We start from the raw sequence: 144,179 nt of genomic DNA, 5'->3' as shown, positions 1-144,179 counted from the left end.
AGATCCCACATGCCGTGACAAAGATCCCACATGCTGCAATTAAGACCCGACGCAGCCAAATAAATAAATATTTTTTTTTAAATGTGCCCCACTGTCATTATTTTACTGCTGGTTGACTGGAATTCACCATATCATTTTTTCCCTTTTCTGCTTCCTTCCGCCCCGTAGAAAATAGTTTCAAGGGACGGGTTGATTATTACTATAGTATTAAAATCAGGAATAAACAATATTAACAAGGAAAAAAAGAAAGTACCCCACTGTTCTTAGCACAATAATTCATCCGGTGCAGAAGTCCAATGCATGTTACGTAATGTTGGAATCAATGGCTTGAATCTCGATTATATCTCTATATATACCACAGAAAGCTTACAATTAGGAACTAAGAATATATGTTACTTCTTAGATGGATCAACTAGTCCAAATCCAAATGAGTCCAACATGAGTTGTTTCAAAGGTTCTGGTGATTACCATTTTAATAAAATAGCTAAATTGTCCCACATGAGCTGAAAGACTGTATCATTTGCATGTGTAGTTTCATTCACTCTAGCAAGCTATTGCTGTATCATTCTTAGAGTACAGTTTTGCTAAACGAGTAGCACCGTTTGCATACGTATCTTTTTCCCCAATTTTATTGAGAAATAAAATTGACATACATCATTGTATAAGTTTAAGGTGTACAGCATGATGGTTTGATTTACATATACTGTGAAATGATGACCCCAATAGGTTTAGTTCACATCCATCATCTCAGATAGACATAAGAAAAAGTTTCTCTTCATGATGAGAAGGATCACATATCTTAAAAACATTAATGCAGGATGAGATTCCTGGATGGACTTCCCATTTATTTTCTTCCCTTCACGTAATAAGTCCATGGACCATCTGTCTTACTGTACATATCATACTGCCTTCATTTTTCACAGTAAATTATTCCCAAGTTCCTACTGTGTGATATGCACTGTGTTAGGTGCAGTCTTAAACTGCCTCCAGAGATAGTCTAGAAAAACCAACAAAAGCTACTACCATCAAACTACTTAAAGACAGACAATAGAAACAGAGACACTGTTTTTCTCGCTCCCTCTCCAAAATTATTAATCAATCTCTAGATCTTGATAAATAGTAAAATGTCTCTCTCCATCCTCCTCCCTTCTATATTGGCTTTGGTGTATTAGCATGGTATTCCTGCCAGATGGGTCAAACAGAATAGGAAAATTATTAAACAAGCATACGCAGGCCAGATCACTCTGGAAAAAAAGGCCGCCTTCAACACCCCCATTCTTCACCCCACACACACACATACCCGGGAATCTAACACCCTGAAAAGATTACCCGTGCTTCCACTGAAAAATAGTATCCTTCCCATTTTCAGAGATTGCAGTCACAAAGGAAGCGCTACAATGGCAGCTAATGGCTATCCCATTGTGTTAGGCAAGCATGTTGCCCCAAAGCACATTGTCATTACAGATTTCTTCCAAGTCTCATCCTGACCCCTAATCAGGGTTTTTAAAATTAACAATCCTTTTAACTGCTTCACTTCTGATTAGCATATCCAAACCAATCAGTTATTAGGGCCTGATGCCGCACTGGTTAGGAAAGGTGTTCTCTGAACTGCCGTGCAAATTTGGTAATGCAGCCAGTCACCCATTCTATCACCTGTCCTTTCAGTTAGCTGGTTGACTGAGTTCTTAATACTGCTCTTAAATAAGAGAATCACCAGTGGTATCCACAGTGTCATTAGCTGACAGGTTGAAATCCGGCATTGCATTCTGTAGGTTCTCAAAGCTTGCAGGAGTTTCTCAGTTCCTAGAAAATGTGTCCCTGGAGTCATACGGGTTTAATAAGCTAATAAATAACATCTGACCCTCCTCGTTACTTATTTCTGGCAGCAAGATGAAGATGGCAAGGCTAGCTGAATACAAAACCACAAGAAAAATCTGTGGTTGTGGAAGTTAGTATTTGGGGAAAAAAACTCTGGCTATTGGCTATGAACAAGGCACTTGGAATGGAGAAAGGAAAACATAGGCCCAGGACTTCCAGAGAGGATCTTTATTATGATCTACTCCCAACCAACCACCAGTTGGGTTTGTCTAGCTTGTCAAAGGGACTTGTTTATTAACATTGGTGAGAAGCATCTATGTCATTTTTTCAGTGTACAACCAATTAATGCTAGTGTGGGCAGGGGTTATAATAATAATGGCATCAATACTTAGAGCACATCACACCACCATTATTTCATTTGGGGTGTTGGAGAGTTAGAGTCCACAATAAACTGATATTTGCAAACTGCCCCTCTCTTTTCTCACCCTCCTCAAACTCAACTCACTCTGTCATAACAGTTTAAAATGTGTCTTCTTCTACCATACAATTGTAAACCCCTTTGAAGGCAGATGTGTTAGTCATCCCAGTGTCCTCTCCATGTGTAGCAGCATCCAGCATATGGCTTTGCACATAACTGCTCAATAAATTGGCTTGTTTTTATTTTTTTAATTTGTTTTTAAAATTAACAAAAGGCAGAATGAACTAGATGGGATAATAAAGGCATGAGCCAAGGCCCTGGGGACTGTGGAGGAGAGAATAATGCTCCAATGAATCAATAATGATAGGAAGATGCGAGAAAAAAATCTTTTAGGAAGTTGGAAACAATAAAGTAATAGCGGATTTGGTGAATTATAAGGAACCCGTCAGATGTTATGATTTTAAGATGAATTAGTTGATTGGGTTTGAAAATATGTGTGGATCATGATGGTGATGGGCCAGGTTTTCTAATGTTGGTCACTGGTCTCTGCTGAGACATATGAGTTCTTTTCTGAGGAGCTCTCCATTTGGCAAATGGCAAGCTGACAGGTCTGACTTGGTTATGAAATCTAGAGCCAAGAGAAATAGCTTGTCTTCAGTCTTCAACGCAATAGATTACTCTCACATTCCAAAATGCTTCAATTCTAGAATCCATTTTGGGTTCCCACTTATAAATGAAAAGAGAGAGTACAAATAAAGCACCGCTCTCCAGAAAGCTGATGATAGAGAGGCGGATGAGGGAGGATAATTTTAAAACAAGCATTCTGACTCTAGATAAACTAGTATTCACTCTCTTTCTGAACCTTGTCAGCACTCCCTAAAACTAATCACTGTTACTTCTAATCCACAGTCACCTTCTCTCTTCAAATGAGACCTCGGACAAGTTTTTAAATGATCCTCCTCTGTCAGCATAATCTTAATAATTCTAATAACATAGGCCTGATTTACATATGTAGAACTCCTAAATCAGTATGTATACCCTGATTGACACTAAATTTGCTCTTAATATAATATGTATGCCATGAACTCCTTTCTGTGCTATAGCTTGTATTTGGATCTCTCACATTATCCCTCATTTGAAATAAAGAATGCTATTTTACACAGCTTGTGCAATTTGAGAGTAAAATAATATATACTAATGGTGGATAATTAAACTGAACAGTCTGATGTCTGACTTCTATACAAATTCATTTTTATTAAGCTATGTATCCATTCCCGCTTCTCTGCATTAAGTTCTTTACCTAAATCTCTCTTCTTTTTTTTGCTAACTTCCAGTTCTCTTTTGTCTAAGCATACAATGTCCCCATAGCCTTGAAATCAATTTAGCAGACAATCCTTTTGTACCATTTTATAATCTGCAACATTTGCATTTCTATACATCCCTTTAATTCACAAAGAACTGTACATCTCCTCCAGAGGAGACTGAAAAATGAAGGTACAGAAATATTAAAATCTATAACTTAGAAAATGATTTAAAATATCCATTCATAAAAATATAAATGATCCCTTTTTGTTGCTAGCTTCTAATGGTTTCATTTTAAAAATATGAAGAAGGTCCTCATTATACCACAAAAGAGTCAAGGGAGACAATTTTTCTTGCCAGCCCATTAATTCATACACTTTCTCATCAAGTTGGAAATTGCTGTTAACATAATCTTTCTCTGAGATTCCATCTCTGTATACCTTATTTGATGTCTGCTGTCACCAACTCAAATGTAGGCTGTTGTAGGAACCAACATAAGACAGGTCATCTAAAAGTGGGGTTCTTTTGTTTTCCCCCTACAAACCCAAAGTTACTTTTTTCTATGTAATAATTAGAACAAATGTAACAATAAACGTATTTCAAAAAGTTCCTTTAATAGGCTATTTTTAATAATCTTTAATAAGTTATTAGAGGAAAGGATATCTGTAGAGTAAATGCAGATTAGCAATAATGAGAAGAAGTTTTTTTAAAGCCCAAAGAAAGAATCAGAACAAATGGTGGAGAAGAGTAAATGGTAGAAATCCAGGATCAACACTAGAACTTTATTTAACCTTTCTGTAAATAATCTGGTAAGCACGTACAGCAAACTCCCCATGAGTATTGATGATATGAATCATTAAGTAATTTGTTTCTAAAAAACTACTCAGTGCTTACTGTATGCCTTCTATAAATATACAGAAATGAAAGGCTCATACCCTGCCATCAAGGAGGTCAAATCAAGTGAGGAGGGGAGAATAATTGATAATCCATGCAATGACTGTCATGAGGAAGGCATGGGAGCACAGAGATGAGGCACTGGACCCTGCCTTGGGAATAAGGGAGGGCTCAAAGAAAGGGGGTGAGGTATGTTTCAAGAATGAGGAAAGAATTTATCCAAAGGCCCAGAGATGTAAGTATGCCATATACATGGACTCCAAATCATTCTTGAGCCAATGCTTGATACTGGTCCAAACTTTATAGAATTTCTAAGAATCACCCGGGAAGCTGTTTAAAAAAAAAAAAAAAAAAAGATTATGATGTGATTCTAGAACCACGCTTTGAGAAAGGCAGATTTGGTAGGTTCATTCACAGACACATTTTTAGGTCGATGATTTTGCTTTTATACCCTTGAGTTCACCTGTATGAAAAAAAAGAGAGGTTATTTATGACTCAGGCTGAGATGTGCCAGAATGAAACAGTTTTATTGATTTCACCAAATCAAGTCAACAACAAAAAAATCAACAAATCTTAATTGAACACTGGCTATGTGTCAGATGTTGTGTGAGATACAGTGGGTATGGGGGAAGTTGGGAGGAAAGAAATGAAGATGAATAAGAAAGACCTCACCCTCAAGAACCTCAAGGAAAATGGTGAAGTTGCTCCTCTAACCAGTGCCCTTATAGTGGTCAGGGTCCAGTCAGAGAGAGAAACCACACCAATTATTTGAGAAGAAAGAATTTAGTATAAAGAATTATTAACTAGGCCTAAAGTTATTGCCTAGATGACTGAAAAGAGAAAATGACAACTCTAACATACCACAGATGTAGGACTGCAGGAAGAAGCTACCACCTCTAGGAATGGGGGAACAAAGGGAAAAGTTGGAAGCATTGAGACTTAGAAGATTGGAAGAGGGACTCCATAGAGCTGAAACTGAAACACTGAGGAGGGAGTGCTGCTCAGCTGGGGCTGGTGTCTCTAAAGTCAGAGAAGGTGTCCTGTAGGTTTTGGATCCAAACCTCTGAGGCAAGGGTACTGGCTGGTGATGATGTCTTTGGGGTCAAGGGTGGGTAGGGTGAAGGTGAGTTCAATGAAGCTTGTTCTGTGACTGGTGGAAAAACTGTAAACTGGATTCAACTGGGGCCACAGAAGGTACAACTGCTGCCAGGGTGAAGAAGCAAGACTGGGGTGATGCTCACAGGATTAGCAAGCAAGCAGGAAGGCCACTGTGAATAAACATAAAGGAGCATGTCCCTTCTTCCCTCTCCAGCCTTGTAGTCTCCCTCTTGCCACCCCTAATGATAAAGCCTAAGAGAGAGCTAGCAAGCCTGGCAGAAACGTGGTTTGCAAAGTCTCAGTCCTAGCACCACAGAACAGAATACAGAAGAGTTTAGAGATTGTAGCATAAAGCAGAATGAAATAAATAATATTCTAGAATTCTGTGAAAGTGCAGAGGAAGAAGAGATGAACTCCAAGTGGAAATATCAGGAAGGTAAGAATGTTTGGTGGTAGTGTGCTCCAGGAAGTTGGAGAAATAGGGGAAATGGTGGTGGTGCTCGAGAAGGTGCTAAGTCAGTGAGTGGGAATACCTGGGAAGGGGCATGACATTTACTTAGTGCTTACTCTGAGACAGGCATCTTAGACACTTGCTAATACATAATCTCATTTAATCCCCATAGCAACCCTTGGGGGTAGGTATAATTATTCCATTTATAGGCAAAGAAAGATTCTCAGAGAACCCGGACTTGTTCACCAAAACTACTAAGAGTCAGAGTGTCAGAGAACTAGGGAGGATACTTAAAGATTTGGAGAAGAAAAATCAGCAAGTTTAGAATGCACAGTGGATTCACTACTTTACAAAATGGGAAGCAACATTCTGGAGATTACTACCTCAAGAAAATAGTATGGGTGTAAAACAAAAGTAGCTTCATAGATAAATCCACGTAAATGCTTGGTTCACGATGATCTGGTTCTTTATTCAAGGAAGGTAGGAGTGTTTGGAGACCTTATGTAGCTTTGGGAAACAGTATCAGGGAGAACAACTTTGGTCTTGCAACCATCTCAAGAACTCTGTCCAAAATCATGTACCGAGTCAGACCCAGAGGATGCACTTCCATAGAATCATGGAACTTAGAGAGAGCCCACCCTAAGTGCCCTGTTTCACAGAGGTGAAAGCTGAGGCCTGGAGAGAAGTGAACTACCCAAGGTCACACAACTAATTAGTATTATTTGGTCAGACTACCTTAGTCAGGGTGACCAAATGTCCCAGTTTGCCTGGGACTGCGGAGCTTCCCAGGAGGCAGGACTTCCACTTCTAAATATGGGATAGTCTAGGGAAAACCAGGATGAGTGATCACCCTAATTGTAGCACAGTGAAATTCCACTATATGATGTTTCCTTTTGAGAATGTACGTCTTTTTGATTAATATTTTTAAACATATCACACTAGTTCTGTTCAAAACTCTCCAGGAACAATGATCAGTTAGTTACAAATATTTGAGAACGGAAGGCAATTGAGGATTCTGCTTCTGCCTCAGGATGAAGGAGTGGCACATAAATAACAAGAATTTCCTCTTCAGATTTCTCATCGAAAGCCCTAATGGCAGAGCATACTGCAACTATTGCTCAAGGAATCTTCCTTTCACTGGGGATAAACTGAGCTGAATTTCACCCAGCTAGGTGGGTGTGATGGTGAAGGAAATGTGCCCTTCCTCATGGATTGGCCATTTACATCTGCAATCATTTCTCCACAGTCATTTGCACTCTCAAACAATTTCACTGAGTGCAAGTGTCAACAAAACTAAGGAACTCAACCTAGTTGAAATTTACGTTACGAAGCATCAAAATGTTTTCTCTTTATTTCAGCTAAAAAGATCTCCTCTTGATTTACATTGGTATCGTCTATAGTAAGCATTATCTTGAATGAGTACAGTTACCACAGGCACCTAGGATAGCTCTCAGTTATAAAGACATCAAAAATTTACCATTTAAACATCACTGCTAAATGCAAAAACTCCTATTGAAAGTGTCCTCTAATATTGGAAGTATCAAGAAAGTACTTAATTCCATTGTTTGAGAAGGATTAATGGTGGGGTTCCCTCAAGTTGACTCATGGGACCTTAGCTTCAGTAGATTTTTTTAAAGGACTTTACTTTTGTAGAGTAGTTTTAGGTTCACAGCAAAATTGAGAGGAAAGTACAGAGATTTCCCACATACCCCTTGAGCTCACACATGCACAGTCTCTCCCATTTTCAATATTAATCACCAGAGTGCTACATTTGTTAAAACTGATAAACTTACATTGATAAATCATAATCACCCAAAGTCGACAGTTTACATTAGGGTTCATTCTTGGTGTTGTACATTCTTTGGATTTGGACAAACATATAATGACACGTGTCCAACGCTGTGGTATCATACAGAGTATTTTCACTGTCCTCCAAATCCTCTATGCTCTACTTATTCATCCCTCCCTGCTGGAAACTACTCATCATTTTACTGTCTCCATGGTTTTGCCTTTTCCAGCATGTTAAATAGTCGGAATCATAAAGTATGCAGCCTTCTCAGAATGGCTTCTTTCTAGGGTAATAGGGTAACATTTAAGGTTCCTCCATGTCTTTTCATGGTTCGATAGCTCATTTCTTTTAAGTACTGAATAATATTGCATTCTCTGCATGTACCATCATTTATTTATCCACTGAACTACTGAAGGGCATCTTGGTTGCTTCCAAGTTTTGTCAATGATAAATAAAGCTACTACAAACAATGAACGTGTAGGCTTTTGTGTGAACATAACTTTCAGTTCCTCTGAGTAAATATTAAGGTGAGATATTGCTGGATCATATGGTAAGAGTATGTCTAGCTTTGTAAGAAACTTCCAAAGTGTCTTCAAAGTGGCCGTACCATTTTGCATTCTCACCAGCAATGTATGAAGCTTCCTGTTGCTCCACATCCTCACCGGCATTTGCCGGTGTCAGTGTTCCAGATTTTGGCCATTGTAGTATGTGTGTAGTGTTATTTCATTTTTGTTTTAATTTGCATTCCCCTGATGACATATGATGTGGAGCATCTTTTCATATGCTTAATTGCCATCTGTATATCTTTTTTGCCATCTGTACGTCTTTTTGATTAATATTTACAGGTGAGGTGCCTGTTAAGGTCTTTGACCTATTTTTTAATCAGGTTGTTTGTTTCTTATTGTTGGGCTTTCAGAGTTCTTTGTATATTTTGGATAACAGTTCATTATCAGATGTGTCTTTTGCAAATGTCTCCTAGTCTATGGTTTGTCTTCTAATTCTCTTGACATTGTCTTTCACAAAGCAGAAATTTTAAATTTTAATAAAGTCCAGCTTATCAATTATTTCTTTCATGGACGATGACTTTGATGTTGTATCCTAAAAGTCATCACCATACCCAAGGTCATCTAGGTATTCTCCTATGTTATCATCTAGGAGTTTTATAATTTTGTGTTTTACATTTAGGTCTATGATCCATTTTGAGATACTTACTATGAAAGATGTAAGGTCTGTGTCTAAATCTGTTGTTAGCATGTCAACTTCCAATTGTTCCAACACTATTTGTTGAAAAGATTATATTTGCTTCATCGTATTGCCTTCACTCCTTTGTCAAAAATCAGCTGACTGACTATATTTATGTGGATCTATTTCTGGACTCTCTATTCTGTTCCATTGATCTGTCTATTCTTTCACCAATACCACACCGTCTTGACTGCTGTAGCTTTATCATGTCTTGAAGTCACGTAACGTCAATTCTTTGACTTTTTTCTTCTCCCTTGATATTGAGTTGGCTATACTGGGTCTTTTGCCTCTCCATATAAACTTTAGAATCAGCTTGCCAATATCCATTAAATAACCTGCCGTGATTTTGTTTGGGATTGCATTGCATCTATAGGTCAAGTTGGGAAGAACTGACATCATGACATTTTTGAATCTTTCCATCCATGAACATGGAATACCTCTCCATTTGCTTAGTCCTTCAATTTCTTCATCAGAGTTTTGTAGTATTTCTCATATAGATCTTATATATTTTTTGCTAGAGTTATACCTAAGTATTTCACTACTTGGGGTGCTAATATATATGTTATTTTTTATTTCAAATTCCACTTGTTCATTGCTGACATACAGGAAAATGATTAATTTTTACATATTAACCTTGTATCCTGAAGCTTTGCTATAATCAATTATTAGTTTCAGGAGTATTTCTGTTGATTCTTTTAGATTTTCTACATAAATGTTCATGTCATCTGTGAACAAAGACAGTTTTATTTCTTCCTTCCCAAACTATATACCTTTTATTTCCTTTTCTTGCCTTATTGTGTTAGCAAAGACTTCCACTATCATGCTGAAAAAGACTGGTGAGAGGAGATATCCTTGCCTTATACCTGATCTCAGGCGGGAAGCACTTCAGTAGATTTTCAAATTGAACAGTTCTCAAGGGTTAAACTAGATAACCACTGGACTCTATGTTTTGGAGGTTAGTTGAGTGAATTCTTACAGTATGTTTTCAGTAGACTTCACAGAGCACAGCATGAAATGTCAACACTGAATCAGGGAAATCAATGCCAGTAAAATTGGTTTAATTTAAGAAATATTCTGAAATTCATACAATAATCACTAGCATGTATCTGACATCTGGTATGTACCAGGTATCAGGCAAGGTGCTTTAGACACATTCAGGCAGGTTAATTAAGGCCGGTTATTAGCAAAACAAATAAGTATCTTAAATAATATTAGCATGTCACCAACTAGAGACATCAATAAGACTGCCCTAGATTTACATCTTCACTTTCTTCTAACTAAGTGTACTTCTAGAGATTCCTCACAATTCCTCCCTGCAATAGGCAACTTACAGTTTATAATTAATCATATTCTTCCTCACGGCATTCTTATATTAACTTGATTTTGACAAGAGGAACACAGATTTGAAAAAAAAAATAAACAATTAGGCAACTTCCTCTTCCCATTGCTTCATGCAACATATAGTCAGTAGGTACCTATTTTGTGCCAGCTCAGATTAGCTAACAGTGTGACGATTGCTATGATAGTGTTATATACAAGGCATATCATTTAGCACCAAATGTTTTCCTCCACTCTGGTTTATCTACACGGCATGTGACAAAACATAAGAAACAGTTTAGCTCCTTCCCCCATCCCCCAACCCCCGGCCTGAGTGAGCCGGAGCTCCCGAATCAGCGGCTCCTTTAACCCCATCCTGTCTGAGCAAAAAAACAGACGCCCTCCAGCGATCTGCGCGCAGGGGCAGGGCCGGGTACAAAGCTGAGCTCCTGTGAGCTGTGAGAGCAGGGAGGAGAGGGGGAGGTCTCTCCCGGCAGCCGCGGAGGCGGCGGATTGAAGCTCCACAATCAACTTGATGTGCCCTGCATTGTGGAATACCTGAATAGACAGGGAGTGAGCCCAAATTGAAGAGGGGGAATTTAGGAGCGAGATCGGTGATTTTTTTCCCTTTTCCTCTTTTTGTGAATGTGTGCATGTATGCTTCTGTGTGAGATCTTGTCTGTATACTCTTGTTTCCACCATTTGTCCTAGGGCTCTATCCATCCATGGTTTTTTTTTTTTTTTTTTTTTTAAATTTTTTTTTAATAATTAATTTTAATTGTAATAACTTTATTGAACTTTACCTTCGTTCTTTCTTTCTTTCTTTCTTTCCCTCCTTCCCTCCTTTAGACAGCAAATCACCCCAGGTTGAGGGGGTGGTCTCTGGGAGCAGGATTTATGATTTTTCCCCCTTTGCCTCTCTTTGTGAACGTGTATGTGTATGCTTCTGTGTAAGATTTTCTCTGTATAGCTTTGCTCCCAACAGTTGTCCTAGGGCTCTATCCGTCCATGGTTTTTTTTAAAAAAAAATTTTTTTTTTCTTAATAATTAATTTTAATTGTAATAACTTTATTGTACTTTACCTTCGTTCTTTCTTTCTTTCTTTCCTTCCTTCCTTCCCTCCTTTAGACAACAAATCACCCCAAATTGAGGAGGTGGTCTCTGGGAGCAGGATTTATGATTTTTCCCCCTTTGCCTCTCTTTGTGAACGTGTATGTGTATGCTTCTGTGTAAGATTTTCTCTGTATAGCTTTGCTCCCAACAGTTGTCCTAGGACTCTATCCTTCCATGGTTTTTTTAAAAAAAAAAAAAATTTATTTTTCTTTCTTAATAATTAATTTTAATTGCAATAACTTTATTGTACTTTACCTTCGTTCTTTCTTTCTTTCTTTCCTTCCTTCCTTCCCTCCTTTAGACAGCAAATCACCCCAGGTTGAGGAGGTGGTCTCTGGGAGCAGGATTTAGGATTTTTCCCCCTTTGCCTCTCTTTGTGAACACGTATGGTTATGCTTCTGTGTAAGATTTTCTCTGTATAGCTTTGTTTCCAACATTTGTCCTAGGGTTCTATCTGTTCTTTTTTTTTTTTTTTTTTTCTTTTCTTTCTTTCTAAATATTTTTTAGTACAATAACTATATTATACTTTATTTTATTTTTACTGTATCTTCTTTCTTTCTGTCTTTTTTCCTTCTTTCCCTCCTTCCTTCCTCCCTTCCTCCCTCCCTCCCTCCCTCCTTTCTTTCCTTCTTTGCTTCTTTCTTCCTTCCTTCCTTTCCTCCTTTCCTTCTTTCTTTCCTCAAACTTCTACTAATTCTCTCTACATTTTCTCCTTCTTTCCCTCCTACCTTCCTTCCTTCCTCCCTCCCTCCCTCCTTTCTTTCCTTCTTTGCTTCTTTCTTCCTTCCTTCCTTTCCTCCTTTCCTTCTCTCTTTCCTCAAACTTCTACTAATTCTCTCTACATTTTCTCCTTCTTTCCCTCCTTCTTTCCTTCCTTCCTCCCTCCCTCCCTCCCTCCCTCCTTTCTTTCCTTCTTTGTTTCTTTCTTCCTTCCTTCCTTTCCTCCTTTCCCTCTTTCTTTCCTCAAACTTCTACTAATTCTCTCTACATTTTCTCCTTCTTTCACTCCTTCCTTCCTTCCTTCCTCCCTCCCTCCCTCCTTTCTTTCCTTCTTTGCTTCTTTTTTCCTTCCTTCCTTTCCTCCTTTCCTTCTTTCTTTCCTCATACTTCTAATAATTCTCTCTACTTTTCCTCCCTTTTATTCTGAGCCGTGTGGATGAAAGGCTCTTGGTGCTCCAGCCCAGGAGGCAGGGCTCTGCCTCTGAGGTAGGAGAGCCAACTTCAGGACACTGATCAACAAGAGACCTCCCAGCTCCACATAATATTAAACGGTGGAAATATCCCAGAGACCTCCATCTTAACACCAGCACCCAGCTTCACTCAACGACCAGCAAGCCACAGTGCTGGACAACCTATGCCAAACAACTAGCAAAACAGGAACACAACCCCACCCATTAGCAGAGAGGCTGCCTAAAATCATAACAAGGCCACAGACACCCCAAAACACACCACCAGACGTGAACCTGCCCACTAGAGAGACAAGATCCAGCCTCATCCAGCACAACACAGGCACTAGTCCCCTCCACCAGGAAGCCTACACAACCCGCTGAAACAACCTTAGCCACTGGAGACAGACATCAAAAACAACGGGAACTACGAACGTGCAGCCTGCAAAAAGGAGACCCCAAACACAGTAAGATAAGCAAAATGAGAAGACAGAAAAACACACAGCAGATGAAGGAGCAAGATAAAAACCCACCAGACCTAACAAATGAAGAGGAAATAGGCAATCTACCTGAAAAAGAATTCAGAATAATGATAGTAAGGATGATCCGAAATCTTGGAAGTAGAATGGACAAAATGCAAGAAACAGTTAACAAGGACCTAGAAGACATAAAGATGAAACAAGCAACGATGAACAATGCAATAAATGAAATTAAAAGTACTCTAGATAGGATCAATAGCAGAATAACTGAGGCAGAAGAACGGATAAGTGACCTGGAAGATAAAGTAGTGGAAATAACTACTGCAGAGCAGAATAAAGAAAAAAGAATGAAAAGAACTGAGGACAGTCTCAGAGAGCTCTGGGACAACATTAAACGCACCAACATTCGAATTATAGGGGTTCCAGAAGAAGAAGAAAAAAAGAAAGGGACTGAGAAAATATTTGAAGAGATTATAGTTGAAAACTTCCCTAATATGGGAAAGGAAATAGTTAATCAAGTCCAGGAAGCACAGAGAGTCCCATACAGGATAAATACAAGGAGAAATACGCCAAGACACATATTAATCAAACTATCAAAAATTAAATACAAAGAAAGCATATTAAAAGCAGCAAGGGAAAAACAACAAATAACACACAAGGGAATCCCCATAAGGTTAACAGCTGATCTCTCAGCAGAAACCCTACAAGCCAGAAGGGAGTGGCAGGACATACTGAAAGTGATGAAGGAGAAAAACCTGCAACCAAGACTACTCTACCCAGCAAGGATCTCATTCAGATTTGATGGAGAAATTAAAACCTTTACAGACAAGCAAAAGCTGAGAGAGTTCAGCACCACCAAACCAGCTTTACAACAAATGCTAAAGGAACTCCTCTAGATAAGAAATGCAAAAGAAGGAAACGACCTATAATAACGAACCCAAAACAATATAGAAAATGGGAATAGGAACATACATATCGATAATTACCTTAAATGTAAATGGACTATATGCTCCCACCAAAAGACACAGATTGGCTGAATGGATACAAAAACAAGACCCTTATATATGCTGTCTACAAGAGACCCACCTCAGACCTAGAGACACATACAGACTGAAAGTAAGGGGATGGAAAAAGATATTCCATGCAAATGGAAACCAAAAGAAAGCTGGAGTAGCAATTCTCATATCAGACAAAATAGACTTTAAAATAAGGACTATTAAAAGGGATAAAGAAGGACACTACATAATGATCAAGGGATCGATCCAAGAAGAAGATATAACAATTGTAAATATTTATGCACCCAACATAGGAGCACCTCAATACGTAAGGCAAATACTAACAGCCATAAAAGGGGAAATAGACAGTAACACATTCATAGTAGGGGACTTTAACACCCCACTTTCACCCATGGACAGATCATCCAAAATGAAAATAAATAAGGAAACACAAGCTTTAAATGATACATTAAACAAGATGGACTTAATTGATATTTATAGGACACTCCATCCAAAAACAACAGAATACACATTTTTCTCAAGTGCTCATGGAACATTCTCCAGGATAGATCATATCTTGGGTCACAAATCAAGCCTTGGTAAATTTAAGAAAATTGAAATTGTATCAAGTATCTTTTCTGACCACAACGCCATGAGACTAGATATCAATTACAGGAAAAGATCTGTAAAATATACAAGCACATGGAGGCTAAACAATACACTACTTAATAATGAAGTGATCACTGAAGAAATCAAAGAGGAAATAAAAAAATACCTAGAAACAAATGACAATGGAGACACAACGACCCAAAACCTATGGGATGCAGCAAAAGCAGTTCTAAGGGGGAAGTTTATAGCAATACAAGCCCACCTTAAGAAGCAGGAAACATCTCGAATAAACAACCTAACCTTGCACCTCAAGCAATTAGAGAAAGAAGAACAAAAAAGCCCCAAAGCTAGCAGAAGGAAAGAAATCATAAAAATCAGATCAGAAATAAATGAAAAAGAAATGAAGGAAACGATAGCAAAGATCAATAAAACTAAAAGCTGGTTCTTTGAGAAGATAAACAAAATAGATAAACCACTAGCCAGACTCATCAAGAAAAAAAGGGAGAAGACTCAAATCAATAGAATTAGAAATGAGAAAGGAGAAATAACAACTGACACTGCAGAAATAAAAAAAATCATGAGAGATTACTACAAGCAACTCTATGCCAATAAAATGGACAATCTGGAAGAAATGGACAAATTCTTAGAAATGCACAACCTGCCAAGACTGAATCAGGAAGAAATAGAAAATATGAACAGACCAATCACAAGCACTGAAATTGAAACTGTGATTAAAAATCTTCCAACAAACAAAAGCCCAGGACCAGATGGCTTCACAGGTGAATTCTATCAAACATTTAGAGAAGAGCTAACACCTATCCTTCTCGAACTCTTCCAAAATATAGCAGAGGGAGGAACACTCCCAAATTCCTTCTACGAGGCCACCATCACCTTGATACCAAAACCAGACAAGGATGTCACAAAGAAAGAAAACTACAGGCCAATATCACTGATGAACATAGATGCAAAAATCCTCAACAAAATACTAGCAAACAGAATCCAACAGCACATTAAAAGGATCATACACCATGATCAAGTGGGGTTTATTCCAGGAATGCAAGGATTCTTCAATATACGCAAATCTATCAATGTGATAAACCATATTAACAAATTGAAGGAGAAAAACCATATGATCATCTCAATAGATGCAGAGAAAGCTTTTGACAAAATTCAACACCCATTTATGATAAAAACCCTCCAGAAAGTGGGCATAGAGGGAACTTTCCTCAACATAATAAAGGCCATATATGACAAGCCCACAGCAAACATCATCCTCAATGGTGAAAAACTGAAAGCATTTCCACTAAGATCAGGAACAAGACAAGGTTGCCCACTCTCACCACTCTTATTCAACATAGTTTTGGAAGTTTTAGCCACAGCAATCAGAGAAGAAAAGGAAATAAAAGGAATCCACATCGGAAAAGAAGAAGTAAAGCTGTCACTGTTTGCAGATGACATGATACTATACATAGAGAATCCTAAAGATGCTACCAGAAAACTACTAGAGCTAATCAATGAATTTGGTAAAGTAGCAGGATACAAAATTAATGCACAGAAATCTCTGGCATTCCTATATACTAATGATGAAAAATCTGAAAGTGAAATCAAGAAAACACTCCCATTTACCATTGCAACAAAAAGAATAAAATATCTAGGAATAAACCTACCTAAGGATACGAAAGACCTGTATGCAGAAAATTATAAGACACTGATGAAACAAATTAAAGATGATACAAATAGATGGAGAGATATACCATGTTCTTGGATGGGAAGAATCAACATTGTGAAAATGACTCTACTACCCAAAGCAATCTACAGATTCAATGCAATCCCTATCAAACTACCACTGGCATTTTTCACAGAACTAGAACAAAAAATTTCGCAATTTGTATGGAAACACAAAAGACCCCGAATAGCCAAAGCAATCTTGAGAACGAAAAAAGGAGCTGGAGGAATCAGGCTCCCTGACTTCAGACTATACTACAAAGCAACAGTAATCAAGACAGTATGGTACTGGCACAAAAACAGAAAGATAGATCAGTGGAACAGGATAGAAAGCCCAGAGATAAACCCACGCACATATGGACACCTTATCTTTGATAAAGGAGGCAGGAATGTACAGTGGAGAAAGGACAGCCTCTTCAATAAATGGTGCTGGGAAAACTGGACAGGTACATGTAAAAGTATGAGATTAGATCACTCCCTAACACCATACACAAAAATAAGCTCAAAATGGATTAAAGACCTAAATGTAAGGCCAGAAACTATCAAACTCTTAGAGGAAAACATAGGAAGAACACTCTATGACATAAATCACAGCAAGATCCTTTCTGACCCACCTCCTAGAGTAATGGAAATAAAAACAAAAATAAACAAATGGGACCTAATGAAACTTCAAAGCTTTTGCACAGCAAAGGAAACCATAATCAAGACCAAAAGACAACCCTCAGAATGGGAGAAAACATTTGCAAATGAAGCAACTGACAAAGGATTAATCTCCAAAATTTACAAGCAGCTCAATAACAAAAAAACAAACAACCCCATCCAAAAATGGGCAGAAGACCTAAATAGACATTTCTCCAAAGAAGATATACAGAATGCCAACAAACACATGAAAGAATGCTCAACATCATTAATCATTAGAGAAATGCAAATCAAAACTACAATGAGATATCATCTCACACCAGTCAGAATGGCCATCATCAAAAAATCTAGAAACAATAAATGCTGGAGAGGGTGTGGAGAAAAGGGGACACTCTTGCACTGCTGGTGGGAATGTGAATTGGTTCAGCCACTATGGAGAACAGTATGGAGGTTCCTTAAAAAACTACAAATAGAATTACCATATGACCCAGCAATCCCACTACTGGGCATATACCCTGAGAAAACCAAAGTTCAAAAAGAGTCATGTACCAGAATGTTCATTGCAGCTCTATTTACAATAGCCCGGAGATGGAAAGAACCTAAGCGCCCATCATCGGACGAATGGATAAAGAAGATGTGGCACATATACACAATGGAATATTACTCAGCCTTAAAAAGAAATGAAATTGAGATATTTGTAATGAGATGGATAGACCTAGAGTCTGTCATACAGAGTGAAGTAAGTCAGAAAGACAAAGACAAATACCGTATGCTAACACATATATATGGAATTTAAGGGGAAAAAATGTCATGAAGAACCTAGGGATGGGACAGGAATAGAGGCGCAGACCTACTGGAGAACGGACTTGAGGATATGGGGAGGGGGAAGGGTGAGTTTTGACAGGGCGAGAGAGAGTCATGGACATATACACACTAACAAACGTAGTAAGGTAGATAGCTAGGGGGAGGCAGCCGCAAGGCACAGGGATATTAGCTCGGGGCTTTGGGACAGCCTGGAGGGGTGGGAGGGGGAGAGTGGGAGGGAGGGAGACGCAAGAGAGAAGACACATGGGAGCACATGTATATGTATAGCTGATTCACTTTGTTATAAATCAGAAACTAACACACCATTGTAAAGCAATTATACCCCAATAAAGATGTTAAAAAAAATAAAAATAAAAATAAAAAAATTAAAGAACAATGTATTTCATTTATCAAAAAAAAAAAAAAAAAAGAAACAGTTTAAGCCAAATTTGGCATATCCTGATGAACAGGTCTTAACAAGGACATCTTTAGATAGAAATTCATGAGCAATGTGGAGAAGAGGTACTATAGTCAGGTGAGTGTGGAGAAATCAACTGAAAGAAAGGCAAATGAGGAATCAACACTGAGTCTTTCTTTCAATGAATTTACTCATTTCAACTTTTCTCACATATTCTCTAGGACTGCCTTCTGTCCCTTTTACCTTAATAGTCTCTCCAGCTTTTCTAATTTCATGTTTTACATGAAGACCAACATGCTGAATGTTGGAGTGTGTCTAATACAGTCCCTATTAATGCAGAATATACGGCAGAAGAATTATTTCCTGGCTTTTGTACATCATAACTCTGTTCACAAAACCCAGGCCCATACTAGCCCTTTAAACAATGACCCTGTCTTGTTTCTAGTTATTCAAGGTGTGATTCAGAGTGATAGTTTCACCAGCCATTCCTCAGCAGGTATTCATGTGGTTTGGATTTGGGGAGCATACAGATTGCCCACTACTATCCCTGTTGAACATCAAACGTCAGCCTCTTTCTGACAGACCATTTTTCTAACTGGTCAAGGTCACCTTGGATTTTGCTCTTGACTTGCAGGGAATTTTCAGCTTTCATTTCCCCTACCCTCCAGCCCCATTTCCCAGTATCTTCTGCAAATGTAGTAGGAATTCTCTTATTTTTCTCATTCCAGACTTTGCAGGAAAAAATTAAAAGCTCTGAGACAAACCTATGTTGTCTCTGGAATATGTTGTCCCACGTTCCTCCCAAAGTGTCATTTAGTACCCTTGGAATAAGACATATAATAGTACGACCCAGGCCTGATATCCCTAACTCATTAATGGAAATGCCTTGCAGATCCACAAAGCTTTAGTGAAGTCCAGATGTGTTCTACGCTGATTTCTCTCTTCTTTATTCAAGACCTGCAACTCTGTCACAGAAGGAAATTAAATTGTTTTAATATGAATTGCTCATCATAAAGACAGTGTCTTTAAATCTTTTGTTAGGAAATGGCTTGCTTTATTTTTTTTCTATCATCTTCATATGCATTACAGGGAAAATGGCTAAGCATAAGGAATAATTTTCTAAGTGTTAAAGCTATCCAGATATGGAGTAGCTGCCTTGAGGAGGTGGTAAAAATGCCATCATTGGAAATACTCAAACAGAACACTAAGAGGAGACTACTGCATTGGTTAGGACACTGGACTGGATGACTTCCAGGTTTACTCTTGATGCTAAGCTGCTGCAATTCTGTAATTGTTATGTATTTTCCAGTAATATCTTTTCCTTCATTTTTTAATAACCATTTTTTAATCGAAGTATAGTTAATGTACAATGTTGTGTTAGTTTCAGGTGTACAGCAGAGTGATTCATATATATATATATATGTATATTCTTTTTCAGATTCTTTTCCATTATAGGTTGTTACAAGATATTGAATATAGTTCCCTGTGCTATACAGTAGGCCCTTGTTTATCTATTTTACATAGAGTAGTGTGTATATGTTAATCCCAAACTCCAAATTTATCTCTCCTCCTCCCCTGCCACTATTCCCTTTGGTGACCATAAGTTTGTTTTCTATGTCTGTGAGTCTACTTCTGTTTCGTAAGTTCATTTGTATCATGTTTTAAGATTCCACACATAAGTGATATCATATGATATTTGCCTTTCTCTGTCTGACTTACTTCACTTAATATGACAATCTCCAGGTCCATCCATGCTGCTGCAAATGGCATTGTTTCATTCTTTCTTATGGCTGAGTAATATTCCATTGTCTATATGTACCACATCTTATCCATTCATCTGTCGATGGACATTTGGGTTGCTTCCATGTCTTGGTTAATGTAAATAATGCTACTATGAACATTGGGGTGCATGTATCTTTTCAAATTAGAGTTTTCTCTGGATACATGCCCAGGAGTGAGATTGCAGGATCATATGGTAACTCTATTTTTAGTTTTTTAAGGAACCTCCATACTGTCTTCCATAGTGGCTGTACCAATTTATATTCCCACCAACAGTGTAGGAGGGTTCCTTTCTCTCCACACCCTCTCCAGCATTTGTTATTTGTAGACTTTTTAATGATGGCCATTCTAACTAGTGTGAGGTGATACTTCATTGTAGTTTTGATTTTTTAAATTAATTTTTATTGGAGTATAGCTGATTTACAATGCTGTGCTAGTTTCTGCTGTACAGCAAAGTGAATCAGTTATACATATACATATACCCACTCTTTTTTAGATTCTATTCCCATACAGTCATTACAGAGTATTGAGTAGAGTTCCCTATGCTATACAGTAGGTTCTTATTAGTTATCTCTTTTATATATAGTAGTGTGTATATGTCAATCCCAATCTCCAAATTTATCCCTCCCCCTCCCTTTCCCCCTTGGTAACCATAAGTTTGTTTTCTACATCTGTGCAATGTAGTTTTGATATGCACTTCTCTAATATTTAGCAATACTGAGCATCTTTTCATGTTCCTGTTGGCCACCTTCTTTGGAGAAATGTCTATTTAGGTCTTGTGACCAGTTTGTGATTGGGTTGTTTGTTTCTTTTGACATTAAGCTGTAAGACCCATTTGTATATTTTGGAAATTAATACCTTGTCGGTAGCATCATTTGCAAATTTTTTCTCCCAGTCCATAGGTTGTCTTTTCGTTTTGTGGATGGTTTCCTTTGCTGTGCAAAAGCTTTTAAGTTTAATTAGGTACCATTTGTTTATTTTTGCTTTTATTTCCATTACTTTAGGAGACAGATCCAAAAAACTATTGTTATGATTTATGTCAGAGTGTTCTGTCTATGTTTTCCTCTAGAAGTTTTCCCGAACTCATTCTATGAGGCCACCATCACCCTGATCCCAAAACCAGCCAAAGATATCACAAGAAAAAATTACAGGCCAATATCACTGATGAACATGGACACAAAAATCCTCAACAAAATACTAGCAAACCGAATCCAGCAATATTTTAAAGGATCATACACAATGATCAGATAGGATTTATTCCAGGGATGCAAGGATTTTTCAATATCTGCAAATCAATCGATGTGATACACCACATTAACAAATTGATGATTAAGAACCATATGATCATCTCAATAGATGCAGAGAAAGCTTCTGATAAAATTCAACAACCACTTGGGATAAAAATGCTTCAGAAAGTAGGCATAGAGGGAACATACCTCAACATAATAAAGACCATATATGACAAACCCACAGCTAACATCATACTCAATGGTGAAAAGCTGAAAGCATTCCCTCTAAGATTGGGAACAAGACAAGGATGCACACTCTTTTCACTTCTATTATACATAGTATGGAAGCCCTAGCAGCAGTAATCAGAGAAGAAATAAAAGAAATCCAAATTGAAAAAGAAGAAGTGAAACTGTCTCTGTTTGAAGACGACATGGTGCTATATATAGAAAATCCTAAAGATACCACCAGAAAACTGTTAAAGCTCATCAGTGAATTTGGTAAAGTTGCTGGATACAAAATTAACATACAGAAATCTGTTGCATTTCTATACACTAACAACAAAAGGTCAGAAAAAGAAATTAAGGAAAGAATCTCATTTACCATCAAATCATAAAGAATAAAACACCTAAGAATAAACCTACCTAAGGAGGCAAAAGACCTTTACTCCAAGAACTATAAAACACTGATGAAAGAAACTGAAGACAGCACAAACAGATGGAAAGATGTACCATGTTCTTGGATTGGAAGAATTAATATTGTTAAAATGACCATACTACCCAAGGCAAGCTACAGATTCAATGCAATCCCTATCAAATTACCAATGGCATTTTTCACAGAACTAAAACAAAAAATTTTTTAATTTGTGTGGAAACACAAAAGACCCCAAATAGCCAAAGCAATCTTGAGAAAGAAGAACCGAGCTGGAGGAATCAGGCTCCAAGACTTCAGACTATACTACAAAGCTACAGTAATCAGGACAGTATGGTATTGGCACAAAAACAGACGTATAGATCAGTGGAACAGGATAGAAAGCCCAGAAATAAATCCACATACTTATGGTCAATTAGTCTATGACAAAGAAGGCAAGAATACACAATTGAGAAAAGATAGTCTCTTCAGTAAGTGATGCTGGGAAAACTGGACAGCTACATATAAAAAATGAAATTAGAACATTCTCTAACACCATAATCAAAAATAAACTCAAAATGGATCAAAGACCTAAATGTAAGACCAGATACTGTTTTCCTTCGTTTTTAAAAATCACTTTTTAAGTTGTTTCTTTTCAAAGATATTCTCAGGCTTCTACAAAACAGTGACGAATTTTTATCTGTTTTTCCTACATCTCACACCACAACAAGTATACCATACTACTGAAAATCAGCAGATGTTACTGACTGACTAAAATTTGGACATTTATCTTTAGCTTGGGAGTTAAGCAGACAAAATGAAACAATGGTTTTCCTTCCTTTATCTAATCCTTCCACACTGGATAAATTAAAGTGGTGGGAGTTGACTTATAAATGCAGAGTTCTAGGGACTCACAAAGGCTGCATAAATGACCAGTGAGATCTCTCAATTTTCATATAGTTCCTTCTTTGAAGGGTATGGAACATTTGCTCACCCAAAGCCCTTTCCAGCACTGAGAAATAGCAAGTCACAAGTCTAATAAAATACAAGCCAATTATTTATTTTATTTTATTTTACTGAAGTACAGTTGATTTACAATGTTGTGTTAATTTCTGCGGTACAGCAAAATGATTCAGTCATATATATACGTACACTCTTTTTGATATTCTTTTCCATTATGGTTTATCACAGGATATTGAATATAGTTCCCTGTGCTATACAGTAGGACCTTGTTGTTTATCCATTCTATATATGATAGTTTGCATCTGCTAACTCCAAACTCCCAATCCATCCCTCCCCCAACCCCCTCCACCATGGTAACCACAAATCTGTTCTCTATGTCTATGAGTCTGTTTCTGTTTCATAAATAAGTTCACTTGTGTCATATTTTAGTTTCCGCATATAAGTGATATCATGTGATATTTGTCTTTCTCTTTCTGACTTACTTCACTTAATATGATAATCTCTAGGTCCATCAATGTTGCTGCAAATGGCATTATTTCATTCTTTTTTGTGGCTGAGTAGTATTCCACATCTTTATCCACTCCTCTGTTGATGGACATTTAGGTTGCTTCCATGTCCTGACTATTGTGAATAGTGCTGCTGTGAACATAGGGGTGCATGGATCTTTTTGAATTGTAGTTTTGTCCAGATATATGCCCAGGAGTAGGATCACTAGATCATATGGCAACTCTATTTTTAGTTTTTTTGAGGAATCTCCATACTGTTCTCCATAGTGGCTGCACCAACTTACATTCCCACCAACAGTGTAGGAGGGTTCCCTTTTCTCCACACCAACTCCAGCATTTGTTATTTGTAGACCTTTTAATGATAGCCATTCTGACGGGCGTGAGGTGGTGTCTCATTGTAGTTTTGATTTGCAATTCTCTAATAATTAGTGATGTTGAGCATCTTTTCCTGTACCTGTCGGCCATCTGCATGTCTGAATCTTTTAGTTCCAAACTCAGGTAGAAAAGAGGCATTCCATTTATTGGGCCCACCAAATACCACAAAGTCTATGGGAACCAAGCTGGTGAGAGTTTTCAGTGACAGACTTTCCTTAAAATTGCTGCTCTTTTTTGCTATTGATCTGTATAAGCTATATTTTGGAAATTAATCTCTTGTGAATCGCATCATTTGCAAATATTTTCACCCAGTCTGTAGGTCATCTTTTTGTTTTGTTTACGTTTTCCTTTGCTGTGAAAAAGCTTGTAAGTTTGATTAGGACCCATTTCTTTATTTTTGCTTTTATTTCTATTGCCTTGGGAGACTGACCTAAGAAAACATTGGTACAACTTATGTCAGAGAATGTTTTGCTTATGTTCTCTTCTAGGAGTTTTATGGTGTCATGTCTTATATTTAAGTCTTTAAGCCATTTTGAGTTAATTTTTGTGTATGGTGTGAGGGTGTGTTCTAACTTCATTGATTTACATGCAGCTGTCCAGCTTTCCCAACACCACTTGCTAAAGAGACTATCTTTTTCCTATTGTATATTCTTGCCTCCTTTGTTGAAGATTAATTGACGTAAGTGTGTGGATTTATTTCTCGGCTCTCTATTCTATTCCATTTATCCATATGTCTGTCTTTGTGCCAATACCACACTGTTTTGATTACTGTAGCTTTGTAGTATTGTCTGAAGTCTGGGAGGCGTTATTCCTCGTGCTTTGTTCTTTTTCCTCAGGATTGCTTTGGCAGTTCTGGATCTTTTATGGTTCCATATACATTTTAGGACTATTTGTTCTATTTCTGTGAAAAATGTCATGGGTAATTTGATAGGGATCACATTAAATCTGTAGACTGCTTTGGGTAGTATGGCCATTTTAGCAATACTAATTCTTCCAATCCAAGAGCATGGGATATCTTCCCATTTCTTTGAATCATCTTCAATTTCCTTTGTTAATGTTTTATAGTTCTCAGCATATAAGTCTTTCACCTCCTTGGTCAGGTTTATGCCTAAGTATTTTTTTATGTGATTTTAAAATGTATTGTTTTTTACGTTCTCTTTCTGATATTTCATTGTTAGTGTAAAGAAATGCATCTGATTTCTGTATGTTAATCTTGTATCCCATTACCTTGCTGAATTTGTTTATCAGTCCTAGTAGTTTTTGTGTGAAGTCTTTAGGGTTTTCTATATGTAGTATCATGTCATCTGCATATAATGACAATTTTACCTCTTCCCTCACAACTTGGATACCTTTTATTTCTTTTTCTTGCCTGATTGCTGTGGCTAGGATATCCAATACATGTTGAATAGAAGTGGTGAGAGTGGGCATCCTGGTCTTGTTCCAGATTCTAGCAGGAAGGCTTTTGGTTTTTCACCATTGAGTATTATATTGGCTGTGGGTTTGTCATAAATAGCTTTTATTATGTTGAGATATGTTCCCTCTATACCCACTTTGGCAAGCATTTTTTTCATGAATGGATGTTGAATTTTATCAAAGGCTTTTTTCTGCATCTATTGAGATGATCATGTATGTGGTTTTTGTCTTTTCTTTTGTTGATGTGGTGTAACATATTGATTTGCATATGTTGAACCATCATTGTGAACTTGGGATGAATCCAACTTGGTTGTGGTATACAATATTTTTTATGTGTTGTTGGATTCAGTTTGCTAATATTTTGTTGAGAATTTTTACATCTACATTCATCAAAGATAATGGCCTGTAGTTTTCTTTTTTGGGGGTGTCTTTGTCTGGTTTTGGTATCAGGGTGATGGTGGCTTCATAGAATGTCTTTGGGAGTGTTCCCTCCTCTTCAGAAGCGTGGTCCTAGACTTTTTAAAATACAAGCCAATTTTGATCAAGTTGTATCCTTCACAGAATACAACTCAAGATAAATTAGATCTGTACCTTCTTTCTTACTTATGACAGCCTTAGGAGAAATACAGCACCCTATGAACCCCCTGACTCAATTTATATAGAGTGAGTTGCTAAGGCTTCTAAATAACTGAAAACCTCACTAGATTTGTGAAGGTGCACAATGGAATCATTGTTAATCTCTTCTTCATGCACTGGAATACATTTAGAGATGATTTTTTAGAAATGAATGGAACAAAAGTGAAAATATGAGCGTTGCACTCGAGGCCTTGGTTCAGTGACTACATCTTATGACAGAAAAAAAAATAACTTGTCAAGGGAGACCTAGAGTGAGAGACTGTGTTCCTGTCATGGGAGCTGGGAAGAGCAAGCCTATGTGGGTGTGTGTTCGGACCACATATGTCATTCCTTACTAATGTTTACATCACGAAAAACACTCTGTTTCTTTACCTAAATAACCTTCCATCTAATGTAACCCTTACTTAACTGGAGAAAGCAATAAGTCCTTACAGACTTTAGGCCAAATCCCAAGGCGAATTTTGTGCCAGAATCAGCTAAGTGTTTGAGGGAAAACACTAAGTGTAATGGTGATGTAATGGCCTTCTCCCCCAAATATATTTGGATCTCAATGTTCTTCTCTAGGAGAGCCTCAGATGCACTTAAATATAAAGATGGGATTGTATATTATAATATTTGACCTAAACAACATAATGTACTTTTCTGTACCTGTCACAGAAAAGGAGAAGAAAGTTGACATGATCCACCACAGGCCTGCCACCCAGAGAAGTCTGCCTAGCTCCAAGAAATCTTCAAGTCTTGCTTTACTTGCTATGGAAAAGTGAGAGAGCAAGAAAAAGTGAAAAGGAACAACAGAAAACACCATGCAGAGCAAGAGCGTTATGCTTCCAGTTCTACTTTAGAGGAAGAAAAGGATTTTGGGGAGAAAATAGGAATTTTATTTTCATAGAGCAGTTAAATGGTTTCTGAGTATTTTACAGCACATACTATTTTTCTATCTTGGTTTGAGTTCCCCTCACCAGTGCAGACCTTGAAATAAGGATTCCAGTGCAAGTAGTCCGTTGGGAAATGATCCCAGTAAGCACTGGTAGGGAAGTGGGCACATGCAACACCAAAGGAAATCAATAAAATCTACACTGTCAAGTCTTCTCAATTAGACGGTGGGCTATTTAGGTAAAGAGACTGAGTAATCTTCATGTTGTTGACATTAGAAAATGATAAAATATATGCTCTAATTTATTAACTGGCATGTTTAAATATATTGTATGTATCGTGCATTCAACATTTAATGGGCAGTTCACCTGTGTCAGAACCTGTTCTAGACCTCAGGTCTAAAAATTCTTTGGCCAACAGCAATGTCAGAAACCCTGATGCAATTATCCTAGAACATGGCATTCTTCCTAGACAGTGACCACCACCTGAAGGCCATTCTACCATCTAAGACACTAATCACAGACCAACTTGCATATCTCAACCTAGAGCAGTCCCAGCTTAACACACGTATCCCCCTTTATTGCCTCAAGATATAACCCACCCTCACCTGTCTTCCACCAAAGGAAAACAGCATTGGTAATAGTCCTTCAGGACCTCTCAAATTTTTCTCTTCTGTGGCCTTGACTAATAAAAATAGCAGCAACCATTTATTGAGAAGTTGCCACTGAAATACTGTTAAAAGCACCTATACGCATTAACTCATTCAATCCTAGCAATAATGTCTACAAGGCAAGAATGTTATTATTCTCATTTTACAGATGGGTAACTCGGGCAAAGACAGGTTACATAACCAGCCCAAAGTCTCCCAGCTAGTTTCAGAGCTGGGATTTGAAGCCAGGCAATCTGGTTCTAGAACATATTTCTTAACGTCTAAGTTGTTGGAAACACTGCTGTTTTATTTCCAGCTGCCATATTGACAGTGGTTTAATTCTAAATCTAAACTTCAGCATACATGAAAAACAAAATACAGAAAAATCTCAGTAACTGTGAAGAGGATTGGGCTGAATCAAAAGATTGCATTTGAGACTATTAATTGCTTTCTTCTGATTTATAAAGAATAGGTTAAGTTCTTTCAATTGCATAAAATGAATGAAACTGGCTAGTAAATAGAAATCCTTAGGAGATCTGTTTTAAGGACCAGATAAGAATGATTTATGCCCACTTTCACTTATATACCTATATTTATAGACATTACAACTACTGTATCCATGGATGAAAAAGATGTTTTGGATGCCACGGGCACACAAAGATGGGCACAAGGTGGCCCATTGTGTAACAAGAGGAAGGTTACATTGAAGTAGCAACACCTGTTTTTCGTTGGGCCATCCATTATGGAGAAAATCCAAATCTCTGCTTTTTATCAAGTTCCTTTTGAAACCCCATAGTCAGCTAGGCAAATAACCAGCAGCGACCAATCTAAATATGGGGTATGCTGCCAGGTCCCAGGCTAAGCTCAGCTTTCTACCATCTCCTCTATTAGAAAGAGCTTTGGATATAAGCAAGAGGGGCTTCAAATCATGGTTTCACCACTTATTGGATCTGTGTCTGTTTTCTTATCTTTGAAATGGGGATAATGATAAGACTGGCCTTATAGTGTTAGTGTGAAGATTAAGTGAGCTGGTAAGGATAAAGCATTCAAAGCAGTGCCTGGCACATGGCATGTGCCCAGTAAGTGGTAATGTTTAATGACTGTCATTATGTAACACTGATAGAGTGGTCAAATGTCCAAGCTCTAAAATCAGACTGTCTGGGGTGTAATCACGGGTCTGCCACTTTCTATGTTAGGTAATTTACTTAAACTCATTGAGCCTCAGTTTCTGAACCTCAGTTTCCTCACCTGAAAAATAAGTTTTATGCTAGTGATTATAAAGGTGAAAGAAGAAAGACATAGGTGAATTGACTAATATAATACCTGGCACCATAAAGGTGCCATTTTTTCCCAATTTTAGTTTCTTGTCTCCCTTCACCTCAACATGGCAATTATATTTGGCCATCTACCCTCACACCTCTCACTCCCAAATTCAGTAAAATGGATACATACTTCTGGGGCATTTGCAGGACTGATATGGAACAATTTGGGGAGTGAATATCTTAGACCAGTGGATGGATTTCCAAATTCTACCATAGAGAAACAATGTTGCATAGTGCGAAAAGCACTGACTCAGGGACCACACAGTCTGGATTTCTATCTTGGCTCTGTTACTATATAACCATGAACAAGTTATTTAATCTGTGCCTCAGCTTTTTCAACTGTAAAATGGGGATAAAAAATAATACCTACAAGGATCATAAGAGACTACTATTAACAATCATATGCCAACAGATTGGATAGTCTAGAAGAAATGGATAAATTCCTGGGAATATACACCTTGCCAAGACTGAATCAGGAAGGAATAGAAACATGAATAGACCAATAACAGGTAAGGAAATTGAATCAGTATTCAACATCCTCTAAACACAGAAAATTCCAGCACCAGATGGTTTCATTGGTAAATTCTACCAAACATTTAAATAAGAATTAACACCAATCCTTCTCAAACTCTTCCCAAAAATTAAAGAGGAGGGACTCTCTCAAACTCATTTTACGAGGCCAGTATTACCCTGATACCAAAACCAAATAAGGATAATACAAGAAAAGAAAACTACAGACCAATAACCCTGATGAATAGAGATGCAAAAATTCTCAACAAAATAGTATCAAACCGAGTTCAACAGCACATTGAAAGGATCATACGTATGATCAAGTGGGATTTACCCTTGGGATGCAAGAATGGTTTGACATATGAAAATCAATAAATATGATAAACCACATTAATAGAATAAAAGATAAAAATCACATGACCATCTTAGTAGATGCAGAAAAATTACTTGTTAAAATACAACGTCTTTTCATGATAAAAACTCTCAACAAATTGAATATGGAAGGAATATACCTTAAAATAAAGGCCATATATGACAAGCCCACTGCTGACATCATACTCAATGGTGAAAGGTTGAAAGCTTTTCCTTCGGCATCAGGAACAAGACAAGAGTGCCCACCCTCACCTCTCTTATTCAACATAGTACTAAAAGTTCTAGCTAGAGAAGTCAATCCGATAAAAGAAAAAATAGGTATCCAAATTGGAAAGAAAGAAGTAAAATTGTCTTCAGTCTTCATTTGTAGATGATATATTATATAGAGAAAAATTTAAAGACTCAATCGAAAAACTGTTAGAACTGATCAATGAATTCGGTAAAGTTACAGGATAGAAAAAATCGACATACAGAAATCAGTTGCATTTATATACACTAACAATGAAATACCTGAAAATGAAATAAAGAAAATAATTTCATTTACAACAGCAACAAAATCAATAAAACTGTTAGGAATAAATTTAACAAGGAGATGAAAGATCTGTACACTGAAAACTTTAAGACTCTGATGAAAGAAATTGAAGAAGACACAAACAATAGATATCCCATGTTCACGAATCAGAAGAATGAATATTGTTAGAATGTCCATACTACCCAAAGCCATCTATAGATTCAAGGCAATCACTATCAAAATTCCAATGGCATTTTTCACAAAAAAGGAAAAACATCCTAAAATTTGTATGGAACCACAAATGACCCTGTATAGCTGAAGTAACCCTGGGAAAGAAGAAAAAAGCATCACACTTCCTGATTTCAAACTATACTACAAAGTTTAGTAATCAAAACAGTATTGTACTGACCTAAAAATAGACATATAGGTTAATAGAACAGAATCAAGAGCCCAGAAATAATCCTCCCCGTTTACAGTCAACTAATATTTGACAAGAAAGCCAAGAATACTCAATGGGGAAAGGATAGTCTCTTCAATAAATGGTGCTCGGAAAAGTGGATAACCACATGCATAAAAATGAAATTGGACTCTTACTCTATACCACTCACAAAAATTAACTTGAAATGCATTACAGACTTAAATGTAAGACCTGAAACTGTAAAACTCTTAGAATAAAATATGGGGAAAAGCTCTCTGACATAGGTCTTGGCAATGATTTTTTGGATGTGATAGCGAAAAGCACAAGTAACAAAGGTGAAAATAAATGTGTGACGACATTAAACCTGAAAGTTTCTGCACAGCAAAAGAAACAATCAGCAAGATGAAAAGGCAACTTCCCGAACGGGAGAAAATATTTGCAAACCATATGTCATATAAGGGGTTAATATCCAAAATATATAAAGAACTTATACAACTCAAAACAACAAAATCTGATTTTTTTAAATGGGCAAAGGAATTGAATAGACATTTTCCCAAAGACATAAAAATGTTCAATAGACAGATGAAAAGGTGCTCAACATCACTAATCATCAGGGAAATGCAAATCAAAACCATGATGAGATATCACCTAACACCTGTTAGAATGACTGTCATCAAAAAGACAAGAGATGACAATTGTTTAGGAGGATATGGAGAAAAGGGAACCCTTGTGCACCATTGGTGGGAATCTAAATTGGTACTATGGAAAACAGTATGGAGGTTTCTCAAAAAATTAAAAATAGAACTGCCATATGATCCAGCAATTCCACTTCTGGTATACATCCAAAGGAAATGAAAACAGGATATCAAAGAGATATCTGCACCTCCCTATTTATTGCAGCATTATTCATAATAGTCAAGATATGGGGGGAAAAAACCTGTATCCATTAACAGATGAATGGATAAAGAAGATATGATATGTGATGGACTATTATTCAGCCAGGAGAAGAAATGAAATTCTGCCATTTGTGATAACATGGATAGTTCTTGAGGGCATTATGCTAAGTGAAATAAGTCAGACAGAGAAAGACAAATACTGTATGATATCACTCATATGTGGAATATTAAAGAGCCAAACTCGTAGAAACAGAGTAGAATGGTGGTACCATGAGCTTAGGTTTGGGGGAAATGGGGAGAGGTTCAACAAAGGGTACAAACTTCTAGTTATAAGATAAATAAGTTCCGGAAATTTAATGCACAGCGTTGTGATTACAGATAACACTACTGTACTATATACTTGGAAGTTGCTAAGAGAATAGATCTTAAATGTTCTCACCACAAAAAAGAAATGGTAATTACATGATGTGATGGAGGTGTTAGCTAATCCTAAGTTGGTATGATTATGTCGCAATATATAAATGTATTGAATCAGGAAGTTGTATACCCTAAAGTTACACAATGTTATACGTCAATTATATCTCAACAAAGCTGGAAAAAATAAAGAATTGGCAAAGCGAATAAACAAACCCTACATCACAGAGTTGTTGTAAGGTAAGGATTAAATAAGTTAATACATGTGAAACAATTAGTACAACACTTGGAACACACTAAATGTTAGCCATTGTTATTACTTTAGAATAGGCTGTGACACTGACTATTATGAAATAAAAGTCATTGTGATTGGCTGATTCACAGACTGTAAACCTGTGTATGATTCACACATGGTTATCTGCCATCCAAAGGTATTCTGTGGCTAAAGCCATTATGAATTAGGTCCTGCAGAATGGCAAGGGAGGACAGAACTAAGGTAAAATACTACTGTGAAAAGAGATTGGATTTTTTGCCAAAAGATCCAAATTTGAGGCCCAGTCTGTTGCCTAGTAGTCGTGCAGCCTTGTTAAACTCACTTACCTTCACCAAGTCTTAATTTATCCAACTAAAAAATGGGCACTAAAAGTCCTATGTTACAAGCCTTTTGTGAAGACCGTAATAGAAATTGAAGAAACATGCTTGGCAAATTATTAAGTACTATGCAAATAAAATGTCTTTTTCTCATCACAGTTGTTGCTATTGTAGTTGCTATTTTACAAATATGCATGTCCACATTCTGCTCAATTGTAAAATGGGCTTTTGCCTTGGGGCTTTGTAGGACCATCTGCTTAGATCTGGAAGGTCGGGGATCTGGACCTGGGGTGGTCAGAACTGATTGAAACTCCAAGGCCCCTGATTGAACTTGGTGCCAGTGTCCTAATAATTGCACTCGCACTTAAACTTGGGTGGTTGTGAATATAGGTAGGGTCACTAATCAACCAGGTGGCTACCCACTGCCCGGAACGTGGGCAATTAAGTACAAGGGCCATTTTCATCCAGAGGGTTTGCTATTTCATAGCCAATTACCCAGGCAGCTTCACCCCACTTTGAACTTTGTGGGAAGTAAGGGCAGCATATGCATCTGCAGCCTCAATAGCTTCCCTGTAGCTCCTGCCATCAACCCTATTCATCTCTTTCTAAAGGAGCGTCAGCATCCACCTGCCTTTCAGTATTTAACTCCTTCATTTAGAAAGAAGCAGCAGGAAATTTGAACCAAGAGCTATTTTTATCTTTATAATGGCAAAAGCAATTTTAACACTATATCCACGTCGTAATCTGCATTTCTGCAATCTGCTATATTTTAAAATATCAAAATCAAGAATGAATGCATTCTTCTCAGACATTCACATGGCTCTCTAATGCAATTTTTTCCTAATTAGAATGGTGATCAGTTAAGAGTAAGACGTTTAATGTTCTTAAGTCCCTAAAGCAAATGGAAATTTTACTGAAGGCCAGTTGTACTCAGCTTTACCAAAGAAAATGCAGCTTTATGGTATGAGCTTATTTGTAAAGAGACTTTATTATTAAAATGCACCAATTAGGCCTATGGCATTAAAGGAGTCCTGAGGTAGAGGCTTATGCATGTATATGCTCATCCAAAGACACACAGGGACAGGGACGGACACACACACACACACACACACACACACACACACACACACACACACGAGACGGTTAGCTAGTGGTTCATCTCTCTGTCCCCAGCCCACCTCCTAAGGTGCTGATTCTGCAAGGGAAGAGGGAGGGGTGTGGAGTAAGTGTGTAAATAACATGTGTTCTCTATTCCTATTGGTGGAATTGGAACTCTCTGATCACCCCTGCACTGTGACTCCTCAGTCCCTTCCCTTATACTTTTTAATACACTGAATCCTTCCCGTATACTTAAAGCAAAGAGAGCCCTACCTCTCTATCCCCCCATCACTATTCTTAAGAGTAGCCTTCCCAGGCCCTTTGCAGACTAGAAATGGCTCTCAAAAGAGACAAGCCAACTTGAAGAAGATAGAATAACAGCCCCCCCCCCACCTCAGCCCCAACTTCAAAGCCTAGTTCTAGGCATCTCTTCCTTGACAGCTCTCCTGCCTACTTCCTGTAGCACTGATGACCTATACAAGAACTTCTCTAACTTTACTTTGTAAGCAAGTTACTAGAGGATCTAATTAAAAGGCAGGCTCTGATTCAGTAGTTCTGGACTGAGAGTTTTGTATTTCTGTTGGGCTCCCTGTTGGTGGAAATGCTGCTGATATACAGACCACATTTTTAAGAGTACAAGTCTATACCATACAATTAAATAATCCTAATCTCTTTTACCTCTCCATATAGGTTATAAAGCCTCTGAGGGCAGGAATCCTATCTTATAGCTCTTGTATAGATGCTTACAATGATGAGCTCATAATTGGGGCCACTTAGATGCTTCTGGATTAACTGATTGATTAATTGCTGTAACAAGGGCTTTGAAGTCAGACAACCGGGGTTGAAATCCTAGTGCTGCTCCTTATAAGCTATGGATTATTAGAAAGAGAATTTAATATGATCAAATCATTTTATAAATGTCAGCTAAAAATTATAAGGGAGAAAAACACATTTTAAAAAATATGTATGTTTCTGAAAATGTCTGTTTGAATGCTTTTTCTTGCTCTCTACTATGTTCCAGGACTTTCTTTAACTCATTTATATGTTATCTTTCTTCCATTTCATAAGGCAACTTTAGTGGAAAGATTCCTGAAATTTCTAGGAAAGAAAACCTAGGCTCCCAGTTCTGTTGTTATTACCCAGGAGACATTGACCTCTCTAAGCTTCAGCTCTCTTGTTTGTAAAAGAGAATTGATGGTAACATCCACCTTGCCAATCACCTGTATGTGAACACGCTTTATAAACTCTAAAGCACTATATACATGTAAGGGTTGATATCTGGTTTTAGTGCTGTTATTTATCTATAGACATCTATTTTCTTTGTTTTTCAATCTATCTATTTTCTGTCCTAGAATCTGGGTTTGTAATACACAGAATATGAATTTATAAATTCTGGTATTTATCCTCATATCTTTTTGGAACATAAAGTCTCTTTGCAAGCATTCATAGTCTTTTGCCACTCTGCTATTATCTCCATTGTAAAGAGAGGTAAAATAAGACAGAGTATGTAAATGTAATTTGCTAATTTTATCCAGCAAGTTACAGGCAGGTTTGTAAAGAAAACACTTTTTTTTAGTTAGAAAAATGACACATAAAAATACCTTCTTCAAAGCCAGAAGCAAGTTGCTCTTTTAAAAATTACATTAAATTGTAAAATATTATCTGAAAAAAAATGACAGAGAAATACTGTTTTAATACATAGATATGAAAAAAAATTTTTTTTCATGAAACCTCAACCACAGCAGCTCAGATTTTAGGTCAAAATTATTACCACATAAGTCTACCATCCAGTGTTTCAATGTTCTTTTCAGTATAACCAAATGCTGTCATCAGAAAAAGGAGTTGAATAAGTTCCTGGGACTTATAATGGGATCTGACCAGCACTTTCACCAGAATCATCCCTCTCAAAAGTCTAAAGCAATTGCCAAAGATTCAAGCTGAGTTTAGGTACTGATACTATGCTCACTGCTCTTTTAAGAAAACTCAGCTCAAAAGTAGCTCATAAGAGGGCTTCCCTGGTGGCGCAGTGGTTGAGAGTCCGCCTGCCGATGCAGGGGACACGGGTTCGTGCCCCGGTCCGGGAAGATCCCACATGCCGTGGAGCGGCTGGGCCCGTGAGCCATGGCCGTTGAGCCTGCGCGGCCGGAGCCTGTGCTCCACAACGGGAGAGGCCACAACAGTGAGAGGCCTGCGTACCACAAAAAAAAAAAGTAGCTCATAAGAGAGTGTACTCCAAGATTATCTTTGTCTATATGCTAAAATTTTTGTAGTTTTCTTACTAGATGTAATTTTATGCTGAAATGAAAATAGCATTCTTTATTTGGACAATTGTAAACATTTTCTTAGACCCTAAAAATCATTAGTCAGTGATTTACCTCTGATCTGGAATTGAAAATGTCATAAATACCAATATAGTTGGGAAAACACATTTTCTTTTTATTTTTGTTTTTCTCTTTCAGAGCCAAAAAATCATAGAAGAGCATCTGGTGACAGTGGAAGTCCCTATAATTTTCTGCCAGTCTAGATTTTGAAAGAAATTCATAGCTGCCCATATTAAGACAGGTCTGTGGGTGTAGGATCTGACTGTCTTCAGTGATGAGGAAGAAAGATAGTAAAGGTGGCATAGATTATAGACAATCTAATTTTAGGCAATAAAGCTTTAGTCTAACCTGCCATCCTTTAGAAAGAATGAATCCATCCTCCCATGTTTACAGCCCTCCGAAGCATCCCAGATTGGTGCTTTAACCCTTTCTTCCTACACCCTGGTTTAGTTCAGGTGCCCTGGGAAATAGAGGCTAGAATTTGTATGCAGAAGATTTATTGGAGGTGTGCTCTCAGGAGCAATACCTGTAAGGGGGTGAGAGAAATAGGACTGGCAGGAGGAGAAGTATGATGCGTTTGTAACAGAGGTCTCAGCTGATCCCAAAGGTGGCTCTTGAGTTAGGATGGCCCTTCAGGCTTGTTCTGAGCTAAGGCAAGTGGGTCCTGTCTTTGTAGGGCTGCATCAGCCACCCATTGGATGCAAGCTGCTGGGTGGAGGGAGACGCATAATTTTGGTCAATGTTGCTCCTTTTGATGAAAGAAAATTCATCATTTGATGAAGGGAAATTCCCAGAGTACAGAGACTCCTCAACACCCCATCCCAGCTGGGGTAGTGAGTCCTTTAGTCATTGTATTAGTTACACAACATTAGTCTGGTCTACAGAGCATATTAGTTATACAGCGTGGCATAGCAAATTACTCCAAATCTTAGTGGCTTGAAACAATAATAACCACTTATTATCTCTCAGGTATTCTTTATGGGTCAGGAATTAGAGCATAGCAAGTCCTGAGGCCAAGGGTGGAAGAGTCAAAGGCTGAGTACAAGAATCATGTGAAAAACTGCTTACTTGCTTGTCTGGTTGCCGATGTTAGTTTTTGCTAGGGGCCTAGCTGAGACTGCTTGAACACAATACCCACAGGTGGCCTCTCCACGTAGCCTGGGATGACTGGTGACAGAGGCTGGCTGATGTCAACCAGATGAGTCATTCTGCGTACCTGGTTGCTTGGTACCTCTTCTGGGAAGGATGCTCTGTGGTGAGCATTGATATACAATTTAAAGATCTTCACACATTGTGCCCAATCCTGAAAGTTCATCCACTTGCCTCTTCCCCGGACTTCCCCATCCTTGATCTTCTAATCTTTCTAGGACCCTGACCAACTAGCGTAGCCATTTGTTAGAGTCCACGAAGCTGTGTATATTCTTGCATACGGCTACTTCTCTTCGCACAAAATGGATGAACAGATGCACTGTGCGAAGTTGTATTCAGTGGGAAGATCTCCCCTCAGTGTTATCTTTCAGGGCCACCCCTGTGTGGGGCTGTAGTGCAGCAGCAGTCCATTTTCAGCTTGCATCCACATACTGAAACAAACCAATATGAACCTCCCACCCCGCCCCACTTCATTAGCTTGTCATAAGGAACTCCCCCTACCCAATGTGGTGGCCGTAGGTGTGAACTGAAAGGCAACAGTGTGGGTTGGACCAACAGCTCACGTAGTTTATTTGCCCTTGTTCATGCCCAATCCAGATGTGCTATGTCCAGATTAAGATGGATTGCTATTGGGCCTCTCCAACCTTATGACTTGTTGGGTTTGACAGAATCCAACTCGCGATAGGCAGCTCTGTCCGGTTGGTCACTTTAATATTTCATGACCAGATACTCTATGTGAATTCTCTGCTCCCTTCTTTGTGGTAAGGGAGGAAAGATGCAGCAATTTGTTTACTTTGAAGGGGATGTCCCTGCATGGCCCAGACCAACGAACTCCTGAAAACTTTACTGATATAGTAGGACCGTGAATCTTCATAGTGTTTACCTTCCACACTCTAGAGTCGAAGTGTTCTACCAAGACATCCAATATGCTTCCCACCTGTTACCCATCTTTTCTGTTTTAATGTCATTGACAGATTGGACCAATGTGATATTCTGCAGGACCTCCAAATGGTCCCAGTTTCTTCATAGTACATTATAACAGAGGATAAGAGGGTTAACACAGCCCTGAGCAAGACTGCAAATTTGTACCACTGTCTGTCCCAGGTTCACAAAAATGTGAACTGCTTTTGATCCTCCTTCCTGATAGGAATGAAAAATAATGCATTTGCCATATCAGTGATCACATACCATGTACCTGAAACTCTGTTAACATGCTCTAGTAAAGTTATCTAGACCAGCAGCTGTAATCCACTGTCATCCTTCAGCATCTGTTTGATTTTGTAGGGGCCAGACTGGTAAATTAATGAGGATACGATGAGGACTACCATCCATGCATCTTTCAGGTTTTTAAGATGGCACTAATCTACCATTCCCCCGGGATGCAATTTTATTTTTGATTTACTGCCTTGACTGGGGATAGGGGAGGGAGAGAGTGATTCAGAGGCTTGTGCTCGGACCTTCCACTATGATAGCTCTTACTCCACAGGACAAGGACCCAATGTTGGGGCTCTTCCCAAGTATATACCAAGTACGTCCATTCTAATTATACATTTGTGGAAAGCGGGAATGACCAACAGGTGAATCCATGGATAGAGTGGACCTACTATGTGCTAAACCTGGCTTAGGACTCCATTTAGTACCTGGATCACATACACTCTCACTCTAACAGAGAAGCCATGATGACACTTCTAGTATCCAGGTATCAATGTCAACTGATCATAATAATCCTCAAAATACTTGGGTATTCCCTTTTCCCAAGTGTACAGTCACTCAAATAGGTTGTCTCAAGTCCCTCTTGGGAAGGACTAGAGGAAACATTACAGGGTTTTCTGCTTGCCTTAGTGCTGGACAGGAAAACAGGCTTAAGGCTGGAAACTGGGTAAAGGATAATGATGTTTTTATTGGGGAAGCTGCCCTTTCTGAACATCCACTTTTGATTTTTTTGAGGGGGCTTGTAAAATTAAGAAAAAATCTTGTTGGATTCCTAGCTATCCTGCTCCTCAGAACACCATGTTCTATTAACCATCACCTTAGCTCTCTGCAGGTCAGGACCCCTTGGCTGCCACTCTGACCTTGCTGTTCATTGCAGTAATTGCATCCACCTTGCTCCTGATAGTAAATCACTGACATCTGGCCTCTATTATTTCCAGATCCTAACATCACCTTCGCTATCAAGTATAACTCAATTTTATTACAGCATTTCCTACTGTCAGCCCTGGTCTGCATAGGACACCCAGTAAGCTTCTCAATAATAGTGCCCCTCTTACCAGCCCATTCTTTATTGCTTTGGTAAATGGAGTGCCCTCTGTCTTCCTGCAGAAAATATTTGACGGGTGGGTTTTCTGGTTTTGCAGTATGTTCCCTTTCCCCGGCATGACCAATTCTGGAGACTCCTGGTTCCTTCCTCTACCATCTTCCATGCAATTTCTGGCCTGTTTTATTCCATTCTGTGTGGATGATCACATTTACCAAGCTTCAAAGAATCATCCTAGCAGTATGTTAGCACTATCTCCCAGGGTCTTGAGTAACAGCAACAAACTCTCATTTATTCAACTTTATGTTTTGTTCCTCTCGATCCAGGACACTTAGGATCCAGCCCCACATATACTGGCTCCTGTTAATATATGTTGCCTAGGTCCTACAGCTCCTTTGGTATACAGTCCCTTTTCTCTCTTAAGAGGCCCAGAACTTCCCCAACTGGGTAAGGTATTTAATTTTAGTCATGGATCTGGTGGCCAGAAGGGGGGTTAGGGGTAGATTCTGAGAGTGGAGTACAGGTTTTCCTGCAAGGCAGAAATATCTGTAACATATTCCAGCAAGGGGAGAGCACCAGACTTTATCAAGGAGGAAGAGCCCACTTCTACAGGCATAGAGAGTTTGGGGGAATCTTGGAAGGTAAGAATTTAGAGTGCATTGACCCAGGTGCCCTTATTCCATGCCTCAGAGTCCCACTTCTTCCCAACAGTACCCTGGCCTTGGCATAGCTGATATGCTAGGGTTGAGAATTCAACCTTATCTGGAGATCTGAGATCCTTATAATTAAGTCCTGGGCTTGATCCTCAGCTTTTTCTGCCTTGCAGCTGAAAGAGATGAGTATCTCTTTATATGTTGCCAAGGATATCTGGTGTTCACACTCCACCTTAAGTCGGCTACTAGTCCTTATTAGCTTTTCATTGTCTTTGTCAAAGGCATCAATAACATCCAGAAAAAGCCATCCAATTCCATAGTCCTTTATAATTAATACTTCACTAAAACACTCAAATGCACAAGATTTGCTCTTACCAGTGTGTTCACTTCCTCTGGTATTACATCCCAGTTCAGCACTGATAAAAGTCTAAACATTTTCACAGCTATGAAATGCCAAAAACTGTTAGTATTCCATCTACCACCAGTGAAATGGTTCTCATTCTGTGCTTGCTGATGGATAATCCATTGCCAAAATCTAAAATTTTAGAGTTTTCTTCCTAGAACCCGCTCTTAAGTCAAATTCCTTGGGAAACATACTCTGTGATGGATATCTGTATAAAGGAGTTCTAGAGGAAAGTTCTCTCAGAAATAACACCTCTAGGAGAATTAGGGAAGCAGGACTGGACACAGGAAGGATTTAAACTACCATACAGTTACAAGAGAGGTTTCAGCCAATCCTTCAGGGAGTTATACAGTTGGAATGGCTCTTCAAAGTTGTCATTAACTGAGGCAAGAGGACTAATCCCTACATCAGCCAGTCACTAGATATGGGCTGCTCTCCAGAGGAGAGGGATGGTGTAATGCTGGATAAGGTGGTTCCCTTCAGATGAGGCCAGATCCTGGAGAGGGACTCAGCTATGAGTCATTAGTAGCCAACACTCCTAGAAGTCTAGGGGATGAGTGCCTCAGTACTAAATGGGGAATTGGGGTGGCACATCACAAAATCCACTACAGTCCCCCTTCTCCTTGGGTCATGGGGGTGGCGATATGGAATTATGACAAAGGAGTAGCAAATATGGTGCTTACTCTCATAGTACATGATTGCCCAATATCTTCAAGCTAGCCATGTTTCTCTTTAGAACTTGACAGATGAGGTATGAAAGAGCGTACTGGGGGAATCTCCCTAGGAAACTTATCACTCCTTAGGGAGGATTTCAGTCAAGGTGGGTGGAATACTCAAAGCTTTTGGCATGCCATAGCGGTGAAGTTTTTAAGACTTTTATCAGTGGTGAGTTTCAACTGCACTTTTCCTCTGGCTATTCCTGGTACATTTCACTAATACAGAAGGAAACGCTCACCTTGATATAAAAACATATCCATATCCATTATTCATATCATTTGTTAACTTAATTTCCTTTCTTCATCAATTCTATATGTGACAGGACCTCCTACATAGCATTCATTCATTCATTCAATAATACTGATTGCACACCTACATGTACTATGCATGAGAAACTGTTCTAAGTGCTAGAAACGCAGTAATTAACAAGGTAGAGAGTCTCTGTCTTCACGGAAAGCAAATTCTAGAAGAGGGTTTGCGAAGACAATAAATAAGGAGTAAATAAGCAAGAAAATTTCAAATACTTATCAGTGATGTAATGACAATAAAACAGTAACACAAAAACAACTAACTTACTTTTAATATTTGTAAAGTTAATATAGATAGGGCATTCAAAGCAGGCTTTTCTGAGATGATTCTTGAGCTGAGACCCACATGATGAGAAGGATTTAGTCATGTGAAGATCTATGCAGAATTTCATTTGAGCTGAGAGCAGAGTGAAGTGAGCAAGCAAGACATGAGAAAGTCAGTGGACAGTTAGTTTCAGACAGATAGACATCAGAATAACCGATAAAAAGGGCCTGAGTTAGGAACGAGCTTGGCATGTTTGAGAATCAAAAAGAAGACCAGCGTGGCTGGAGCTTAGCGAACACAAGGGAAAACCATAGAAAATGGGATTGAAGACTAGGCACTGGGCAGATTACATACAGCCCTGGAGGTCACAGTAAATAATTTTTATCTAAGGACAACGGTAAGACAATAGAAAATTTGGAGCACTGGAGTAACATAATCTATGTCATGTTTTAAAAGAATTTCTCTGGGAGCTGTGTATAAAATAGACTATATAAGGTTAAGAATAGAAACAGGAATGCTACCATTGTAACAAAAAGAATAAAATACCTAGGAATAAACGTACCTAAAGAGGCAAAAGACCTGTATGCAGAAAACTATAAGACACTGGTGAAAGAAATTCAAGATGATAAAAACAGATGGAGAGATATACTATGTCTTTGGACTGGAAGAATCAACATTGAGAAAATGAATATATTACCCAAAGCACTCTACACATTCAGTGCAATCCCTATCAAATTACCAATGGCATTTTTCACAGGACTAGAACAAAAAATTTCACAATTTGTATGGAAACACAAAAGACGCCGAATAGTCAAAGCAATCTTGAGAAAGAAAAACATAGCTGGAGGAATCAGGCTCCTGGACTTCAGACTATCCTACAAAGCTACAGTGATCAAGACAGTACGGTACTGGCATAGAAACACAAATATATATCAATGAAACAGGATAGAAAGTCCAGAGATAAACCCACGCACATACGGTCACCTTATTTTTGATAAAGGAGGCAAGAATATACAATGGAGAAAAGACAGCCTCTTCAATAAGTGGTGCTGTGCAGGATACAAAGCCCAGAGATAAACCCACGCACATACGGTCACCTTATCTTTGATAGAGGTGGCAAGAATATACAGTGGAGAAAAGACAGCCACTTCAGTAAGTGGTGCTGGGAAAACTGGACAGCTACATGTAAAAGAATGAAACTAGAACACTCCCTAACACCATACACAAAAATAAACTCAAGATAGATTAAAGACCTAAATGTAAGGCCAGACACTATCAAACTCTTAGAGGAAAACATAGGCAGAACACTCTATGACATGAATCACAGCAAGATCCTTTTTGACCCACCTCCTAGAGAAATGGAAATAAGAACAAAAATAAACAAATGGGACCTAATGAAACTTAAAAGCTTTTGCACAGCAAACGAAACCATAAACAAGACAAAAAGATAAACCTCAGAATGGGAGAAAATATTTACAAACGAATCAACTGACAAAGGATTAATCTCTAAAATTTATAAGCAGCACACATGCAGCTCAATATCAAAAAAACAAACAACCCAATCCAAAAATGGGCAGAACACCTAAATAGATATTTCTCCAAAGAAGATATACTGATTGCCAACAAACACATGAAAGGATGCTCAACATCATTAATCATTAGAGAAATGCAAATCAAAACTACAATGAGGTATCACCTCACACCAGTCAGAATGGCTATCATCAAAAAATCTACAAACAATAAATGCTGGAGAGGGTGTGGAGAAAAGGGAACCCTCTTGCACTGTTGGTGGGAATGTAAATTGATACAGCCAACTATGGAGAACAGTATGGAGGTTCCTTAAAAATCTAAAAATAGAATTACCGTATGACCCAGCAATCCCACGACTGGGCATATACCCTGAGAAAACCATAATTCAAAAAGTCATGTACCAAAATGTTCATTGCAGCTCTAATTACAATAGCCAAGACATGGAAGCAACCTAAGTGTTCATCAACAGATGAATGGATAAAGAAGATGTGGCACATATATACAATGGAATATTACTCAGCCATAAAAAGAAATGAAATTGAGTTATTTGTAGTGAGGTGGATGGACCTAGAGTCTGTCATACAGAGTGAAGTAAGTCAGAAAGAGAAATAAAATAAAGTATGCTAACACATATATATGGAATCTTAAAAAAAAAAGGTTCTGAAGAACCTAGCGGCAGGACGGGAATAAAGACACAGACCTACTAGAGAATGGACTTGAGGATATGGGGAGGGGGAAGGGTAAGCTGGGACAAAGTGAGAGAGTGGCATGGACATATATACACTACCAAACGTAAAATAGATAGCTAGTGGGAAGCAGCCGCATAGCACTGGGAGATCAGCTCGGTGCTTTGTGACCACCTAGAGGGGGTGGGATCGGGAGGGTGGGAGGAAGGGAGACACAAGAAGGAAGAGATATGGGGACATATGTATATGTATAACTGATTCACTTTCTTGTAAAACAGAAACTACCACACCATTGTAAACCAAATATACTCCAATAAAGATGTTAAAAAAGGAAAAAATAAGTGGTGCTGGGAAAACTGGACACCTACATGTAAAAGAATGAAATTTAAAAATTCTCTAACACCATACACAAAAATAAACTCAAAATGGATTAAAGACCTAAATGTAAGGCCAGAAACTATAAAACTCTTAGAGGAAAACATAGGCAGAACACTCTATGACATAAATCACAGCAAGATCCTTTTTGACGCACCTCCTAGAGAAATGGAAATAAAAACAAAACTAAACAAATAGGACCTAATGAAACAAAAGCTGTTGCACAGCAAAGGAAACCATAAATAAGACGAAAAGACAACCCTCAGAATGGAAGAACGTATTTGCAAACGAAGCAATGGACAAAGGATTAATCTTGAAAATTTACAAGCAGCTCACACAGCTCAATATCAAAAAAACAAACAACCCAATCAAAAAATGGGCGGAAGACCTAAATAGACATTTCTACAAAGAAGACATACAGATGGCCAACAAACACATGAAAAGATGTTCAACATCACTAGTTATTAGAGAAATGCAAATCAAAACTACAACGAGGCATCACCTCACACCAGTTAGAATGCCATCAACAGAAAATCTACAAACAATAAATGCTAGAGAGGGTGTGGAGAAATGGGAACTCTGTGCACTGTTGGTGAGAATGTAAATTGATACAGCCACTATGGAGAACAATATGATTTGGACAATAAGTTGGTTGGAGGAAGAGATTACTGAGGGACAACTCAGGAAGGTTTCAGTTCTAAAAGGGAAATGTGTGTGTGTGTGTGTGTGTGTGTGTGTGTGTGTGTGTGTGTGTGAGAGAGAGAGAGAGAGAGACAGACAGACAGAGACACAGAGTGAGGGAGAGAGTATGTGTGTGTTGAATGAGAGAGTACAGAAATATGAAAATATAGGGAGCAATTTCTCTTTTCAAGATGATCTTATTGAGGTGATTTGGTTCAAGATGGCAGAGTAGAAGGATGTGCTCTCACCCCCTCGTGCAAGAGCACAGGCATCACAACTAACTGCTGAACAATAATCAACAAGAAGACACTGGAACTCACCAAAAAAGATACCCCACATCCAAAGACAAAGGAGAAGCCACAGTGAGATGGTAGGAAGGGTACAGTCATAATAAAATCAAATCCCATAACTGCTGGGTGGGTGACTCAAAAACTGGAGAACACTTATACCACAGAAGTCCACCCACTGGAGTGAAGGTTCTGAGCCCCACATCAGCATTCTAACCTGGGGGTCCAGCAATGGGAGGAGGAATTCCTAGAGAATCAGACTTTGAAGGCTAGAGGGATTTGACTATAGGATGTCGACAGGTCTGGGGGAAAGAGAGACTCCACTCTAGGAGGGCACACACAAAGTAGTGTGCATATCAGGACCCAGGGGAAGGAGCAATGACCCCACAGGAGAGTGAACCAGACCTACCTGCTAGTGTTGGAGGGTTTCCTGCGGGGGGGGGGGGGGGGGGTGGCTGTGTCTCACCATGACAACAAGGAAACTGGCAGCAGAAGTTCTGGGAAGTACTCCTTGGTGTGAGCCCTCCCAGAGTCTGTCAGTAGCCCGACCAAAGAGCTCGGGTAGGCTCCAGTACCGGGTCACCTCAGGCCAAACAACCAACAGGGGGAGAACCCAGCCCCACAGACAAGTGGATTAAAGTTTTACTGAGCTCTGCCCACCAGAGCAACAGCCAACTCTACCAACCACCAGTCCCTCCCATCAGGAAACTTCCACAAGCCTCTTAGATAGCCTCATACACCAGAGAGCAGAGAGCACAAGCAAGAAGAACTACAATCCTACAGCCTGTGGAACAAAAACCACATTTACAGAAGGATAGACAAGACGAAAAGGCAGAGGGCTATATACCAGATGAAGGAACAAGATAAAACCCCAGAAAAACAACTAAATGAAGTGGAGATAGGCAACCTTCCAGAAAAAGAATTCAGAATAATGATAGTGAAGATGATTCAGGAGCTTGTAAAAAGAATGGAGGCAAATATGGAGAAGATGCAAGAAATGTTTAACAAAGACCTAGAAGAATTAAAGAACAAACAGAGATGAACAATACAATAACTGAAATGAAAAATACACTAGAAGGAATCAATAGCACAATAAATGAGGCAGAAGAATGGATAAGTGACCTGGAACACAGAATGGTGGAATTCACTGCTGCGGAACACAATAAAGAAAAAGAAATTAAAAGAAATGAAGACAGCCTAAGAGACCTCTGGAACAACATTAAATGCAATAACATTCGCATTATACAGGTCCCAGAAGGAGAAGAGAGAGAGAAAGGACCTGAGAAAATATTTGAAGAGATTATAGCCGAAAACTTCCCTAACGTGGGAAAGGAAATAGCTACCCAAGTCGAGGAAGCTCAGAGTCCCAGGCAGGATAAACCCAAGGAGAAACACGCAGAGACACAAAGTAATCAAATTGACAAAAATTGAAGACAAAGAAAAATTATTGAAAGTAGCAAGGGAAAAACAACAAGTAACATACAAGGAAACTCCCATAAGGTTAACAGCTGATTTCTCAGCAGAAACTCTACAAGCCAGAAGGGAGTGGCATGCCATATTTAAAGTGATGAAAGGGAGGAACCTACAACCAAGATTACTCTACCTGGCAAGGATCTCATTCAGATTCGACAGAGAAATCAAAAGCTTTACAGACAAGCAAAAGCTAAGAGAATTCAGCACCACCAAACCAGCTCTACAACAAATGCTAAAGGAACTTCTCTAAGTGGGAAACACAAGAGAAGTAAAGGACCTACAAAAACAAACCCAAAACAATTAAGAATATGGTAATAGGAACATACATATCAATAATTACCTTAAACGTGAATGGATTAAATGCTCCAACCAAAAGACACAGGCTCACTGAATGGATACAAAAACAAGACCCATATATATGCTGTCTAAAAGAGATACACTTCAGACCTAGGGACACGTACAGACTGAAAATGAGGGGATGGAAAAAGATATTCCATGCAAATGGAAATCAAAAGAAAGCTGGAGGGGCTTCCCTGGTGGCGCAGTGGTTGAGAGTCTGCCTGCCGATGCAGGGGACATGGGTTCGTGCCCCGGTCTGGGAAGATCCCACATGCCGCGGAGCAACTAGGCCCGTGAGCCATGGCCCACTGAGCCTGCGCGTCCGGAGCCTGTGCTCCGCAACAGGAGAGGCCACAACAGTGAGAGGCCCACGTACCGCAAAAAAAAAAAAAAAAAAAAAAAAAGAAAGCTGGAGTAGCAATACTCATATCAGATAAAATAGACTTTAAAATAAAGAATGTTACAAGAGACAAGAAAGGATACTACATAATGATCAAGGGATCAATCCAAGAAGAAGATATAAAAAATATAAATATATATGCACCCAACACAGGAGCACCTCAATACATAAGGCGACTGCTAACAGCTATAAAAGAGGAAATTGACAGTGACACAATAATGGTCAGGGACTTTTTTTTTTTTTTTTGTGGTATGCAGGCCTCTCACTGCTGTGGTCTCTCCCATTGCTGAGCACAAGCTCCATGGCTCACTGACCCAGCCACTCCATGGCATGTGGGATCCTCCCAGACCGGGGCATGAACCCATGTCCCCTGCATCGGCATGCGGACTCTCAACCACTGCGCCACAAGGGAAGCCCTGGTCAGGGACTTTAAACACCTCATTTACACCAATGAACAGATCACCCAGACAGAAAATTAATAAGGAAACACAAGCTTTAAATGACACAGTAGACCAGATAGACTTAATTGATATTTACAGGACATTCCATTCAAAAACAGCAGATTACACTTTCTTCTCAGGTGCGCACAGTACATTTTCCAGTATAGATCATCTTGTATCACAAATCAAGCCTCAGTAAATTTAAGAAAATTGAAATCATATCAAGCATCTTTTCTGACCACAACACTGTGAGATTAGAAATCAATTACAGGGAAAAAAACCCATAAAAAACACAAACACATGGAGGCTAAACAATACGTTACTAAATAACCAAGAGATCACTGAAGAAATCAAAGACGAAATCAAAAAATACCTAGACCAATGAAAATGAAAACATGACGATCCAAAACCTATGGGATGCAGCAAAAGCAGTTCTGAGAGGGAAGTTTATAACAATACAATCCTACCTCAAGAAACAAACATCTCAAATAAACAATCTAACCATACACCTAAAGGAACTAGAGAAAGAAGAACAAACAAAACTGAAAGTTAGCAGAAGGAAAGAAATCATAAAGATCAGAGCAGAAATACATGAAATAGAAACAAAGGAAATAATAGCAAAGATCAATAAAACTAAAAGCTGGTTCTCTGAGAAGATAAACAAAATTGATAAACATTTAGCCAGACTCATGGAGAAAAAGAGGAAGAGGATTCAAATCAATAAAAGAAGAAATGAAAAAGGAGAAGTTACAACAGACACCTCAGAAATACAAAGCATCCTAAGAGACTATTACAAGCAACTCTATGCCAATAAAACAGACAACCTGGAAGAAATGGACAAATTCTTAGAAAGGTATAACCTTCCAAGAATGAACCAGGAAGTAATAGAAAATATGAACAGACCAATCACAAGTAACGAAATTGAAAGTGTGATTAAAAATCTTCCAACAAACAGAAGTCCAGGACCAGATGGCTTCACAGGTGAATTCTATCAAACATTTAGAGAAGAGCTAACACCCATCCTTCTCAAACTCTTGCAAAAAATTGCAGAGGAAGGAACCCTCGCAAACTCACTATGAGGTCACCATCACCCTGATACCCAAACCAGACAAAGATACTTCAAAAAAAGAAAATTACAGACCAATATCACTCATGAATATAGGTGCAAAAATCCTCAATAAAATACTAGCAAACAGAATCCAACAACACATTAAGAGGATCATACACCATGATCAAGTGGGATTTATCCCAGGGATGCAAGGATTCTTCAATATACACAGATCAATCAATGTGATACACCATATTAACAAATTGAAGCAGTAAAACCATATGATCATCTCAGTAGATGCAGAAAAAGGTTTTCACAAACTTCAACACCCATTTATAATAAAAACTCTCCAGTAAGTGGGCATAGAGGGAACCTACCTCAACATAATAAAGGCCATATACGATATATCCACAACAAACATCATTCTCAATGGTGAAAAACTGAAAGCATTTCCTCTAAGATCAGGAAGAAGACAAGGATGTCCACTCTCACCACTATTATTCAACATAGTTTTAGAAGTCCTAGCCACAGCAATCAGAGAAGAAAAAAAAATAAAAGGAATACAAATTAGAAGAGAAGAAGTAAAACTGTCACTGTTTGCAGATGACATGATACTATACATAGAGAATCCTAAAGACGCCACCAGAAAACTACTGGAGCTAATCAATGAATTTGGTAAAGTTTCAGCATACAAAATTAATGCACAGAAATCTCTTGCATTCCTATACAATAGCAACAAAAGATCAGAAAGAGAAATTAAGGAAACAATCCCATTTACCATTGCAACAAAAAGAATAAAATAGCTAGGAATAAACCTACCTAGGGAGAAAAAAGACCTGTATGCAGAAAACTATAAGACACTGATGAAAGAAATTAAAGATGATACAAACAGATGGAGAGATATACCACGTTCTTGTATTGGAAGAATCAATATTGTGAAAATGACTATACTACCCAAAGCAATCTACAGATTCAAAGCAATCTCTATCAAATTACCAGTGGCATTTTTTTCCAGAACTAGAACAAAAAATTTTAAATTCGTATGGAGACAAAGAAGACCCCAAACAGCCAAAGCAGTCTTGAGGGAAAAAAAAACCGAGCTGGAGGAATCAGACTCCCTGACTTCAGACTATACTACAAAGCTACAGTAACCAAGACAATACGGTACGGGCACAAAAACAGAAATACAGATCAATGGAACAGGATCGAAAGCCCAGAGATAAATCTATGCACCTATGGTCAACTAATCTATGACACAGGAGGCAAGGATATTCAATGGAGAAAAGACAGCCTCTTTAGTAAGTGGTGCTGGGTAAACTGGACAGCTACATGTAAAAGAATGAAATTTGAACATTCCCTACACCATACATAAAAATAAACTCAAAATGGATTAGAGACCTAAATGTAAGACCAGACACTATCAAACTCTTAGAGGAAAACATAGGAAGAACACTCTTTGACATAAATCACAGCATGATCTTTTTTGATCCACCTCCTAGAGAAATGGAAATAAAAACAAAAATAAACAAATGGGACCTAATGAAACTTCAAAGCTTTTGCACAGCAAAGGAAACTACAAACAGGACGAAAAGACAACCCTCAGAATGGGAGAAAATATTTGCAAACAAATCAACGGACAAAGGATTAATCTCCAAAATATATAAAGAGCTCATGCAGCTCAATATCACAAAACAAACAACCCAGTCCAAAAATGGGTAGAAGACCTAAACAGACATTTCTCCAAAGAAGACATACAGATGACCAAGAAGCTCATGAAAAGCTGCTCAACATCACTAATTATTAGAGAAATGCAAATCAAAACTACAATGAGGTATCACCTCACACCAGTTACAATGGGCATCATCAGAAAATCTACAAACAACAAATGCTGGAGAGGGTATGGAGAAAAGGGAACCCTCTTGCACTGTTGGTGGGAATGTAAATTGATACAGCCACTATGGAGAACAGTATGGAGGTTCCTTAAAAAACTAAAAATGGAATTACCTAATGACCCAGCAATCCCAGTACTGGGCATATACCCAGAGAAAACCATAATTCAAAAAGACACATGCACCCCAATGTTCACTGCAGCACTATTTACAATAGCCAGGACACGGAAGCAACCTAAATGCCCATCGACAGACGAACAGATGAAGAAGATGTGGTACATATATACAATGGAATATTACTCAGCCATAAAAAGGAACGAAATTGGGTCATTTGTAGAGACATGGATGGATCTAGAGAGTGTCATACAGAGTGAAGCAAGTCAGAAAGAGAAAAATAAGTATCGTATGTTAACGCATGTATGTGCAACCTAGAAAAATGGTACCGATGAACTGGTTTGCAGGGCAGAAATTGAGACACAGATGTAGAGAACAAACGTATGGACACCAAGGGGGAAAGTGGCGGAGGGGGGCTGGGGGTGTGATGAATTGGGGGATTGGACTGACATATATACACTAATATGTATAAAATGGATAACTACTAAGAACCTGCTGTATAAAAAAATAAATAAAATTTTAAAATTAAAAAAGGTGATCTTACTGACAATTTACTTCTTAGGATTGGCCAAAGCCAATGTTTTGTGTTTTGACTACTAAATTGAGGAGGTCTTTGCTGTGTCTCACTACTCCTGGAGCTTACCCTCCAACACAAACTAAGGCATGTATATTTGGTGGCTTCCGAAGTAGCAACGATTGTTACAGTATCTCAAGCTGTGTTTAAGGGTGGGATGGTGGCTAGGAGATCTGCATGCACTGTGCAGATGTAAGAAAAGAGTTAAGAACTAACCCAACCACAGCTACAGCTAGAAATCCTGGCCATTACATGTCCTTTTGCACTTCACAGGCAAGAGGATATTCTGCAAGCAAAGCTGACCCACAGGTGCTGGGCTGCAGCACAATTGATTTCCTTTGTGGAACTAATCACAGAGAAATCCTTCATGTGTGCTCCCAGACTCAGTGGCAGTTTCAAGTTGATGTGAAGTGCTGACACATAGCACAGAAGTGTTAGTGTTAGAACATTTTAGAATTTCAAAGCATCACCTGACGGGGGAGAGTGTAGGAAGCAGACACTAACCATCCTGACTGAGAAAATAGGGGTTAAAGAAGGGAAGGAGGTTTTCACAAAGTGAGAGAGTTACACATTTTTTATCACACTGTATTATTATCTTCCTCTTTAATGTCTCTGCATCCAAGGAACTGATCTATCTTGTTCATCATCAGCAGAGTGAACTGCCACATAGTAGATGCTCAAGAAACATCGTGGATGAGTGAATGAACTGAACCTAAATCAACCTCAGTGTCCCTCCCAACCGAATCACGTTGTCAACATTTGTTGCCAGCAAATACACAACTCAAGTTCCAATTCGTCTTGCGTTCGCTCCCCGGGACACAGACTTTATGTATACAGTGCTACCGAAGCAGTTGGTTTTGTAGAACTGGTCAGTAAATGGAGGGAAAGAACCAGCCAAACGACTAGTTTAACTGGTATTTTTTTCTACTCAGTTGCCTACATTTTTGTCTGAATTGACAAAATAAACAAACAAATGAAAACAAAATAAATCAAAAAGTATGCTGATGTCTGATAGATGTAATTACATCCCTGTCTTGAACTGTGACCATCAGCATGAATCTGAGAGACTAAACACTGGGGTAAAAGGCTGTGTCTACAACCACTCCTTTTAGTCACCTCAGGGCTGGGGGTGGAGAACAACTAGATCTGTTCTTTGATGTCACAAATTCAAAATACCCAACCGACTGAATCAATTTTTCACTACTTATATAATTAGGGACCTTGTATAATCAGCGTCCTCTCTCCCCATAAGGTATCAGGCTCTTTTGTCACTTCTCAAATACCCCTTTTTAAAGACTACAAATATTAGACACCTGAAGTCATTCCTGTTTGAAGATTTTTCCCATCTAAGCCTCTCCAACCATTCCCTGCACCTCCCCTTACCTTGGCAGCTGTGTGACCACCAAAGATTTTCTTTCTAATCAGGACTGAAATCCATGTTCAATTTTTGAGTAACCAAACACAGGGCCGTCTGTGTTAGCAAGTGATATTTTTCCCAGTCAGTCCTGACTTGATGAATTGACTTTCCCAAGTGCCAACTGCTTAAGCTAAACAATGACACCAAATGAAACCGCATATCAAACAAAGGCACATCAGGAGGAGGAACAAGATGACACTGATGTCATGAAGGCTGCCTCAACTGGGGGGCCATAGGCAGGGCAGAGTCTTCGTATTGCACAAGCCATAGCTAACACAAAGAAAAACAGGAGGAAACACACAAAGAGGACCTGAGATAATACCTATAGAAGAAGAAATTTAAATTGCAGATGGATTCGTTATCATTTCTAATCCTTCACTATAGAAAGAGGCTATTTTTTGCAGCTCTCCTGTTTGGTATGTAATCTTCTGTGACAAACATATAGTTTTAAATACTATTTTAATAAACAAATAAAATGCATAATGGTTTCAGATCTAATAGAGTATTTCCATTAGTTAAAAGTATAATAGCTGTGCCCCGGGGTAGCATAACCATAAATGAGCTACCCGGTCTTTCCCAATGAGCGAAAAAAAAAATGGTTTTGTACCAGTAACTTTCACTTCCTATTATAATACAGTTCCGTCCATCACCAGAAGCCAGAAATTATAAAGAGTAAAACATTTAATGAACTTGCTTTCATTAAATGATGTGTATCATCTGATGCTGAGGGAGAGAAAGCTAAAACTCACAGTTTGAATGGTCCTAGAACAACCTTAACAGCAGTTTGTTAACAATCAAACTGAGGAGTATTACATGATTTCAGCAGTTGGGAAGCAAATTATTTTATTTATTCTCACCACTGCACTTTTTGGACCTATAATATATTCCACTCATCAGAAAGCTTTATCTCAGCTGGAAAACATGAATTCTTACTTTGGTTTCCAAAATTCCAGTTCTTTACTAAATTCTAAGTACCTTTGAAAATTGAAATGCCCATGGTTGACATTTACTCTTATAGGTAAAATACATAGCTTCATTCATATTTTAAGAGTGTATATTTAAAACTCATACCTTGTCAAGAGCATAATTGAAAAGGAGAATTTTTCCCCATTAGTTTGGTTTCAATCTACAAATCAGGTTTCATGCTTTCTATAGAAAAATGTACTTTTGTGCCACACATCCAATGAGAGAATGACACCACTACAAGATACTTGAACTGTTTTCTTTACCACGGGCTATTACTGTGTCAAAATGCTACTGAGGTTCCTGGGAGATATAGTTCCTATTTCTAGTTAACTTATAGGTATAAAAATGCTCAAATCAGAATTTATAAGGAGGGAGGCACATTTTGAAATTCTAAGAAGTAAAGAAACTGGATTAAAAGTAAGAAGAAAGGTCACCAAATGATACATTTTCTGATTGAATGTAGTATTTTTTATTCCTTTCAATTTTGATGGTGCAACTGTGACAATACAGGGTGATTCAAAACTAAGTGAACACTTTCACAATTGTTTACTCAGTAACTAGGTGCTGTATGAAATTGTAGTATGTAGCAAATTGTAGAGTTACCCTTCCGAATGTCCAACCATTGGAGAAATACAAGTTTTGACTACATGCTCATATATAACCTGGTTCCTTAATAATAAATGTTTGAGAGCATTCTATTATTTTTGATGACTATAATTTGTTGTAGAATGCTTGCATGGATGTCCTTCAATTAAAATACAGGTTGCAAAGTAGCAAAAATAATTTAAAGTTCTTGTCAAAACTGTCCTAAGTTATGCATCAACAGATACATATTATTTTTAATATGTCATCTCCTTCCATGTTTTAAAAATAAAATTTGATATCGCTAAGATCAGCTCCTACGTTACTATAAGAAAGTCAGGGATATATATATGTACTTGAAAACCAGAAGTCCAATTTGATATTTAAAGTCAATAGATGTTAGACAGATAGATAGATAGATAGATAAAATGCACTACTAAGGACTAAGAACTGGACATATAAGACTGGATTGAATCCAGGTTGCCAAAGTGCCCATGAAAAAGACTCTGACTGGATCTATACAGGTTTACCAAATTGACCACTTTGACTAAATTGACCAGTCAATTTAATGAAAGAGCCACTTAACACCCTCCCACCTCAAAATGACCAAAGCCACCTGTTAAGGAACTTGTGGAGAGTCTTATTTTGCTGCTCCTTCCAAACACCAATTCCTCCCACTGCTCTACCCCCCTGTCTCCTCCAAGCAGCCCTTTACTGATTCAATTATTTTCTCAATTGCGGTTGGAGTTAGGGAATAACTATTTGTTCCCCAGGACACACATTTCCCTGGGATTGAGCAAGTTACAGAAATCAGCTGAGCTGAGGGCTGCCCTGGGCAGAACCGTGTGAAGGTCCCTGAGGAGCAGGTTATATTCCTGAGTGCTCCAAGAATTCCGCTTCAATCAAAAAAGCATTCAGTTCACTCTTTCATAGTCTGTACTCTGCTTCTGAGCTAGCGATCTGAAATACTCATTCAGCTACAATTTCTCTTGCGGCTAGCCAATAAACTGAACATGTCGAGCCAACTCACAATTCTTCAAGAAGCAACCACCCGGTAGAGAGACACTACCGGTTTTCTGTTCAGGCTAAATGCCATGGTTTCAAAATATGTGATGAGAAAGGAAATGTAATTGTGCAATTTTTAATTGAGATGTTAATCCTTACTATACTTCTCTACAGGAAACAGTGCATCCATGAAAACCCCCAAGAGAACATGCAAGAGTCTAGAAAACTTGCTTTTTTTTCCTCTGGGTGTGAGATACCCACCATCTTCCACAAGATGGCAGGCAGTTTTCATTTTACTGTTGGTAATGAACAGGAAATCACTCCACTCTCAAATGACAGCAACCCCAGGTAGCTAGGGTGACATTTGCTTTACATTATGATACACACTAATTAATCATTAGTGATCCCAGAAGTAAGTCTGCTAAAAATGCTTTGCAATGGCTTCTCACAGCAGGGGCTTTCAATATTGATACTATTACGTGCACATATGTTCAGCCAGTATATGTTTAACTTTTAAGGCTTTACGTTTTTAGGGTATTTTAATCAATATTGCCTAGATTAACATTCACCTCTTATTTGGAAGGGGAAATGATGAGGCTAGTAAATACAGAAAGATAAAAGGCAGTACACAAAGCTTTGAAAAGGTAAAGGGAACTCAAACAAGTTTTTAGCTGAAAGTACCTTTGTCCTCTGGCATTTGCTGACATCTTCAACTTTTTCCCAGGCTCATCTCAAAATTACCGGGGCAAAAATTCTGTAAAGAACTTGGCTGGCACTATCATTGCACACTTGTGTCCTATGGTCTCAAAACAGATCACTTGGGCTTCCCTGGTGGCGCAGTGGTTGAGAGTCCGTCTGCCGATGCAGGCGACACGGGTTCGTGCCCCGGTCCGGGAAGATCCCATATGCCACGGAGCGGCTGGGCCCGTGAGCCATGGCTGCTGAGCCTGCGCGTCCGGAGCCTGTGCTCCGCAACGGGAGAGGCCACAACAGTGAGAGGCCTGCGTACTGCAAAAAAAAAAAAAAAGATCACTTCATTAAGGAATTAATCTAGTCCTTCAACTAACAAGAAATGCTCACATTGCCTTTCAATATCAATTCCATTCCTCCATTCCATAGCAAGGAGCCTCATTATTATAAACAACTCCACCAGACCTCAGGCACAACCCCAGCTTCGTACAATGAGTGCTAAAGGTTCTAGGAATATTCACCAATTGCCTGAGCAGCCACGCCCAGCCCAGTTCCCTCCACCACCTGAAGCTAACCCAGGACAAAGATAATCTGCCTGGGTCCACCCCACCTGCGGTGGAAACTCTTAGCAGTTTAAGCTCACATCTTAGTTCCAATTATAACTGGTTAGTTCTCCACTTAGGTCAACTACATCTACCCCTAGGCCTTGTTAATAAATCTTTTGAAAAGTTTCTTTTACTCCACTAAACTTTAGCTTTCCTCTGATAATGACACTTCCTTCAGTGCCTCCTGAATTTTAATATGTATATGAATCCCATGAAGAGCTGGATAAAACACAGATTCTGATTCAGTAGATCAGGGGGAGGACTGGAGATTCTACACAACTAACGAGCTCCCAGGTGATTCTGGATGCTGCTGGTCCACACGCCACACGTGAATTAGCAAAGCTCTAGAGTTTCTTCCTTCATCCACACTCCATATATCCTGGGGTAAAGAAGACCGGTAGGAGTTTCCAGAATCCTCACTGTATTTTCTAGACTTCGTTTCATCAATAACTCCTCCTTTTTTGAAGTCCTCATCATCTGACTGATAAATACTCTTCACAGTCATAGATCTCAAGCGCTCCGCTGCATTCACTGAACGTTTTGGAATCCAGATTACCATCTTCTTTCCATGTATGCCCTCTTCTTGAACACCTTCAATCTTCGCGTGGATGACTTACTCATGACACTGGCCTTGACCTCCTTTGTTCCACTGACCTTCATCTTCTTTCACTTTTAGCAATCAAGTCACTGGCCACACCATGACCTTGTTATCACCTGAAATGGCTGTAGCGCTGAAATCTGAAATCTTAAAATTTCCCCCTATTACCTCAGCCTCCGACAGGAGACTTCTGCTCTGCTCTCACTAAACATACTCTCCCACCTCGTAGGACTTTCCACTCCTTGGAAACTTCCCTATTCTATTTTCCTAATACCACTAGCTTTCACCTCCGTTTCTACGCATTCTGGAAACCAGGGTCAACCATTTCTACTCCAAATTCAAGAACAATCTATCCCTAATTTCGTCTTCTGAAACTACACTCTGAACTCAATCCTGGGTGTACTCCTACCTATTGTTTTAATCCTCCCCATCTATAAAGATCTAGTGAACACACACATGCAACTGCTCATGCTGAGTGGCCCCATTACACACTGATATATACAACCCCAGTTGGACCCAGCACCCTGCTGCCCAATCCTCTTCTTTGTTCCCTCACAATTGTTTTTCTCGGACCCTTTTCATGCTTTTCAAGCGTCAAGTTACAAAATATAAATGTATTCAGCTCCCATTCCTTCCCAGCACAATCTTCCCATATCTTTACCCAACCTCTCTTTTCCTTGTCTCCTGTTATGTATTGCTTTTTCTTCCAAAGTTAACCCCAACAATTTTATCAGCTTAAAAAAACAAATCCCTCTTATGCTTTTGATTCTACTTTGATGTGTTAATTTCCCATTCTTTTAAATTATCACACTCTCCCTTCCCCTTGGGTCCTTCCTCTCAGCCAGCAGACTCTCTCAAGTCTTCCTTACTAACCCCCTCTCAACCAAAAATATGCTCCGTAACTTTATTTCTTCCTAACTAGAGATACAATTCCAATTCTACCTTTTATTTTATAAACTTTAAACGAAGTTGCCTTCATTCATCATCTCTTTTTTATCATTGATTCTTTCTTTAATCTCCTACAAGCACCTATCATATTATAAAGTAAATGCCACACCTATGAGTTGGCTTCTGCCACTCCACTGATGGCTTCATAGTTTCCCATCTCAATGGCCTCGTCTCTGTCTTTGATGCACTGGCATAATTTACCACTTGATACTCACCCTCCGATAGAAACATTTTCCTCCCTTATATTCCCTTATACTCCTCTCAGTCTTCCTATTTCACTTTTAACCTCCTCTGCTGATTAATCACTTCTGTTTCTCCATCAAACTCTTAATGTTAATGTCCCAAAGGGTCTGCCCTTAGCCTTCTTTGCTTCTCACTCTGCGCTCTCCTCTTGTATCCCTCTCTTCCTGGGCTGCCATAGGCATTCCCTTGATCTCAATTATTTTCTCCATAGCACTTATCATGTTCTGACTTATGAGATAATTTAATTATGTTTATTAATGTCTCCCAACACCTCATCCCTGCTAGAATGTCAGTTACATTAAAGAAGGGGATTTTTTTCTGTTTGTTCACTGATGTACACCAAGCCCCTGGAATAGTGTCTGGAACACAGTAAGTGCTCAGTAGATTTTGTTGAATAATCACTGCCACATCCAGATCGCAAAACCTAACCCCTCTCTTGACCAGATACCTCCACATGTTTATCATACCGACATGTCAAGATTAACATGGCACAAACTGAAGCCATTACCTCGTCCTGCGACAAATTTGCTCTTCACGCAGTGGTTCCTATCTCTGATCAAGGCACTGCAAGCCTAGAAGGTTTCAAGTCATTTTGACTCCTTTATCTTTTCTTACGACGCACAGCCAATCTGTCATCAAATACTGTGGATTCTAACCCCTCCAATAGCTTGCACCGCCCATGTTCATCCTCATAAGGCATAGCTCATTTCTACTCTTGCCTGCAATCTTGAATTTACCTCCGAAAATTATCCTACTGCCACTAGTTGCCCAGCACCATCTATCCTACACAGTCTTGCCTGACTTATTTCTCTGATAAAACAAATCTGATAACATTACATCTCTCTTGAAGAGTCACAAAGGCTGCCTGTTCAATAGATTTAATCCTGAGTTCCTTGGCCTGACATTAAAGCTCCTCTATCATCTGCCTTCAAATCTATCTTTCAACTTCACATCCACTATATTTTTTCACAGTACCTACTCTGTAGATATTTCTAATCCAAATGCTCACGTGACTAATGAACATAACAGAAGATTCTAAGAGAATGCAGGTGAGAAGAATGGTGACTAATTTCAAGAAAATCTGGTAAGACTTGCTGGACAAATGCAGTGACTTAAAATTATCCTTAGTGAGAAAGTGAGATATGAAAATGACTGAAGACAAAACTCTGATAAAAGGGTCTTCTTCTCTACTCGAGGATCTAGATGGGGTTCTCAAAGTGAGATCGATGAACCATCTTGTGTCAGAATCCTCTGGAGTTGGCCCTTGTATCTTCATTTGTAACAAGCTTCCCAGGAGATTCTCATATGCATTTAAGGCTGAGAATAACTGAGTTAGGGAGTAATATCCACATTTTCTATTTCTGAAGGGGATAAGAAGAAATACCTGTATCCTATTACCCCTAGGTAACATGAAAAGGACACTGGATTAGGAATCAGAAAAGTGATTTATTTTCTTAACTTTGCTCCTCACTTGCCTATGTGCTTGGGCAAGTCATTGACCACCATATTCAAATACAGGGGCTGGAGGAGATGACCTCTAAGAACACTTACCACTGGAGGAGTTGCCGTTTCCATTGGAACCATGCCTCATCGCCTCATATCCTGCAATTTCCTGCCACCACAGCATTTATGGTGGACAGCATTGACCCTGACCAAGAACTGTGCGTTAGGAAATAGCTGAGAAAGTGTCCCAAATGTCACCTTCTCAGTGAGGCTTTCTTTGTTGATCAAGTCCCTGTCTCACGCTTGTTATTCTTCTTGCCTAATTTACTTTTCTCCATTACACTTAACACTATGTTTTTCAATCTTTCAATCAAGCAATCTTGCTTATTGTCTGTCGTCCCTCACTGGACTGTAAACTCCATGAGAGCAAGGGTTATGTCTGTTCTGTTTTGTTTACTGCTACATCATCTGGACCTTTAACAACCCCTGGCATATAACAAAATACAGCTTTAAAGCTCTCGTCATTCCCTTGGTTCCCTCTCCCCCTCCCCCTCTATCTCCCACTCCCTCTGTTCTGGCTTTCTCTCCAATTCTCTCTCTCCTTCTCGTCACACTGTACCCTGACCCCTTTACACACTTAGAGCTGTGGCATTCAAGATGGGACAAGGTGGACATATGGGTAATGGAGGACAATTCACGCTCCTTGTCAACTTCTCAGTTTGTTCAAATGAATCTCAGAGGAAGGAAAATGCCCTCCCTAGAACTCTGAGAGAGAAGTTCTTCCAGATATGAGAAGACCTTTGGCAGAGTTTTTATTGTGGACAAAGGATACCCTGACCTCTGAACTTAAGTTTAGGGGATAATGCTGATGATCTTTGTAAAGAGAGCACCACTAATGTACTTACGTCACAGACAAACAAGCAAACAAACAAAGAAAATAACATTCAATTCAAACAAAAGGGCAGGCAGTGGTCCCGAAGTATGGGTTTCATTGAATTTGAACCTGAAGTTACTCAGACTACATTTTGACTTCCTGCAAGAGAGGGTCATTCACAGGATCACGTGGAAGCATGTACGTATCTCTGGCTCCACCCTCAGGCATCTTTTCCATTCCCTCTTATTTCACAGTTGCTCGGTTAAGTATTCTATTCTCTAGCGCCCACCTGCCTCAGGTGGCGTTAGCCATTCTTGCCCCTCACAGAAACCCTTCAGAGGCCAAGCTTCTATGTACCACAGTAGACCAGGGAACCTGGGCCACCATGTTAACAGAAATGATAAAACTTACTTTTTGTCACCTGGGGCCCTCTACAAAAATGATGATGCTCCCTCCTTTGCTACTGACTTTGTTGGTGATACTAAGGATAGAGATTTTTAGCCTGGGAATGAATAAAGGGATATTTTAGGTTAGACTTATTTTCCTTGTCCTGCCAATGCAGCCATGGAGGCAGCTGCCCACTCTGACATAAACAAGATGAAAGCATCTCTAAAAATCTTGGAATCAAATTTAGCATGCAAAGATTGTGATGCCATTTAGCCAAATAAAGACTTTCTTGGGATTGATTAAGCAAACTCGTGTGAGTCCCTAGAAGAGTCCCAGGGCCTGGCAGGGTGCTCAGTAAACATGTGCTTAATGAAGACAGAAATCTAAGTCTTATGGAAGGCTGACATTTTTATATAAATATTGGCTGATAGTGAACATAAAGCAACTGTTAAAGATTTGGTTTCAAACTGTAGAAGGGCCAAATGAAAAGAAAGAGCAATTCTAAAGTAGAGATTTATATTTTCATCCAAAATGAGTTAAACACTATCCTTTCCTCTCTGTTGGATCCCAAGCAGATTTCAGGCCTCTCAGGATGTGACCAAAGCTATATTTCAATCTTAGTGCAAGCAATGAGCACCTCAGTCTCTCAACCTCCCAGCAGATGCTCCTTTCAAGAGGTTAGCAGCAAGCAATTGCCTCAAAAAGGGAAACGCTTGTGACTGGTCAGTTTTTATTCTCCGTTGAGGAGCTAGCTTTTGACCCTTTTGTTTAACTTCCATTTTGGAGAGGATGATAGACCAGGTCACTAAAAGGTAGAGAGGGGAAACTCATAACTTTCCATTTACAAAGATTGGTGAGAAAATGATGGCTGATAGAATCTTAAGGATTCTTGGGCTTTCTGGTCTTTCTGTTTCTCTGTCCCTTATGCAGTTGGGCTGGTTGCAAGTCAGTTTAACAAATAATTACTAAGTGTCAGCTAGGTATTATGCACTTTACTAGATGCTGTTCTTTCCATCCATTCATTCAACAAATATTTATTGAGTACCTACAATAGTAATGCTATGAGGTGCTAGACAAAGCAAGCATGGTCCCTACCCTTCATGTGGACTATAATCAAAATGCGGGGGGGGGGTGTGCAACTGTGTTGGAAGCAGAAAAATTTTACTAAATATAATCAAACTAACAGTATTATATATCAAGGCCTTACTGTATGCCATGCACTGAGCCAGGTACTTGTATATGCGTTATCTGTTTTAATCTTCACAACAGCCTAACAAGGAGGCTCTTAATCATCCTTATTTTACAGATGAAGGAAATAAAGATCAGAGAGGGAAAGTAACTTGATCATGTAGCTACTAAGTTGCAGAGCTGGGATTTAAAAACATGTCTGTCTGATTCCAAAGCCTATGTTCTTTCTAGAACACCGTATTGCCTCTAGAGAGGCAGTTAAGAGAACAATCAGAATTTCTTATCCTAGACAAACGAGATCTTTTTTCCCCCCTCATGTTGACTGTCTTAGTTCAGACTGCTGTAACAGAATACCATAGATGGGGTGGCTTCAACAACAGAAGTTTATTTCTCACAGTACTGGAGGCTGGGAAGTCCAAGATCAAGGCGCTGGCAGATTCAGCATCTGGTGAGAACCTGCTTCCTGGTTCACAGATGTCTGTCTTGCTGTGTCCTCACATGGTGTAGGTGGGAAAACAGCTCTCTGGGGTCTCTTTTATAAGGGCACTTATCCCATTCATGAGGGCTCCATTCTTATGATCTAATAACCTCCCAAAAGCCCTACCTCCTAATACCATCGCATTGTGGGGTTAGGATTTCAGTACACAAATTTTGGAGAGACACAAACATTCAGTCCATAATGTTGACTTTTGCTCAGGGGCCTCTGTTCATCGTTAGAATTACTATGATTTAAAAATTGTGCACTCACCTATTTTTCCCCAAAGAAACTTTCCCATCAACTTTAAAGGAAATGGATTGTGGGATTTTAATGTGCCTTGTTGAATTACTTCTAATTAGGAATTTCCCTTCTATAATCATTCAATATGGCAGTCAAGAAGAAAAAAATATGGATATACAGTGTCTATGAAATCATGACCCTGCAACAATTCATTGAGTCAGAGGAGAGGTTCATAGGCCACTGTGATGGGCTCTTCACTGCTTGAGTTTAAGACTTCAGGTACTATCATCACTGAGACCAAGAATCTTATTCACTTATAGATGGATTGTGTCCTAGACGTAGGACAAGAGAACAAGACAGCATCTCTCCAACCAGGATTTTGCGACCGCAACACTACTCAGCTGATGGTGCTGGGCTCCGGAGCGAATCCTTAACCGAACATTCATCTAGGGCCCTTCCAAACTTAGTTTCTTTGCTCCAACTTTCCCCTAATCTGGAAAGTTCTTTCTCTCTCTGTTTACTTGTAAAAATCTGACATTTCCATTAAAACACAACTAAAATGATAACCTTTTCCAACATGACTTCCTCAACAATTTCAGTCAAAATCTATCCTTCTCTCATTTCCTCATTAACCTATAGCTCTATTTCAGAGCTAGCTTTTTATAAGAATTTGATTCAATAGGTATTTTTTCCTCTGTGAGATGCTGAGCTCTGAGAAGTCAGGGATTTTATCTTATTCTTCTCTGTATCCCTCCTAGTATCCAACACAGTGTGTACCAAATGCTTTACTAAACAGCAAATGCTTGTTGAATCATATTTGAAGAATAATCAAAAATAAAATCTATTCTTTCGACTTCAGTTCCTACCCCCATCACCTACCTGGGCCCTGGCACACGAGAGTCGGTATAAGAGAAGAAAAAACGTTGGCTTTGGCATCAGACCAACCTGGGTTCAAATACAGCACTGCAACTTCCTAGCTGTGTAAACCTAGGCAAATCATTTCTCTCTCTGAGCTTCAGTTTTCTTTATCTATACAATGGGGATAACAACCCTCATTCAATTACCAAAAGGAATAAATGAGGTAGGTATGTATGTGTGTGAGCCATACATTGCACACACACAAACCTTAAGTTCTCCTCCCATCTCATCCCTTTTTATGGTAGGGAAAAGGCCCAATATAGGAAAAAGAAACATTAACCCATGCTATCAAGGGTTGTGAATCTACAAGTGGCCAAATGAATTGATATTTACTGGGTCCCTACTATTTTCCTAGCACTGTGCTAAGTTCTATAAGGGAGACAAGAAAAAGCCTCTGCCTCCAGAAAGCTAACAATCTATTGGTAGAGGCAAAATAAAATCATGAGAGACACACATTAAGAATCCCAGCAGGCGAAGTGAGAGAGTGGCATGGACATATATACACTACAAAATGTAAAACAGATAGCTAGTGGAAAGCAGCTGCATAGCACAGGGAGATCAGCTCAGTGCTTTGTGTCCACCTAGAAGGATGGGATAGGGAGGGTGGGAGGGAGATGCAAGAGGGAGGGGATATGGGGATATATGTATATGTATAGCTGATTCACTTTGTTATAAAGCAGAAACTGACACACCATTGTAAAGCAATTATACTCCAATAAAGATGTTTAAAAAAAAGATGTGGCACATACATACAATGGAATATTACTCAGCCATAAAAAGCAATGAAATTGAGTTATCTGTAGTGAGGTGGATGGACCTAGAGTCTGTCATACAGAGTGAAGTAAGTCAGAAAGAGAAAAACAAATACCGTATGCTAACACATATGTATGGAATCTAGAAAAAAAATGGTTCTGAAGAACCCAGGGGCAGGACAGGAATAAAGACACAGATGTAGAGAATGGACTTGAGGACACGGGGAAGGGGAAGGGTAAGCTGAGACAAAGTGAGAGAGTGGCATGGACATATATACACTACCAAACGTAAAATAGATAGCTAGTGGGAAGTAGCCACATAGCACAGGGAGATCAGCTCGGTGCTTTGTGACCACCTAGAGGAGTGGGATAGGGAGGGTGGGAGGGAGACACAAGAGGGAGGGGATATGGGGATATATGTATATGTATAGCTGATTCACTTTGTTATACAGCAGAAATTGACACACCATTATAAAGCAGTTACACTCCAAATAAGATGTTAAAATTAATTAAAATGTTACCAAAAAAAAAGAATCCCAGCAGGCATATGCTAAGTGCCCCAAAGGCAAACAGACAATGCCAGAGGTGTTCAGAGGAGGAAGAGGTCGAAATAGTCTGACAGACTTGGAGAAGGCTTAAACGCCCTTTGAGGAATAGGTTGGAACTTAATGGAAGGAAGAATAGAATGTGGGCATTCCAGTCAGAAGAAATGGCATATGTTCAGACGCGAGGGTGGAGGTATGCTCAGAAGGGTTAGAGAACTAAACCTGGATCCCTCAGAGATCAGGTAAGAGGTGTAGCGAGTGAGTGTTGGATGGTGGAGGGCCTTGAGTGCCAGGTTAGGAATAACATTACTAATCATTGGCAAAGAGCAGACTGAGGGGTCACGTTATTGGAAAACTGATTTCCAATTTGGGAAGCATTCCTGCTGAGGCCATGCCCTACATATGTATATAAAGTGACCACCATAAGAAGTAGCCAGGACCGCTGTGCTGCAGAAAGGAGGCTGGGAGGTTTAGTTATCCAGCATCAGACTCCATGGTGAAGAAGTCTCAGCCCTTTGTTTCTAAGAGTGGTGACAGGCATCCCTTCCCCCACTGCAGCTGCCCTCAGAGCATGCTGGGGGCTTACTCCCCCAGAAGTACAACAAAGCTGCCCCAGAGAATCCAATGGGAGCAGGCATCAGCAAGGCTCTCCTCTCCCCCCCATTCCAGCCGCAGGCTGCACACCCCACGCTGCACCCACAGAACTGAAGTTTACCGGGGGAGCCCCAGAATGGCTTGCTGGCCACGACGCTAGGGCCAGGCTGCCTGCTCCCCTCATTTGCCTGGGGTGGGGGCGGGAGTCATGCTGATTGGCTTCCAGCTGGCTTTGCTGAGCTCTTACAATAATAAAGATGGGACCCTCTGCCAGTGAGGTCATGAATTGAAGAGCAGAAGTGGGGACAAGCTTTGCACCGCACTATGGCCCCCCCCCCGTACCACCTGCTGGGCAGGAAAGTTTTCTTCAGCAGGAAAGAGAAATGGTGAATGGGGAAAGGCCAGGTGGTGCGGTGGTTTGCTCTGGGAAGCTGGAGGGAATGAGCGCAGCATTGTGAGCCCCTGGCTCTGTGTGGGCAAGCAACAAAGTAGCGGGGACCCCTTATCAGGTGAACTCAAGTGCCCATCAGCTCACTCCATCAACTGCTGCCCCTCCTCCCCCAGGCGACTCCAGGCTGTTTATTTTCTTAGAAAAGGGGAATCTGCGTGTGAGCTCATTTGCATTCTTTGGTCCCAAACAAAACAATATTAAAGGGCCTTGAAGAGCTGGCTAACTGGGAAGGCTGTTTGCCTTGGGGGAAAAAAACTCCTTACACTTGAAAAGGAATCAACGTAGTACTCTATTTTCATGCCAAGTACAATGCTTGCATTAGGGAAAAAAAATTCCCATTCACTCTGATCAGCAAGACCGAAAGCGATGGTTAAGAACTTAGCATCTTCTTCAACAGCCTTCAGACATTTTGTGTTTTCTTAATTCTTACCAACTTGTTTTGAGACGTGTAAATGTAGCTGGAGAATGAAAGAAAGTAAAGGAGGGAGCAACAGCTTCAACAGTGGCCTGGTACCCCTCAAGAAGCATGGATGCAGTTGCTTTTCTTACGTGGGAAACAGATGGTGTTTTATGCTTAACACAATCAGCACCGCCTCTCTATCTGTGCCCCTAACTTTCCCCACCTGTGTGAAACCTAATCAGCGCCTAATGAACAGACTTGGAGTTGTCTGGATGGAATTAGTCCCAGTAGGAGCTGGGCTTCAGGTACCAGGAACTCTCTTAAAGCTGTGTAGCTGCAAAAGACAAGAAATCTTTACATCAGAGCTAATTAAATAAAGGTCTACCTCTGCTAAATACGTTTTGTTTTTTCCCCCTCTAGAAAGTAGACAAGACTCAGTGTATTACATTGTTAAGCTAATGTTGACCCCTCTCCTCACTGCAACTATGAGCAAACGTTTGTATTTTGAATTTCCTCTAAATACATGAGACATCAAATGCCTTTTCAGTCATCCCCATTCTTGGTGTGGGCTGCTTTCCCTGGATCATATTCTCCTTTGTGCAAATGCACGCACACCAACAATGGAAAAGTTCAGGCAAAACTTGCCGAAGGGCTGCCCACCAGCCCCATTCCCTTTGACAAATCTATGATTCTGTCCCAAGGGAATAAAGAGAGGAATTAGCCAAAGTGCTTGCTTAAAACACACACACACAGACACACACACACACACACACACACACACTATGGTGTTGGCACATTGTTACTGACATATATGGAATTTTATTAATAACTGCAATAACCTAGAGGCTTCTGGGTAATGTGCAAATCGCTAGGAAGAAATCCACCATTTTCTGGTCAAAAGTTGTTTCTTTTTTTTTTGCGGTACTTAGTCCTCTCACTGTTGTGGCCTCTCCCATTGCGGAGCACAGGCTCTGGACACGCAGGCTCAGCGGCCATGGCTCGCGGGCCCAGCCGCTCCGCGGCATATGGGATCTTCCCAGACTGGGGCACGAACCCGTGTCCCCTGCATCAGCAGGCGGACTCTCAACCACTGCGCCAACAGGGAAGCCCAAAAGTTGTTTCTTTTGATGACATAACAAGGTCAATAGGTCATGGTAGCTCCATTATCTCACCTTGAGTTGAACCCTTTTGATGACCTACCAAAGTATAAATCATCGTGGATTAGCAAGAATGCCCCTCCTCTCACCCCACCCCATCTCTTTAGAGTTTCTAAGGGATAGGGACCCATAGACTCTGTTCTTACTGTGCCTTCATCTCCCTACAGATTTCAATGAAGGGTCATGCTAGTGTTCCTCACCTATCACCCTTGGGATCAGAAGGAGCCTAAGCTCTGTCCCAGGCTCACTTCCTTGTCACAGCCTAGAGTTTTATCAATCTCCAAATAGGAGGTCAGGAAACTACAGCCCTTGGACCAAATCCTGCCCACTGCCTGTTCTTGTAAATAAAGTCTTACTGCAACACAACTTTGCCTATTTGTTTATGTATAGTCTATGGCTGTTCCAGTACAATTAAGTATTCATGACAGAGATAATATGGCCCACAAAACTTAAAATACTAATCTAGCCCTTTACAGGAAAAGTTTTCTGACTTCTGTTCTAAGGCTTTGTATTACAGAGTGCTAGTTGGGCTATGCTAGTCTTTCTTTGGAGCTAGTTGTTTTCATATTTTGAAGATTTGGTGGTTACTGTCTTTATCTAAACTTGCCTCAGCACCTATTTACCCTCAATTCAAAATAGGTAGGAAACTTCACGATGAAACAGTGGCTATTTCCAATCTTCCTTAACCAGATCCAGAGGGGAATGAAGCTTATGCTCTGTGCCCTTGCCCATCTGCCCTTGTCTTGTTGGAAAAGCGAGATAGGAGAATCTGAAATCTTCCCTTTCAGATCTAAGTGGCACATAAGAAACCACAAATCACTTCTTTGTAACAGAAAGCGCAGGTGATGAAGATGCTTCAGAGGACAAGAAATACAAGGGTAGGAGTCCCCTGAGAGAACCTGACTCAAAACACAACACTTTGTATTGACCCTGAAACAGCTCCAGAAACTTCAATATTCCTTTTGGTCACAGCTTTAGCTAAATGGTCTTCAAGAGCTTTCCCTAAAAATTGTTCTCCATTTTTGCTTGTGTTTGTTCCTCAACTTGGAAAGAAAGTGACACAACTATACTGCATTTCTAAACATGATCAAACTCTGAGGAAGAACCTGCAATAACTGAAAGTCATTGGGATATAGATTTAAATACATTTCAGCAACAGAGCAAGCTATGTTTCCAAGCCAGGAAGAATCTGTACCGTCCATGGAAGTCTTTGGCTACTTGGTAACTTTATTTTTCTAAAACACTATTAGAAACTTCTATTCAATATGGAAATAATTTTTTAAATCAGAGGGATAATCACTATAACAGAACTACTCTTTTTATGCAATATTAAAAGCAATAAGTGTAAAAATATTTAAGAACTTACTATGTGCCAGCCACTATTCCAATTGCTTTACATGCATCATCTCATGTAATCCTCACAACTCTCTGAGGTTTCTATAATTTTCATTTTTAATTTTATTTTTGAATTTAATTTTTATTAATTTGTTTTTATTCCTATATTACAGCTGAAAAAACTGAAGTCAGAGGGAGGTCAGGTAACTTGTCCAATGTCACAACAGCTAGTAAGCAGCTGAGCTGGAATGAAAATATCACTTACCCTGACTCTCCCACCACATCAGGAGCCCATGTACCTTGAGCTCTCCTTCTGGTAACAGGAATGGATTTGCCTGAACCATTCATACTCTCAAACTCGCTTCTCTAGTGTCCAACAGCAAATGTTATACGACGTCTCCCTGGGTCCCTAAATTAGAGAAAAGCTAAGCAATTCTGGTTGAGTTCCAGCTCATGGGCTATTTTATAAACTGCCTTGAACAGGGGCAGGGGAGAAGGCTGCCTGCACACGATGAGCATCTGAGGCGTGCCTACCACTGAAGCAGTCCTTTCTTTAGTACTAGTTCTCTGGCCTAAAGCATTGTTTCTCTGAAACATGTTGGGTAAAACATAATAGTCTTCCAGTTAGTCAGCAAGGCGAGCTGAAGGCAAGGGAGAAAAAGCAGTTAGAAGGTTGTTGTGGTAGTCCAGGAGGGCCACAATGAGGACCTTAATGGTGGCAGAGTTGATGGAGAAGAAGAGCCAGAATCAAGATATTATGAAAGCTGACATGACCTCATAACTATATTGATGAGGATGGGATAACTGCTGTAATATGTAAACTCTGAAATGTATAATCGCTCAGACCTCATAGAAGTTTCTTTCTTGCTCATGTAACAGTACTGGGCACCTGAAGAGTAGGCAGATCAGCCCTTCTCCATGCAGGGTGGCAGGCCCTCAGCAATCCACCATCTCTAATACATGGGTTCGGTTCCCAGGTTGTCCAGGGGGCCATCTCTATTGCAGCCAGCTAAACACCTACTTCTCTGAAGCAAATACTTTTCTGTGAAGAAAAGTGTTGACTTTAATGAATGGCTATTCATCAGCCATTTTTCCTTCATGCACCACTCTCTAATCTGTTTTCTCCTAATACTCTGGGCATATCTCTTTCATAGCAGTTATCACACTACACTGAAACTGTAAATTCACATGTTGCCCCACTAGAGGGTGGGTTCTTTGAAGATAAACACCATGTCTTGTATTCATATCTACACATTTAGTGCCTAGCACTCTGCTGAGAACACAGTAAAAGCTCAGGAAAAGTCAGTTTAAAAAAATGAATGAATGAGTGAATGTATGAAGTCTTATTTCTTAATACCCATGGCTTCATCATCTTCTCAATATAAAGATATCAGCCTTCCTAAGATCTACATTTATGTTATATAAACTAGCCCATAGAACAACAGGGTACAAGTTAATCTAAAATAAACTGAAAATGGGGGTAATATTCTACCCATGGCCTTTCCCATCTTCCTGACTACTCAGATTCAAAACTGAAACGTTTTGACCAATAGAAATACTGATGCCGTCCAGCAAGCAATCCTGTGGAGGGTGTAAAGCCAGATCTCCCCTGGATTTGGTTACTGTACCAGGAATAAATGAATAGTTTAAAACATGTCTGCCTTGTAACTTGGCTGGCCTTTATATTATAACAATGAAAACTCACAAATGTGTCTAGGGACTCATTTATGCACTGGAGTACCATATAAGAAACCCGATTGCATATAATAAAGTATATAACGCACATAAACATTTAATGAAGAGTAAAAGCATTGCCAGACCTCTCCAGGAGCAGCCCTTGACTCACTCATACCCTCCCCTGAGATCCCCTACAGAAGGAAAGGGTTAACCAGATGTTCCACTCCTGCAGAAATGGGAAGACCTAGGCCAGCTGCAGATGGTACAAAAGGAGGAGATGAGAGAGCAAGGCATGGGGCTGAATTGCAGTGAATGAGGTGGGCTCATCCACTGGTAGTCAGCAATAATGACCTCAGGGGTCCAGACTGACTTCCCCCAGTAAGAAATCCAGGTCTGCAATTACAGACTTCAAGGTGGCTGTGTAGTGCTGTGCCTAACTGTTTGAGCTGTTGAGTCAAGTAGAACAGCATTTGAATCCTGGGCCCTACCACTTACTAGCTGTATGACCTTGGGCAAGTCACTTAACTTCTCTGAATCTCAGTCTGTAAAATGGAAACAGTAATACTCCCTATCTCCCAAGGTGGTTATGAGAATTCAATGTGACAATGCAAATGAAAGTGCCTGGGCTCTACTAAGCTCAAGAAATGATAGCTGTTGTCATTTTTGTTATTAGAATCCAAGGTCATGAATATTTACCCTTATGTTTTCATCTAAGGATTTTACTGTAATTTTAGCTCTGCTTAAGCCTTTGATCCATTTTGAGTTCATTTTTGTACATGGTATAAAGTCAGAGTCCAACTTCCTCCTTTTGCGTGTGGATATCCAGTTGTCCCAACACTATCCTTTCCCCATTGAATGCTCTTGACATCCTTGTTGAAAATCAGACAACTGTAGATGTATGGGCTTATGTCTGGGGTCTCAATTCTATTCCATTGATCTATATGTCTGTCCTTCTGGGTGGCCTCTTAAAATTCCAACTTTCAGCTCTGGGATTCTGAGCTCCACCTCCTGCTGGCACACTTTGCCTCTCCCTCCAGATAACCTCTTGGAAAGTCTTTTTTAAAGATGTCTCCAAGCTGATTTTCCCATACGCCCATAGCACAAAAGCAAATCATCCATAACAGCAAAACAATGCATCTCCTTTCCCCCTGTTTCTTTTACTTTTGCTCCCTCCCGCATCCCCTTCTCTTCCTCAGGTCTACAGACAGAGACTTTAATCGATTTCTCAGAGAAGAATCAGAAACCTGTGTTCTGTGTCTCCTAATCTTCAAGAGACACACAGCAAGCTCTCAGAATGATCCCTTCTAAGTCCCTCTCATTTGACATAAGGTGTGGGAAAGGTACCCATTTCCCCACCCTAATTGAGGCACAGTGGAGATGTGACAGAGCATGCCACTGCAATCTAATAATTCTCTACAAAGGAATTCTCTCTCTGCCTGTTTCTTTAACTTCAACCCTTTAATACCTTCAAGATTGCTGATGGGATATGGATTACAAAACCAGTTTCTAGAAATCTCCATTGCAAGTCCTATATAAAAGGGTCCCACTTTAGAATTGGAGATGTTGTTCTCAACCTTTTTGGGCCTCAGCTAAAACTGAGATATAAAGAGTCCTGTTTTAATATCCCTTTACAAAAGAAGAATGAATAAATAAATGGATGGTTGACTATCAGCTTCCTTCTCCCACTCCCTGCCACCTTTTAATTTAATTCATTGGCCAGCGCTGTGCAGACAAAGTTAATTAATGTTGAGCAACAATCTGCTGTGGCAGTCTGAGGAATCAAATCCCAACAACGATAATATTTTTTAAAATCATAAGTATAAAGTCTTGATATCTAATAAGCAAACAATTTTTTAAGTTGAATGGATTTCTGATTTCAAGATGGTAAAAATATTGCTGTCCCCTTTTCCTCTTGAAAAATCACACAAAACCAATAAGAAGAATGGAGGGCAGCAACACAAATTCTATCTTTGATGAAACTAGGTATGGCAGCTAGTCTCCAAAGATGATTCCTAGCAGTTCCTCTGTGCTCCTGCGGTTCCTCACATCAACGGTTGGAGCTTATTTTCCCTCCGCTTGAATCTAGGCTGGACTTATAACTGGCTTTGACCAATGGGATACACCAAAAGTGACATTCTGAGAGTGCTGAATACAAGCTTTAAGAGGACTGGCAGCACCACTTCCTTCTTTTTGGAAACTAGGTACCATCCAATCAGAGTTCAAGCCAAAAGGAAATGTCACATGGAGGAGAACCAAAGGCACTCTGGTTGAAAGTTCTAACTGAGCTCATAGTCAACAGTTAGCACCAACTGCCAGCCATGTGAGTGCACCATATAAGGGCATCCTAGCTCAGTCAAGCACAATGTAACATAAAACAAACAAACAACAACAACAAAAATATGAAACTCAGTCAATAAGTAACTTCAGGAAAAACAGCAAGTTGAAAAAGAAAGTAAATGTAGTCTTAGTTCACCAACAGGCTCGGCAGTGAATGATATTTGCATAAACATAGTATAGTAAAAGTATAATATAGATTTAAACAAAAACATGCAATATATTGGGAATATGTGGCATGAGGGAGAAAAGAGTAACTTTGTGAGCTAAAATCCAGATTTGACATGATGAAGAATCAGTAGGTAATGTCTAAACTCTAATAAAAAGTGTGTTTGTGTGTGTGTGTGTGTGTGTGTGTGTGTGTGTAATTTGAAAAATGGAAGTAAATATCAGAAGAAATAGCTACAGATTTTAAAAGGTTGCCACTAGAGAATGAGATGGGGCAAGGGACTGATGTTTTTCATTAAAGGCCTTTTAGCATTATTAGACCTTTTAAAAAAAACTTGTTGCATATAATACTTTAATGTTAAAAAATATATTTTAAAAAGAGCTGAATAGATCTGCTTATTGGAACTGCTTCCTAGAGCTACCCAGGACATATGATGAGTGTTAACTTTGCCAAAGGTTAGATTTACCTACAACGTAAAGGTGATCATTGACTTTTTTACATCAGACTTTTATGCAAGCTACACTACTAGCCAACAGCTACATTTTTAGCTGGGTCACCATCTTTATACAGCCATCAGTGTTTATGCAATCGTTTGAATATTTTATTGCATTTTGTTCTCTTATTTTATACAAAAGGCTGTAAATGGAAAAGAGAGTCTCATAAATACAACCCAGTTGAGACAAAGATCATTAGACATACCCAAAGTGCCAGGTTTTTAACTTAATTCTGACATGTACTGGGTTTAAACTGGCCAACAGCAGGTACAATTATGAATTTAAAATTCAATGTAAAAATATGTGGAAAATTCTAGCCATATTAACCATCGCAGTGTGTGCCTAAAATGAGAAGTATAATTACCAAATAAATAATAGTTTAGCTTTCTGAGAATAGTACCAACTTAAATCATGCAAACCAACTGTTTGACGTTTGTACATTGGACTTGAACCCAAATTTTCAAGCAGACATTATATAAGAAAACTGGGGGCTGGAAATAGAGGCTACTAGGGGGTAAGTGGAGACCAAGAGTTAGAAGCATGTTTATAACACACTCTTGTCTCAAGCCCCTAAAAATCTAAGTATATTCTTGATTTCCTCTTAATTACCATATTTCAAAATGGATAAATTAATGAAGAAATAAGAGATGTAGAGACTTTCTCACTAAATATAACACGACAGCAGATATACTCTATCTTTCATCAAGAAATTCACATGTGTATAATGCTGAGAATACAAGATATTTCAGAAGTTACAGACCGCAGAAATCTCACAATTAGACTAAAATCATCTATTTGCCTTCTTTCTTAGGGAAGACCAACTACCAAAGTTACCCAAAATGAGAGGATGGTGAGTAACTGCTAAGCACTGTACTGGTCATCTTCCATCAAATTTTGCATACGCACATGTACGTACACACACAGACAATGTGGAGGAGCCCATCATTAAAAATAGAACCACTAAGGGGATATTGTTCACTTTCATATACTCGAAACCACCCTCTCATATTTCCTCTGGCATCCCACCTGTAATTTACTTTGTAAAGAAACCTTTTTGAGCAGAGGGCCTAATAGAATAAGAAGGGATCTGGCTATCACCTCAACCAGAGATTCTGAACTTTGTGTGTGTTGGTGGGGGAAGGGAGTAATGTATATGTATACATTTCTCTGCAGCAGCCATAATATTCATCAGGTTCTCAGTGACGTCCATGAGTCAGAAAGGGTAATATCTGAGCCGGAGGACGGTGATTTGCCCAGACACATAGTGGCTGAAATGAAACGAAAACTCATTTTGCCTAACTTCTGTCCACCATACCATGGAACCTAGGCCCAAATCCATAAGCTTCCACTATGCCTACTGGCATGAAACATACCAAAAGAGTGTTCAACTCTTTACTGATGAGGATGAGGGGCGTAACATTAAAATATAATCCAACAGTAGGAGTTCATTGGTGCATGACTTTCTTCCACCAAGGCAATTTCTTTTCCAAGACTGGCAAAGGTCTCCCTTGTCCATTATTATAAACAGATCCTTTAGTGAGAGATATAAAACATTCCTGAATGCTGACACTGAAATGTGCAATTATGTATCAGATCTTTTCAAACAGGAATAGAGTCATAGGTCCCCATCCTCTTTCAAATCTCCTCCTACGCCAATTTAAATCCCGGCTAGATAATTACTTCTCAACTTTTCATGATCTCTGCCTATTCAATATTGACTCCTTGGCAAGAACTCCCATCAAAGATCTTTATTTCTGAGCCTGCAGGTTGTTGGAGTACAATCACGCTACTTGGGCTCAGAGTTGTAAATGTTACAATCCAAACACTTCTCAAGAGGCCAACATGTACATCTGAGGTGAACGTAACTTTTGGTCTTTGTCGGTCAGAGTGATTTAGGCCAAGTGAGCTAAATATGATAGGCTACATATCTATTCCAAAAGCTCTGCAATCTAATCTCCTTAACTGCTAACACTTACTTTAAAAGGTACCGTTTGGGGATATCCAAAAGCACAGCTCAATTTGATGATCCTGTGCTGCAAGGCCGAACAAAACTCTTCAGAAAGAGATTTTGCAAATTATTTTGGATTTCCATAATGTAATGAGTGTCTTGTACAACATTTATTTCTGTGGGCTTAGCTTTGTATTTTTAACTCTCTTTGTTTCCTGACATACTATAATTATATGCTCAAACTATAGTCTAAATTTATCTTATTGTAGTTTTCTGGTAAAATACTAAGTACTACATACAACATTTATATTTATAAAATGATAGAAGTAGAAAGAGGTTTGTTTAGACCTTTAAATAGGGGTGTGAGGAAGAGAAGGGAAAGAATAAGCGAATTTCAGGAGAATTCTGTGTCAAAGGGTATGTGTTAAATGCTCTCATGGATGTCAGTGCATGAGATGATAGGATAATTATTCATTATCATCTCTTTTGTGCTGATATCGTGGAGTCAGGAGCCCTTGCTTGGTTCTCTCCCTAGGCTTGCCACTAACTGCCTGACCGCTGAAGTTTGAATGCCTCATTTAAGGTAGCTGGACTAGATGATCTTGAAGGTAATTTCTAGCTGTAAAATGCTACAGTACTCTGCAAAGTAAGGAGCTGGAAATGTTTTCACACACACAAAAAAGTATATGCTTTGGTTACACCAGCCTTCTAGAACCACTATCTGTAAAAATATCTGCATATTTTGAAAGAAGAGAAAAAGTATTTTGGGGAATTGCAAATCTCAGAAGATAAATACATACATAGCACGTTTTTTATGTTTGCTGATCTATTTAATAAACAAGATATTTTTGAAAAATAAAAGAGTAATGAAGAACTTGCCCTGCCAGATACTTAAATGTTCCTTAAAGCAACAATAATTAAGACAGCATGATACCAGCAGAGGACCAGACTGGTAGATCAACGGATCAGGAAAGAAAGGAAGGATAGAAACAGCCTCTAAAGTACATACCAATTGTAGTATATGATAAGGATGATATTTCAAATCCGTGGGGAAAGAAAGATACTGTGACAATCGTTACCTATTTGGCGGTAAATTGAGCCAACATGAATTCCAGATGATGTAAAAAGTTAAAGGCAAAAAACTGAAGCTATAAAAACTAAAGGAAAGCATAATCTTGGAGTAAAGAAATCATTCTAAGTGCAACACCAAAGACAAAACTATAAAGATGCAAAGATTTAACCATATAATAATAAAATATTCTGCATGTCAAAAAAATGTCATAAACAAAATTAAGACACAAACAACAAAGTCAGAGACTTTTACACCATATATGAAAAAAGATTAAATATCTCTAATATATAGAAAATGCTTAAAATCAATAATAGAGGACAAACACTCCAATGGAAAAATGAATAAATGATATGGACAAGTCACAAAAAAAAGAAATACAAATTATCAGTAAACATGAGGAAAATATCTTCTGTCTTATTACTAATCAGAGAAGTGCAAATTAAAATAATGTCATAAACAACATTAAAAGGCAAACAATAAACTCAGAGAAAGCTTTTGCTTAAAAATAAGCCAAAATTTTTAAATAAAAGTACCCAGAGTTGACACAGGTCATTAATTTCACAAATATTTATTAAGCAACTGTTACCTATCAGGCACTGCATCAAGTAATAAAGATAAAATGATCCTTGTCCCATGAATCATTTGTATAGAGATGGATAAGGACAAGTAATAAGAGAGTTTCAGACAAAAGGCACTGCCATGCACTACTGGTAAGAGAGTAAAGTAGTATGCCTTTCCGTCGAGCAATTTGGCAATATGCATTCAAGATCTTAAAAACAGATATACTCCTCAACCCCACCATTCTACTCCCAAGACTATCTTCAGGAAATGATCAGAAATATACAATATTAACAATAATAGCAAATATTTTTTGAGTGCTTCCTAAGTATCAGGCCCTGTTCTGAGAACTTTACATGCATAGCTCATTTAATTCTCACAACTTTCTGAGACTGGTACTATTTCATCCAAATCTTTGAGTTGATATATATATTTCTCCCAACATTGGTTAACCTTCTATCAGGCTTCTAAATCTCCCCAGTCAGGCTACCATCTTTGGTCAACTGGTGTGAAATCCAAGTTTGCCACAGCCCTCCCCACTCACAGAGCTGGGGTTTTGCTGTAACCAGGTCTCTGCTCTCTCCACGTGCACGCTCCACCTCGGTAAACCAGGCACCTGAAGGCCAGTTGCCTTCAGTGTGTGAGGCTCCTGACTTCAGGCAGGTCTGGCTTCTTTATAGCTTTGGCCACAGAGCTGTGCTAATTTGCATCCTCGAATGCTTCACTTCCTAGCCCTTCTGATGATGGCCAAGACCCAAAGCAGAACTTTCTCAATACCACCAGAGTGCAGTTAGATCAGTGTCCCATACGACTCAAAGGGAGCTGGAAACCTCATCAGAGAGGTAGCTTGTGAGATTTCTAACCTCATTTCCAATCATCATTTCCTGGGTTCATAAACACTTCATATACCCTCCATGGACAACGTTCCAAGAGAAACTGTGGATAAGAATCTGCTTGAAGCAGTATATTTCATCTATGGACATTTTTTGAAGGCTCACCTGTGGAGAGCTGAAATATGACTGGGAAGTTGGCCAGCTATAACAGGATATAAACACCCAAAGAACTAAAGAAAGCCTTTTACTAAATGATCTGTGTTTCCATTAGGTTACAACCCAGTAGGATATGTTCCAACATAGAACAATCTCATAGGACAGTTACGAAAGTATAGAGGTTAAGAGGTCCAGCTCTGGGGTCAAATAGAGCCAGGTTCAAAGTGCAGCTTTAGAATAACTTGTTGTATGATTGGAGCCTCAGTTTTCTCATCCAAAAAATAGGACTGAAAATAGTGCCCACCTCATTAGTGTTGCAAGACCTAAATGAAACAATACATGTAAACACATAGCACAGAACCTGGCACAGAAGTATCCCAAAATGTTAATCATGATGATGATGACTATTATCTGTGGCAGAAACTACTTCACCAAGTACATGTTCCCTTTTTCCTGGCACCCAGCTAGACTACACTTCCCAACGTCCATCGCAGTTAATAGTAGTCATGTCTGGCTAATAAAATGTAAACAAAAGTTATGTGCAACACTTCCAGGCCTGGCCCCTTACCTGCAAAATCCTCTATGCTCTTTCCCTCCCACTTGCTGGATGTTGACACCCTGAGCAACCTTGGATACACCAAGTTGAATGCGTCGGAACATCTACAAGGCTCGGTCCCTAAATGCATACACAGATCAGAGCTTAGTCATGACTACCACTGACTAGGCACACCAGTATTGAACCACTGCATAACCAATAAATAAACTGTGCTAAGGCACTGAACTTTGGGGGGTTATTGGTTACCGCAGCTAGCATTATCCTAACTAATATACTGTCCAGGTCACAGAAGAGCAGATCTGAAAAGACCCTTAAAGATCTCCTCCATTATGCAGCAGACATTGGGGCTCAGAGTCACTGCCCAAGGTACCTCAATGGATCTTTTGCTTCAGGACTCCTTCAAGTAGGCCCTGACCTTTTACATATGATGCTAATTAAAAACTATAGGATCAAAGTATTCTCTGTTTGCCTAGTTAAAAGCAGATCTATTCCTAGGGAAATTTTAGCACAGATAGTTCTACTGGGCAGCACAGCAGAATGGAATGAAAACAAGAGAGCCCTTTCTGTGGTTATAGCAAAGTAACAAAAGATGTTCTGTGTCTTCCTCAGAGGGACGCACGAGGTTTCCACGATATTACACTTGTGATGGGCTTTTTAAAATAATTATGTCATATATGGTATTATTATTCACCAAGGTTTATTGTCTTTTCCTGCTAATGATCCAGGAAAATTAATCACAAGCAATTATTAGGCAACTATTTTGTGTTACTTAGCTCTGTTTGTCACTGTGTGACGCTAACCATCCATCCTCCAGAAGTTTACAGACTAGCTATCTCAGTTAGTTCAGGCTGCTATAACAAAGTACCATAGACTGGGTGGGTTAAAACAACAGATATTTATTTCTCATAGTTCTAGAGGCTGGAAGTTCAAGACCAGGGTGCCAGCATGGTCAGGTTCTGGTGAGAGCTCTCTTCCAGTGTGCAGAGGGCAGTCTTCTCACTGTGTCCTCACATGGCAGAAGTGGAGGATTTTTCTGGGGCCTGACTGTAAGGACACTAATTCTATTCATAAGGGTTCCAAACATCATGACCTAATCACCTCCCAAAGGCCACACCTCTAAATATCATCACACTGGGCATATGTTTTCAACATTTGAATTTTAGGGGGTACAAATATTCAGTCCACTGCACTAGCTGAAACCATCCAAAAGATTTTAGAAGTGCATAGTTACATGGTACAGTCAGCCCTCTGTATCAACAGGTTCCACAGCTGCAGATTCCACCAATCACAGATCGAACATACTTTTTTAAATTCCAGAAAGATCCAAAAAAGCAAAACTTGAACTTGCCACACCCCAGCAACTATTTATATAGCACTTACATTGTGTTTATAACTATTTATATAGTATTTACATTATATAGGTATTATAAATAATCTATAGATGATTTAAAGTATATGGGAGGGGCTTCCCTGGTGGCGCAGTGGTTAAGAATCCGCCTGCCAATGCAGGGGACACGGGTTCGAGCCCTGGTCCGGGAAGATCCCACATGCCGCGGGGCAACTGGGCCCGTGAGCCACAACTACTGAGCCTGCGCGTCTGGAGCCTGCGCTCCACAACGAGAGGCCGCGACAGTGAGAGGCCCGCGCACCGCGATGAAGAGTGGGCCCTGCTCGCCACAACTAGCGAAAGCCCTCTCATAGAAACGAAGACCCAACACAGCCAAAAATAAATAAATAAATAAATAAATTTAAAGTATATGGGAGGATGCATGTAGGTTATATGCAAATATGCTATTTTAAATAAGGGATTTAAGCATCCATGGATTTTGGTGTCAATGGAGGTCCTGGAATCAATCCCTCACAGATACCGAGGAAGGACTGTACTGACAATGCAGACTCTATAGGCATGCAGAGAAGGGAAAGATTGATAGAGGACAGAACAATAGGAGACCTCATAGAGAATGGAACTTAGGTTAGGTCTCAAAAGACTCTCAAAAGTTGGCTAAGCAGAGAGACCATACACATAGGCACACGTGGGTAATTCAAGCAAAAGGGGGGTGATAACCTAGACTACCAAGATAATTATGTCAGTGGACACCTTGCTTCTACTACTCACCCCTTCTTGCATTTATCCAGCAATAATAATAATACCTGAATAATGAGAATTATTTTGTGCCAAGAACTACGGCAAGCACTTTTCATCTATTATCTAATATCATCTTCACTGTAACCCTATGAGTGAGGTACTAGTGCCCCCATTCTACAGATGAGAAAACCGAGGTTCAAAGAGGCTTAATTAATTGGCAGAAGTCGCACAGTTAGGAAGTAGTAAAGGCAGAATTCAAATTTGGTTCTGTGCTCTTAATTGCCAACCTATACCACAACAACTCATTTGGGAAGATGGTTATAACATTTCTAAGGACAGGAAGTCAAGATAAGATCCAAATGTAGAGAGAAAGTTCTCTTCTTCCCCTGATTGCACACAGTATGGCAAAAGTACTGAACAAGTCAGAAGATTTGCATTTAAATCCTGATCTACCATCAACTAGCTATGACTTTAGGTGATATTTACATTAATTCTCTGAGCCTCAATTTACTCAACCGGGAAATAGAGGAAAATAATACCTACCTCATAGGGCTGCTGTGACGATTATATCAGATGCTATACATTTAAATAAGTTTGATAAGTCTGCCTGCTGCAAAATAGTATGTAAGTAATAATAAAAGGTAGTAGTTACAGGGTTCTTACTACATGCATGCCTTTCATTTAATCCTTGCAATAACCCTATGAGGTGAATTGTAGACTTTTGTCCGGTAGCTTTTGTTTGTTTCATTTTGTTTTGATTTGCTTTGTACCTGTCTAAAACATTTTGGTTGTTCTGAACCTTTTTCCCTTTTGTTTTTGAAAAACCACCATTGAGTGAATCTTGATGAAAGGCAGAATCCCACTGCCGGATCCAGATACTGCCTGTTTCCTGGGCTAGGGCATGAGCAGTTGCCCTGGACTGGGCTACTTTGATAACCCCATCAAGGTGTTGGCATCAGCAGAGACATCAAGTAATCAGTGGTGGTGCCAAACGTGGCTTCCAGAGTCTAGGACCTATGGAAGCAGGACCTAACCTGGTCCTGCCGTTTTCCTTTGTTTCTGCCATTTTCTGAACCTGATCTGCCAGCCTTCCTAATACCTTTCCAAGAAATCTTCTGTTTTGCTTATGTCAACTGGAGTTGGTTGCTGTTGCTTGCAGCCAAGAAACTTGGGTGACAAAAGTGGGTACTGTTATTGCCCACATTTTATAAGTGAGAAAACTGAGGTGCAGCTAGGTAATGATGGAGCTGGGATTTGATGACAATATGACACCAGGTATTACACTAAAAAAAAGTGAGAATGTAGAGACCATCCCCCTAGGATACTACTGCAACTAGACAGGTAGATAGAGCCAACACACCCGCACAGACATGTGTATAGCGTGCGCGTGAGTGTGCACATGCATGCAGATGCATGTATACATGCATAGATTCTGAAATGCAATCCAGCCTCCTTGGTTTCAAATTCTGGCTCGTCCACTTACTAGCTATGTGGCCTAAGGCAAGTTACTTAACCTCTCTTTGCCACAATTTCTTCATTTATAAGGTAAGAATGACAAAACAAAAAGACAACCCTCAGAATGGGAGAAAATATTTGCAAACAAAGCAACCAACAAGGGATTAATCTCCAAAATATACAAACAGATCCTGCAGCTCAATATCAAAAAGAAAAACAACCCAATCAAAAATTGGGCAGAAGATCTAAATAGACATTTTTCCAAAGAAGACATACAGATGGCCAAAGGCACATGAGAAGATGCTCAACATCACTAATTATTAGAGAAATGCAAATCAAAATTACAATGAGGTACCACCTCACACTGCTCAGAATGGCCATCATCAAAAAATCTACAAACAATAAATGCTGGAGAGGGTGTGGAGAAAAGGGAACCCTCCTACACTGTTGGTAGGAATGTAAATTCGTACAGTCACTATGGAGAACAGTATGGAGGTTCCTTAAAAAACTAAAAATAGAACTACCATACGACCCAGCAATCCCACTCCTAGGCATACACCTGGAGAAAACCATAGTTCGAAAAGATACATGCACCCCAATGTTCACTGCAGCACTATTTACAATAGCCAGGACATGGAAGCAACCTAAATGTCCATCAACAGATGAATGGATAAAGAATATGTGGCACATATATACAATGGAATATTACTCAGCCATTAAAAAAGAACAAAATAATGCCATTTGCAGCAAAAGGGATGGACCTAGTGATTGTCATACTGAGTGAAGTAAGTCATATACAGAAAGACAAATATCATATATCACTTATATGTGGAATCTAAACAATGGGTACAAATGAACTTAGTTACAAACAGAAGTAGAGTCACAGATGCAGAAAACAAACTTACGGTTACCAGAGGATAAGAGGGGGGAGGGATAAATTGGGAGATTGGGATTAACATATACACACTACTACAGATAAAATAGACAACTAATAAGAGCCTACTGTATAGAACAGGAAACTCTACTCAATATTCTGTTATGGCCTATATGGGAAAAGAATCTCAAAAAAGAGTGGATATATGTATATTTATAACTGATTCACTTTGCCGTACACCTGAAACGAATACAACATTGTAAATCAAATATACCCAAAAAAAATTTTTAAGGGCTTCCCTGGTGGCGCAGTGGTTGAGAGTCCGCCTGCCGATGAAGGGGGACACGGGTTCATGCCCCAGTCCGGGAAGATCCCACATGCCGCGGAGCAGCTGGGCCCGTGAGCCATGGCCGCTGAGCCTGCGCGTCCGGAGCCTGTGCTCCACAACGGGAGAGGCCACAATGGTGAGAGGCCCACGCATTGCAAAAAAAAAAAAAAATTAAAGAATGATAAGACCACCTTCCTCACAGGGTTGCTCGTAAGATTAAATGAGTTAATATTTTTAAGGCACTTAGGGTCTGGGACAATGTCTGTGTTTGTTATTATTATATGATTCAAGTTTTGGGATTGCAGATCCTACCTTTAAACCCCTATCCAAAACAATCAATATTTTCCAAAGAAATTATCAAAATCCACTCAGATAAGGACCACAATATTTCAGTATGCAAATCCATCAAATAAAATCCTAGAATCCTTGAAATTTCAGAATCGCACATGGTTCAGACCAGAATGTAATTAGGAAGGTACTATTTTTACCCAGATGATTGCTTTTGTCTTTTGCATGAAAAAGGTGCAGACATCGTTTGCTGGCAAATGTCAAAGAACCTCACATCTCACATCTAGAAAATAGAACAATGAGAATATTAGCAGAAGAGACCCAGAGTTCTTCCCTTACCCAACTACACCAGCTCACAGAGCCCAGGAGCAAGCACAGTCACAGAATTCAGCCCAGACATACTAGGGGACAATGAGGTACATAGGAAGAGGAGCTACCACTTGGGGGCCACCTTCTATGTGCTAGGCACATTATACATATGGCCTCATTTAATCCTCACAACAACCCTGGGAAATGGATACTATTATTCCCACTTTACAGATGGGAAAACTGAGTGTAAGAGAAGGTAAGTGACAGAGATGTGATATAAATCTAGGCCTGTCTCACTTCAAAGCACATTCTAAAACTCTAACATGAAAACTTCACAGGAGCAAATGAGCTGGGGAAAGTTGAAGTGCACAACTCCACACAGAAGAAGAAAAAATCAACACATGGTAGAATTTAACACAAATATAGCACTGGACTATTTCAAAGCAGTTTTACATGTATTATCACATATTGGTAGTCTGGTGGGCTGAAGTTCAATGGAAAAACACTCCAGGTATTTAATGTTCCCTGGTATTTAATTAATTCTAAAATTTTTTAATAGCTGAAAAAATAAATTCTTAAAACCACTATGTTGTGCTTTTCAAAAGGCACCAGTGTAAGCCATGGAATAAACATGACATCTTTCTGGAACACCTATTTTCCTTCAAGATCTGGAAGGAAAAGTTACATAATTTATCTGACAACATAAAATATTTTGAAAAGTCAAAACAAACATGAACATATTATGGAGTAGTATACAAAAACCTATGATATCTTAAGATGAAAAACAGAATCTTCAAAGAAATTTCAAGCTTGTGGCAGACTGCTCCAGAGCCCCTGGAGAGTTCACACACCTCTGTTGTTAAGGGTACTTGGAGAGGGGGAGCTTAAGAACCTCTGCAGTGTTATTTCCTAAATCAGGTAATTCCACTAGTCTGAAAGTTTCACCAATTCCTATGTACATTTCAGTCTGTCATGATTTCAGCAAAGCAAGTCTTGCAAGTTAGTCTTAGCTCATAAGTCTGGAGAAGAGCAAGTTAGACTTCCAATAAAAATTGAAAAAAAATTATGTATGTATAGCAACAAGCCACATTTCTTTAAACAAAGACTTCCAAATCTGATATTCCAGACACTGGTAAAAACAGGAGCACAACAGCTGCCACCCACATTCTGGCTAAAATCATAGCTGGGTAAAGGCATGCAGTATTATCCAGAAGGGGTTGCTTGTTGTTAAAACTCACGAAGGATAAACAGAGAGAACTGGTTTAAGTACATGAACTTAGAGAGAAAACCCACACACTTGGATTTTAATTATTTCTCTAATATTGCCAATTTTGTGAAAATAATATTAGAAATTTCTTTTTCTTCCTCAAGTGAACTACTGCTTGGATTAGCCAACCAATAAATATTAAGCAGAGCTTGGATTTTAGCTGAAATACATAATTGTTTTAAACTCACACACTGTGTGTGTAAATCTTTACTTGGGGATTTTGTCACTCTGTTAACTGTTTGGCCATAACTTTTATCAACAGCACTAATTAGTGTGTCTGTTGCTATTCACCATCCCTAAAATGAGTTTCAGTCTCACAGCCTAAGACAGCCCCTCACAGCTCCTTGATGTGGTGAGCTTAAAGTCCTTGGTCAACAGAAAGGGATAGCTTTCCCAGAAGTTATACACTTCAGAAATGCTCATTCTGCAGGCAGCCTAATGGTGACTCACGAGAAATCAGCCTTGTTTTCTTTTATTTGGCTGATATTAAGCCCCCAGTGGAGTTGTCCATGGCCCACACTGGGCTCCTTTCTCTGGCAGCCTGGCTCTCAGAATAATGCGACAACCAGAAGCAGCCCTCTTTTGGATCCCCTGCTTACACTATGAGGATTCAGAAGCAAACAACGAGCCAGCCTAGTCTAGTCAGGGATCTTTCTATACTTTGAAATGCTGGGCTTTAGCTGCCCGGCAAATTTCTATACATGAGTTTCCGTTTTCTACTCTAGGTTCTGCTCTATTTGTCCACAAGAATGGTTATATAGCTTTCCTTATAATCCAATGGCTATAATTTTAAATAGAAAAAAACCCAGATTACAAAATTGCTTCTACACTGGAAGTGTAATTATGTAAACATTATGTATGCATATGAACAGGGTCTAGAAGGGGATGAGGAAAAAATGAAAACAATTTGATTTGCAGGGGGTGGCAGGACTGTGAATGAGGATTTGTTTTCCCTTTTCCTTTAGATTTTCATCAACATTCTCAGAGGCTGTGTGTGCAAAAAAAAAATACAGTTAAATCTGTAGTTTTTTGTAGATAAAATGTTGATCATCCTTCCGTTCATTTAGTGTTTGCCTTACGTGAACAATATTCCCTTTTGCACATCATCTGAAAGAACAGATTTCACCATAATTTAGGGAGTCTTTGCCAAGAATATCAATAAAGACATATTTGCACAGAGCCTTGAGTGGGCTGGTTTTTTCTCCAGGAATGTGTTGAGTTAATTGAAAAGGTTTTGGTTAAAGTTAGCCAGTCGGAGATCACAGCATTGTAGACAACACATACTGTGAGTATGAACTTCGTACAACCTTTCAAATACCTTTGGGAAGGCAGGAAATTGAAATATTGTGCTATATTGGCAACTAAATGGTCATTTATCATCCATGCTAAGTTTGGAGCTGAGAAGAAAGATTTGGAAACTCTCGAAGGGCCTTTATTAACAATTTCAAAGTTAGACCTGTATATGTAGATTTTCACAGCATATTTGGGGAAGACTAAGATAACATCTGTGTAGACCATTAACATGGTCTCTCTAATAACAACTTCGGACTGTATTCACACCCACAAAAGCTGCATTAAAATACATTAAGCTTGAGACACCAACTGACAAAAGCAAGGAAATTCACAGTTAAAGGGGAAACGTGCCATATGTTCTTCAATACCTAAGAGCAACGGGGTGCATTTGGAAAGTCATTAAAGCGGCACCCAGTTGTGCCTAGGTATTGGAGAACATATGGAATCTTTTCCTCCGCTAGTGTAATTTTCCCTGCTTTCACTGAATGCATGTATCAATCTTCTCTTTTTTGGTCATATAGGTTTTTGTTTGCTTAATTACCATAGCATGTAAAATGAATACCTTCTTATTTTCAAAAATCAACACCATCACACAATGGAAACTGGTTCTCAGCCTTTTCTGCCTGATGGTTTCCCCTTATTTGTCCTTCTTTCCCAAGGTAGCTGCACCATCCTCACAGTTTCAGCTGTCCCCTATTCTTTAAGGAGTACTGCTTCCTTTCCCCATCTTGAAGATGCAGTCTCCCATGGTGGTCAATACTTGCATTGTCCACCAGCATGTCAGTGGGTCAACTGGCTAAAGTCAGAGTTGCAAAGGCAAAAGAATCCATTGTTCTGGACATTTGCTATGAGGGTAAAGTCTCTTTCTTCTTTAAATAAGGATTTTAACCATTTAGTTTTACAAAAGTAGAAGCCAGTGTGATATAAAGAGGTGTTTATTAATATAACCTAGTCTCTGTTGTGCCATTCTTTCATTCATTCATTTATTCAAATATTCAGTTGTTGAGTGCCTGCCATGTGCTAGGCACTGGGATTAAAATGATGACCAAGACCTGGGTCATGCCCCCAAGTTGCTCACTGTCTATAGAAGTAGACAAAACAGCAAGCAGGCAGTTGTCATCCAGTGTGATGAGTGCTGCTACAGGGGTCAGCAGAGGGGGCTGATAAAGCATGAAGGAGGAGCACCTAACCCATACCAGGGGTTCTAGATCAAGAACCTGGAGTGGTTGCCATGACACACAGTCATTGTAGAACCAAGCTTATAACTGATTCATTCAATATAGTCCACAAACTTTTATTGAGCACCTACTACATTCCAGGCCCTGGACTAGGCACTCGGAATATTGACCAAGTGTCTGCAGTTTTTAAGCAAGGGAGTGGCCAGATCAGCTTGGTTTAATCACTGAAAATGAGGACGAAAGGGGAGAAAGAAATGGAGAGCTAGATCATGCAAACAATGCTTTATACTATAGCAATAGAGGAACCACAAAAGGCTTATAACCTAGAGTATGATGTGATCAACTTAGCGTTTTAGAAAAATCACCCTGGCACCATAAAAGAAGAGATATTGGAAGGGGTCAAGAGGGCCAGAGAAACTAGTTTGGAGTCTGATGAAAAATACTGAGGCTCTCAACAAGGGGAATGGCAGCTGCAATGAAGGGGTATTGATAAAGTCAAGTAATAATTAGGAGAAAGTCAGCAGAACTTGGTGATTGATTAGATCTGGGAACTGGAAACACATGATAGATCTGTGGGATTGGAATCCACATAGACTCACTGAATATTAGAGGAGAACTTAGAGATTATCCAGTTAAATGTTCTCATTTTTATCCATAAGGAAACTGAAGACCCAAAATAGCTGACTGACTTGTTCATGTCAACCAATCTGTTTTGTGGTGGTTCAGGGCCTAAGACGAAGATCTCCAAGCTCCTAGCTTACTTTAGTAGTTTTTCAACAAATTTAATGTAACATCTAGATTAATATAATAAGCATTACTTATACCTTAAAACCCCCAAAGCTGAAAACTAACCGTAAAGTATTTAAATATTCCCCATACTTTACTTGCTTTCTACCTCTACCACATTTGATCTGAATAAACACTCTCTGCTCTCTTCAGCCTCTTTCAGGCTATAAAAAGATATGGATGACAAAATGTGGCAGTATAATGATCTCATGATACTGTAACTATGAACACAAATGCTTTATATATAGATACTTATTTTGTAATTAAAATTTGAGCAGGACTGTAGCACAGTAATGAGTTGAGCTATGTCCTTAAAAACCATTTTTTTCTTTCCTGGGTCTCAGTTTCTAACTTTCAAAATAAAAAATAAGATTTATTAACTATAGAGGTAAACAATGTTAGAAGGCAATGAACCCCAAAATACAGCAAATTCAAAAATATCTGTGGACCAACCATCTCTTCAATAAGTATAAAATTGTTATATTAGTTTCCTCTACTCTCAAGTACTGCTAATTGGGTTCGAGATCATTAATGATAGGACCAACTCAGAAGAAGCTTGAGTGAGAAATTAACAATAAATTTGAGTCTACATATCTCTGTCCAGTGATAGTTTCAACGCTGCTTCATCAAGGGACAACTTAAGGCATTGCTTCACATGCGCTCCCAATGTCTTCTCAAACACAGTTGCATTGTCTAACACACCAGCACTTTGAGATAGTACTTACCCTCAGTCACTTTCACAAGAGGGCTACGAATTCCAAGATATTCTGAATCTTCCTCTTCAATTTGAAAAACCTTACTTGGCAAATGAACCGTGTTTTCTCCCTAAATCTCTGTATTGGATGTCTGCTGCCTAATACTGAGAACTACTGGCTCCCTAGCAGGCATTCTAGTGCATCAAAATTATGCTGTAAAAGGTGGTCAGTAATTTAACAGAAAGATGTATTTATATAATGTACAAAATATTTATCTGTTTTCTATGGCTCCTTACCCATTGGATCAATGTGGCATGATGACGTAGGGTGGGAGACAGGGCTTCTGGTACAACCTAGATTGAAGGAGTCTTTGCTCAGCTTGGATTTTAAACTAAATTTTTCTAAGTCCATAGGAGGACAATGATCTTGAAAGCTGGGTGCAGTGAAGGGTTTCTAAATCTCTTTTTAAAATCCTATTATATAGCAAGAGTTAAATGTGGGGCTCTGAGCTGATTGTTGGCCACAATATTAAAGAGCAGGAAGGCTATGTCATATAATGGACTAGGGAGAAGATACCTCATCCCTGACAAGGTCAAACAGAAACCCTACATACACTGAGAGCATATTGAACATACTGGGTGCTGGTCTACTTTTATGGCCATATTCTAATACAGAAAGAGTAAGTAAGATGTATTGGAAACATAAAGTGTAGCATCAGCAGCAAGAGAGATGTCTATGTAGATGTTTCTGAGATAAAACTTCCAATTTCCCACAGCCTGTGAGTGGCAGGGGATGGGAGACACTCGAGAGAACTAATGAACTGGAAGAGGTCTGGTGCAGGATGAACATGTTCAGACAACTCAAGACCAAAGTGGCCCTGGACTATCATAGTGGATAATACAAGGAAACGGCAGACATTAGCACTGGATGCTCTGTACCTCAGCAAGACGCAGACTATTCCAGGAAAAACCACAAGTTCCTTCTGTCCTGCTGCTGTTGCCTCCATACACAGGGCTTCCTCTGCATGCACACATCATTGTGGGGAAAAGGGGGAGAGGAAACCCTTTGATACAACTCTGTGAGAGAGAAGTTGAACGTTGCATGGAATGACTATCTAAAAGAGAGTCTTAAATTAGAAGAAACTTAGTTTTTTTCAGCAGCAAGTTTAAGTTTTCCACCATCAACAAAACTGGACACACCAGAGCAAGATGAGATAAGTTTTAGGTAATACTGAATGTTACATATGGAGCCCATTTATTTTTTTCAATTTTAATACTGCTATATTGGCTTATAGAAGAAATTATTCATCTTCCTTCTAAGACAAAACCACCACCACATCCCCAAATGAAGCCAGGATCCTCAAGGTTCTTGCAAAGCCTCTTAAGAACGGAGCTGGACTCATAGGGAGAAAAGAACCTGCATTGCTTTATTTCCAGTTTAGTGATCTTTGCTCCTCTCCCTACTAACATAATTATTCAAAACAGGTTTGAATACAGTTAACATAAAATAAGGAATGATTCGGTTGTCATTAAAACATCCAGGCTTAATTTCAGCCTTGACCAAATCCATTAACTATACTCCTCTTTCATAATAAAAATAGATTAGATAACCAGCTAGGTTAAAAGAGCCAAACCAGTCTGCCTATTGGTTGGTGGTAGCAAGCAATAGAGTTCCTCACTAACTGCTGTGCTGACTGACAGGGGCCTCTGAAACAAAAGAACAATATCCCGAACAACTCCCTTTTTAAATCTAACTCAGAACCCCAGAAAGGCGTTCATGAGGCCATGGCTGGCTGGTGTCTTCTTTGATGTGATAAAATTTCAGTCATTTTCAGCTACAGTTGTAATTGCTATGTATGGGGAGGGGCTAGGGGCTGACTATCCAGTATTATTTTATTATTCTTTCAATTCAGTAATGATATAATAACTTAGAGACTTAACAGCTCAGATAAAGAATAGTGGCCTATTGAGAAACTTTCGTATTTTGCTTTTGACAGGACATTCTTTCAAAGATTTCTTCTGGGGTTTAAAAAAAACCCTATTTGGATTATTTGCATAAGAATATATTTTATTGTAATGTGTCTAGCATTTCCATGGCGGAAAATCCAGGAAAATGAACAGCATATTATCATTACAAACAATGATATTTAGAATTAGAACAGGAAGTCCTCGGTCATTTTCCAACCTGCCAACAAAATCAATGCGAGAGAAAACCGTGTGTGTGTGCATGCATGTGTGCTTATGTACAAGCCTTTGGGCTGATGAGAACATCTTACAGAGATATGGATTTATAATTTGCTACCACCAAAGGAAGCACTTTAAATGGCACTAAGTTAGCCAGGGTGCAGTGGTAGGAGGCAAGGGTCATAAACTCTAGTGAGTGTATGCAATGTTGCACTTTTGTGTACATTTTTCAAACTTAAAACAGACTTACTCAGGATTTAAGACTTTATTAAGGTCAAAAGGATTACATTAAGTTCATAGACACGTTTGTTTTATTAATTGAGTCATAAGTTCTGGCCATCTGCAAATATGTTTGAAAACAAGCATCAGATGGTTTCCATTGCCATAATAGATCAGAAAATCTGCCAGTAAGTCTGTTTGCAGCTCTTAAACGTTGCTGAACGAAAATGTGTTTTGAACTGTCGACAATTACCTGAGAAAACAACTGGATTCTGTAAGTCGATTTGTTTATATATACTCTCTCTCTCACCCTACTTCCTCCACCCTTATCATGAACTTCCCTTAGTCTCAAGCCATCTACTCCAGGGCATTATAAGTGATCTTGCTTGAAAAAATCTTCTCCCTCATTAAGACGGAATATCAAGAGTGTTAACTAGTTTTTTTTTTTATGACAATATTGATAGAGGGGGGAAATAGTGAAGCTGGAATAGGGAGAAAGAGTTGGGGTTTTGTTAAATTACACATAGAAGAATATATATAAAGTATCCCAGATTTTTAAAATATTACCATTACACTGAAAACCCCTGTCAGCACTTCCACAAACCTACACCCTTCCCTCTGCACCCAGAGGGAAGGACTGTTCTTAATTTTGTGTTTGTCTCCCACTTGCTTTTCTTTATAGTGTTTACTATATGTGTTTGTATTCCTTAACAATATATTATTGAGTTTTCCATGTTTTGAATTCTATAAAATGGAACAACAATTTAGGTATTCTCCTACAACATTTTTCCCCTTAATATCATGTTCCTAACATCTGTCTATGATGTGGCATGTTAGTACAGTTAGCCAATTCTTTTTTTCCCCAGGTCTATTGGGATATGACATACAACATTGTGTAAATTTAAAGTATACAGTGTGGTTTGACACACGTATATATCGCAAAAGGTTTACCAATAAATAGGGTTAGTTAACAGATCCTTCACCTTACATAATTACCATTTTATTGTTATTGTTATGGTAAGAACATTAAAGCTCTACTCTCTTAGCAACTTTCATGTATACAGTACAGTATTGTTAACTATAGTCACCATGCTGTACATTACATCCCCGGAAGTTATTCATATTATAACTGAAAGTTTATACACTTTGGCCAACCTTGCCCCATTTCCCCACCCCTCAGACCCTGTGAACCACCATTCTACTCCCTGTTTCTACGAGTTCGATATTTTTAGATTCCACATATAAAGGAGATCTTACAATGTTTGTCTTTGTCTGACATTTCACTTACCATAATGCCCTCCAGATCCATCCATGTTGTAACAAATGTCTTGATTTCTTTCTTTTTATGGTTGAATAATATTCCATTATATATTTTCTTTGCTCATCCAGCTATCTACACATACTTAGATTTCTTCCATATCTTGGCTGTTGTGAAAAATGCTGCAATGATCATGAGAGTACAGATATCTCTTCAAGATACTGACTTCATTTCCTTTGGAAACATACTCAGAAGTGGGCTTGCTGGATCATATGGTAGTTCCATTTTTAAATTTTTGAGGAATCTCCATGCTGTCTTGGTCATTAAGTACAGTTTTCTATTGATGTATTTACCAAAATGTATTTATACATTTTCTGAATATCCATAGATATTTAAGTTGTTACTAGTTTTTATTTTCCCAGTACGATAGTGCTATTATAAATATTTTCACACACATTTCATAGTATCAATGTGCCCAATTTTAAGACACGAAAGAATTGCTCAGGGAAAGAAGTACACATTTTCCACTATACTAGATAATGCCAAACTGCAGTTGCTAAATATCTTCATGAATACTTGTTACTCATTTTGCTAGTCTGTTAGCTGTGAAATAATTACCTCATTGTGGTTTCAATTTATACTTCTCTGATTATTAATGAGGTTGAGAAAATTTTCATATGTTTACTAGCTATTCACGTTTCTTCTGATATGTAGAATTTCAATTTATTGTTATATATTACCTTTATATCCAGAAACCTTGGTCAAACACTCTTAATAATCCTACTAATTTATCTGTACACTTAATTTTTTTCTATGTAGGCAATCATATGATCTGTGAATAATATTTGTTTCTTCCTTTGCAATACTCAAACCATTTCTTTCTCTTATCTCGTTTCACTAGCTATGATCACCAATATAATGTTGAGTAGAAGGTGTGATAGCAGGCACGCTTGTCCTTTTCCCAATTGCAAATGGAATGCTTTCAATGTTTTACCGTAGGTGTGATGTTTGTAATATGCTTTTCTTTTTCATTAAATAGGTTTAAGATATTCTCTTCTCTTCATTGTTTACTAAGAATTTTATCATGAACAGATGTTGAATTTTACCATATAATCTTTCTGCTTCTATTGAAATAATCATATTGCTTCTCATTTAATCTCAAAATGCAGGGAATTCCATGAATTGATTTTGTAAGGTAAAAGCAAACTTGCTTCTGGAAATAAATGAACTTGATTATAAAGCATCTTCTTTTTATGCATTGCTGGATTCAGTTTGCTAAGATTTTACTTAGAATTTTTTAATGTATATTCATCAATGAATCTGGCTTGATATAAATATTATGCTGACTTCATGAAATGAATTTGTGTTTCCTCTTTTTTAAAATCTGGAATAATCTGTGTAAATTGGAATTATTTGTTCCTTGAATATTTGTTACAGCTCAATAGAAATTTGTCCACTTCACAATGTTTTCAATCTATTAACTTAATGATTTTAAATAATATCCTTTTATTACTTTGTTATTTTCTGAAGCATTTATAATTATAGTCCCTTTTTTCATTCCTGATGTTGCTTTTTGTGTCTTCCATCTTTTATTCTTGATCATTCTTATGAAAGGTTTGCAAATGTTTTTAGCCTTTTCCGAGTACCAACTATTGGCTTTGTTGATTGCCTGTAGTCAAGGTTTGTTTTCTATTTCATTGCTTTCTGCTCTTATCTTCATTCTTTGGTTCATTCCACTTTCTTTGGGTTTAGTCTGCTGTTCTTTTTCTAATTTCTTAAGTTGTATGCTTAGCTCATTAATAGTCTCCTCTGATATAAAAATTTTTAATATTTATTTATTTAGGCTGCATCAGGTCTTAGTTGCAGCACTCAGGATCTTTAGTTGCAGCATGTGGACATAGTTGCAGCATGCGGACTTTGTAGTTGAGGCATTTGAACTTTTAGTTGTGGCATGCATTCAGGATCTAGTTCCCTGACCAGGGATCAAACCAGGGCCCCCTGCATTGGGAGCATGGAGTCTTACCCACTGGATCACCAGGCAAGTCCCTAAAAATTTAAGATTATAAATTTCCTTTTAAGTATTGTTTCAGCTGTATCTCATGAGCTTGTATATGTACTCTATTCATTTTTATTTAGTGCTAAATATTTTATATTTGCTTTTATGCTTTCTTTTTTTTGTGTGGTATGCGAGCCTCTCACTGCTGTGGCCTCTCCCGTTGCAGAGCACAGGCCCCGGACACGCAGGCCCAGCAGCCATGGCTCACAGGTCCAGCCACTCCACGGCACATGGGATCCTCCTGGACTGGGGCATGAACCCGTGTCCCCTGCATCGGCAGGCAGACCCTCAACCACTGTGCCACCAGGGAAGCCCGTATGCTTTCTTTTTTTGATCCATGAATTAACTGTAAAGAATTATTTTCAGACTTCCAGATACATGTGGTTTTCTAATTACATTTTTGTTCTTAATCTCTAGCTTAAATTCAGTATGGTCAGAGAAGTAAAAAATGGGATTATTTCCTGATTTTAAACCACCCCATATCCTTATGTGCCTTGAATTAAATGGAACATTATTATTTTGATTTCTGCATTTATATGTTTTATTCAGAACAATATATTTTCACTTTCAGAAGAAAGACAATAAGAGATTTTGGAGGAAAAGTTAACATTGTTTTGGAATCTACTAATTCTTTCCAAAAAATTTTAAAAAGGATATACTGAGGATGTATACATTTTTGTGATTAAAAAAAACATAACATGAAATTTATCGTTATAACCATTTTTAAGTGAACAGTTCAGTAGTGTTAACTGCATTCACATTGTTTTGAAACAGATCCCCTTAACTTTTTCAACCTTGCAGAACTGAAATTCTATACCCATTAAAAAATAACTCCCTTTTCCCCCCTCTCCTCAGCTCCTACTAACCACCATTCTACTTCCTCTTTCTATGAATTTGACTACTTTAGATACCTTATATAAGTGGAATCACAATTTGCCTTGTTGTGACTGGCTTACTTCACTTAATATAATGCCCTCAAGATTCATTCATGTTGTAACATGTGACAGACTTTCCTTCCTTTTTAAGGCTGAATAATATTCCATACCATACTCTGTTTATCCATTTATCCACCCTTGGACATTTGGATTGCTTCCACATCTTGCCTATTGTAAATAGTGCTGCTATGAATATGAGTGTCCAAATAGCTCATTGAGACTCTGCTTTCAATTCTTTTGGATACATACCAGAAAGTGGGTTTGCTGGATCATGTGGTAGTTCTATTTTTAATTTTTTGAGGAACCTACATATTGTTTTCCATAGAAGTTGAACCATTTTATAATGTATAAAAGATTTGGGGGGTGTATGCCTGGGTAAAAAAATTTATTTTTAATTTTTATTTTATACTGGAGTATAGTTGATTAACAATGTTGTGTTAGTTTTGGGTGTACAGCAAAGTGATTCAGTTATACATATACATGTATCTATTCTTTTTCAAGTTCTTTTTTCACTTAAGTTATTACAGAATATAGAACAGAGTTCCCTGTCACACACCAATAGGTCTTTGTTGGTTATCTATTTTAAATATAGCAGTGTGTATATGTCAATCCCAAGCTCCCAACCTATCCCTCCTTGCCACCCTTTCTCCCTGGTAACCATAAGTTCATTCTCTAAGTCTGATTCTGTTTCTGTTTTGTAAGTAAGTCCATTTGTATCATTTTTTTAGATTCCATATATAAGCGATATCGTATGATATTTGTCTTTCTCTGTCTGACTTACTTCACTCAGTATGATAATCTCTAGGTCCATCCATGTTGCTGCATATGGTATTATTTTATTCTTTTTAATGGCTGAGTAATATTCCATTGTATATATGTACCACATCTTCTTTATCCATTCATCTGTCGATGGACATTTAGGCTACTTCCTAAATGTCTTGGCTATTGTAAACAGCACTGCAGTGAACATTAGGGTGCATGTATCCTTTAGAATCATGGTTTCCTCCAGAAACATGCCCAGGAGTGGGATTGCTGGATCATACAGTAGTTCTATTCTTAGTTTTTTGAGGAACCTACATATTGTTTTCCATAGAAGTTGTACCATTTTATAATACATAAAAAGTTTTAAATGAGAAAACAATGCCTAGAAGTTCATATGTAGGGTTTTAGTAAATATTTTAGTAAATATTTAGTAAGTATTTTGGGATGCTAAAGTAGTCCATGAAAGATGAGTTAAGTTTGTTTTTCACTGTCATTAAAACAACCTGCTGTATAGCACAGGGAACTATAGTCAATATTTTGTAATAACCTATAAGAGAAAGGAATCTGAAAAAGAACATATATATGTGTATGTGTGTGTGTGTGAAACTGAATCACTGTGCCATACACCTGAAACTAACATGACATTATTGTAAATCAACTATATTTCAATAAGATAAAATAAAATATTAAAAATTGATGGAGGGCTTCCCTGGTGGCACAGTGGTTGAGTCTGCCTGCCAATGCAGGGGACATGGGTTCGTGCCTGGGTCCAGGAGGATCCCACATGCCGCGGAGCAGCTGGGCCCGTGAGCCATGGCCGCTGGGCCTGCGTGTCCAGAGCCTGTGCTCCGCAACGGGAGAGGCCACAACGGTGAGGGGCCCGCGTACCGAAAAAAAAAATTGATGGAAAAAACAGTTAAACGGTTTAAAAAAAGCCAACCTATCCCCTTTACAGGTTGTCACTAGGGTATTATGAAGTCATGGCCTATGTCAGCAAACAGAGGCATACCTTGTTTTATTGTGCTTTGCTTTATTACACTTCACAGATATTGTGTTTCTTACAAATTGAAGGTTTGTGGTAACCCTGTATTGTCAGATAATAGCATTTTTAGCAATAAAGTATTTTTATTTTATTTATTTTTTTATTTTTTTTTTAATTTATTTATTTATTATTTTTTTACATCTTTATTGGAATATAATTGCTCTACAATGGTGTGTTAGTTTCTGCTTTATAACAAAGTGAATCAGCCATACATATACATATATCCTCATATCTCCTCCCTCTTGCGTCTCCCTCCCACCCTCCCTATGCCACCTCTCTAGGTGGTCACAAAGCACCCAGCTGATCTCCCTGTGCTATGTGGCTGCTTCCCACTAGCTATCTATTTTACGTTTGGTAGTGTATATATCTCCATGCCACTCTCTCACTTCGTCCCAGCTTACCCTTCCCCCATCCCGTGTCCTCAAGTCCATTCTCTCCATCTGCGTCTTTATTCCTGTCCTGCCCCTAGGTTCTTCAGAACCTTTTTTTTTTAGATTCCATATATATATGTTAGCATACAGTATTTGTTTTTCTCTGACTTACTTCACTCTGTATGACAGTCTCTAGGTCCATCCACCTCACCAGAAATAACTCAATTTCATTTCTTTTTATGGCTGAGTAATATTCCAGTGTATATACGTGCCACATCTTCTTTATCCATTCATCTGTTGATGGACACTTAGGTTGCTTCCATCTCCTGGCTATTGTAAATAGTGCTGCAATGAACATTGTAGTACATGACTCTTTTTTTTTTTTGCGGTACGCGGGCCTCTCACTGTTGTGGCCTCTCCCATTGTGGAGCATAGGCTCCGGACGCGCAGGCTCAGCGGCCATGGCTCATGGGCCCAGCCGCTCCGCGGCACGTGGGATCCTCTCAGACCGGGGCATGAACCTGTGTCCCCTGCATCGGCAGGCAGACCCTCAACCACTGTGCCACCAGGGAAGCCCCTACATGACTCTTTTTGAATTATGGTTTTCCCAGGGCATATGAGCAATAAAGTATTTTTAAATTAAGGTACGTACATTATATTTTTAGACATAACGCTATTGCACACTTGATAGTATACAGTATAGTGTAAGCAGTTTATAGTATACCATACAGTTTACAGTATAGTGTAAACATAACTTTTATATGCACTGGAAAACCATAAAATTTGTGTGACTTGCTTTATTGTGATATTTGCTTTATTGTGGTCTGGAAACAAACCTGCAATATCTCCAAGACATGCCTGTCATATTTTATAGTTTCATCCCCATAATGTCATTAGTATTTGTCTAAGGCATTCTTATAGCTGCCCTTTAATCTTCTGCCTTATGTTTGGTTTTCACAGTGATACCCACTATAGCAGTTTTTTTTCCCCCTAGTTTCTCTGAGCACTTCCTATGTGTCCAACATTGTGGTAAGGGATTCAACTGTATCTTCATGCTTTCCTTTAGAAGCAAATGCTATTACTAGTCTCAGGTTTTCAAATGAGGAAACAGGCTAAGAAAGTTTAAGGACTGTATTTAATTGATCCTAAGAACACATTTCACATTTCTGAAGTCAGGATGCAGCTTGTAAATCAACTGTGTCTTACAATCACTATTGTCCAGACAACAGCTTAGCATAGTAGCTTTTACTGTGTGTGTGAATACTTAGTCATACTTGTTGATACTGTTGTCAATTTATTTGAATTTATGTACGATGTTAGTACTAAACATGACGAGGTTTATTGTCATTTTAAATGTTTTTTAAGAACGTTCACTATGTGTAAAGAACTATACTCCAATAAAAATTAATTTAAAAATTTGTAAAGCAACTGTACTCCAATAAAAATTAATTTAAAAAAAGAGGGCTTCCCTGGTGGCGCAGTGGTTGAGAGTCCGCCTGCCGATGCAGGGGACACAGGTTCATGCCCCGGTCCGGGAAGATCCCATGTGCCACGGAGCGGCTAGGCCTGTGAGCCATGGCCGCTGAGCCTGCGCGTCCAGAGCCTGTGCTCCGCCACGGGAGAGGCCACAACAGTGAGAGGCCTGCGTACCTCAAAAAAAAAAAAAAAAAAAAAAGAATGTTCACTATGAATTGACATTGAAAGGAAAACGTATAGTGTATGCTGAAAGGCACTGAAAACAGAGTGGCAGGGGAGCAATTTGTTATTAGTGAAACAAATATAAGTATCATTGGAAGAATGTATGCAATTCCTTATTTTCTTGCAAAGTAACAAGTGATTTACAGGACCTATGAAAAAAAGATGCCCACAAAAAGAAAACTTTGTTATATTTTGTTACTGATACATCCAAAAGGATTGACCAGCAATGCAACTGAAGGCAAGAGAAAAATGGTACAGATGAACCTATTTGCAGGGCAGGAACAGAGGACGTAGAGAACGGACATGTGGACACAGGGGGAAAGGGGAGGGTGGGATGAATTGGGAGATTAGGAATGACATATATACACTACCACGTGTAAAATAGATAGCTAGTGGGAACATGCTACAAAGCACAGGAAGCTCAGCTCAGTGCTCCGTGATGACCTAGATGGGGAGGGGGAGGTCCAAGAGGGAGGGGATATAGGTATACATATAGCTGATTCACTTCACTGTACAGCAGAAACTAACACAACATTGTAAAGCAATTATACACCGATAAAAAAAAATTTTTTTTAAAGAGAGAAAGTTCAAATCCCTCCACACCGAAATGCAAGAAATTTTTAAGACGTGCGATGAGAGCCAACTCATGCATTGCACAGCACTATTGCTAAGGCATTATGTCACTGTTTAATTAGAAATTTCTTTTTTCTTAATGGAACATTAAATAATAATGTGTCATATAACTGATGACATGTTAGATTTGATGGCATTGGGTACCTTGCCCAGGGTCCCACAACAAGTAAGTAGAACAGTGGAGACATATGGCAGGCCCGTGCTCCTAACCAGGAGGCGTTAGTGGGCCTTGCTTGATGTTGTAACTTCTCTTCTACCTTTTAACAGGCCTGTAAGCGTTTCTTTTAAACTAAATATTACTTGCACTTTATATTTTTTGATAATTTCATAACCATTTTGTGGATAATTTTAGACTCCTTGGGAGCACTATCTAAAGCAGAGTCAAGAATCACTAAAATTAAGGAAAACATCAAAATAATTAGGAGAGCAGCTCATTGTGCCCCTCAAATGAAGGAGAAGAACAGATCCTCGCTGCATCAAGTCCCTTCAAAACAGCAATGAATGTGTAGCATCTTCCATCATTTGGGAATATCAAATAGGAGCACAAATCTTATAATCAGTGGAGTTGGAATCTTTGCTCTGTACAGTCATATTTCATAACCCTTCTATAACTCCCTGTATGCTTTCAGAGTCTATTGCTTTAAGGAGCTTAAGAAAAATAAAACTAAAACCTACATAAAAATAAAATAAAATAAAAGCTAATCATGATTACCTCAGGGGGTAATCATAGCTCTAACAGTAATAAATAATTATATAGTGCCTTATTTGCCATATCCTCTCAATTTTATCTCATTTGGTCCTCACAGCAACACTTTATAGTGGTTAAGAGCAAAGTACATTGGGAATCTTCACACCATCATCTAGGTTCAAGTCTCAACTTGTCAGTCTCAACTTATCAGCTGGTTGACTTCGGGAAGCTCACTTTATCTTCATTGAGTCTTGTTTTTCTCATTTGTAAAAATAGGGTCTAATAGTAATAATACATGCCTTGAGGGCCAGTATGATAAGGAGATAGTACCTATAAAGCAATTCAGCACAGTGCCTGCTATTTAAAGGCTGAATAAATGTAAGCTGCCATTATTATTTGTAAAACAGCTCTGTGTATAACTAAACAATTTTACAAAGGAAGAAACCAAGGTTCAGAGAGGTTACGTCAATACCCAAAGTCACACAGCTAGTAAGCAGCAGAGCTGCTGTACGTGAACTCAGAACTGCACTTGTCTTGGGTGCAGGCAAAGCATGTGATAGAAAAACTCTTGAAGTCTGTGCCAACTCAGTAATGACCATTCTTTTATGGTCTCCATGTAACTTGACACATTGTTGCAAGAGCTATAAAATCTTGAAGATTATTTTTCACTCCTTTCATAAAGGCTGCTGATGGATGGAGATGGAAATAAAAATTGAGTTAACTTTGCCAACCAGTCATAGTATATGGCTGTCAAAATGCCACTGGCCAATTTCTGTTACAACCAAAATCTCTTTATTACAAAAAAGGGACTAAACTGCAGCTATGTTATCACAAATTCAAGACATATTTGATACATTTATTTTTGAACAACAGAGAATATGGACAGGTTATCAGGAGCTTAATGTAAAGGATCTGACCTGTACTAAAACCCACTTGAATTTCCTATTACTCTAACCCATGGTGATTACTCGAATTTGCGTGCAAGCTCTTAATCTGCATAATTAGTTCTAGTACCTCACAGAAGCAGATTGAGACCTAATCAAGGAGGTCAAGAGTTGGACAAGAGTGAGCTCCAAAGGAGAGGATGCTGTGTTAACCCCTGCTCTTAGGTGCATCTTTGTGTTCAGGAGCCACTGAGCTGGGAACAAAGGGATGGCCCAGGGTGCAGAGAGGGAGATAGAGAGAAAGATCTCTGGGCAGACAGTCTTGTAGATTTCTGGGGCTGTGAGCAATGCAGCAGAGGGTGGGGAAGCAGAAAGGCACTGACACTCCAGATCAAATCAGGAGGATTGCTCAACAGGGCAGGGATGCCTACAAGAATCCAACAGCTAAGAGAAAACCCAAAGCAAGTGCCCCAGAAAGAAATGAATGCCAGTGGACAGCACAGAGAAAACCACACCAGAGGAGAGAAGACCACATCTGAGCAAGGTGACAACAGCAGTGGCACCAAAACACCCCAGCACAGAGTACTGAACCAACCATGCTGGTGGAGTGTGTAAGCCTCTCAAAGAGAGAAGCACATCCCACAAAGAACAGTTAAGCAGCCTGCCATCTGAAGAAACGGGACCCCCTTTGAATTATGTGCTTTAATCCTCACCAGTAGAGAAACCCTTTCCTGGAACAGTGGATAGATTCTGTCCAGCAGAAAAATTGGGTCCTGGGGAAGATGGAAAGACCACATGCTAGGGAGAGCTGAAACTGAGGAGCAAGCATGCTGGAAGAGACCAGTGAGCAGTCCAGGAGCTGCTAAAGACCTCATGACTTCTATCAAAGAAATATTCTTCCAAGGAGATCAGGGAGCATATTCCTTGTTGGACTGTGCATAACTGAGGAGGTTTCTGGGTGGAATCTTGGGCTAAGATGCATCAAAGGGTAGTAGTGACAACTACAGGAGACCATCTCCGGCCCAAAAAAGTTTTATTTGACAACAGGGAGTAGTTGCCAACATCATGATAAATACATGGGTTGACTCTTTAATTTTTCTGCCTAAGTACCTTTGTCATCTTAAAAGACAAGAGCATAAGTGTACTGTATCAAGCAATTGTACTTTTTTAAGAACATAAGTCTTAGGAATATTTTTTTTGGATCTGTATCCTCAGGCAAGGAAAACAAAAGCAAAAATAAACAAATGGGACCTAATTAAACTTGAAGGGCTTTGACAAGCAAAGAAAACCATCGGGGAGGAGAGAAAAGACAACCTACTGAATAAGAGAAAATATTTGCAAATGATATGTCTGATAAGGGGTTAATATCCAAAATATATAAATAGCTCATACAACTCAATAACAAAAAAAAACCCCAAACAACCCGATTAAGTAATTGTACTTTCATTCAGATATATACATCCTGTTCTTTGTTAAATAGAAACTTTTCTTCATAAGATATAAAATGACTTTATAAACATTATATAGCAGCTTATAGCATTCTTGTGTTTAGGTAACAAGTGTACCAAGTGAATCAGAAATGAAATCACTAAATGCCAGCTTTCTGGAAATTCAAAACTTAATGAATTGATTACTTTCCACTAACAGGTAGACAAATTAGCACTGGGTAAAATGCCAACATATAGTCTACGTTAGCATCTCTGTACATTCTCTTACACTGATTCATAATCCATAACCTGTCACTTCTATGGAGAAGAGAGACACCCAGTAAACAGACACCTAGATATACATACACATGCACATGCATTCCCAAATACTCACATGCGCACGCTCACACACACTTGCATGATCACACACTCACCACCTACAAAGAGTCTCACACACATACACCCATGTATACTCACACTCACACCCACATGCATACTCACAGGTAAAGCACACATTTATACACTTACACACTGATAACACACACTCACAAATACACATACATAAACATTTAGCAAATGTCATACATAAAAGAGCCACTTTTATTGAACCCACAAAACAACACTGTGAGTTAAGTGGCACTAACTCCATTGTACAGATGAGGAAATTGAAGCTCAGCAAAGTAAAAGAACGTGCCCAAGGTCATGCAGTTTGTAAATGAAAGGGTATGTCTGACTGCAAACTGTGCACAGCTGTTTCTAGAATTAGAAGAAAACCAACTCACTGTGTCTGTGACCTCTTCAGGATTTCACTAATTATACCAATTTAGTTAAGAAAACTCAAAGCACATTTCTTTGAAACACTTTCTCACTTAAATTTTGAACTGCGAATATTTTCTGGGAAATTTAATCCACATGTTTGTGATTCATTTACACCAAAATCCTCCAAATACTGCTTCTTAAGAGGTATTTGAGGGAGAGCTTCAAGATGGCGGAAGAGTAAGACGTGGAGATCACCTTCCTCCCCACAGATACACCAGAAATACATCTACACGTAGAACAACTCCTACAGAACACCTACTGAATGCTGGCAGAAGACCTCAGACCTCCCAAAAGGCAAGAAACTCCCCGTGTACCTGGGTAGGGCAAAAGAAAAAAGAATAAACAGAAACAAAAGAATAGGGACGGGACCTGCACCAGAGGGAGGGAGCTGTGAAGGAGGAAAGGTTTCCACACACTAGGAAGCCCCATCGCGGGCGGAGACTGTGGGTGGCACAGGGGGGCAGCTTCGGAGCCGCCAAGGAGAGCACAGCAACAGGGGTGTGGAGGGCAAAGTGGAGAGATTCCCGCACAGAGGATCTGTGCAGACCAGCACTCACCTGCCCGAGAGGCTTGTCTGCTCACCTGCTGGGGCGGGCAGGTGCTGGGAGCTGAGGCTCTGGATTCAGTCAGATCCCAGAGAGAGGACTGGGGTTGAGAGAGGACTGGGGTTGGCGGCGCGAACACAGCCTGAAGGCTGTGCGCCACAGCTGTGCACCACAGCTAGCCGGGAGGGAGTCCGGGCAAGAGACTTTTTCTTGCCTCTTTGTTTCCTGGTGTGCGAGGAGAGGGGATTCAGAGCGCTGCTTAAAGGAGCTCCAGAGACAGGCACGAGCCACGGCTATTAGCGTGAACCCCAGAGACGGGCATGAGACGCTAAGGCTGCTGCTGCCACCACCAGGAAGCCTGTGTGCGAGCACAGGTAGCTATCCATACCTCCCCTCCCGGGGAGACTGAGCAGCCCGCCACTGCCAGGGTCCCGGGATTCAGGGACAACCTCCCGGGGAGAACGCACGGCACGCCTCAGGCTGGAGCAACGTCACGCCGGCCTCTGCCGCCGCAGGCCCGCCCCGCGCTCTGTGCCCCTCCCTCCCCCCAGCCTGAGTGAGCCAGAGTCCCCGAACCAGCGGCTCCTTTAACCCCGTCCTGTCTGAGCGAAGAACAGACGCCCTCCGGCGACCTACACACAGAGGCGGGGCCAAATCCAAAGCTGAGCCCCGGGAGCTGTGAGAACAAAGAAGAGAAAGGGAAATCTCTCCCAGCAGCCTCAAGCGGCGGATTAAAGCTCCAGAATCAACTTGATGTACCTGCATCTGTGGAATACCTGAATAGACAATGAATCATCCCAAATTGAGGAGGTGGACTTTGGGAACAACTATATATATATATATATATATATATATATATATATATATATTTCCCTTTTGCTCTTTTTGTGAGTGTGTATGTGTATGCTTCTGTGTGTGATTTTGTCTGTGTAGCTTTGCTTTTACCATTTGTCCTAGGGTTCTATCTGTCCGTTTTGTTTTGTTTTAGTTTTGGTTTTTTTTCCTTTTAGTATACTCTTTGGCCACTTGTTATCACTGGTGGACTTGTTTTTTTGGTTTGGTTGCTCTCTTCTTCTTTCTCTTTTTTTTAATTACTTAAAATTTTTTAAATGATTATTTTTAATTTTAATAACCTAATTTTATTTTACTTTATTTTATTTTATCATCTTCTTTCTTTCGTTCTTTCTTTCTTTTGTCCCTTTTATTCTGACCCGTGTGGATGACAGGCTCCTGGTGCTCCAGCCAGGTGTCAGGGCTGTGCCTCTGAGGTGGGAGAGTAAACTTCAGGACACTGGTCCATAAGAGATGTCCCAGCTCCACGTAATATCAAATGGTGAAAATCTCCCAGAGATCTCCATCTCAACACCAGCACCCAGTTTCACTCAACGACCAGCAAGCTACAGTGCTGCACACCCTATGCCAAACAACTAGAAAGACAGGAACACAATCCCACCCATTAGCAGAGAGGCTGCCTAAAATCATAATAAGGCCACGGACACCCCAAAACACACCACCGGACTCAGTCGCGCCCATCAGAAAGACAAGATCCAGCCTCATCCACCAGAACACAGGCACTAGTCCCCTCCAGCAGGAAGGCTACACAACCCACTTCACAAACCTTAGCCACTGGAGACAGACACCAAAAACAACGGGAACTAAGAACCTGTAGCCTGCAAAAAGGAGACGCCAAACACAATAAGTGAAGCAAAATGAGAAGACAGAGAAACACACAGCAGATGAAGGAGGAAGAAAAAACCCACCAGACCAAACAAATGAAGAGGAAATACACAGTCTACCTGAAAAAGAATTCAGAATAATGATAGTAAAGATCATCCAAAATCTTGGAAATAGAATGGAGAAAATATAAGAAACGTTTAACAAGGACCTAGAAGAACTAAAGAGCAAACAAACAAGTGATGAACAACACAATAAATGAAATTAAAAATTCTCTAGAAGGGATCAAAAGCAGAATAACTGAGGCAGAAAAACGGATAAGTGACCTGGAACATAAAATAGTGAAAATAACTACTGCAGAGCAGAATAAAGAAAAAAGAATGAAAAGAACTGAGGACACTCTCAGAGACCTCTGGGACAACATTACACGCACCAATATTCGAATTATAGGGGTTCCAGAAGAAGAAGAGAAAAAGAAAGGGACTGAGAAAATATTTGAAGAGATTATGGTTGAAAACTTCCCTAATATGGGAAAGGAAATACTTAATCAAGTCAAGGAAGCATAGAGAGTCCCGTACTGGATAAATCTAAGCAGAAACACACCAAGACACATATTAACCGATCAAAAATTAAATAAAAAGAACAAATATTAAAAGCAGCAAGCGAAAAACAACAAATAACACGCAAGGGAATCCCCATAAGGTTAACAGCTGATCTCTCAGCAGAAACCCTACAAGCCAGAAGGGAGTGGCAGGACATATTTAAAGTGATGAAGGAGAAAAACCTGCAACCAAGATTACTCTACCCAGCAAGGATCTCATTCAGATTGGATGGAGAAATTAAAACCTTTACAGACAAGCAACAGTTGAGAGAGTTCAGCACCACCAAACCAGCTTTACAACAAATGCTAAATGAACTTCTCTAGGCAGGAAACACAAGAGAAGGAAAAGACCTACAACAACAAATGCAAAACAATTAAGAAAATGGTAATAGGAACATACGTATCGATAATTACCTTAAATGTAAATAGATTAAATGCTCCAACCAAAAGACAGAGACTGGCTGAATGGATACAAAAACAAGGCCCGTATATATGCTGTCTACAAGTGACCCACTTCAGACCTAGGGGAAAATACACTGAAAGTGAGGGGATGGAAAAAGATATTCCATGCAAATGGAAATCAAAGAAAGCTGCAGTAGCAATTCTCATATCAGACAAAATAGACTTTAAAACAAAGATAATTACAAGAGACAAAGAAGGACATTACATAACGATCAAGGGATCGATCCAAGAAGAAGATATAACAATTGTAAATATTTATGCACCCAACATAGGAGCACCTCAATACATAAGGCAAATACTAACAGCCATAAAAGGGGAAATCACCAGTAACATAATCATAGTAGGAGACTTTAACACCCCACTTTCACCAATGGACAGATCATCCAAAGTGAAAATAAATAAGGAAACACAAGCTTTAAATGATGCATTACACAACATGAATTTAATTGATATTTATAGGACACTGAATCCAAAAAAAACAATACACATTTTTCTCAAGTGCTCATGGAACATTCTCCAGGATAGATCATATCTTGAGTCACAAATCAAGCCTTGGTAAATTTAAGAAAATTGAAATTGTATCAAGTATCTTGTCCGACCACAACGCTATGAGACTAGATATCAATTACAGGAAAAGATCTGTAAAAAATACAAACACATGGAGGCTAAACAATACACTATTTAATAACGAAGTGATCACTGAAGAAGTCAAAGAGGATATCAAAAAATACCTAGAAACAGATGACAATGGAGACACGACGACCCAAAACCTATGGGATGCAGCAAAAGCAGTTCTAAGAGGGAAGTTTATAGTAATATAATCCTACCTTAAGTAACAGGAAACATCTCGAATAAACAAGCTAACCTTGCACCTAAAGCACTTAGAGAAAGAAGAACAAAAAAACCCCAAAGTTAGCAGAAGGAAAGAAATCATAAAGATCAGATCAGAAATAAAAGAAAAAGAAATTAAGGAAACGATAGCAAAGATCAATAAAACTACAAGCTGGTTCTTTGAGAAGATAAACAAAAGTTATAAACCATCAGCCAGACTCATCAAGAAAAAAAGGGAGAAGACTCAAATCAATAGAATTAGAAATGAAAAAGAGGAAGTAACAACTGACACTGCAGAAATACAAAAGATCATGAGATTACTCCAAGCAACCTTATGCCAATAAAATGGACAACCTGGAAGAAATGGACAAATTCTTAGGGTTAGCACAACCTTCCGAGACTGAACCAGGAAGAAATAGAAAATATGAACAGACCAATCACAAGCACTGAAATTGAAACTGTGATTAAAAATCTTCCAACAAACAAAAGCCCAGGACCAGATGGCTTCACAGGCGAATTCTATCAAACATTTAGAGAAGAGCTAACACTTATTCTTCTCCAACTCTTCCAAAATATAGCAGAGGGAGGAACACTCCCAAACTCATTCTACGAGGCCACCATCACCCTGATACCAAAACCGGACAAAGATGTCACAAAGAAAGAAAACTACAGGCCAATATCACTGATGAACATAGATGCAAAAATCCTCAACAAAATACTCTCAAATAGAATCCAACAGCACATTAAAAGGATACTACACCCTGATCAAGTGCGGTTTATCTGAGGAATGCAAGGATTCTTCAATATACGCAAATCAATAAATGTGATACACCATATTAACAAACTGAAGGAGAAAAACCATATGATCATCTCAGTAGATGCAGACAAAGCTTTTGACAAAATTCAACACCCATTTATGATAAAAACCCTGCAGAAAGTAGGCATAGAGGGAACTTTCCTCAACATAATAAAGGCCATATATGACAAACCCACAGCTAATGTCGTTCTCAATCACTGGTGAAAAACTGAAACCATTTCCTCTGAGACCAGGAACAAGACAAGGTTGTCCACTCTCACCACTATTATTCAACATAGTTTTAGAAGTTTTACCCACAGCCATCAGAGAAGAAAAAGAAATAAAAGAATCTAAATCAGAAAAGAAGAAGTAAAGCTATCACTGTTTGCAGATGACATGATACTATACATAGAGAATCCTAAAGTTGCTACCAGAAAACTACCAGAGCTAATCAATGAATCTGGTAAAGTAGCAGGATACAAAATTAATGCACAGAAATCTCTTGCATTCCTATACACTAACGATGAAAAATCTGAAAGTGAAATTAAGAAAACATTCCCACTTACCAATGAAAGAAAAAAATAAAATATCTAGGAATAAACCTACCTAAGGAGACAAAAGACCTGTATGCAGAAAATTATAAGACACTGATGAAAGAAATTAAAGATGATACAAATAGATGGAGAGATATACCATGTTCTTGGACTGGAAGAATCAACATTGTGAAATGACTATAGTACCCAAAGCAATCTACAGATTCAATGCAATCCCTATCAAACTACCACTGGCATTTTTCACAGAACTGGAACAAAAAATTTCACAATTTGTATCGAAACACAAATGACCCCAAATAGCCAAAGCAATCTTGAGAAAGAAAAACATAGCTGGAGGAATCAGGCTCCCTGACTTCAGACTATACTACAAAGCTACAGTAATCAAGACAGTATGGTACTGGCACAAAAACAGAAATATAGATCAATGGAACAGGATAGAAAGCCCAGAGATAAACCCACACACATATGGTCACCTTATCTTTTATAAAGGAGGCAAGAATATACAGTGGAGAAAATACAGTGTCTTCAATAAGTGGTGCTGGGAAAACTGGACAGCTACATGTAAAAGAATGAAATTACAACACTCCCTAACACCATACACAAAAATAAACTCAAAGTGGATTAAAGACCTAAATGTAAGGGCAGACACTATCAAACTCTTAGAGGAAAATACAGGCAAAACCGTCTATGACATAAGTCACAGCAAGATCCTTTTTGACCCACCTCCAAAGAAATGGAAATAAAAACAAAAATAAACAAATGGGACCTAATGAAACTTCAAAGCTTTTGCACAGCAAAGGAAACCATAAGGAAGACGAAAAGACAACACTCAGAATGGGAGAAAATATTTGCAAATGAAGCAACTGACAAAGGATTAATCTCCAAAATTTACAAGCAGCTTATGCAGCTCAATATCAAAAAAACAAACAACCCAATCCAAATATGTGCAGAAGACCTAAATAGACATTTCTCCAAAGAAGATATAAAGATTGCCAACCAACACATTAAAGAATGCTCAACATCATTAATCACTAGAGAAATGCAAGTCAAAACTATAATGAGATATCATCTCACACCCGTCAAAATGGCCATCATCAAAAAATCTACAAACAATAAATGCTGGAGAGGGTGTGGAGAAAAGGGAACCCTCTTGCACTGTTGCTGAGGATGTAAATTGATACAACCACTATGGAGAACAGTATGGAGGTTCCTTAAGAAAGTACAAATAGAACTACCATATGTCCCAGCAATCTCACTACTGCGCATATACCCTGAGAAAACCATAATTCAAAAAGAGGCATGTACCAAAATGTTCACTGCAGCTCTATTTACAATAGCCAGATTTAAGTGTCCATCGTCGGATGAATGGATAAAGAAGATGTGGCACATATATACAATGGAATATTACTCAGCCATAAAAAGAAACGAAATTGAGTTATTTGTAGTGAGGTGGATGGACCTAGAGTCTGTCATACAGAGTGAAGTAAGTCAGAAAGAGAAAGACAAATACCGTATGCTAACCCATATATATGGAATCTAAGAAAAAAAAATGTCACAGAGAACCTAGGGGTAAGACGGGAATAAAGACACAGACCTACTAGAGAATGGACTTGAGGATATGGGGGGGGGGAGAGGGTAAGCTGTGACAAAGCGAGAGAGAGCCATGGACTTATATACACTACCAAACGTAAAACAGATAGCTAGTGGGAAGCAGCCGCGTAGCACAGGGAGTTCAGCTCGGTGCTTTGTGACCACCTAGAGGGGTGGGATAGGGAGGGTAGGAGGGAAGGAGACACAAGAGGGAAGCGATGTGGGGACATATGTATATGTATAACTGATTCACTTCGTTATAAAGCAGAAACTAACACACCATTGTAAAGCAATTATACTCCAATAAAGATGTTAAAAAAAAGAGTCATGTATCACAATGTTCACTGCAGCTCTATTTACAATAGCCAGGACATGGAAGCAACCTAAGTGTCCAGCGACAGATGAATGTATAAAGAATATGTGGCACATATATACAATGGAATATTACTCAGCCATAAAAAGAAATGAAATTGAGTTATTTGTAGTGAGGTGGATGGACCTAGAGTCTGTCACACAGAGTGAAGTAAGTCAGAAAGAGAAAGACAAATACCGTATGCTAACCCATATATATGAAATCTAAAAAGGAAAAAAATGGTCATGAGGAAACTAGGGGCAAGACGGGAATAAAGACACAGACCTATTAGAGAATGGACTTGAGGATACGGGGAGGGGGAAGGGTCAGCTGGGACAAAGTGAGAGAGTGGCATGGACATATATACACTACCATACGTAAAATAAATAGCTAGTGGGAAGCAGCCTTACAGCACAGGGAGATCAGCTCTGTGCTTTGTGACCACCTAGAGGGGTGGGATCGGGAGGGTGGGAGGGAGGGAGACGCAAGAGGGAAGCGATGTGGGGACATATGTATATGTATAACTGATTCACTTTGTTATAAAGCAGAAACCAACACACCATTGTAAAGCAATTATACTCCAATAAAGATGTTAAAAAAAACAAGAGGTATTTGATGTCAAAAGAAGGCTTTTGAAATTTTCAGTGAGATTTTTCAAGCTTTATATTTTATTGAAAACAGGCAAAACCATTGTTCTAAGCTTAGGGAAATTTGGAGTTATGTTTGTGATTTTTTTTTCTGTTCTGTCATTTTGAAGATCATTTGCTATGCATACTCAGTCATTTGAATAAAGTCTAATTTGGTTCTTGCAAGTCCCTTCTGTTTCGGGTGAGGCTGTTTTAGTCAATGACACAATTACTTTGTAAATAATTCCGTGCTGGTTTGTTTTCTGGTAAGCTGACTATAGTGACAACATAAACTTAAACAATTGGATTATTCCAAAGGAAGTTACAAGAATATTTAGCTCCACTATTTAGTGATAGACTCTTAGAAAATATAGAATTCACACAGAATAGTAAAGAGCTTTTGAGTAGAGGTGTGGGAGGACTCATGGATTCTACTGAGATGTGGGTATTTGGCTTTGAAACTGAAGCTTCCAAAAAAAATCACAGATGAGCTCTTAGGAAATCACTACTCACTTTCTCTGGAGTAATGAGTACTAATTAATCATATGAAATCATTTCTGGCAGCCTTGTTCCCTCTACATATTTCCCTGGATGAAAAACTTTAAGACACAAAATAAAATAAAGACTACCACATCAGAAGCATGTTTCACCCTTTGAGAAGTGGCTGAATCAGCTGATTTGTAACAGGAACAAAGCAGCTGATAACTTTTCCTGAACCCTAAAATACAGAAGTTGTGGAGTGTGAACTCTTTGATGGGTGTGGTTCTGAGGGGGAACACTTAATTTGATATTTAGACAGTGAAGTTTCTCCTATGAGGATGCTTTTACAACGAATGGAGAAGTTTTTACAAAATCTAATGTTTGCAAACTGTATTAAAGTTCACATACATTACCTATTTAAGTCTCATAATCACCACTCTATAAAACATATATTTATTACTGTCACTGTTGCTATTTTTATGATTATTATTAATCGTATACTCATTTTAAAGACGAAAAAACTGACGTTCGGAGGTGCCCAAGGCTATTATAGATAGGGATGCACAAAGTCAGATAAATTTCCAATGAGTCATTCAAACCCAGGCTGAATGGAGATTGAAGGCAAAGGCAGGATGTTTCTGAAGTTCGTGAGAAATGAAAATATACATTAAAAAAGACAGCTCCTCCCTGTGCTATGCGGGTGCTTCCCACTAGCTATCTATTTTACGTTTGGTAGTGTATATATGTCCACGCCACTCTCTCGCTTATCCTCAAGTCCATTCTCTAGTAGGTCTGTGTCTTTATTCCTGTCTTACCCCTAGGTTCTTCATGACGTGGGATAGGGAGAGTGGGAGGGAGGGAGACACAAGAGGGAAGAGATACGGGAACATATGTATATGTATAACTGAATCACTTTGTTATAGAGCAGAAACTAACACACCATTGTACACCAATTACACTCCAATAAAGATGTAAACAAAAAAAAACTTTAAAAAAAAAAAGGACAGCTCCTGGTCAAGCAACCTGAACTTTCTTATCAAAACCTTGACTGTGCCTCTTCAGCCTGCTGCCCAAATTCAGGATTACCTACGGAGAGCCTTTTGTGGGCAAGAGCTCTCTCTCCCTCTCCCTTCCCCTCTCCTTCTCCTTCTCTCCCTCTTTCTCTCAATCCTCCCCTCTCTTTGTCTCTCTGTCTCTCTCTCAATTTCAGACAGACACCTCTTGGGGGAAAAATACATGTTCTTTTCCTGGCTGACAGGTTAGGTTTCTGTGCCCAATTGGCTGCCAAAACATTAGATGTCAAAATGTCCCTGTCATGGGACCAAATATGGCACCCTCATTCATAGAATCAGCATAGAATAAATGTGGACAAAATCTTGAATTATGGGTTCTGGTTCTGTTCTATATTGACTGTGTACTCTAGGGAAGTCTCCCAACCTCTCTGCAATTCAGTTTTATCATCTGAAAAATGGTAATGCGATCTTCCAAGATTCTTGTGAGAATTAAGTGAATTCATGCGTGCAAAAGTACCTAGTGTAGTCTGTGCACGGTCAGTATTTATGTAAGGGGATTGGGTCATGGAGTCTGCCTTCCATCATGATCAAATCTGCAATTTTTTATGGATTTGTTCATTCCAGGGTGATCCTAAGTAGCCCTACTACAGGAGATGAAGGGGCATCCCTGACTTCCCTGGGCTCCAGGAAGTGGGAAATACTTGTCATATTCTGCTGAAGAAGCTCCATCTTGTCCCATTGCTCACCAGCACTGGCCCCCAAGACACACAGACACTCCCCGACTCGTGGCCACATGTACAACGTACTGTAAGAATGCCTATCCTGACAGTATCTGCCTGAATATATTGAGACAGCACAGTGAACTGGGAATTCTTACCTGGGCAGGTCTGATGCAAAATTTAAAGGTTGTGGATATAAAATGCCTCGCCCAGTGTTCAGCACAAAAGCAGAGCTCAAAAGTTTAGCTGTTAATATTGGTGTTTCTTGGTATCCAGGAAGACTGTGGAATATTTTAGCTCCTGAACCTGACCAGGGCCTGAACTTTATATAAAGTTCTGAGGTTCTAGGCTATTTTGACTCCCATTTAATTGTCTCTGCCAACAGGGAAGAAGGAAATAAACATGGTAGATTCCTAAGAGGTCAGAATCACATATGTCAGTGTTGTATGACTTCTCCCCACCACCACCCTTGGCACCCAGCTCAGGGCACTGCACAGAGTAGGAACTCAGTACTGTTTAAAGAATAAAGAAATGAATGAATGATATGTATTTGAACGTCTCTAACTTCTCTGTTATAGCTTCTGGTCAACAATGATGATTTTCTGCTGTGTGCTAGTACTCCCATAGCCCTGGGCTTTAGTAGGGCCTACTTAACAAATGTTAGCAGAATCTGTTGCAAAGTCCCCAGTTTTTTCAAGGATAGATATTTTTTCCAGCCCAGCCACTTTATCCACCCATAAGCTTCAACTCTCACTAGTCCTAAATCTACAATGCTTCCCTTTTCGTTCACTCATCTCCTCCAGTAGAAATCTTACCCTTGGAGGCTCAACACAAATACCACTTCTTCCATGAAGCCTTCTTTGATCTCCCCATCTGGAAATGATCTCACTCTCCTTTGAACACCATTGCCCTTTGTACTTCTCTGTTGGCACTTCTCCCATTCCACCTTATATTAGAATTGTAATCCTGCCTCAGCTCCCCTGCTAGTCTGTGAACTCTTTGAGGGCACAGAACAGATTTTATACACTTTTGGTTTCCCCCCAAATAACTATCCCTTCCTAGCTCATTTGTGCTCAATACACACTTGTTTGACTGAATGAATCCAAGCTAGGTGATGTAGTACATGACTTGACAAAAGTTGGCAAGCCAGTAAAAAGCCTGGTTTGACATGAAATACCTGAAATGATAAAGCTGGGCAATAAAAGGAGGCAGAGTGCATGTGACCATGTTTCCTTGTCAGAAACATCATTATTAGCCTGAACACTGCCTAAGGCAGGATATCAGCTAAAGGGAATCTGGTTGGACAAAAACAGTGTTTTCTTAAACCTCCAATAAAATAACCTACATTTATAAAAACTTAATTCCTGCTGACTTTTTAAGTGATCGTATCAGCATTTCAGTGGATGGCATTTAAGAGACTCAAAATGCTTAATTTCAGCCTTGACAGAATTCATCTATCACCTCAACCTTGTTTATCTCTAAAAACATTGAGAGTCAGCTGGTTTGACCATTTCCCCCCCACTTTGACCTAAGCTCCCATGATTGCTACCTGGTGGGTTTGTAGTCAAGGCTGACTGACAGTTGTGGCAGTAAAAATACTCTTTATAAACAGAAACCAAGACCATGTAAATACAGCCCTGGCATCAGGTTGTATACTTAAGTACTAACCTTAAATACCCCTGTACTGCTAGATCATTAGCATGTAAAGGGTCTGCCCATATTACTACAAAATTACTCATTTGCTCCTGAGTTCTTTTCTTGCTGTGTTGAGGGGGTGCTTAGAAGAATTTTTTTTTAATGAATGAGATACCTGACTGTATGCACTATATAATCTCTAGCTTCATTCTGGGTTTGATGTTCCTCAGGCTTTTGTGGTCAATTAGTTTTCCTAGTGGCTTCTTTTTTATAGAGATATAATTGATATATAACAGTGTATCAGTTTCAGGTGTACGACATAATGATCTGATATATGTGTACGCTGCGAATTGATCACCACAATAAGTTTAGTTAACATCCATCACCACATATAGCTACAATTCTTTTTCTTGTGATGAGAACTTTCAAGATCTACTCTCTTGGCAACTGTCAAATATGCAATACAGTATTATTAACTATAGTTAATAGTTTTTTTAATAAATTTATTTTTGGCTGTGTTGGGTCTTTGTTGCTGTGCGGGCTTTCTCTACTTGCTGTGAGCAGGGGCTACTCTTTGTTGAGGTGCACGTGCTTCTCATTGTGGTGGCTTCTCTTGTTGCAGAGCATGGGCTCTAGGCATGCGGGCTTCAGTAGTTGTGGCACGTGAGCTCAGTAGTTGTGGCTCGCGGGCTCTAGAGCACAGGCTCAGTAGTTGTGGTGCACGGACTTAGTTGCCCTGCAGCATGTGGGATCTTCCCGGCCCAGGGCTCAATCCCCTGTCTCCTGCATTGGCAGGTGGATTCTTAACCACTGCGCCATCAGGGAAGTCCTAGGTAATAAGTTTTTAATTTGACCTCTGTATGCCCCCATCAGGCAGGTCACTATGGACAGAGTACACAGAAGCATCAGCATAAGCTCTGCGCAACACCGCAAAGTCAACGAAGTCCCTGGATTTCTGGCTCCCTCTGCTTCACATAGTGGCACTTTCATTCCCATCTTGAAGTCCCTATTCCTCCTGCCCTCCCAAATCCCATGCTGTCTCCTAGCGTTTCAGGTTGCACTGGTCCTGTAAATTACCCATCACCCTTCTTCCCTAGCAGCCTCATTCAAAATTTTTCTGTTTAGTGTCTCCATTTTTCAAGACCCTGCTCTCGGCTACATTTCAATGGGTGGTAATGGGTTAATCCAGATTAACTCATGTGTCACCACCAAGTTAACCCAATGCTTTCACCAATAAAATGAACATGACGTCCAAACACTGATGCATTCAGATGACCAATAACATTTTGTTTACTTGAATGATGATTCCCAGAAAACTCTTAAGAATGGATATTAATGGTGGGAATACTAGCCATACAGCTGATCTAATTTTCAGAGTCTTCAACTCTTGTTAAAAGGGCTGCTTTTATGGTAACTGGTGAGGCTAATCCTCTCTACCATGGTGGGGAAACCTAATGCAGAGGAGGAACAGTTCAGATGCACACCATTAAAAATTGTGCAAACCTATGTATATACCTGCTATGTACTGAATGAACATTTGTGCCCGCACCAAATTCATATGTTGATGCCCTAATCCCCAGTGTGATGGCATATAGAGGTGGGCCTTTGGGAAATAATTCAGCCGTGAGGGTGGAGCTTTCATGAATGGGATATTAGTGTCCTAAAAGGAAGAGCTACAAAAGAGATTCATTCCCTCTCTCTCTCTCCCTCTTTCTCTCTCTATCTCTTTCTCTCTCCCTCTCTCTCTTTCTGTCTCTCCCATGTGAGGATACAGAAAGAGGGTAGCCATCTGCAAACCAGGAAGAAGGCCCACACCAGAACCAAATTGGTTAGTGCCTTGATCTTGGAGTTTTGAGTCCCCAGAACTGTAAAAAATAAATATTTGTTGTTTAAGCCATCCAGTCTATGATGTTTTTGTTACAGCAGCCTGAAATGACTAAGACAATATGCAAAAGAAATGCATACATAAATGTACCAAAAGACAGGTACAAGCATGTTCATAGTAGCCTTGTTCATAATTTCCTCAAATTGGAAACAACCCAAGCGCCTATTAACAGTAAAATGGATAAACTACATCATATTCAAATATTATACAGCAATGAGGATGAAATACAAGCCCATTTAACAATATGCATAAATTACACAAATAGAATGTTGAGCAAAAGAAGCCAGAATCAAAGAGGATGTGCTATGTTATTACATTTATATAAAGTATAGACACAGGCTAAAGTAATCTATGGTGTTCGAAGTCAGGATGATGGTTACCCTTGGGAGGGGGAGGTGGTGACTAAGGGAATCTTCTAGGTGCTATCCAGGTTGTTTCTTGATCTAGGTGCTTGTTACAAGGGTATATTCAGTTTTTGAAAATTCATCAAGCTAACACAATTTCTGCACTTTTCTCTCTATATATTACACTTTGTTAAGTTCAATAAATGACAATACCAATAAAACTACAGTATAAAGAGGATTTTAATGGGGCAAATAGTAATGGAGCAAAACAAAGACAGGAATAAGGTGGTTGAACTTCTTGCAATAGCTGATATAAAAGAAAAATAGAAATAAAAGAGGAGAGAAAGCCAGACAAAGAATTATTCATCATATTTATTCATTCTTTCAATAAATATTTCTTGAACGACCATCATGTAACAGGCACCATTCTAAATGCTTGAGACATATCCATCAAGAAAACACATACCGCTGCCCTTGGTAGCCTTTTGAAGGAAATATAAAGGGATCCCAAAACCTAAACCTTCAGCAACTAGATTATACTGTGGTTTGCTTTATGTGATCAGTAGCTATACCAAGACACTGGAAGAGATCATGAACTCATGGTAACCTGTCCAGTCTTCCTAGAAGGTTTTGGTGATTTGACTCTAAGCAGCAGTGTTCTAAGTGAAATACAAGGAGACATTGTGGGTTGCACTCTGTATGTGTTCTGAGTCCAGCTCAAAGGGCATGTTGTGCTCTCTTAAGCTGACTGAGAAACAGGCTTTGCCCTCCTCCCACTGGACGCCTCTCACTCTGGCACCTGTCATCCATTAGGAGACCTCCTACTGGGATCTTTCATCATTGAAAATATATGATGATTTTCATTACCGCCTAGGCTAATTGGTAGTGAGTATTCCTTTAAAATATATTCCCCTAAATACTGGGCTTTGGATTTGCTTTGAAGTTTCTAACACCAACACAGTTGGACTAAAATCATAGATACTAATCACAGAAACTGAAAAGTCTGGTTCAGGAAGAATCACCACCATGGTTCTTTCCTTATTATAGTCAGCTGGGCAGTAGGCACACATGTGAAAGGAAACCTTAGAGCCAGCCATTAGTTAAACCATCCCCTGGCTGTCTGATAGCAGGCTCGCGAGGCCCACTGTGTTTATGTGCCCCCTTGTGAAATTACCATCTAAAAGGAAGTGTTTGATGTGCCCAATTTGCTTTCCAAGCCAGTGGAATATTATGAGATTTAAAAAATAAAAACCACCTTATAGTGTAAGATTTCAACTCTTGAAATAATATGCTAAATTTAATATAATAAATACTTGCTTTCTAGAGAGGGAGTGGAAATACAGCACTTTATATTTTAATTAGCGCTTTTTTAAGAACCCGACTTAATAAAATGTTCATATTAGAACGATACGGTAGGTATCATGAAACACCTTCTGCACACTTCATTTTCAGGTGGAGAAACCAAGGCCCTAAGAGAGTCAATGATTTGCCCAAGGTCACTGTTGGTGGTGGAGCCCAGTGTTGAGCAGAGGTTTCCTGACTACACCCCAGCCATCTTCCACTCTACTAGTATTGTAAATAGAGTCCTGTTGCAAACATAACCACTGACTTCTTGCCTTGCTGTGCACATGGGTGCATGCATTCCTGTGTGTGCGTAAAGAAAACATATACAGAAAGTAAAGCATTTTTGGACTGTATCACTATACTTTTAAATATAAAGATTTTAATAGTGTTTTTTGGGGGGGGAGGGGGCGTGCCATGTGGCTTGTGGGATTTTAGTTCCCTGACCAAAGATCAAACCCGCACCCTCGACAGTGAACACACCGAGTCCCAATCATTGGACCACCAGGGAATTCCCTTTAATATACTTTAAAACTGACCTATTGTTTAGGATTTAGGATAAAAGTTGCAGTTTATTTCATTTCAGTTGTAGGCTGATATGGTCTCAAGTAGCTCTTTGCTTTGTAATTCCTTTTCTTCACATTAATTTGTTCTAAAAAGTCTATTGGATGTCATCAACCAATATTTAACATTATTTTTATAGCTAAGTTGTTTAATTATGAAATCAGGAGTGTGTATTATGATCCATTTAGGTAGGAAAATAGACTAGAACTTCTATTCATGTTTGTTTTTACTTTTATCTAAAATGTTTGCAGTTCCCTAGTATAGCCTATAACCTCTATGAGGGTATATATTATGTCATTTTTCCACAACTGGATCCCCAGTACATAGTATAGCACTCTGCATATAGTAGGTACTCAATAAATATGTCAAATGCATGGAAAAAAATTTAGTCTCAAGCTCCCTATGTGACATAAAGTCTCCAGACCCAAAGATCATGTATTTGAATTTCAGGTGAGCTCTATTTATCTGGTGTTCTTCCTCATAGAATGTTACAACTGAAAAAAGAAAAAGCAAATGAACATCTAGTCCAACTCCCTTATTTTATAGAGGAGGGAACAGCCAGGCCCATAAAGAGCAAAGTGACTTTCCAAGGATCACAAAGCTAGTCAGCAAAAGAGCCTGGGTTAGAACCTAACATAAGACCATTGGGTAGTTATAGTCCATAAATTTATATTTTACATTGGCTTTCACATCACTGGATCAGTGGATCTCAAACTTGTTCTCCCCAGTCAGTAGCACAGCAATCACTTGTCAGAAATGTAAATTCTTAGGCCCACCCTGGACCTACTCAGAGCCTCTGAGGGTGGGACCCAGAACTCAAGTGTTTTAACAAGCCCTCCAGGGGATTCTGATGCTCAAATTCGAGAGAACTTGTCTACATAATCTTAACGTCTCTCCTGATAGTCTGTGATGTTCTGTGATTTTAGGCAAAAAGGATTGTATTTTCCAACTTACGTGGTTAATTTACATAAAAATAAAAATACCTTGTGTATTTTTTAAAATCAACTGACCCTGGCAAAAGAAGTCTAGAGTCATGTTTTCATATAACCAACTCAGGTTCCTGGCACAATAAGTGTTCCTAGTAGTCAGTGCGTGTTTGTTAAAGCCATCTTGATATATTATCGCAATTTCATTGGCATTTCTATATGTACTATATAGGCAATGTAAGCTAGTGGTCGATTATACGAGTCTTGGGATCACACTGACCTGGTTTTGAATCCCAACTCTGCCACTAACTAGTTGTGGACCTCGGGTGCATTACTTAAACCTTCCTGAGCTTCGCTTTCTCATCTCTACAACAGGGATAATTATATACCTACTCCTCAGTATTGTTATGAGGATTAAATAAGAAAATGCATGCAAAGAGCTTAATATAGTGTCTTGTACATAGTAATTGCTTAGTAATGGCAGCTATTATTATGATGATGATGATTATTAGCATAATCATCATTACCATCATCATCATCATTTGTTCTCAAGTAGAATGGATTATTCATTTGGACACAGATTTGGCATAAATTTAAAACTGGTAGGTAATTTTTTTAGTATTCCAAAGGTTGTGGTGTCCATTAAAACTGTCTGTTTTCTCTGAGTGTTATTTGAGCATTCTCAGGCTTTTTGAAAATGAATTTGGAGCAGAACCTGGAGACATATTTCCTAAGGCTCCCCTGAGTCACACTCTAAACCTTCTAGACGAATCTGACTATGAAGGGTTTTCCTTCCTAAATATAAAAATACATCAGAACAGAAAATTACCTCTGAAATAATCTTCTCACACAGAGACGGTTTTAATGAATTTGCTCCCTGCCTTCACTCACCATACAGTAGAGGAGGAAATGGAACTTCATGGTAATAAAAACGTGGCTGCCTTGCCCTACAAAGGCTATTTATTTCACCAAGTCCTCAGAATCAGGTTGAGAATATGTAAATCTTGCTTAATCTTCAAATTTATAGGCGTTGGGACAAAATATTGTACAGTAATGAATATTCCTCCCCAGACCAAAAGATCTCCTCCAATAAGGTAGTCATGCCCCCTTTTTGAAATGTCTCAAGAATCACAGCAGAGCCGTGTGCACCCTCCCCTTCCAGTCAGAGAGCCAGGAAAGTAGCCACACCTGGAGTGAGTTTGGGTGGCTGTGTCCCATGCAAATTCTCCTTTCAAGTCATGTTAAGAATTTCAATGCTGACAACTTTTATTAACAATTCTCCATGTTTCTGTCATTGAGGGAAAAGGAGGAAACAGTCTCCCCGGTGTATTTCTCGTCAGAGACGCATGAGTATTTTAAGCCCCCTCAATTTTTGAAGTAAGCTACATTTCAGGACATGAAACAAAGGAAACCCTTAACATCTGCCAATATGTTTCCAGTTCTTATATCAAACAAAGTGAAATAGCCACCAATCCTAAAGAAAGAAATCAAGTTTTATAATTTACTCATTTAGAAGACGTGAAGTCTACTTTGGCAAGCAAAGTGTTGTCGACAGACACAAACGCTTTCAGGAAGAAGCACCTTAACTGCAAGAGCCTTTTTGGTTACGTTTCGAAAGCCTTCGAGCTTAGCTGAGCTCCCTAGATGCTCTAGCAAATGTTTTGTGAATTGAAGAAAACTTATTCAGCTTTATTAGGGGCAAGAACCTGAGGAAGCATTTGCAAACCCATCATGTGCATTTCTCAAAACAGGCTTTAGTCCCAAGTTCATTTTCATGTAGGAAGAGTTACCAGAAAATATCTATTTTTTAAAAATTCCTGTCCCTTTGCAAGTCTACAAAAATAAAGCCTATTTAAAATTCCAAACTCGTGTACATGTGGCCTTAGGGAAGACCCATTAGACACAGAGATGATTAATGCTCCCCTCAGAATCTTATTTGCTTCTTCAACTGATTGCTCATATAGAATCTTGCTTACCAAGTACTTAAGTATTTAAGTGCCTTATCATTCTTGGAAATCACTACTCACTAGCCTGCCTTGGAGAGTGAGGAGAAGTGCAAGCACACAATGTTTCCTGAATGGGGGAGGCAGCCCACTCTCTCCAACTCTGCCCCATAATACCATCTCCACATCTGCTGCCCCCTCCACCAAAAACCAAATTCCAGCCCTGAGATGCTGATTAGGGCACTAGCCCTTGCAATACACGTGCCTGTCAGGCATCTAAATATTGGACACTCTTGATTTGTAGAACCAGATTCTTTCAAATGGATATTAATCCTTGCCATGGTGGGGGGAGGTGGAGGAGAAAGAACTGTTAATGGATTATAATTTCTGTCGGCTAGACATCTCCCCTTCGATATTCTCTTGCACAAGGAATTTAAGATGCTACACCTAAAATCATTATCTATACTTCCACCACCTGCAAAAAGGCCTTGGCTCCTGATTTCCCTATTTCTATCCACATCCCACTGAAAACCTCAAAGGCATCCCTGACAGTTTCCTGGCCCTCTTAAAATGCATCCCATCACTTGCCAATATTTCTTTATAACTATCACTAAATTAAGCCTCTTCAATCTCTTTCCAATTTCTTCCCTCCTTTTCATTCTCACAAACGTCCCCTTAATTCAGGCCTCTGATGCCCCCCCCAGTGTTGAACAGCTTCTCCACTGAGCCCCATCCTCGAATTTCCTCTCCCTGTAATCACTCCTCCACATCCACCATGAGAGAAAGCTTTCTAAAAACACAGGCTTGATCATGTCACTAAAAGCCTTAAATAATAAGAGAAAAGAGGTAAGAGGATAAAAGCTGAGTGGGGTTATCAGGACTTACGCTTTAGTGCTCAAAATGAACAATTATCCTGATTTTAAGTATACCCAAGTCATTTTCCTAAAAATTATAATCAATAACAGTGAAACTCTTTTCTCCAGTGGTTGTAGGCAAGACCATTATATATCTATGTTATGGCCTTAACCACATTATGTCAGGAGTTTATTGTATGTACTTTTTTTGTTGTTTTTTTTGTTTTTTGTTTGCGGTACGCGGGCCTCTCACTGCTGTGGCCTCTCCCGTTGCGGAGCACAGGCTCCAGACACACAGGCTCAGCGGCCATGGCTCACGGGCCCAGCTGCTCTGTGGGATCTTCCCGGACCGGGGCATGAACCCGTGTCCCCAGCATCGGCAGGCGGACTCTCAACCACTGCGCCACCAGGGAAGCCCTACTGTATGTAGTGTTATTTCCAGGAATTTTGTTTGACATGGTTTATTCAAACATATGCAGTGATGAATTCTGTTATTTATGCAACAAACATTTAGTGAGCGCTTACTATGTGCCAGATGCTGTGCTGTGTGCATGGGGTACAAACAGAATATAACATGGTTCCTGCCTTCATAGAACTTTGACTTTCTGAAAGAAAAATAAAGCCTCGACTAACTCTCCATTATCTATAGGATAACGTCCAAAATCTTTAGTGTAAAACATAATTAAACAAATATTTGTTAAATATTACTCGGCAAGGACATATACTAGGCCTCTTCCATGAAGTCTTCCCTGAATACCTCGGCTGCCACTCACCAGTTGCCTGACCATGGGTAACTTACTTCTTGAGCCCCGCTTTCCTAACCTATTAAAATGGGGAAAATAATAGTATCTACCTCGCAGAGAAACTGTAAGGATGAACTGTGATCCTGATGTAAAATGTTAAATTCTTAGCATAGAGCCTGGTCCTTAACAGCTGCTGAAGAAATTATAGCTACTATTGTTATGCTCCAGGATTTTTCTCCAGGACACTTGTCTTCTAAAATGCAGATATGTTTTTGAACAGGAATTTGTGAGACTCCATCCAGGCTGAAGTTTATTACAGACTTTCCTACTCATTAAAGTTCCCAGGGAGAGCACTGGGTCCTGAGGCAGAAAAAGGGAGGCAGAGGCCTGGAGAGGATCAACTCATACTTCACAAGTTTGTCTTGAGCAGCACTATGCAACCCAGGCTCACTGGTGGAAGCCCTCCTCTCACAGAGCTCCCTAGGGGACACCATCATGCCCACTAAAGTCCAAGAGAAACTCTGCAGCATCTCTCACTAGAGAGAATGTTCCCTGTAGCTTTCCATGTGAAGAAGAAGCTGGTGTGACACTGCGGTCTGCGAAAAACATTCTGAAACACCATAATTGCTCTCTACCAGTGAGCATGAAGAGTCACATTAGTATTTAAAAATCATCCAAACTGCCAAGCCCTATGATTACACTAAATCAACCTAATTTCTAAATCACTTGAGTAAACCCGTTTTGGATGTTACCATATAAACTTGAAAGAGTTCAATAAAAGAGCAAACAGGTTGGGTATCATATTGAGATGGCGGTGCCTGGTACTGCTGGATTCAGCTGCCTTCTTCTGAGGTCGAATGTACCTCATTCAGTGAGGTTGAATGACCTTATTATTCTGCAAGGCCTGAGCTTTACAAAGAACCTTTGTATCATTCATTTGTTCAGCAAATATTTACTGAGCACTTGCTATGTTTCTGTTGCTTCTCTTGGTGCTGGGAATGTGGTGAGTGACAAAATTGTAGCCCTCATGGAGCTTACCTTGCAGAGGACTGAGACAGACAACCGACACATAAATAAACATGTACCCTAGAGTGCTACAGAGAAAAATAAAGCAATATGTGAGGGTGTAGAGAGCCAGGGCAGGATTAAGATCGCAGTTATCTTAAGACAGGCTGGTATTATCTCTGAGGAGATGGCATCAGAACAGGTAGCTGAAGGAAGGAATAGACCAAACCACCAAGTTACCTGGGGAAAAAGTACGTTAAACAAGTGGAATAGCAAGGACAAAGGCTGTGAGGCAGAAAAAAGCTTCGGGGTGTTCAAGGACCAACCCATAGCAGAAAGAGTGGGGGAATGGATGGTAAGAAGTGAGGTACACAAATGTAAAATAGATAGCTAGTGGGAAGCAGCCACATAGCGCAGGGAGATCAGCTCGGTGTTTTGTGACCACCTAGAGGGGTGGGATGGGGAGGGTGGGAGGGAGACGCAAGAGGGAGGGGATATGGGGATATATGTATACGTATAGCTGATTCACTTTGTTATACGGCAGAAACTAAGACACCGTTGTAAAGCAATTATACTCCAGTAAAGATGTTAAAAAAAAAAAAAGTGAGGTAGAGAGGGAGCCATAGGCCAGATAAGTCAGGGCCTTAGAGATCAGGGTAAGTACTTCAGGTTTTATTCTGAGGGTGATGGGGAGTGATAGGAGGGTTTTGAGCAGTGACAGCACCTGATTTTCTTTTTTTTATTGTAATGGAATTTTAAATTATTTTTAATTGTGCTAAAAAACATATAACAAAATTTACCACCTCAACCATTTTTAAGTGTACTAGTTCAGTGACATTAATTATATTCACATTGCTGTGCAACCATCACCACCATCCATCTCCAGAGCTTTTCCATCATCCCAAACTGAAACTATATCCATTAAACAACTCCCCACCCTCCTCTTTCCCCAGCCCCTGGCAACTACCATTCTACTTTCTGTCTCTATGAATTTTCTGCTCTACGTACCTCATATAAGTGGAATCATACACTATTTGTCTTTTTCATCCATGTTGTAGGTTGTGTCAGAACTCCCTTCCTTTTTAAGGATGAATAATATTCCATTTTATGGATATACCACACTTTGTTTACCCATTCATCCATCAGTGAATAATGGGTTGTTTTCACCCCTTGGCTATTATGAATAATGCTGCTATGAGGGTAGGTATTCAATGATTTTCATTTAAAAGGATCACCCTAACTGCTGTGTTGACGTTAGACAGTAGATGTCAAGACTCAAAGCTGGAGACCAGTTAAAGGGCTAGATGAGCGATGATGGTGACAGAGGATGGTAGTGGTGGAGGAGGTGAGAAGTCATCAAATTCTGATCAGATCTCAAACATAATGCTGGCAATCTGGGCTGCAGCAGTGGGCATATTTCTGTGCATTATTTCTTCTAAGGCTAGCATCTGATATAGTGGGATTCACTTCTTTCAACTTCCTATGGGAAGTCCAAAGATGATACTTCTCAAGAAATCTGGTTGTTCATCTGCAGTGAAACTGACGAAAGTGCTAAGCAAACTAAAGTCAAACCTCAGCCGCTAGAAGCCTGGGGAAGTTCTCAGGTGCCAGAAAACCTGAACAAAACACCAAAATCGTTTTATTTCAACCACCTTGCGGGGGAAAGCCACCCAGATATGTTACACTTTTCTCTGCCTCCTTGAAGAGAGGACACTGAGAATACTCTAGACTTCTCTGGATAACTTGGTATCACAACTCTGAAAGAGCAACTTCAGTACTGACACAGGTACATTATGAACAATGTCTTTAAGGCCAGTGAAGTGAGCAGGGCCACTTTCTCCCCCACAAAGTGGCCTCGTAGTTGTGTGTTTTTGATATTCTTCAGCTTTCTTATTGGCTGTTTTCTGCCTCCTCGTTAATGTGCCTGGCAGCACTGCTCGTACTGCTCTTCTTCTTCTTCCTCTTCCTAATCTTCTACCAGCTTGATACGAGCTTGCAGAATGAAGACAGACAAATATGTTTACATCTTGGGTAAAAGAAAAGAAAACTGTTACAGAATGAGGGACTCTTCAGGGTACAGCTTTGTGGTTGTTGTTTTGGCCCCTCAGAGGCCTCTTTGGTTTTCTTCCTAGTTTTCACACATTCAGGGCAGACAAGTTTGCCATATGACTGCGCTCCACTCAGTTGAGATATTAAGCCACTGGTGACTGGTAAGAAAGACCCGAATGGGCCATGCATGTTGATCCCAGGACAGGAAAGCCACAAAATGAGAAATCTCCTCCTGTCTCATCTATTCTGGTCATAGCCATACTGTAAAAAGATGTGCATTTTTTTAAGCATCAACTGTTTGGCATCTGTTTTAGGGAAATGCACAAGTACATTTTCAATGACAAAAGTAATATGTTATTTTCTTTATTTTCTTGCCAAAATATGCATTTGGAAACATAGACTATTTGGATGGGATCACATTGAAGCTAGAAGTGCATGTGAAAATTACAGAATCCTAGGGACCCAGAGAGATGAGAGAAACAGGAAGACAGACAGACGTGGCCATGACGCTAGATAACCCTGATTATTACAGCTTACACTGCATATTTCTTAGCGAAATATTTCTTCAGAGCTGTTCCTAGGATTCAGTTTGCATACGAAGCCCTATGTCTGATGAGTTATATATAAGGAGAGTTTGGGAATTGGTACTGACACTACTGATTACATGGATTTATGGGGAGGGGAGCTTCCTTTAAGAGCATGAGAGCTGCCTCTAAGCTAATGATGGCAACTAGTTTATACTGAATACTTACCATTTGCCTTGCACTGTGCTAAGTACTTTAAATATAACTAATTTAATTATCAATTAATTCTGTGAAGTAAATACTATTACTATCAGCACTTTACAGAGGGAAAACTGAGAGTTGGGAATGGTAGAGCTGCTACTCAAAGCTAGGTTTGCCTGAGGCCAAAGCTAGTGCCTCTAACCACTATACCATACTGCATGTAATAACAAAAGAATCAGAAACCCTGGGTCTTTGCTAAGTGCTCAGAAGACTAGAGCTGAATGGGACCAATAGGGTTACCCTGTATATCCCAGAGGTCTCCAAGGGAGCTGATTCCTGCAAGAATACAGAGCCTCATAGAAGCCAATAGAGGGCTTAGCATGGACACTGCTACTAGCTAAGCATTAAAGGAGCTAAGAGAGAGTGAAATACTGAAAGAACGAGAACAAGAAATCACGATGCTCAGAGAACAATTAATGGACCCAGGCCACTGACTGTTGTACTCAGAGAGGGAAATATGAAAATCTGGCAAGGGCTTTAGCATACCAATCTGCAGTGAGAAGGCCATAGCCACTCACCCCTAGATCATCTAACAGAATGTGAAGACCCTCAGATAAGGTATCATTTCAAGGAATGCTTTTCTCAGAGAAACAGGTTTATTGTCTATCTCTTCCTCCCACCAGAATGTAACCTCTTAAACACAGTAACCATGTCTCTTTTTTTGTACAAGAATGTATCCCCACATGTATTTTTGTAGTTGGTTTGATTTAGTGTGCTTTACTTCAATAAAAGTTCAGTATTACAATTTTTAAAAAAAAAGAATGTATCCCCAGTGCTTACACAGTGCCTGGCACATAGAAGGTGCTAAATAAATATTTGATGAATTCAGGCATGCAAGAATGAATGACTGACAGAGCCCAGCTTGCTACCCTGAGCTGCAAACCAGATATCTCCAAGGCCTCCAGTCTTGAAACACACAAATAAGAATCTGAGCTCCCAATGCCCTCTGTGGCAGCCATTAGTGCTCTTCACCAAATATATCCAACTCACTGCTTTCCAGGCACAGAGGCAGGATTGTAATTACTCACTCCTTTTGAAGTTAGGCATGGCCCTGTGATTCGTTTTAGTCAATGACATGCAACCAGAAGCTTTAACAACTTTTCCCTGCCTCTGCAATCATGGAAGCATGAAGATGGATCCTCCCGCAGCTTTGGACCCTGCGTAAGAACTAGGTAGAGAAAAGCCAGTCAGCCCACAATGGATATACATTATATGGTATGAGCAAGAAATCAGACTTTGTTGTTTTAAGCCACTGAAATTTGGGGGTTGTTATTTCAGCATAACACAGTCTTACCTGACTAGGCACTGACTATCATCTAATTTTCAGAAAAGCTAATCTTCATATTTGGTTCCCTTTGCCAAGAATTCCTGGCAGTCATTGAAGAATGCCTACAATTCAGACATCCATCCTGGTTGTCATTTGTCATCTCGAGATTTAGACTACTGTTCTAGGTTTCTCTGTTGGTCAGCTCTTGCCTCTCTGCAACCAATGTTCCCCCAGCTGCTGCTATTTCATGCAAACCATGTCACAGCAAGTGACAACAGAGTTAAAGCCTGCTATGGAGTTTAACAAAATTTTACTGAAGGCTTGGGAATCACAGAGGGTGCTATGGTCTGAATGTCCGTTCCCCCCCCGAATTCATATGCTGAATTCCTAACTCCCAAAAATGTTGGCATTAGACAGTGGGACCTTTGGGAGATACTCAAGTCATGAGAGTGGTACTCTTATGAATGGGATTAGTGATCTTATAAAAGAGGCTCCAGAGAAATCCCTAGCCCCTTACACCATTGAGGACACTGTGAGAAGACCCAGCTACGAACAAAGAAGAGGGCCCTCACCAAACTTCAACTACGTTGGCACCCTGATCCTGGACTTTGAACCTCTAGAACTGTGAGATATCAATTTCTGTTTTTTATAAGCTACCCAGTCGGTTATATTTTGTTATAGCAGCCCAAATTGAGAAAATCTTAAATGTGGTTATTCATTATTATGCTTCCTAGGCTTTATAGGCTAGGTCTGTTCACAAGGGCTCCCATTGGCTGGCTCTTTCCTTACTCCCATCATCTACTGCCATGTCAAAGGGCTAGCTGGCCTAGCTCCCAGGGAGGAGAGTATCTTCAACCTTGTCCACACTATCCAGAGGCCACTCCTGACCTTCATTTTCAACGCCCAAAGAGTAAAGGAAGGATTTCCTTGCTTCCAGTGGAAATCATTGTAATCTCTACAAAGATGCTACTCTGCCCTCCCAGGAAGTCCATGGTGTACACCTTCCACAGGGCAGTTTAGCTCTTCATTTTCGCAAGCTATTCATCCTAGATCAGAATCTGAGCTAGAGCTTTACAAACTCAAAGGCCCATTAAAGTGGTTTTCTGAAAAAGAGAGAACAATATTTTCCCAGCAATAAATTCTCAAAGCAAAAGTAAGAAGCTGTTGGCAGCTTTAAATAGCAGCTTGTCCCTACTTTTGCTTAGTTTTGGTTTTTTGTTTTATTTTGGTTTTTGATGGAGTCTACTTTCCTCTCCACACAAATTTCTAGAGGTCTGTTCCCTGTAGTACTATACCTGATCACATAATGCCCTGTGTGCTAATGATCTGTTCCACCAACCTTGTCTGATGGCCTCAGCTTTAGTGTAGGAGGTATAGGAAGGGTAACTATATCTGCTACTACTTTGTAAAGAGAGGCAGATTCACATAGGGGTTAAGTGTTTGGACTCTGGAGCCAGACCTCCTGTCACAGAGTAAGCGCTAAGTGTTTCCTATTACTGTAATGCCTCTGGGATGACCTGCTGACATGTCTGGTTCCCTTTCTAGAGAACTGAGACTGGATGGATTGCAAGGGCTCATTAGCTTTAACAGCCAGAGGCAGAACTAGTTCAAGGGCTGAGTGCCAATCTAAATTGAGGAGGAAAGCTAAGACCAGTACCAAAGGTATATATCTGAGAAGTGAGGCCATGGGCAAGAGATCGTGAACTGTAGAGATCAAGAGCAGGAACGCCGAATCCAAGACAAGTTTTGGAATTAGACCCTTGACAAGACCAGGGAGCTGGTGCTTGTCATTAAGGTGTGATGTGGGGAGGAGAGGGCCAGGCTGACCACTCTGCACTCTCTACAAGTCCTTACATGAGTTATTTTCCCTCTAACTATCATAAAGCTCCATCAACAGACATATTATTCCCATAAATCTTCATTTTCCAAAGAATGCTCTGGATAAAACATAAGTTCTTGAGGAAGTACCTAAGCATATTGTAAAACCAGTTTGGGAATTATAGCATTCAACAAAGTTTGAAATGTATTTCCTTATTGTAGGGCCTCTCAAAGGATGTTAAGATGCAGTGTGACTCTCCAGGAGGGAACTAGAGTATGCAGCATTTCCCTGTGTATACTTGAGAAGGGAACCTTCTTTTAAGCATCATCTCTCCCTGCCATAGCTCATTACATTTACAAAGCACTTAGGCTCATCATGATGAAAGAGGCCATGTAAGTTCAATGCAGTTTTACGTTGCAGATGGATGTATCTAATCACACTATTAGGCAGGGAACATCAAACCGGGGACAGTAGAGGCTGCAAAGGCTTTCTTCCAACCAGGTGGTTGACAAAGTGCAAGTGGCAGAAATCAACCATGTTATCTTGGGGTTTGGAAGAGCCAAGGAAGGGGAGGCTATGAATCAGATGAGAGAGATTCCTTCTCTGGGAGGGGAGCAAAGAGGGTTACCTGGAGGATCAGCTATTTCTGGAGCACTGCTCTGAGCTAAGCATCACGCTATATACTTGACATGCAATATTTCATTGGACTCTCCCAACAACCTCGCAAAGTAAATCTCATGATTCTACTTTGCAGATTAAGAAACTGAAGTTAAGAGAGGCTGTGTAAATTGCCTAAGGTCACCCAGTTTATTAGTTTGCAGAGCTGTGATCCAGCTTAGGTCGGCCTGACTCTTAATATCCTGTGGTCTTTGCTCTCTCCACTAGACCACGGGGCCTCAATAGACCTGTGCTCAGTGCTCTCTGGCCCCTGTCTTGGGGGTACACACTCTAACAGTAAGGGAGGAAAATGCCAACAAATAACTCTGCTGAGTTATGCTGGAGGCCTGTTCAAGGCACAGTGGGTCATGAAGGGAAGAAGGTGTTATCATCAAGTCAGCTTGGTGTGTGGGGTGGAGGGGTGGTCAGGAAGGTATTCTAAGAGGAGCAACCCCTTGAGCTGAGTCCTGATAAGAATCACCAAGGACACAAGGAGTAGGTGGTAGGTGGTTGGGGGGTGTGGAGTACATTCCTGACACAGGAAATAGTGTCCATATGGGAACTGTCATAAAAACTTTTTGAATGAAAAAACAAACTTTTGTTCAAGCAAAAAGTCTGTATTACAGTGGCTGATAGTTCCGTTTTAGAAGTTCAGAGACCCGACCACCAAAGGAAAATACAACAGAACCAAAGAAAAAAACCAAAGGCATCGCTAATCTGCCATCTGCACCAATGATGTAGGAAAATAAACGAGAGCTAAGCAAAACAAAACAAAGCAAAAACGCCTTAAACAAAAAAGTCTTCTTTTGAGACAGGAGGAAAGCTCTGTCTCCCAAAGCCACGGTCATGTTTTCCGTGTTTATGCTGTGGTGTGACCGGGGCCTCAGAGTCCTGTTGGGGGCCTGTCCCTTTTTATGCTACATGGCTTAATCTGTCTCCATCACTTCCCAGAGTCAGACGGGAATCAGCTTAAAATGCCAAGGCTTGACTTCAGCTGTGTGGGCGCCTGCCTTTCCAAGCCACAACATCTGAACGCAGCGTCCTCCCAGGCAAGGAAACACTCGGTAAGGAAATACCGTAGTTAGGCTCTTTGCAACTTGCTAGAAGTGTGAGGTGGCGCTTCATTTCCTGATCGCTCAGGTGGAAATTGTAAAAACAATTAAGAGCAATGACTAATCACCGAATCAAAGCAGGTTGCCCAACTCATTTGCAATTGTGTGCTCAGTTCTGTGTGCCAACAAACAAAGACTTGGGGAGTTTATTATTTAAACCAATTAAAAGCTGTAGGCAAAGCAAGTAGTCAATTTGTGGCCACGTGGTGGGAAAACATCAGTTGGAAGAGCCTGAGGAATTTCCTGAGCAGAGCCATATGGCCAAAATCGGAATGAAGCACCCAGGATAGCTGGGAAAGTCGGCACTGAAAGCAATTTCACAATAAAAAGCTTCACCTAAAAAAAAAAAAAAAAAAAAAAAGCTTCACCTAGCAAGAGCAGACTTGCGCTCTCTGCTCGCCTCTGCCCCGACCGCCCCCCAACTCCACCTCCCCGCCTCCCCCATATTCTAGCCTGCCTGCAAGGCTGGTAGTTCTAACCGACAGTAAAAGAAAAATGAACAGACTAAAATCCAAACTCTGACTGTTAGCAAGAGACATTGCTAAATTTCCTGTCCACCATTTGCACTTTTATGTATTTTAGGGCTACCTAGAGAGTTCTTAAAGGCCCAGATGATGAAAATCGGCCGCCCTTCTTTCCAAATGAGGTGCACAGTCCATCTGGAGAGGGCACTCACACTTTTGCATGAAGCTGTAGGCCGTAAAACGGAAAGTAAAGAATTAAAAACTGAAGCCATTTGGTAGCCGTTATAAAAAAAAGAAAAAAAAGAGGCAGAGGGAGGTAGAAGGTGGTGTGGTGGGCACAGTTACTTCAACAAAATAGATTTACAGAATGGATGTCATGCAGTAAGCCTTTACTGAAAGTTCCTTTTCACGTCCCCGTGAGATACTTTCTGCTTACATTTTTTTTTCTGGCCTACAAGTCCCTTTGCTCCTAACCACTCCCCTCCATGTCTCCCTCCCCTTGCATTTTCCTGGAAAGTCTAATAATTCTTATGTTCCCAGTGGATCTCACTTCTTAAGGTCCTGGTTCCTTTCTCCTTCAAGTTCCCTCCAAAACAAGCATTCTCAGACACTCCTGATTACAGAAGAAGGAAGAACAATTGTACCGGAACCAACTGGAAAATTTTGACAGCTAAGTCAGCTAGCTGCAGCTGTCCTGTACCATGTTGTATATTGTAACTAATGCACTAAGATTAAATAATTTTTGTACATCAATAAACAATGTGGTTCATGGTATGCAGACAAGTAAATTGAGTAAATTCAGTAACAAAGAATAACAGCTGTAATGTCATTCCTTTCAAAAAGTCTAGTACTGTCAATACTTCTAAAATTAATATGGCACACCTGTTAGTGTTCTGTGGGATGGTCAACATTACAGCTCCAACTTTCTGCAACTTGGAGGATGGCAGCAGGAAAAGGGTAGAGGGGTTGCTAGGCTCTCTACCTGAGCTTACCCAAAATCGTTATCCTTTGCTGTGGTCATCCAAGCCCACCTCATTTTATTCCAAGTTGGTAGCAGCAGAACCAGATTGCACCACAGATTAAAGGTTCTGGTCCCTGCATTTTTAAGTCAGAGGCCTAAAAAGAGTGAGATTGAAAAGCACAAAACTATAGGACCTGTGAGTTCCATTCCTGACTCTGCTACTGGGAGATAAAAAGTTCTCAGAAAGTCAGATAGCCTTACGGACCCGCTTGACTATCCAAAGCCTCTTCCGTCCTAAACTGTCAGACGTGGAAAAGACCCGAGTGATCGTCTGATAGGTGCTAAAAGCATATCCCCACTTCTAAACCAGTGGGAATGGGAATGGCATGTCACAGAGACATACTGAACTGTTTTGAGTAGTGGATTTCAAAAGAGGCGACTGAGGAGTTTCAAAGCTCTTTCTTTTAGAAGAAATGTGGCCCTGTTTGCAGATATCCCTGCAGTCCAATCCTGTGCATATTTGGGATGGCCCTCCACTGTGTGAGAACACTAGAAACTCTGCCTAATTTACAAAACAGAATGACAACCCTGTCACCTGGCTGGCTGTCAAGTGTGATAGGCATTACAACTGCTAAACAAGATGTTCTTTGCTAGAAGAAGAAACACGTACAACTGAGGCATACAGAACCAGTCCCTTTGTAGTTAGGCATGACCATGTGACTTGATTTGGCCAGTGATGTGTGAGTGAAAGTGCCTGTGTTAATTCTGGGTAGAAGCATTTAATTGCTTCCATTTAAGAGCTTCCAGAGCTCTCCTGCCCTGGCCTGGCAATCTCTGAAGCAAGGTGTTGAGATGATATCATGAGATGCTATGGACTGACTACACAGCACAAACCTGACCCAAACTTACCAACTGTCCAACCCAGATCAACACTCATATAGGGTACTTCTTATCCCCATTGTACAAATGAACAAACTGAAGTTCTTCCAACTTAAGTGATTTACCTATAGCACACAGCTAGCCCTTGGCAAAACCAGGGCTCTAATCTAGATTTTCGTGGCTCAAAAGGCACACCTATTCTTTTTTTCTCCATATGGATCTATTAAGTGGTTGCTGGGCCATTTGTACCCTCTCCCACTTGGGTGCCAATAGAGGCAAAAGGGTGAGACATCTGGAACCAATGAAGTTCAGAGATTGCACCAAAGGGAAATACCAAAGCAGCGGCAATAAGCAAAAGGAAAAAAAATTCTCTCAATACTGGAGAGGCCACACAACTACCAAAGTTTGCAATGAGAAGAAACAGCCCAACTACTACTACAACTTAGGGAACCATTTGAGTATTTCTCTGGTAATCCTTGACCCTCACCTGCTTCACTAAACTCCAAAGATGGGAAAAAAAACTGTGACCAAGTTCAGTTTTCTTAAGGTACTTTGAGATTATTCTGCTTTATGTCTGCTAATGACTGAGCCAGACCAAACCATATTTTCTGCCATGATGATGATGAAAAGTCAATATTGCATGAACTCCCCACGTGCCTGAGCTGGGATTTAACATGGCAAAATTGATGTGTGAACCAGTGTTGCTATTTAATGTGGTTTCTATAGAAGTGTTCATAAAACCTGGGGCTGCAGCTGGCCCCCATTAGGTAGTTTCTTGGTGAAAGTTTTCCAAGGAAAACTTTTTTAACAACTTCATAAAGCCAGGCACAAAAGGGCAGTGCAATGACTGGCTGAGAGACATGGGATTTTTTTATCTTTGACTGAATGTTAAATGGGGACTTGCTCTGTCCACTTCTGGGAGAAAAATCAAAAGGCATCAAAGGCTATATTTTGAGTCTTGCATGATTTTATTTATTTATTCATGCATTCATTTGTTCAACATTTATTTAGCACCTACTATGTGCCAGGCACTGTGCCGAATGCTGGGAGGAACAAAAAGATAAATAACATTTGGGTTCTTAGGGATGTGAAGGAGAAGAGACTGGCAAGAACACAGGTAACTAATTCAAGGCAGTCTGAGGCAAGGGTCTCAGGGGTGGAATTTGTAAAGCTGTTTGGAAAAGTGCCTGTTGCCAAGTAAGTGCTCAGAAAATGTATGCTTATTCTGGGGACTTTCCTGGTGGTCAGGTGGGTAAGACTCCACGCTCCCAATGCAGGGGGCCTGGGTTTGATCCCTGGTCGGGAAGCTAGATCCTGCACGCATGCTGCAACTGAGTCTGCATGCCGCAAGTAAAAAAAGATCCCACAGGCTGCAACTAAAGATCCCGCATGACGCAACTAAGACCTGGTGCAGCCAAAATAAATAAATAAAAATTTTTTTTAAAAATGTATGCCTATTCTACATGTGCAATTAGATGCTAATGCTTTAAGGATAATCATCCATTTATTGCTAAAATGTAACTGTCAACTTCACACAAAAGATAATGTTTGGGACACAGTTTGGGAATATGTGCTATTGTTTTAAAAGGTAGATTTTCACCTGAACAACGAGATGCATATGTTAGTTTTATAGATAACACCACTAACCTTCCCTGTATGCCTCTGCTTTCAGGAGATCTTTGTTCTAGTTTGAAGAAATCATATTCGTACCTTCTTAAGGGTAAAACGTGAAAGAAGTCTTCCCACCCAGCAGACTCTCTTACCCACAGACCCAGGTTAGTTCCAGATTGGCGTAAGCATTGGCCATTCATCCAACCAACCCTTCCATTCAACCACATGGGTAATAATGCCATAGTAGTTCAGAGGAACAACTTGATCCCCTAGGGCATGAGGTAGTCAGGCAAAGCTCAATGAAGGAGGCAATCCTAAAGCTAGGTCTTGGGGATGGAGCTTGTACACAAGTACAGAAGAAGAAGACAGACATTCTAGAGTGGGGATAGCTTGAGCAAAAATGCAGAAGTAGGAATGTGCTTAGCATGTTTGGAGAACAATGAATAAACCAGTTTGACAGGAACACAATTCAGAGGAATAGTGGGAAATCAAACTCATGGTAGGTAGGGTCAGATCATGAAGAACCTCAAATTCCAGTCTAAGGCACTGCATGAAATCAGTAGCCTATATATGTTACAAACATTATACTTGGAAAAATATGGAGCAAGGATTGACTCCCCAGATTCGCAAGCATTTTGTTCTTAACAGTATCATTCTTTATACTAAGTCTCAACACTGTTTGTCCTTCCAAAAGATTCCCATACTATGGAATGCATAGGACTTTGGGGTTACGAAAGAAAAGCTCTTGAGAACTCACGGCAACACTGTTCCTGGCGAATCTGTCCTTGAGAAAAGGAACTAGCATTTGCAGACATTGTACAAAATCTTTGTACATACATTCTTTAATTCTCACCAAAAAACCCTGAGGTAGGTTCTAATATAATCCCCATTTTACAGATGAAAAAACTGAGCCTCAGATAGTAGATCAAAACAGGATTGAAACACCAATCTGTTTTATTCTAAATCCTGTATTCTTTTCACCATACCACACTGCCTCCTGAATAGAATCTCTTTGCAAAACTTCAAATTGGGACATCCTGTGATTAATCCATACCTCTAGTTGTTATTCTCTTGAAACTTAGTAAAATTCCTATTTGCTTGTTGTTCAAACATCCTTGAATGTCCGATAGTTTGAAATTCTAGCCAAGTTAGGGAAAACAGTGAACTCAATCAAGCACTTCCAGAACAATTAATTATAAAGGTCAAACTACCCCCACATTTACTCAACCATCAAAGGACATAACTCCATAGATCAGGGAAAACGGTACTAGCTGGAGCTATCGAGGTGGCTCAGGTTGAGGGAATATCCATCAAGCAATGAGCAGACATGGATTGGCTCTGCTAATCTGGTAGGCTCTGTTGCCTAATTAAGCATCATATCACCAAAACTACAGTGAGCAATTATACTAGCAGGTAAGATAGTATAGCACTCTACAGTTTGCAAAGGAACAACTGCCCTCTGAAACACCACCACCCCCAACTTTACAAATGAGGAAACTGAAGTTCAGAGAGACTAAGTAACTTGCTCAAGGTCACATATCTCAATAAGTGGTAAAGTTGAAAATCAAACCCTTCCTTTTGACCCCAAAGTTCACTACTCTTTAAGTGCTAAGACACTTGTTTGCCTTCATTTTGGCAAAACAACTAGTTAAAAGACTACAAAAAATCACCAACTTAACTGCTTTGATTTCTCAGTGCTAAACTTCTAGTTTCTGAGCTTCCTTTCTCCAACCCCACCTCCAACCCTCCGCTGACTGGACTGACCAGGTGGTCTGGTACCATGCAGACATAGTCTATGTGTCATATGGGCAGGGGAACTCCACCTCAAACTCCCAAATGCAATAAACTTGACTTTTAACCTTAAGGAAATCCAAAACACATGGCAACCATAAAAATGGCATTGGAGAAATTAACAACAGGTTATCAGAGAGACAAGAATTTCCAGTAGTATTATATAGATGAGTCGTGACTAGCCTCTGTCAAAAAACCTGGAGGGTATTATGATGATATAGATGCCAGAGAAAACATAGGAGCAAGATAAATAGCTACCTGATGAGCTAGGCAGAGAGACTCAAAAGGTCTATAAAAATTCTAGTCATCAAACCTAGGGGCAGGACAGGAATAAAGACGCAGACGGAGAGAATGGACTTGAGGACATGGGGGGGGAAGGGTAAGCTGGGACGAAGTGAGAGAGTAGCATTGACATATATGCACTACCAAATGTAAAATAGTGGGAAGCAGCTGCACAGCACAGGGAGATCAGCTCGGTGCTTTGTGACCACCTAGAGGGATGGGATAGGGAGGGTGGGAGGGAGGGAGACGCAAGAGGGAAGAGATATGGGAGCATATGTATATGTATAGCTGATTCACTTTGTTATACAGCAGAAACTGACACACCATTGTAAAGCAATTATACTCCAATAAAGATGTTTTTAAAAATTCTAGTCATCAACCATTTTATTCACTAGCTACCCTACTTTGTCACATATTTTTAGTAATGTATGTATACAAATGCATATGTATATGTCACTGCCTATGTCCATCAATCAGATAAACTACTTCATGGTGAGAAAATCAGTAGATTACACAACCTTTACCTTTTTAGCTCTCAAGTAAGTGGTCTAACAAGTGAGAGAAAGATCCTAATCCAGGTCTTTATTGCCCAGGAACTGAATTATGCAAGAGCTTCCTATCTCACATCCTGTTATACAGTGGTTCTCAAACTTGAGAGTCCATTAGAATCACCTGGAAAGCTTGCTAAACCACAGACTTCTGGGTCCCACTCTCAGAATTTTTGATTAAGTAAGTCTGGGGAAGGGCTCAAGAATTCGCATTTCTAACAAGTTCCCGGCTGCACTGCTATGGACACCACTAGTCCAGAGACCACACTTGGAGAACAAATGCTGTACAGCCATCCAAGCAGTCATCTCAAAACACGTATGACTCCATGGATCAGGGAAAATGGAGTTTGTTTGTATCACTCTTTTCAAATACTTTCAGTGGCTCACAATTGCAAATACAATAAAGCGCAGACTCTAGTGCCTGGTACTGCAAGCTCCACTCACCATCTCTCTGCAACCTTATCTCTCAATACTCACAAACACAGACCCTCCCATCCAGCCAGCAAGGTTTCTTCACTGGCCCTGAACTTAACACTTTTACTGCTGACTTCAATCCTTGCTTCATGCTGTTCCTCTCAAAGGAAATGCCTTCATCTTTCCTTTGCCCATCAATATCCACAGCCTCTGGCTCCTGTTGTTCCACTTCCTCTAACTAGCCTTTCCTGACTGTTCTAGCTGCATTAATCTCCTATAAAGGCCAACAGCAGTTCTAATTTGTACACCTCCATTTAGCAAGCAGGAAGTTGAGTGGTTTTACATATATCTCCTCTTTGTATCTAAACTCAGTTTCTTCAAGGGCCATGTCCTAAGCAGTGTTTCATTAGCCTCTCCTTCAGTACCCATGGCAGTGCTAGACAAATAGTATGTACTCAATAAATATATTCCTTTTTAACATACGGTTTTATTAATTAAGGATGTGTAGTACATTTTTTAAAACTGGTGGAGCTTGGCACAATAATAAATGGTATATTTTGCCTAGTTAGGCTTGTTTTGTTTTCAAGTTTTTGTTTATTTATTTTACATTTCTTTAATGTTCTGAGAATTTCAGAGTACAGGTACATTTGTAAAATTAGGTTGAGAACAGACATGACAACATGCGTACAATCCATGCATTTGCTGATCACTGCTGGATATTTCCCAATATGCTTACACATGGAGCACAGACCTAATTTACAGAACTCATCTTAACCCTCTGGTAACGCAGATGCATCATAGGTGCCTTTGACCCAGATCACCAAACACTGATCTAGACATATGCTAATCAAGATTTCATTAATAACGAAAATATCCTGCCTTTGAGGGATGCCTTGGTGGAACTACAGGGAGATTAAAAAGACAATTACATTTCTTAAATCAACCCCCTTGTTCTCTGTGAAATACTTTGAGGCTGACTTGGTTTAATTCCACCTTTTCAAAAAATCTCACTGGGGGGAAAATGGGAATAGAAAAAGAATAATCTCCCAAAGCAAATTTAAGCTATTCTAACAGGGACACTGCATGTGGAAAGCAAATTATGTCTTAAACTATGCTGTCTGGGTCCTTCCTCCCATAGAATCTGAACTGATGAAAGGAAAACAGACATAAATTGTATCTACACACATAAACTAGTTTGAATTTTTTTTAAAAAGACTGTACTCCATTTCTAAACAGATTACTAACCTCGGTTTGATTTTAGTCAACATCTGGTACTTTCAGTATCAGTTATTGTCGTCACTCCAGTCTCATATAACCACATATAGTTTCTAAAACATGTGAGGGAGTAATCACCTGGCAGCTGGACATCATTCCAATGACAATGACAATGTTTCTCAACCTAATGACATTAGTGAGAAATGGCAATGGATTTTGACTTTGCTTTGGATTTCCTTTTCTCCAAAGAGGCTCTCCAACTCCAAAAACTTTGTTAGACAAGTGACTGCGTAAATGAGTGCAAAGTAACAGGCTTGTTGGTCTCTATGGCAGGCCATACATAATCACCATAGAAATATATAATTACACCTGTCAACCTCATCTTGTGTAACTGATTTGATGACTAACAATGTCAGTGGCAGGCTGAGCTTTGAGGTCTTGCTGTGAGAAATACTCATACATGGCTAAACATCTTGGTGTCTTAATTGCTTGTCATACTGCCAACGCTCCTGTGTTGTATCTATCTCCACAACAACAGACTGGAATAGATAAAGCATATTTAATAGCCAAAAAGTGAAGTGATACTTTTTTTTCATTTTATAGGCCCTTTAAGAAAATCGTGGAGTTGTCGAAAATAATCTGGTCATACAAGTCAGACGTGAAAGAGAAGTCTAAAATATGATTCTGGGCCATCATAAAAAAATCTACAAACAATAAATGCTGGAGAGGGTGTGGAGAAAAGGGAACCCTCTTGCACTGTTGGTGGGAATATAAACTGATACAGCCACTGGAGAACAGTATGGAGGTTCCTTAAAAAACTACAAATAGAACTACCATACGACCCAGCAATCCCACTCCTGGGCATATACCCTGAGAAAACCATAATTCAAAAAGAGTCATGTATCACAATGCTCACTGCAGCTCTATTTACAATAGCCAGGACATGGAAGCAACCTAAGTGCCCATCATCGGATGAATGGATAAAGAAGATGTGGCACATACATACAATGGAATATTACTCAGCCATAAAAAGAAACGAAATTGAGCTATTTGTAATGAGGTGGATAGACCTAGAGTCTGTCATACAGAGTGAAGTAAGTCAGAAAGAGAAAGACAAATACCGTATGCTAACACATATATATGGAATTTAAGGGAAAAAATGTCATGAATAACCTAGGGGTAGAACAGGAATAAAGACACAGACCTACTAGAGAATGGACTTGAGGATATGGGGAGTGGGAAGGGTAAGCTGTGACAAAGCGAGAGAGAGGCATGGACATATATACACTACCAGACGTAAGGTAGATAGCTAGTGGGAAGCAGCCACATAGCACAGGGAGATCAGCTCGGTGCTTTGTGACCGCCTGAAGGGGTGGCATAGGGAGGGTGGGAGGGAGCGAGACGCAAGAGGGAAGAGATATGGGAACATATGTATATGTATAACTGATTCACTCTGTTATAAAGCAGAAACCAACACACCATTGTAAAGCAATTATACCCCAATAAAGATGTTAAAAAAAAAACAAGAAAACAAAAAAAACCCCTGCAGAATGGACAGTTACTAGGCATGCAAAAGGAAAAGCAAATCTATGTGAATGAATGCACATGTAACTCAAAATGATATAAACAGTTCTACCTACATTTATGTTCTATCTTACATTTCAAGGGCCATAAAGCAGCTGTGATTTAAGTAGAATAGAGTCAGAAGAACTTGGATTCGAATTAGGAAATAGAGCAAATTTCAGGCATTGTTGAGAACTGGTATTCTTGGGGTGGGAGAAAGTAGAATATAAAAAACAAAAAGAGACATGGACCACAATGTTCATTGCAGCACTATTTACAATAGCCAGGACATGGAAGCAACCTAAGTGTCCATTGGCAGATGAATGGATAAAGAAGATGTGGCACATATATGCAATGGAATATTACTCAGCCATAAAAGGAAATGAAATTGGGTCATTTGTAGTGAGGTGGATGGACCTAGAGTCTGTCATACAGAGTGAAGGAAGTCAGAAAGAGAAAGACAAATACCGTACGCTAACACATATATATGGAACCAAAAAAAAAAAAAAGGTTCTGAAGAACCTAGGGGGGCAGGACAGGAATAAAGACGCAGACATAGAGAATGGACTTGAGGACACGGGGAGGGGGAAGGGTAAGCTGGGATGAACTGAGAGAGTGGCATGGACATATATACACTACCAAATGTAAAACAGATAGCTAGTGGGAAGCAGCCGCACAGCACAGGGAGATCAGCTAGGTGCTTTGTGACCACCTAGAGGGGTGGGATAGGGAGGGTGGGAGGGAGACACAAGAGGGAGGAGATATG

This window comes from Phocoena phocoena, chromosome X, assembly GCF_963924675.1.
Source record: "Phocoena phocoena chromosome X, mPhoPho1.1, whole genome shotgun sequence".
Classification (NCBI taxonomy): domain Eukaryota; kingdom Metazoa; phylum Chordata; class Mammalia; order Artiodactyla; family Phocoenidae; genus Phocoena; species Phocoena phocoena.
This window is presented reverse-complemented; position numbering follows the sequence as displayed.